Genomic DNA, 137,748 nt, shown 5'->3' on the forward strand with positions numbered 1-137,748 from the left:
TGAAGACTGTCTAGTTTCAGTCCCCTACCATGGGCAGGGACACCTCCCACTAGACCAGGTTGCTCAGAGTCCCATCCAGCCTGGCCATGAACACTCCAGGGACTGGCCAAGCCACAGCTTCCATGGGCAACCTTCTTCACAGAAGAGAATTTCTTCCTGATGTCTAATGTAAATCTCTCCTTTTCCCATTTAACACCATCATCCCTCAGCCTGTCACTAGACATCCTCAGGAGGCCACAAAGCCCTGGCAGTCTACACTGGAAGAGACCAGACCTGTCACATCCCACCTGGACAGTGGCCACTTGCTGTGTTAGCTGCAAGGCTGCCCAGAAACTGCCTGGGACAAGGGACAAGGCAGGAGGCAGGTTTTTTCTCTAAGAGCTCCAATACATGTCCAAGGGTACTCCTGCACCTTCTGCTTGGTGCCAACTGCTCCTCATGGGAGCAGATCACAGAGACACTTGCCTGAGAGCTTCCTATATTTTCTGAGCATCACCAGCACCTCTGAGCTTTTCTGGGAGCTGTCTCAGTGTGGTGGCTCAGCCTAGCCCAGCTTTGCAGCTGCTCTTTTGACACCTGAAAGCTGAGGAAGCTGAAAACCCTTCCAGCTGCTGCCTCTGCTCCTCTTTCCATGACAGCAGCTGGGATGCAGTGGTGCCAAACATCCCAGCACAAGACTCACACCTCTCCAAGGAAAGGTGGGCATGGAGGACTTCATTACACAGTGCAGAGCACAGAACTGCTGAAAGGCATGTGACCTTATTTCTGCACTAAAGCCCAGAAGAGAGAAAACTGGGAAGGAGGGACAGGAACTCGTGATCTTTCCTATCAGCCAAAGCTGGATCCACAGCACCCTTGGCTCACTAGGTCACTGCAGCACATAGCACAAATCCCTCACAGCCCTAGAGGAATTTCTGAAGACACAGAATTTTGGATTGAGCATTCTTTAGCTGCTCCCTGTCCATTACCTTTCTGGATGTGGTAAGAACCACGAGAGAGATGGGCACCAAGGCCAAGAAGAGAGAAGGACCACAAAACCTGGCTGTGAGGATCAGGGAAAGAGCATGCTGACCTTTAGCTTCTCTCAGATAGAAAGAGGATGAAAGGGGTGACAGGCTAGCAGGAGCCCTTCCCTCTTGCCAAGAGAAACACGCTCCAAGAGCCAGAGGTTGCAGATAACACAGCTTAAAAAACACTTGTTTGCCAAAGTCCCTCTCTTGCCCAAGCCCAATTACACATTTATTTTTAATTTGGCCAAGCAAAAGCATTCTTCCTCAGCCTATGGAAAATATTCTCATTTTGCAACTGCTTTTGAAATCTCCCTGGACTGGTGGAGGTGCTGGGGCAGTCTCTGGTCTGGAGCATCAGAGCTGCTTCTTGCTTCCCTCTCTGAGAGAGGTTTAACTAAAGTTGCAGTGCTCCCCAGAAGGGAAGACTTGTGTCCTACAAGCTCAGTGACAGAAGGAAACCATTTTTTCTCCTCCTCCTTCCCACCAGTGAAGGCTGGCTAGAGGTAGGATCTACCCCAGCCTGGCTCCCCACCATGCTTGCAGAGCTTCAGCTCCCAGGCTTTTAACTAATTTCCACCTTCTGTCTTTTTCTGTGCAATCCTTCTGCCTTGAACCTAGAACCAGCCTCTACCACACCAAGACCAGTTCCAGTCCTCCCTCCTTCACTGGTGTCAGCCTGCAACTCCAGTCCACTACACACACACACACCCCCAAAGAGCTGCCTTCCTACCAGGGCCACCTCCTGAAATGTCACCTCTCACCACAGCACTGCCCAACAAGCTGGATGCTGCCAGATGTTCTTTGGTTGCAGCAGGAGCTCAGCCACAGACAGTAGGATCTGGACAATCCTCCTACATGAACTTGATGCTCTTCACCATCACGAGACAGGCTCGAGGGAAGCCCAACTCCAGGCAAGGACAACCCTGGCACAAGCATGTCCCCTCCCCAGGCTGCAGCCTGGTGCCAGTCTGCTATGGGGGTCACCCATGCTGGGGGTAAGGTGAATGCAACAGTGGCCCCTTGATGGCTATCCTGCACTCCAGATCTTCAGGGCTTTTCAACACCTAGCTGAGCATAAAGGAGTTCAAAAGCCATCTCATTTTTGTCTGCATGCTGTCTCCATGCTTCAGCCCTTGGGGAAGTCCTGCTCCAGCAGTGTGGGAATGTTTATCTCAATACTTCCCTGTATCTTGGGCTCCATCAAAAGGCAATGAGGATGGATAGGTGGGGAGCTGTCCCATAAAGCCCCATGCAAGGGTGATGCCAAAGCATGCTTGCTCAGGTGGAAAGACCCTGCTGGTCATCACAACCAGTGCTACTGCCATGGAGGATTAACCCAGCAACACCTCCAGACCCAGTTACTGACCAGGAGCTGGATACATCTTTGAGAAGAGCAAGCCTGTACCTGTGCAGAGGACACGAGCCTTCCTCAGGCTGGAGGTAGCCAGCTTTGATCTCTAGATCTCTAGAAAGCCCGTGGGGTCTGAGATCTGCTCCTTGAGGCACATGTCAACAAGCAGACCCCAGAGCAGGAGGGCCAGACCTTGCAGCAAACAGACTTGAGGAAAGCTGGCTTTGGCACAGACTGTCTCTACAGGTGCCAAGGGTGTTAGGGACAGGGTTGGGGCCCCGTCAGGCTCTCCCTGCTGACACAAGATGTCTCATTGACTCCCCTGACTGAAGTGAGCAGCATCTGGCCCCAGGCCTGAACATTTTGTGAATTGCTGCAGCTTGCACTTGCCAGTTTCCAAATCTGTCAGACGTGTTGATATCTGTTTCCATGGGATTGGGAAATGGTGTGGAGGTTTCTCTGTCCCCAGCTAGGCAGCCAAGTCTCCATTTTTTTAACCCTGTTCATATTCTGTGCTCTCTTTGAAATCTCTCCCACTCTTCAGCAGCTTTGCTACCTGGTCTAAGAAGATGTTGACAACTTGCCTCAAGATGCTGTGGCATCAGTTAAGCCCCCTACCACATCCACCTGGTATTCAGAAGGTTAAACCAAGCTCTTACCTGGTCACCAGGTGGTCCGAGGGGTCCTTCCCGCCCTTGGTCACCAGGTGGTCCAGCCTCTCCCTGGAAAGGCACACAGAGGACATGAGAAACTCAAGAGAGACAAGCATAACATGTATAGGGCCCTGCATGCAACAGGGAGTGGGGATGTGGCACCAACAGCATGTTGCCGGATAGAAACAGTCACCCAAGGAGGTTTTGCAGGCAAATTCAGGGGCTGGGTAGGAAACCATCAGAGATGTGGAGCATGAGAGCCAAGCTGGCATAGCCACCTTAAAGCCAAGAGGAAGAGCTTCTGAAGGATGGGAGGGCCTGCCTCTGGGTGACATGTTTCAGCCCATTTTGTACCAGAAAAGCAAATGCCTGGAGAGATCCACCTTGCAATGCCTCTGCAGATACAGACCTGGCAACACAACTCTGCAACACTGCCTGCTTTTCTAGAGCAGCTCCTTCCCTAAAAAGTCTGCCTGGAGAGGTGCTGCTGTCCCCATGGGTAGAGACTCAAGGCTGGCAACCTCCTTCCTCCAACCTGCTATCCCTGTGAAGCAAGTTTATGGGGAGGGATGCTCTCACCTGTCACTGCAGGTGCTGTCTCCTCTCCTTTGCTAATACTCAGCAGCCTGAGCCAGGTTACAACTGTTTGCAGAGCACTCACAGCCCAGGGGAGCCTGGAAAACCTAAGTCTGAGTGTTCCTGCACCCCCAAGAACTGCAACAGAAGGAAGTGACCAAGGGCTAGACACAGCTGAGTTCATCATTCACTTCACCTGTCTGGAGAGGGACAGCCTCCCACCAGTCCAGCTGAGCTGTGTCCTGAGAGGGCAACATGTCTGCCAGGGCTGGGTCACCCTCTCCATCCACACCCATGGGCAGGAGGGAGCAAGCAGAGGAGGCAAAAAGAGAGGCAGGAAGCACTGCCCCTCCATCCCTGCAGCCCAAGGGCTTCCTGGTAATTCAGAAGGCAGCTTTTCTTCCCTGCAAAGTGAATCCTTCTCCCTTGCAGGGCTGGGTGACAGCTGAGCACAGAGCTTTGCTCCTTACAGCTAAGCTGCCCTCCACAACCAGCAAGCCCCATGTGCAAGATGAGCATCTTTGCACAAGGTGCTGCTCTGGGGTGGTGGGGCCAAGCAGTCCCTCCAGCCCATGGGGAAGTCAGGCAGTCAGACACTCCCCACGACAGTCACACCTGACCTAAACCTTTGAGGACAGCAGTTGGAAGCTTAGCAACCTAAAGTTATTGTTTGCAAGCTCAAAGCTTCCAGATGCCCAAGCCAAACAGTAAATATAAAACACAACTTCCGAAGGGCCCCCAGGTGCTGGTGAAGACGTTTCTGGCGAGGTTCCACAGCCTCGTGCTTGGACATAAACTTGGAAGGAAGCAGCCCATCTCCTGCTGAACAGTTTGACTCCAGGACACTGACGTGCCTTCATCTCCCGCACATCTGCCCCGCACACCACGCGGGGCGGTGCTGCCGCTCCCCCAGCAGTAAACAGGAAAGGGGAAGGTTTCCAGCAGGCCCCAGCCAGAGCTGTCCCCTCCCCAGGACAGACCCCACTCCCCATGCCCTCAGAGCTGGTGATGGGTCCTGGCTGTCCTCACGGCAGGGACAGGGGAAGAGCAGTGTGGTGGTGGCTCCCCAGCGGTGCCAGGACACCCACTGGGATGCTGCTACTGGGTGCCCTGGATGCAGCAGCACCCCTTGTCCCTCCCCAGCATGCGTGGCACCTCAGCCTCTTGCCATATTTTTGTCCTGGCCTGCCAAGGGCTCCTGCCTGTCCCTCCCATGCTCACACTCGGTGACTCACCAACCCCCCCCCCCTCAGCAAGCAGGAAAAATACTTTCCTAGTGACTCCCACCCAAAAGGGGAGGGAAGGGTGTTGTCCCTCCCATCTGCAGGCACTCACACTGCCCTGCTGCTAAGGGCACCTGCAACACCCCTTCCCAAGTCACTGGTCCCCCCCTACAGCTTTCCCAGTACCTGGAGAACACCTTGCCTCTTTGCTCCCCATCAACTGGTTTCAGAAGTGCAAGGCAGTGACTGACTCCTCTCCACCTTCTCTTGGCTTGCTGGGCATGCTTTCCTCTGTGTTTTGGCTAAGCAATGATTAGCTGCCAACTTACAAAGGGTGGCTGCCAGGGGACAATGATGGTAAGTCTCTCCTGGGGTGGCAAATAAAGGCTCTGAGCTTGCCTGCTGGCCTACAGGCTGGAGTTAGTCACTGGGCACCTATTTCTAGTTCCTGGCTGCCAAGTGCCCCCTGTTTGCAAGCAGATGCCAAAAGCCACCCCACAGATGCAGTTACCGGCTCTCCTCTTGGCCCGCGGTCACCTGGTGAGCCTGGGGGGCCTCTTTCTCCATTGCTGCCCTGCAAGAAGATGGTGGGAACACATCATTAAGACCTGCTCATAGCAGCAGCAAAGCCCTCACTGCGCACACCTCTGAACAGGTTCACCCCCAGTCCTCCTCCTCCTCCTCTGCAGGGTACCAGCCCCTACCTGTGCCCTGCCAGCAGTGCCATCACTTACCCTTTCTCCAGGAGGACCATCTGCGCCCAGAGCACCCTGTGGAGAAATGACAGGGGCAGTCAGGCGATGGGGATGGCTGGCAAGCATGCACAGGGGACATCAGGGGCATGGGCAGAGGACTCACCTCATCACCTGTCTCTCCTGCTGGTCCAGGTTCTCCCCGGTTTCCAGGTGCACCCTGGGTGAGCAAGCCATGGGAACAGAAATGAGACAAGTCAGCAGGTTTTGGAGCAAAGCCCTGCACAGCTGCAGAACCTTGGGCAAGCACTGCTGTGAAGCCAAGGCTTGTGTAGGGGATCCCTCCTTCCCTCTCACAGAGGGCAGAGGATGCTCATACATGGGTGCTTCACCCACCTTCTCTCCAGGGTTGCCAGGGATTCCCTGCCGGCCAGGTTTTCCATCATCCCCAGGCTCCCCCTTTACAAGGACACAAGGCACCATCAAGACTGCATCCAGTGGTGGGATTTCAGCTTCCATAGCACAGAGGCCATCAGAACCCCCAGTGCACCCCAAGTCCCTTTCTGGGCTGTGGTGTCTCCCCAGTGAGCTCCCTCTGCCCAGTACCAGCCACCTTTCCAGAGCAGCCCCCCACTATCTCAGGGGTGCACCTGCCAACCTTGGGCACACTGGGAATCACGCAGGGCACATCTTACTATAGGTGACAGTGTCCTCCAGGACAGGGTTGCCCACAAGCAGCGCAAGGAGACCAGCAATGGGTCAATCAACACCTCTGCCTCTTACAGGTGGGGGGTCTCATGAGGCTGAGCAGAGTGGCTCACCTTCCTTCCCTTGGGTCCATAAGCACCAGGATCTCCCTTTGGTCCAGGCAGGCCTTGAGCTCCCTGTTGAAAAGAAAGGAGACAACACTGAAAATGGCACCAGCATTGCCATCAGTGAGAAATCAGGCATGGACTGAGCATCCTGGCAGCCCAGCAGGATGGGCAGCAGGGATGAGCACTGAGGAGCAATGTAGGGGTGGCATGGAAACTCCTGTACCATGGAGGTGTGCAAGCAATGCTGCAGCTGTGCTGCTGAGACTGAGAGTGCTCCTGCAGCTCAAATAGCAGAAAAAGTGGTTGCTGGGCTGCAGCGGTAGTGGTGCCACCGCTTGGGAGCATAGAAACAAATGGGGAAACTGGAGAAATGCAATGTCAAAATAACATTTTCCAGAGTCCTCCAAAATCTCTTAACATTTTCTGGTGGCTGGTCACATCAGTCTGAAAGTGCTTGATCCTCAGATTGCCTGTTTGGCACTGAGCTCTTCTTTGCCAAGTTCCCTGTGCTGAACTGTCTCCAACCAAACACTCCCCTAGCATGCAGCCCCATGCAAGGGGGGCAGCTTTCATGCAAGAACAAGGCAGGCTGGGGGGGCCCCCAAGGATGCCATGCCTGGGATGAGCACTGCACGTTTAAGGGCATATGTCCAAGTGTAGTAACTCCCTCCTACAGCTCCCTTTCTTGAGGGGCTCCCTGTTTCCATGTGTCATCATGGCAGACTGGCTGTGCTGGTTCATTCACAGAGGGTACATACATCAAATCCAGGTGAGCCTTTGCAGCCAGGTAACCCGGGGTATCCAGCTTCACCCTGTCAGACAAAGAAGGGGTTTCCATCAGTGGTGCCCAGGGGAAGATCCCATCCATCATCCCAGAGCCTGGAAAGGGACATCCCAGCCCTGTCCCCAGGTAGTGAGGGGACAGTCCTGCAGGGAATTCACCCCACCATGAGTTTGGAGGGGCAAAATCCAGGGTTCTCAGACTAAGCAAAGTGGCCCAGAGCAAAGATTTACCTTCATGCCATCAATGCCATCGATTCCACGCCTGCCCTTCTCACCCTGAAACAGAGAATGTGAACCATGAAGAAGTGATTTCCAAAGACCCTTCTCCCCCCAGGCATTAACCAGAAAGAATAAATGGTGCAAAAGCAGAGGCTGACCTTGGCTCCTTTGGCTCCTCTTGAGCCCTGCAAAAAGGAGAGCGATGTTAGGCCCCCACAGAGAGCAGATCCATCCCTCCCATCCATGCTGCAGTCCTCACACTAGCTAGGTGCTCAGGCATTCACCATGCCCCACACACTGCCAGTCTGTCCCACTGCACAGTGCTGCTCTGATCCCCACTCATGGCAGAGACCAGACCCTAACACCATGCAGCTGCAGGGGCAGCCCTGGGTAACCAAGCAGGGGGACAAAGATCTGTCCCCAGCATCCTTGCCATCCTTACCTTTTCTCCTCGACTTCCTTTATCACCCTAGAGATGAAAGAAAGGAAAAAAGGAGAATGAAAACACTTGCAGCACAAAGCCTGTGGCCCATCTAGGAGCTATGCCTGTGACCCTGGAGCCCCACATACCTTCATTCCTTGGTAGCCAACAGGTCCCATGTCCCCTGGCCTGCCCTAGGGGACAAAAACATGGTGTGACAGAGGCAGAAATTGGCACCATCCATCACCATGAGGCAGTTCCCCCAGGCCCTTGAATGAGGCTCAGGTCCCAAACACTATATCCTCCTGCAGGCAGTTCTCCCATAACTCTACTCCTTTTTTACCCAACTGGGAGCACAGGAACATTGTGGAGGGCAGAGCAGATCTGCTTTCACCTCCACCATCTCCAGCCCTCCCTAGGGATGAGGACGCTTGGGGACACGTCATCTGGGATGAAAGGGAAAGGCAGAAAAACCTCGGGAAGGAAAAAAATCTGTGTGCATGACACAGGGTTTCCAAATTGGGAATGCAGAAGCTGAGTAATGGCACACTCACGTGTGTGGGAAAAACACACCTCCCAGAAATAAGTGTACCTAGTCAAAAAAAGGGAGGAGGAGGGAAATAGTTTCCTCATGCTATTAGCTTCTTATTTACCAAAGGTTTCCCTGTAACACTGCTGTGCTTGTCATGTCAGAGGACGCGGGAGGGAGCCCGGAGTCCACCCCTGGGCTGGCATACATGAGTCAGAGATGCGTCCTCCAGGAGGAGTTATTTTGGGTGAGGAACAAGGAAGCCTTGTAGCAACAGAGGAGGGGCCCACCCCCCTGCCCGCCAGCAGCCACTGCTTGGCAGGGTGGCTGCAGAGGAGGACAGCTGGCTGTGACCCCACTGACTGCTGCATGGAAATGGGGTGATAGAGGGGCAAGGATGCACCCAAGAGGTATGTTCAGAAGCAGTCAAAAAGTAGCCCCTGCAGAGTCACCACAGTTGATCCTTTACTTACTGGGTCTCCAGCGTCTCCTTTCTGGCCAGGAAGACCTGGCTTGCCTCTTTCTCCCTACAATACAGGACAGAAATAAAGTTAGCACATCATCTCCCAGACCAGAATGATGATGACCTGTTGAAAGAAGAGAAGGGAGGCACTGGAATGGGCTGCCCAGGGCAGCAATCGAGTCACCATCACTGAAGGTATTAAAAAGATATGGTACTCAGGAATATGGTTTAGTGGTAGATTTGGCAGTGCTGGTTAGCTGTTCAACTTCATGATCTTAAAGGTCTTTTCCAACCAAAACAATTCTATGAGTCTCTCACAGCAGCAGCAACACTCCATGGATGTGGGGAGCAGACAATACCAGCCACATAAGAGCACCTCTCCATGGGACAGTGGTGGGAGTTTGGAGATCCCTGTCCCACCAGTCTGAGCATCCCCCGTGATCCCATCTCGCCACCCCAGTCCCACAGCATAGCCAGTCCCTCACCTCATTTCCTGGGTCACCGGGAGGTCCAGGGGGTCCTCGGGGAGGCTGCAGGAGACATGTGGGTCAGACCAGCTGCTGAGGCAGAGCCTGAGGTCATGGGGATGCCAGGGGAGGGGATGAGGGGGGGGCCTGGAAAGCCCAACTCACCTGGCACTCAAAGGAGCAGCACTGCCCAGACAGAAGGAGAAAACAGCATTAGAGGCAGTGGGCAGCACCAGGGCCAGCCTGCAGCCCGCTTGGGAGGGGGAGCTCCCTGGGCTGGCAGGGGCTGCCTGCAGGGCTGGGCTGTGCCACCAAATCCCTGCTTGCCTGGAGGTGACACACAGGGGACAGGCACAGGGACGGGGGAAGGAGAGACTCTGAGGGACACTCACCGATTGCTCCGTGTTAACTTTCTGCAAGACAAGAAAGCAAAGAGAGAGAGTTAGTGAGGGACAGGTGAGCCTGGGGAGGGGGCAGACTGGGGAGGAGGCAGGCAGTGCTCACAATCATGTCGATGATGGTGTTGATGGTTTCCTCCACATCGAGCTCCCGGGTTGGCTTCAGGCTGGTGGCAGTGAAGTTGCGGCGGTAGGCGTGGTCTGTGGCGATGATGTTGAGTCGCTGGTCCTAGGGTTGGGGGCAAGGAAGGCAGAGTGAGACGACAGGCAGTCATGCAGGACCTGCCCCCAGAGGTCACCCTGGGGACCTGCATCCTCCTTCCAGGGAGGGGCTCTGAGGGGTATTCAGCGCCTCCTTCACCATGCTGCGGGTCCTGCAGACCCACTGGTGACCCCTACAGGGAGCATCTCTTGCCACGTGGTCCTTACCAGGTGATTGGGGGAGATGGCGACGGAGAACACTTTGATCCCCAAATGTTTGGCTTCGTTGGCAGCATCATCCAGGCCTCCACAGGGCTCCTTGTATCCTTCCAAGGGGTGTCCATCTGTCACCACGATCAAGTATTTATTCTCCTTGTGATGGGAGCCACTGGAAGGGTTTCAACACAGGATTTAATGTCATGAGGATTTAACAGATTTAGCTGGAGAGGGATGGCTCAGGCATCTCCAGACACGCAGCCCATGCAGAGCCCCAGCCTGTGGTCAGGATATGCCTCATCCCAGCAAAGCCAGAGCACCAGCAACCTCCCACCCTCATGCCTAGGTGACCTTCTCTCCCACCCCGAGGACAGCTCTGCACAATACCCTGGCATGTCCTAACCCAGAAGCACCCAAACTCCATCCACCACTGCCACACCACCAGCATCACCCTCTCCACCCACCCTGGCCCCACTGCCTTACCCAATGAGCAGCTCCTCAATGCCCCTCTTTATGGCACAGTCAGTGTAGGTGCCCTTCCCGATGTAGTTGACAGCTGAGACACGGTTCTTCAGATCATTCCGGCCGCTGGGCATCGAGGTGAGGCTCTTGATGAGCACAACCTCATCGCTGTAGTGCAGGGCCCCAGCATTCCACACCAGGTTGCGGTCACAGCGGTAGTACCTGTGTGGACACAGTCAGACACGTGCTGTCACCACAGCTCCTGCTGTCCCTTCACTTGCTCTGGCCACCATGCTAAACGCAAACCTGCTGCCACACACTGCAGGGCTGTGCCAGGGCTCCCCGCCTTCTCGCAAGGCTGGGACATGCTCAATGTGCAAAGCCCAGCACAGGAGTGGGCAGTTGGTCCAGCAAGTGGAATGGCAAAGGGGTGCAGTTGGTGGCCATTTGCAAGGGTCAGACACTTTGGCAGTGAAGCTTCCCAAAGAGGTGCCAGGTTGCAGTGGCTGCAGCTGAGCAGGAGATGCTGAGCCAGACAGCCATGTGTGCAAGGCAGGTAATACTGAAGCACTCCGCACTGTGGGGAGTTTTCCAGTGATGGACCTGTTAAAATCAGAGGGATGCCTGCCTCTGAAGGATGCTCTGCCTCTGAGATCGATGAGTGTGCGAGTTGAAGCCCTGTCCTGTGATTCCCTGGGACAAAGGCATCGTGACTACCTGTACTTTGGCCAGTATCCCAAAAGGGGTCTTCTGAGGATGCTGGAGCCAATCCCAAGGGGATGGGGGTGCACAGCTCCCTAACTTCCCTGAGCTTATCTTCCCTCTGCCCAGCAGGACCTGTCCCAAAGTCACCTGAGCATGGCCCACTGCTGTACCCTCCACCCCACCACTGACAGTTGCCTCACCATCACCCATGCTGACCTGGCAGGACAGCATGCATGCTGGTGGCTTGTAGGGCCAGAGCAGGTAGAGAGCACCAGGGTTGGCACAGGGGTTTCTGGGGTGGGCTCAGAAGGTCCCTCTGTCTTCATGTAGCATGGGCTCTAGACAAAGCCCAGAGCTTTGTTTAGAAGAGCCACGCCTGGCAAGTTGTTCCCAAGCACAAGGCTCCTGGTCCCTCAAGGCCTTGCAAAGCAGCTCTCCTTCCTGGGCAATGGAGAGGTGATCTGCTAACCCCCTCCCACCTGTCTGAGATTAAGAACTTGCCCCTCCAGATTGTGCAACACTGGGTCATCCTCACAGTGCTCCTCTGGGCACCAGCACATATCTGCTGTCCCAAAGGTCTCAGAAAGACCCACATTCCTTTGTGACCTGTGACGTTTCCAAGCATCCTTTGATCTCCAGCCAGCAGGCAAACCATGGCCTTTGCCTCCAGCACTTCCCAGCATCAACACCATTCCAGGATCTGGGAGCTTTGGTGCTCCTGAGCACCTCCAAGAAAACCAAGGTCAGACCTGCCTTGGTGGCCACAAGGCTGGGTGACAAGGAGGCAGATGAAGAGGTGGGTAGTGGGCTGGATGAAGGCACCCAAAGCTGGGTTTAACACTGCAGGGTGACCTGGGGTATGCAAAGGGGGGCTTGCTCTGCAGGGTGCCCAGGAGTGCTGGGTTTAACCTCAGAGGTGTCCCACTGACACCCAAGCACCTGGTTGTTTAGGGTCTGAGCCACCAGTGGCACAGGGTTCAGCATCTCTTTGGCACTACAGAACAACCACCCAGCCACAGGTGCTGGGATCCTGTGTCTCCCAGGAAGCTCCTGCTTTCTTGAGGGTGGGTGCAGGCAGCCTTGCTAAAGGCACACTGCTGCCCTTGGCACAGACAGAGCTAAAATGGGACATCTCAGGACCAGGAAAGGGAGGAGATGCTCCGAGCCCCTCTCTCCAGCATCCCTGCTTTCTTCCTCTCCCTCCATGGACAGGTGCGCAGGGTAGTCTCAGAATCCCACCTGGCACTGGGACCCATCCCTAAAGCCACCTGGACAAAACCCCTGGAGATGTACCTGTTCGTCAGCTTATCAATGAACCGGTTGGTAAAATCTTTCACTTGGGTAACCAGGTCCCCAAAAGGCTTCACCCTGAGGGCAACACTCTCTGAGGTATCCAGGACGAAGAACAGGTCCACGGGGCAGTCTGGGAAGAAGCAGAGGCAGGAGTGGGCAGGCAGCCCAGCTGCATGGCCTCTCCAGCAGGAGATCCCGGGATGCACGCCTGCAGCCCAGCTCCCCTCCCAGCAGGATCGGCGCCAAGGGGATCACTCTCCCTGTCCTAACCCCACACAAGACAGGCCAGCACACAGAGGGGGGGTGAGGTTGCCCGCTTCTTTTGCCATCAAGGGTAAGCTGGATGGAGCACGTACTCAGAAAATGCCAGCTTGAGGCATTCAACAGCTTCCTATACATTTTTTCCCATTCACATTAAAAATCTACCTTTGCAAAACCAGTACTAGTTATTATACAAAATAACAAGCAGCTGCACCAACAATTTAAAACAATGAAACCAAGACATGACAGCAATTAACACAGTGAAAGATTGATGATTTTCTGGAACAAATATCATTGCAGAGGAGAGCAAAGGCACTCTTAATAGCCACTGCCAAACCCAAAATCTTTCAGAACCAGTACCAGCTGTTATGCCCCCAGCTGCACCCCAGTCTTACTAGTAAGACCTGACAAGACAGAGCAAAGGAGAAGGAGCCAAAAAAAAATAATGATTTAAAGTGGGTATGTCTTACAGATCCTCACTAATCCTACATCCCTCTCTTCAGCAAACAACTCTTCCCCCATGCGTCCTGACAAAGCTGTGGCCATGCAGGGTAGTGGAGGTGTCTGCCCAGGAGGGAAAGAGCAGCTGGACTTCTCTACTCATCCTTGGGAAGAAAAACACCCTGGGAAGCAGCCTGGACTTACCTTCTGCATTGGTGACCCGGGTGGCGACTTCTGGGCGCTGAGCCCATGATTCCCCCCCCAGGAAGACAGCTGGGAACAGCAAAGTGAGTAGAAAGCCTCGCAGCCTCATTTTGCTTGGTTCAAATTACCATCGAGCTGGGTGGAAGGAAAAAAGCAGGGAAGGAGAAGCCAGGAGCCGAGAGGGTCCAGGTTCCGGAGGCAAGAGTCACTGAAGATTTTTTGTACCGCTTTCCCCTTGGTTTCCGTGGGAGGGAGAGCAGGCAGGAGGGTAAGGGTGAGGAGGAGACTTCCCCAGCCAGAGGACAGAGGGAGGGATCAGGGGCTGTCAGCTGTGAGTCAGAAACGCGCGAGGCGTTTGCCTGTTCCCCCATTTCTGTACCTGCCGTGGCCACTGCTGCCTGGGATCTGCACAAGCCGCACAGCAGGAGCCCCAGCAGGGTCGGTGCCCAGCAGCAGCATCCCCCTCAGGGCTCAGCCTGCTCTGCTGGGCTCAGGGCACCCATCAAACTGCTCCCCCCCCAGCTCGACCCTGAATGAGATGCATTCCATTCACGTCCCTACCTGCATGAGACTGTGTTGTCCTGCTAACCAGGGCAGGCTCCACCACTGGGCAGAGCTAGAGTTGTCCCACAGCTGCCACCCAGGGATGGGGGCATCATGGAAGCACCACATTTTTGGAGGTGGTGCAGACATCGGGCAGCCACAACTCCTCTAGGCAACCTGGGCAAGTGCCTCACCACCCTCGGAGCAAAGACTTTCTTCCTAATATCCCATTTAAAGCTCCTCTATTTCAGTTTGAAGCCATTCCCCCTCGTCCTGTCACTCCCTGCCCTTGTAAAAAGTCCCTCCCCAGCTTTCCTGGAGCCTCTTCAGGTTCTGGAAGGTGCTCCAACGTCTCCCTGAAGCCTTCTCTTCTCCAGGCTCAACAACCCCAGTTCTCTCAGCCTGTCTCTATACAAGAGCTGCTCCAGCCCTCTGAGCATCTTTGTGGCCTCCTCTGGACTTGCTGCAACAGCTCTATGTTCTTCTTATTTTGGGGACCTCAGAACATGACACAGGTGGGGGTCTCCTTCCTTCCCAATTTTCAGGACTTTCTATTCAACCCAGTCAGGAACCTGAGGGGCAAGCTGAGAAAAATCCCACAGGAATCCCTATAGGCTGGGAATGACTCCCCCAAACCATGTTCAGAGCAGTGAGTGGGGATGGGGTCGAAGCTGTCAAGCCCAGGAGACAGAAGCAGGAGATCAGACCCTTGGGGTTGCCTGGACATGAGCATCTTCCCATTCTGTAGGAATGCAAGAGCCTGAGGATCTGTAGCAGTGGGGAGCTGGACCCCTACACTCCAAAGTGTTGAACACCATCCACTCTCTGTGGCCAGCACTGGAGATGAATCCCATGCTGCTGAACTCAACCCAGAAGTGGGTACTACCAAACCCCTCATCACAGTGAGAGCATTAATTGCTATCAGAAGAGAGGTGAAAAGCCTGGAGGCTTGACTTGCTGCAGCTGTAACCTGCTCCCACAAGTACCAGAGGGGATCAAAGGCTGTCATTAAACAGCAAATTGATGGGTTGTCCAGGCCAAGGAGACACTTTGCCTTTGAAAGCTGAAATGAAACCCCAAGAAGGGCTTGATCTGGGCCAGGTAGAGCATCCTGTGGACACATGTGGGACCAGGATGGCTCCAAGGGGCACAGCATCAAACCCAGCCAACACAAATGGTTCACACACAAACTGATGTGTCTACAAATGCAGCAGGAGACCTGCCACACTGCTTCATGGGGACACACAGGGCTGGCTGCCACCTCTATCACCCTGCCCTTCATGCACAACCACTGACAGCACATCCCCAACCAAATCTGGCACTGGTGAGGCCACACCTCAAATCCTGGGGTCAGTTCTGGGCCCCTCAGCACAAGAAGGACATGGAGGGGCTGGATCGTGTCCAGAGAAGGGCAAAGGAGCTGGGGAAGGGGCTGGAGCACAAGTGTGAGCAGGAGCAGCTGAGGGAGCTGGGGGTGTCCAGCCTGGAGAAAAGAAGGCTGAGGGGAGACCTTCTCACTCTACAACTATCTGAAAGGAGGTTGGAGTGAGGGGGGCAATCTCTTCTCCCAAGGAAGAAGTAACAGAACAAGAAGAAATGGCCTCAAATTGTGCAAGCGAAGGTTTAGATGGGATATTAGGAACAATTTCTTCTCCAAAAGGGTTGTCAGGCCCTGGAACAGGCTGCCCAGGGCAGTGGTGGAGTCACCAGCCCTAGAAGGATTTCAAAGCTGTGCAGATGTGATGCTTGGGGACATGGTTTACCAGTGACCTTGGCAGTGCTCAGTCAGTTGTTGGACTTGATGATCTTAAAGTTCTTACCCAACCAAAGCAATTATATGATTCTACCTTTGTGCAAACGATCAGAAGAGAAAATATCATAGGCCTGGCTGTGGAAGGTTGTCTCAAGTTAAGACACATTTAAAAAAAGCTGTAGCTCCACTGATTACAAATTACATCAGTGGAGGAACCTGTCCACACTATCAAGGCAGATTCATCAAATAGTGACTCTTTGGATAAAGAACATCCAAAGTCAGTGGAAAAAGAACACAAACTGCTGAACCGAAGCCTTGTGAATCCAACAGCACAACAGGCACTGTTTTCCATACTAACACAAATATAGGTGGAAGCTGATGTTAAAGCAAAGGGGAAAGAAGAAACTGGTGGCCTCAAGGAGGGGCAGAACTGCTGCTGGGCACCCCTACATCCCATCCCCACAGGTCCTGCAAGCCTTTGGAGAGCTTCAGGGTGCCACGGGCTTTGGCTGAGCAGCAGCCAGAACAGCAGGGCTCCTCCTTGGAGGGAGCAGACACCAAAATGTGAAACAAAACTGCGTATGTTGGGGGTGGGAAGAGACACTTCAATCTCAAAAGAACGAGGAGGTGGTTGTGCTGAAGAAAACACTTTTACCCCCAGTCAAAAAGCTTTAATACCAGCATGAACCTGACTGGTGTAAATAGCCATTGACATGAATGGGCTTTGCAGAGTTGTTCTGGTGACAGCAGGAGAACAGGACACCTAAAGTCAAATTTTCAAGGCTTCTCAAACCTACTGAAGATGTTCTCCAAGAAGAGCATGTCCAAGGACAAATCCTGCAGTGTGGCAATTCATGGGGGATCTGGCCTGATTTGGATCCCACATGGGCTCCCCTGGGATTCTGAAAACCCTCCCAGGTGCTGGCACAGGACCTGTCTTCATGCATCAGCTCAGCAGAGGCATCCCATAAATCTGCACACCAGAGACATTTCCTCTTAATCGCTTCCTCTCTCCCCTTCCCTCCCAGGAAACTACCCAGAGCAGCAGAAGAGCAGATTCCCTCCTCCTGACAGGAAGGGAACAGCACAAACCTCTCAGGAGCAGCCCAGCTGCTCTGTGGAGCCTTGCAAGCTGCAGGCCAGTCGGCCACGCCAGCAAAGACTTAATAACAAGGGCCTGGCCTGTGCAGGGCGCCTGCTGACCGTGTATGGCTCCACACAGCCCCAGCCTGTCTGACCCCCTGCACCCTGACACAGGGGCAGCACAGCAGGGCTTCCCCCACCCCCCACGGACCTCACTCCCTCTCCAGCACCCAGCCAACAGCCCTAGGGCTCTTATCTGATGAAACCTCCCAGGCGCATCCTCTCTGCTGTGCAACCAGACCCAGGCTTGGATTTGTGTCCAGCTTCTAAAGCATTTTAAAATGTTGCCTTTTCCAGGTCTGCTGTGCTAAACCAGGGCCAGCAGCATATCGAGGGCATTGAAAGGTCGTTGCCTTGGGAAAGCGTGGACTAGTTTTACAGAAATCCAGCTGATGGCTGGGCAGCAGTTTGCAGGCTGACCCCAGGGGTGTTGCAATCACTGGGCTTAGCACCACGCCATCATGTCCCAAAAATCTAAGGACACATGCTTGTGAAGAGCATCCCCTTTCCCTTCTTTAGGCCAGGCCAGGGAAGCTGAGCCTTATGGCTCTCCAATACCCAGTCCTCCAGGAACAAGGAACCTCCTTCATCTACCTGGCATGGGGTCAGCATCCTTCCAGAGTGACACACAGAGGGTCAAGGGGAGCCCCTCCAAGGTGCCTGCATGCATGGGGGGACGGGCACACCCCATCACAAGTCACAGAATCCCAGACTGGTTTGGGTTGAGAAGAATCTTACTTGCATGGGCAGGGACACCTCGCACTAGACTAGGTTGCTCCAAGCCCCATCCAACATGGTTTTCGATGCTTACAGGGATAGGGCAGCCACAGCTTCTTTGGGATAACCTGTGCCAGTGTCTCACCACCCACATAGTGAAGAACGTCTTCCTAATATCCAACTTAAAATAAATCTCTCCTCCTTCAGTTTGAAACCACTCCCCCACATCCTATCGCTCCATGCCTTTGCAAAAAGTTCCTCCTCAGATGTCCTGCAGCCCCTTCAGGTACAGGAAGGTGCTCTAAGGTCTGCGCAGAACCTTCTCTTCTCCAGACTCAACAACCCCAACTCTATCAGCAGAGGTACTCCATTCCTCTGATCATCCTTCTATTCCTCCTCTGGACTTGCTCCAACAGCTCCACATCCTTGTCATGCTGGGGACCTCAGAACTGGACACAATAATGTAGATGGGGTCGCACCAGAGCAGAGCCAGCCAGTCAATGCTGTCCCATGCCACACCACTGTGTTGCACAGAAAGCAATAACCTCTTAGTCCAATTCCAGACCAAAATGGAGGGCAGAAAAAAGTGCAATTGGGGCAGAATTTTTGCTTTTTCTCCTCCAGAGATTGAGAAAATAATGAGTTTCCTTCATTTTTCTGCTATTAACTCTTTCATACTACCTTTCTTTCCCTATAAGAAATCCTACTTAGAAATGGAAAACATTTCTTCCCTAAGAAATATATAAATGAGCTGAAATTAATTCCCTTAGGAAAAGCCAGGATTGAACCCACCAGCATACTGCTCAAAACCAATGAGCGCTTTGGAAATCAGGGGAGGACTGAGTGCCAGGTTTCCAAAGCTCCATCTTTCACAGCTGGGGCTGCTTTGTCCTCTCAGTCCCAGGAGATGCCACAATTAACAAGCACTAAAATTTCCCTAGTTGCAACCACATGAAGCACATTAGTGTCCTGCCAGCTGCATGTGTCACCTTTCCCCTGCTCCTGAGGACCCAAGTTCCCAAGACTTAGCAAGTCTTTGTGTGGTGAAGGTGTTTGCTAGAGAAGTTTCCATGTGTTCTGGTTACCACGGGCTGCTGCAGCTCCCCAGGCTGCCTGTAGGACTTTGGGACCCCACAGTGCACAGCCCAACTCCCCCACACCTCCACCACATCCCCACTGGCCACTCCTTCTCCAAGCCCAGATCTGCCCAGTGGGAGCAGCTGTGGTCCCAGCTGAGGGCTGAGCCAACCACAAACCCTGCTGGAAAGAGTGTGGCTTGTGGTGTTTCTGCATACAATAATTGAGCTTCCCACAGCAGATCTCTGCAGGAGGAGGCAGCAGAGAAACCCCCTCTGAGCAGGAAAGCATCTCCTTTCCCAGCACATCAGCAGCACATGCGGGTGGTGCCCTGCGAGGATCCTACCATGGTACAGCAGCACCAGGAGGGTCTCACACTCATCCATCCCTTCTGCAAAACCTGATGGAAAAGCTGACCCGTGCCATGTAGCACCTACCAAATCCTTTGATGTCTCTACTCAAAGTGGCACCCTTTCTTTCCTAGTCCTACGGACCCTGCAACAGGCAGGACAGCCAGGATGTGTGGGGCCTCTCCTCCACTTGGATCACCAGCTCATCTGACCCAGCAGGAACTTCCCTGATACACAGTTTGCCAGAATCTCACAGAAACGTTCTGGTTGTAAAAGATCTTTAAGATCACAGAGTCCAACCATAACCTAACTCTACCAACGATTAACCCAGCTCTACCAAGTCCAGAGCTTAAATCACCTCTCTCAGCACCACATCTACACATCTTTTAAACACCTCCAGGGATGGTGATTCAACCACCTCCCTGGGCAGCCTGTTCCAGTGTTTAATACCCCTTTCAGTGAAGAAATTTCTTCTCATATCCAATCTGAACCTCCCCTGGCACAACTTGATGCCATTTCCTCATGCCTGAGATGGCCTGGGGGGAACTTTTCCTTCCTTCCAGCACCATTTGGGGACAAGCTCTTCCCTTCTCTATCAAAAACTTCCTAAACCACCACTGGTTCACAGGGAGGAAGGGGGGAGTTGTTTCTAGCCACCTTGCCAGCCCAGTACACATGGTGTGAGTGCCCCCCACCACCCCTCTTTGCAGACCCCTCATGTGCCAGCACAGCCAGGACACAGCACACCTCTGCCAACAAAGCCACAACCCCACCCCCAGGCTGGTGTGGGGTGGGTTAATAGTTTTTCCCCTGTTACCTCACACTGGCCTCTGGTCCCATGGAAAAAAACAAACCATCTGGTAATAATATTTCTCTAATCACTGTCTAGGTCTGTGGGAAAACTTGGCTCAGCTTCTTAGGGAAGATGAGAGGGTTGAGTGAGAGGGGAGGTTGCGGATGCAGCGTGGGAGCTGGAGGAGCAGAGATAACACTTTCAGGCTCCTTTTCCTGACCCTGCAGCACTCTCAGGGATCCTCTCCTTACAGGGGTGCCATGGGATGCCAGGACGTCAGACATCCAGGATACTGCAAAGGGCCTCCCTGCACTATCCTGGTGACAGAATCACACCCTCTTCCCCTGCCCCACCAGGAAGGTTTGGAGGCAAGCTAAGCAAAACTCACTTTGGGTTCCCACACCCCTTGAGAAAATGTACACTGTACAATCAGCAAACAGAAACATCCCAAAGCACAGGCTTTTTGGGGCTGGGAGCAAAATGTTTTGGGGATAAAACCAGCCCCAAATGCAAAGATTGGCAACATTTGCACTATTCTCCTGTTCTTGGAAAAAAACAAAACCAAGGGAGAGGGCTCATTTTCTGACAAAGCTAGAGAAGAAACGATGGGAAGTGTTGAGGCCTGAGAATTACTGCTCACAAGCTCCCGACCAAGCCCTTGGCAGACAACTCTGCTTGTCCCAGCCAGTAGCACTCCAGGACATGCCTCCCCCAGCCTTGGGGACACTGCTGCTGGGACAGGGGACAGAGCACCCACCCCTCCCACACAGCCTCTGGTAGAGCACATCCAGCCAGGACAGCACGAAAACTGGGTGGAAAAACAGACGCTAACCCTTCCGGCAGTTGGGCGGGGAATATTTTCCATTTCTGGGCAATAAAACGCATCACTTGGGTGATTCCCAGGGAGTGGAGCATGCTCATTGGGCAGGGCACATCTTCCCGGGAAAGGCAGGCACTGGGTGCTCGAGGAACAGCCAAGCAGCTGCCAGACATAGCCCTGGCTCCAGCTGGGGGGACAGGAAGCCATGGCTCCCACCCAGTCCCACACCAGGGGGTGGCAGGGGGGTCCCCTGCCCTGCAGTTTGCAGAAGCTGGGCCAATCCACATCACTGTACTGCAGAGACACGAGCTACCCAGGTAGGAAACCTGGTTTTCCCTGCTATGGATGACAGCACCACTTCTAAGTGACCCCGTCTCCCTATCTGTGCAGATGCTGGGCAGCTTGTTGGTGCACAGCAGGGCCCAGGACTGGTCCCAGTAAGCCCTGGGAGGTGGCACAAGGCTGGCAGCACTCCCCATCCTCTCCTGAAGCTGACAGACAGAGCTCGGCTTCTCCTTTCATCTCTTGCCTGTGTTCTACCAGCTCAGTTTGTCTTTCAAGCTGCAGTGATGCTATAGCACAGCTCACCTCTCCTCCCATGGAGCCAAATGAGCAGCTCAACTTGCTTTTCAATCCATTCCTGCCTGTACTCAAGTGCCCTCCGTGCTCTTAAATACACTCTCATTCCCTCAGTGGTGGAAGCAAGCCCCAAAGCCCTGGGAAGCACAGAGGTCTATCCCTGTTGGATACCCTCCAGACAGTGCACCTCAGCTGGCTTCATAGAACAGTGCAGAGCCAGCCCAACCCCCTTACACACTTCTCTGGGGGGGATGATTCACCCCTATGGAGCTTGCATGTGTCTGGCAAACTCTCCAAGGTCCCTGCTCATAATTTTTGTCACTCCAGCCGCCACCACAGCTTCTGGGGTGCCTATGCCTTTTGAGACCAGTCCTAGGAGGCAGCTAGGTTTGCCACTGAGCTTTCCTCAACCCAAAGCCAGACCCAAACCCAGCCTGAAGCCTTTTCCTAGAAGTATAAACCAAGTCCACTCCCCTTCCTGGCAAAGATGCCTTCCCAGCCTGCTCCCAGCAGTGCCAAGCATCCTCCTCACATCTCTTCCACACAAAGAAGTGCAAATGTAAACCATTTCACTGTCCTCAAGCCTATTTCCCCTGCTTTGTACAGCAGAAACAGAAGCTGAGCTGAGCTGGAGGAGAGGCAGGAAGGACAGATGCCACCCCTGAGGAGGAGGACCTGCAGCTGCCCCAGGGGGGACAGCCCTCAGTCCTGTGGACAGGCACCCCACCACACAGGGCTCCAGTACTGCCCCCCTGCAGAGGGGCAGGAGCAGCCAGCTTTCAAAAGTAAACAGGCCACCGAGCAGGCCAGGGGACTGGAGCACAGGGCAGACAAGGAGAGGCTGAGCTGCTCCATCGTGGAGCAGAAGCAGAGCAGAGGCCCCTAGCACAAACTGCAGCAAAAGAGGTCCCAAGTCATAGAATGGTTTGGGTTGGGAAGGACCGAAGGGACCTGAAAGGTCATCCAGTTCCAACCCCCCTGCATGGGCAGGGACACCTCCCACCAGCCCAGGCTGCTCCCAGCCCCATCCAACCTGCCCTTCAACACTGCCAGGGATGGGGCAGCCACAGCTTCCCTGGGCAACCTGGCCCACGGTCTCACCACCCTCACAGCAAAGAATTTCTTCCTAATACCTTATCTAAAGGCCCCCTCTATCAGCTTCAAACCACTCTCCATTGTCTACCATTCCAAAACCTTTTAAAAAGTCCCTCCCCAGCTTTCCTGGAGCCCCTTCAGGCCCTGGAAGGTGCTCTAAGGTCTCCCTGGAGCCTTCTCTTCTCCAGGCTGAACACCCCAACTCTCTCAGCCTGTCTCTATAGAAGAGTTGCTCCAGCCCTCAGTGTATCTTAGTGGCCTCCTCTGGACTCTCTCCAACATCTCCAAGTCCTTCCTGTACTGGGGACTCCAGAATTGGATACACCACTGTTACCATTTAAAGTTAGCTCCTGAAACACCGACGACGAGTCTACCTTTAGGAAGGAGACACTGGACAATGCTTATGGCAGGTTCTTTGCAAAGCTGGGTGCCCTGTGGGCTCCCACAAATCCAGCACCCCCTCCTCATAACACAGGGTCTCTCTTACACACCAAAACCGCAGATCCGTCTTATCCCTCAAGTACTATCGCCCACATACTTAAGTCTGGAGAGCTCTTTCGGGGGGAAGGCGTCCTTCCCGGTGAGCCTAACTGCTCGTTGTTCTTAACTACCTGCGATCCCCACCCCCCCCCCGTGACCACAGACACTCCCGTCGAGTTCCCTTCACAGCAGGACCGCTCGGCAAGCAGCTCCTCCCGCCGGCCACGCATCAGGGATCCCCGCTCCATGCTGCGGGAGGGGGCCTAGCAGGCCCGACCCGAGAGGCGGGGGGGTAGAAATCCACAACAGCCTCGGAGCAGCCGCACCAGCCGTGCTTAAAGGAGGCGGGGGGGGGGGGGGGAAACCACCAACCTGCTCCCGGCGAGCGATGTCCTCCTCCAGCGAGGAAAACGAGAGGCGGGCAGCGAAGAGAGGCGGGAGGCACCAAGATGGCGCCCGGCACCTCAGGCGGCGAGGCGCCATTTCCCCCTGGGCGGGAAGGCACGGAGCGCTGTGATTGGTCCGCTCGGGTCACCTGACCCGCCCTCCCCTGGCTCCCCCTGATCCTGTCAGTTCCCCCCCTGCTCACACCCTCCGTTCCAGCAGGTTCTTTTGACCTTTTCACCTGGAATTCGGACCTTTCCTGCCTTCCCAACCACCACGACGATCTGTACCTCCTGGTGTCATCCTGCCCCGGGGGGGCGAGCTGGAAGTGGCTTTGCTGGGTCTGAGCTTGGCCATCAATCCTGCTCCCTGTCGGGATCCCCCAGATGGAGCCCAGTTCAGTCCCTCCGCTTCTTGCACTGTCACCACCCCAGGTGTCCTTGGAATGTGCAGAGATCTCCCTTCTCTCTCTAACTATTGTGTTCCTAACACTAGGGGATAGACAATAAAACCCCCAGCACTCTGCTTCTAACACCAGGATGCAAAAACAACACCCCATGTCATTCCTAACGGTGGTACCTGGGGCTGAGCCCCGGGCGCTTGTGCTCAGGGTTCCTCCAGCTCCTGCCCTGGGGCTGTTCCCGTCCCAGTGTCTCCCAGCACAAGGGGCAGGGTGCAGGGCCAGGACAGGGGTTCTCGGGTGGCCACGGCTTGCTGGGAGGTGGGACAGCAGCCCTGAGGCAGCCTGGCCTGTTTCCTGGTCTTCACGGTGCCGCTGCTCTGAGGAATGGGACGGGAGCGGGGACAGGGTGGTTGTGTTTGTTTTTTCTTCTCTAAGCCAAAGCTGCTGGGGCAGAAGGAACTCAGGGAAACCTGTTTTCCAGTGGGAAGCGGGTGGCAGGCACAGAGCTGCAGGTGGCCCTGGGGCTTGCCCGAGCCCTTCCCCAGGGATGGCCACACCACAGGAGCCGGCACGGGCAGGAGTGTGCGGGGCAAGGGTTGCCTCTCCTGCGTCGCCACGCCAAGAATAAAGAGGCTTGTGCAGGAAAAGCAGGAGCAAAATCATTTTCTTGTAGGCAAATTCCCATCTCAGGCGACACACCAGCGTGCTTTGAAGGATGGCACCAGCTGACGTTATTGCTGGAGCTTCCTGGCTTTCTGCCAGCCAGCAAGGGTGGATTTTCCTCCTGGGATGCTCTGGGGTGGGGATGAGCATCTTCCTTGTCCACAGGCCTGTAATGCTGACCATGAGTTGACTGAGAGCTCCAGAGATGGTGTCCACGGGTGGCTGGCTCCGTTTCAGCCCCGGGGTTGGAGTGGCTAGGGATGGGGAACCCCCAGCTGAATTGGGGCACAGAGTGAGGGGTCGAGGGGGCAGCTCCGTTTCTGATCACCGCAGGGTGATGGCCCCCGCCCAGGGCTGGCTTCACCCAAGGGTGTGGGCACGGGTGGGCATAGAGGGGACACTGCCAGGTCTGCTCAGAGCAGAGCTCTGGCATCGCTCCTCAAGCGAGAAGTGAAAACGTCCTGGAGAAAACGTGTCCTGACGTGGCCCAAAATAGCACTGGGTCTGCTCCAAGGTCTGGGGCTGGTGCGAGGAGGGTGAGACCGAGGGCTGCCATTGTCTGGGGCTGGATGGGCAGCCCATACCCCTCCGAGCTGCTGGCAGGCCCTCTCAGGGCTGCTCCCGTCCGCAGGCCTGGCAGCGACTCACGCCTGCTATTAAACATGTCTCCTGATGGATAATGAATCCCGGCCGGCGCTGCCTTTGGGGAAAGCTCTGGATTTGTGTCGTAGTGGCTCCCCCAGCCCTGCTGCTCCCACCCCACCCCCCCCACCACCTCTCTCCTGGCAGCCCTGCTCCCATGCGGGATCGTTTCCTGATGCCGAGTGGAGCCAGGGCTCTGAGGCCCTTTTTTCCAGCCTGTCGGGATTTGCTTCGCGGGCTGCGTGGGCTGAGTTTTCCCATTAACCCTTCTGGGAGGACAGAGGCCTCTGAGCTGCTCCACAGCCTCCCAGGAACCTCCCTGGGGGTGCACCAGGGAGGTGCTGGCAGCACGGGCAGCGCGCACACCCACTGGGGACCCCCCCCCTTTTTTTTTTTGCTCTCCCACTAACCACGGAGGGGGCACCTCAAGCAAGAAAAGCTTTATTGCAATTACACGAATAAGCCACGAAAATACATTGCAAAGCGGCAGAGGGGAGGGTGATCAGGAAGCGCAGAGAGGGGCAATGGGGAGGAGCTTGCTTGCAGAAGCAGGCACAGCTGGCACAGCTGGCTGCAAGCTGCTGTCCCACTGCCAGCTGCTGCCCCACTGCCAGCTGCTGCCCGAGCCCCCCCGCTCCCACCACCACCGAGGGAGAAGGGGTCTGGGCAGCCATGGGCAGGGGGCTTCGGGCAGCCAGCCCAAAGGGTGCCACGGAGGAGAGGGAGGAGCTCACGGGAAGCCAGGCAGCATCTTCAGGGAGGGGCGGGGGGGGGGGTGTGGATCTCAAGCTTCAGCCACTGGCACCACATCGGCTGCGGCACTCCGGTCAGGCGGTGAAGGTGTTCCTCCCGTGGGGATCAGGGTCTGGAGAGCTAGGAGTCAACCAAGAGAGATGGTCAGGGCTGAGCCGAGGCTCCCACACCAGTGTCTCCCCCTCTCAGCCATGCCTTGGGCGATATGGATGTGTAGCTAAGTGGATATCCTAATTGGATATATCCGTGTATCCTGATAGGACTTTAGGAATAAAGTCTTTCCTGTGAGGGTGGTGAGACACTTGGCCAGGCTGGACAGAGAAGATGTGGCTGCCCCATCCCTGGAAGTGTTGAAGGGCGGGTTGGATGGGGCTTAGAGCAGCCTGGTCTAATGTGAGGTGTCCCTGCCCATGGCAGGGGGTGGGATCTAGATGATCTTTAAGGTCCCTTCCAACCCAAACCAGTCTGTGAGTCTCTAATTCTGCAAGACGTGGCCCCACACAGCGCCCTGAGCAACTCTCCAGCGTGATGCTAAAATCACCCACTCCCCGAAGGCCAAGCCTGGGTGAGCTCTACTGCACAGAGACAAACACAGAGTTGGGTGATTTCTCTGTGGAGTGTCAGGTTTGCATCTTTCACTGGCTTTTTCCAGGCAGTGAGGAGCAGCGTGCTGTTCCTCTGCAGTGCTCCCGTCATGGATTTGGGATGGTGGCTGCGTGCTGAGTAGGACCCAGCCACATCCCCTGGGAAAAACCACAGCACCAGCTGCACTACTATGGTTTTGTCATTGTGATGTCTGGGTGGGAGCTCTTCTCTGAATGACCCCACACACAAAAAAAAAGCAACCCACACCACTGAATGAGGTGAGTAGGTCATGAAGCTCTCTTGCTCTCCTTTGCACTGGGAAATCCTGTTGGATTTCCATTGGTGTCTGACCCTACACCATGCACGCAACCTGGCATTTGGGAGTCCTACTGCTCCATCCCTCCAGCCTGCTCTGATTTCTTTGTGCTTGGCCATGTTGCCAGCTGGCTGGTGGCCCACCACACCAATATGCCTGTGCTTCCCTGGAGCATCCCACACCCCAGAGTCTCATCTGAAGCAACCCAGGGAGGCTCCAGAGCCAAGCATCACTCATCTTCTTTTTGGTCCAGATGCAAATGCTCTTAGACACACTCTTCCCTTCAGGAATAAGTAATGCTGCTGAGATGGATGGAACCAGAACAGGGCACTCAGAGAGGGCTTCAAATACTCGAGTCCTCATGCACATCCCAGCTTTCCCCTTTCAGGATCAAAGCAGTTCCTTCTAGAAACACCATGCGTGTTTTAAATCAGCAACAGCCTGCAGTTCAGCGTGGGCCTGAGAAACGAAGCCACTTCCCACCACTCCATTTTTATCTCCCTCATCTCCTAGCTGGTTTTGGTCCCCACGTGCAGAGCCAGCATCAGCATCATTTCTGGGAAGAGGCATCCCTGTGGTTCCAGTGCCTAAACACGGGGGTGGGAACCCAGAGCCAGTTTGGTTTTGCACTTGGCTAGGTTTAGTCTGCGGGATGCTTTCTGAGTGCTGCGGTGTCTCTTGTTCCTCTTTGCAGGACAACTGTGCTGAGGCAGAGCAGGGGGTGGGGGGCTGAACATCTGGAGTCGAAACAGTTGCACATCTGGTACATTCAGTACTTCCTAAAAGTCACTGCCACGTTATCCTTTGGATGGGGGCCTGAGGCTCGATGCACAGCACAGCGGATTAAGCTCCACAGCTGCTTTTTTGACATTTTTTAATGTTTTGGGTTGTTTTTTTTTTTTTTCTGAAGGGAAAGCAAAAAATAACCCTCTCAGCAGAGCCCCAGCTCCCCGTGCTATCCAACATGGGAGCAGGGGGACTGCACTCAGACCATGACCTTTCTGCAAGCCATCCCACCCCGTGCTCCACGCTCACGCCAGCTGCAGCCGCTCTGGCCACGAGCCGAGGCACGGAGCTCCCTGCCTGCACATGCTGACATCCCTGGGGACAACGAGGGCTGGCAACCAACCCTGGCAAAACCTCATCCTTCTGTTGCAAAACACCCAGCCAAGGGGACCAAACGGGCTTGGGCCAGTAAGGTGGGGGGCTTGTGGCACCAACCTTGTCCCCTGGTGCACAACCGGAGAGCGTGGGGACGCCCATGGCCTGGGGGGGGCTGTGAGTGCTGAGAGAGTTGGGGTTGTTGAGCCTGAAGAGAAGGTTTTGTAGAGAACTTAGAGCACCTTTTAGTACCTGAAGGGGCTACAGGAGAGCTGGGGAGGGACTTTTTAGAAGGGCATGGAGTGGCAGGACAAGAGGGAATGGTTTCAAGTTGAATGAGGGGAGATTTAGATGAGCTATTAGGAAGAAGTTCTTCCCTGTGAGGGTGGTGAGACCCTGGCCCAGGTTGCCCAGGGAAGCTGTGGCTGCCCCATCCCTGGCAGCGTTGAAGGGCAGGTTGGATGGGGCTTGGAGCAACCTGGTCTGGTGGGAAGTGTCCCTGCCCATGCAGGAGGGTTGGAACTAGAGGATCTTTGAGGTCCCTTCCAACCCAAACCAGTCTGTGATTCTATGGGCCAGGGTGCCTCCATCAAGGTCCCCAGTACCAACAGGACCCTTCCTGCAGTGGGACAGTGCCAGCCACCTACTAGGAGTATGTCACCGCTGGCCACCAGTGGAGATGAAGGGCACAAATACCCACTTCCCTCTCACATCCAGCAGTGTGGCATGTCTTCTGCAAGCAAAGGAGCTGGGAGCACCTAACATCCAGCTGCTGCCCAGGCCCCGGCTGGAGCAGGATTCATACAAAAAGCTAGTCAAGGGGGACACCTACTGACCAGCCTGGGGGAGCCAGGGCCAGGGACCTCCCCGGGGGTGGGGACTGCAGCCAGGCAGGGTTAGGGGAGACGGGCTGCTGGGCTCTCCTCTTCTGCAAAAGGCCCGAGAAAGGTGTCAGAAAGGATTTGTGCTCAGCCCCCACCATCCTGCAACCCCTGCAGCCAGGGAGAAAATGAGATGAAGGATTCATTCCTCCCACAGCACAGAGCAATCCCCCAGGAACCCCACCTCTGCTGGCATTGGAGGGGTCAAATTACCCTTGCTAATGGACCATAACCTTGAAATTAGCATAATTAAAAGCGACGAACATGAATATATTAAAAAAACCTGAATCACAACTAAAAGAGGGTATTAAATTTAAAGAGTCTCCCTGGTGAAAGTCACTCTTCCTTAGGGGAAACATTCTATTTTTCCAACCCTGTCATGTACCAGATTTGCAAATAGTCTAGGGAAAAAAAGCACATAACAATACTCCAAGCACTTCATTTTGGGAGCATGACCTGGGAAGGATATGAAGGGGAGTGGAGACCTTCAGCTGAGGCCCAGACCTCAGCTGGCCCCTCTTTGATGGAGACCCACCACGCTCTGGGGGCAGAGGGAGGAATCAGACCAGTATTTTCCTGCCAAAATAACAATTTCCCACAAAATAATGTATTCCCAAAGAGTTTGACTAAGTAATATTGAGTCAGTTGCTTCCAGAAATGTTGAATCATTCTGTCTTGGACAAAAATGCATAGCTTTGAGAGAGAAAAGCAATGCATTCAAGTTACTCTGTTGATTAACTGGGACAATCACCTTGCATTGAACATTCACTCCAATATTAGGGACATTAAATATCTCTTTTTTCCCAGTGACGTGGCTGTGGGTGCATCCCTGGAGCATTTAAGTTCCTATAAAATGCAAACCCAAGACACACCACAACTGCAAGCAAAACATTAAGGCTCTTCCCAAAGAAAACAGCCAACCTCCTCCTGAGCCCTACCAAAGAAATCCAAGACGAATTTGACATATTCCTTGCTATTTTGTTGTTATCCTTGTTGCCACCAACATGTTCCTAAACACCTCTTTCTCCAGACCTTGCACAACACCAAATGATCCAGATGATGATGCATAAGCTCCCAGATTCCCACATAATGGTGGAGTTTCCTTTCTTTTTTTTGGTGTTTTTTTTTTTCTTTGATTTGCAAAAGAACCTGGTAAATGTGACCCCAAAGAGAAGCTGCAAAGTCAAAAGTAACGCCAGAGTTACAGAGTTACTACAAAAGTAAGGCTGGGCTCTGTCTCTCCCTTCATCAAGGAGTGGATTCCTGAGCAATGGGAGGCAAATGAGCACTTGCTCTGCAGGAGCCCACCACAGATTTATCATTTTTTACATGCCCAGTCTGAGAAACCCCCAGCTTCATTTACAGCAGGGCTGGCACTTCCCAGCTAGAGCTGCTCAAGTGCCTTTTTCTATTATAAATGGTCTCCAGAGAGCTAAAACAAAATCAAAACAAGCCTCCTGTACCAGAGCAAAAAAAAAGCAGACTTGTGTTGGGTTTGGTACCTTGAGTCTCCTTCGCCTGCTCAGTTCTCTTGGAAATACCTCATGGTTTCACCACCAACCAAGCAGGCATCAGCTGGGTCAAGTGAGCTAAAAACCACCACAGAGAGAAGGCCCCCCACACCCTGACCTGCAGGGCAGCACATCTCAGCAACAGTCCTTAAAAACCACATCCCGAGCAACACTGCTTTCCAATCTAGGAGCTGGCAGGTCTGGGAGCCTCTCCTGCTGCTCCATGGGGGGGACACAGCCCTCCTGTGAGGTGGCCACCACTGCTGGGACCATCCCTTGCCTGGCTCCGGGGCATCCTTCCCAAGGATGCTCCTTGCTGCATCCTGCAGCTGGACAGGACAGCTGGGATGCCAGAGCCTTGCTGGGATCTGCCCTCTCCTCCTTCACCCCCCATGCCTGCAGTGGCTTCACCTGCAGGCCCAGTCCCACTGGAAGCTGGTTCCTCACAGAGGGCTGGGCAAGGCAGCCAGAGAGGGACATTATCTGCGGGTTCACCGGCACGGGCAGGGCTGGGGAGGCATGGCTGCAGCCCGCTCCTCCTCTCCAGCAGCCTCTGAGCGTGGCTGCATCTGGCAGACCCGACCTGGCAGCTGCTATTTTGGGCAGCACTGTCTCCATGGGGGTGGGGGTGGCACGGGGAGCCCAGCACAGCCGCAGCAGAGAGATCCAGGGCAGCCGCAGCCGCCGCGGCACCTCACGCACGGCCGCGCTCCTGGCAATTAGCACAAGTCAGCGTGACCCTAAGTCACTAAGGTCCCCTGCCTCCCTCAGATGCACAGACCCCATAGACATCGTGGCTTGTGGTGGGTTTCTCAGGCCTGGCTGACGTGGTTTCTGACTGCACCCTGTGTGCCAGAGCTCCCGAGCGCTGCCGCGTGCCAAGGAAGCAGCACAAGGAGGGGCAGGCTGCTCCTGCCACGCACCCTGGCTGCTGCCCATGGGCCTCCACCACCTGCAAGATCTGCTCATGCTCTGGCCTGTCCTACAGCCCCACAGGAGAGCCCAGGGAGCCAGGCTGGGCTGGCTCCCTCCATATAGCATCTCTCTCTGAGCGGGGCATCGCCCCAGGGCACAGGCTGCCACCACTTTGCTCAGAGGGTGGTGGCAGTGGGAGGTGGAGCTTTTGCTGGCTGGCATGTGTCCCAGCTCACCACCCAGGCCTCCAGGGAGGCTCGGGCATGCTGATGGGTGGTTACATTCCTGCTGGGTCTCACACACAGATTATTTTGTTCTTTCAGTAGGAAAAATACTTGGGCTAGATCAGGGAGAGGAACAGCAGAGGATGAGGAGTGCCAGTTGCCCACAGCTGCCTCACCACCTTGGGAGATGGCTCTGTGCTTTCTCTGGCCAGCTGGTACCTTGGGGGGAGGCAACATTTGGTCCCTCCTCTGGCATCAGCACAAATAGAAGGAGGGGCTGCTGTTGGGGGAAAGTTACTGGCTCCACCTGAGCCCAAAGCCCCCACACTCCCCTGGATGGGGAATAAGGGGATGCTCTTGAGCACGTTTGGCTGCTGGACCACTTGAAAGGCACAGCTGAACCCAAACTGCCAGGGAAAGCGGAGCAAGGAATTGGGAATGGGCAGCAAAGCACCTCATGAAGGAGCTGGAAGCTCCTTTCAACGCAGAGGCTCGGAATGCTGCAGAAAGCTGAGCACGCACGGTTTTATGACCCCCAGGCTGAGCAAACCCTTGATGCTCAGCAGCAGGGCCTGGCACCCTCCCCCACTGCTCTAGAGCTTTGCCAGCAGTGGGCTCCTGGGCTGGGGGGATGGACCTCCCCAGGGAGATGACCTGATCCACACAGAGAGAGCAGGGAGACCCTGTCTTGCTCAAGCAGACTTGCTCCGAAGGCAACATTGCTCCTTTCACCCTCTCTGAGCCCGGCCATTGTCCCTGCCAGTTGCCCAGCAGCTGCCCTAGCTCCTGTGCTGCTGCTGGAACCCACAGCCCCCTGCCCATCACCCGGGGTCCCCATCACAGTCCCACGTGGGTGCTGAGCAGCTGGCACTGGCGACAGGAGGAGAAGCGGGCCAGCACCCTGCAGGAGCTGCCCAGAGGTGCCTGTTGGCACCAGGGGAGGAAGAGAGGGAAAGGCCACGAAGTCTCAGGGCTCACCTGGAAAAACAATATATTTCCCATGTGATACGGTGCTAAAATGTATCGTGTGGCTGCTTTAGCTGCCTGGGGAACATGGTGCAGCATGATCCCCATCATTTGCAATACAGGAAGATCTTTTTGGTACAGTAGAAGATTAACAGATGGAAAATATATTTGTTTCCCTGTTTGAGAGGTAGGAGAGAGAAGTAAAACCTGGGAGCAGAAGACAGAGCTGGGCATAGAGGGACTTAGGGAAAGGTGTGGGGCACAAACATGGCAGATCTGTCCAGACAAGGGGGCTGTGAGCGATGTGTGTTGTCATACCATAACCTGTAAACTAATCTTAAAGAAAACCAAAGCATTATGGAGGCCAAGTACCTTCTCTTTTTTAAAAAAAGAAAACCTAGAATCACCCAGGAAGTGCATTGCTGAGGGGAACCTTCTCTAAAGAAAATAAAATGTGAGTGTGGCCATGATGAGAATAATAATAATATCAATAATAACAATGATGAGGTTTTGTATACAACCCCACCTTCCCTCCAAGCAGCTGAAAAGGTGTGGAAGGATGGGGCTGGACATGGTGGGTCGACCCAGGAGAAGAACAGTCGGAGCCCATGGGTAGCAGAGCTGCACAGACATTTATTGAACACAAACAGTGACAAACAAGAGCTTCCTGAGCTACTGTCCAAAGGTTTTGCTTATGGGGATTGTCAAAAGCTTTCAAAGGCCCCTTGGGGGTGTGAATCCCATACAGCTGAATTTGTCCCACTTCCAGTGGCTCGTTAAATTTAAAAAGAGGACTATTTGTGTGTGTGGGGGGGGGACGGGACTCCCTTGGTTTAGTATGAAAAATGGCTTGTCTGGACCCTGCCATGTTGCAGAGAGAGGAGCCTGCAGGTGAACTCGCCTGGCTCAGCTCCCACGAGTTCTGCTTCCCAAACAACATGGGGAGGGGAGGGGGAAGAGGAAAACCAGACCTTACCCTGAGGGCAGGGATGCCAGGTGGCAAAGGGGAGCCAGGACAAGCAAAGCAAAGGAAGAAGGAGCATCCAAGGAAGAAGGGTGAGAAAAGTTAAGTCCTCTGAAGCACACACAGCTCTGGGTGGCCTCACACACCCATAGGCTACAGCATCGCCAACGTCAACTCAAACATGTAAGTAACTACACTAGACTGACACTACAGACCCCATCATCTTCTGAAGTCCTGCCAGCAGAAAAGAAAACAACAACCCCCCCCCCTCCCTCTTCCCTGTCCCCCGAAAAGCAGATGAAGCAATAACACCGTACGCTGAAAACAAGGACCAAAACCAAAGAGCTCGAGAGCAGCCTCAGGAGCACAGTGAGGAGCTCGTAAAGAAACGTTCCAGTGTGTGCATATGCATGTGTGTTTATGTGTGTGTGTGTGTGTACATGTTAGTTAGTAAAGAAAAGAGTATCTGTGGAGGCAAAGGGAGGACGGTAAAAGTACAGGCAGCACAGGCTGGGTGAAGTGCCGGTGGCTGGAGAGGGTCGGGTGGTGCAGAGTGGAGGATGGTGGGTGGAAATTAGAGTGCGCCCATTCCAGTGACCTCAGACGTCAGCCTAGAATAGACAGGGGCAGAGAGAGGGGTGGGGGGGAGACAAAAACAAGCGCTTAATCACCGGAGCAGAAAAGAAAACGAAGCCCCTGCGGGGCAGTGCTCCTCCTCTTGCCTGTGCCCTGCTCAGACCAGGGGCAGAGCATCCCTGGGTGGCTTCATGGGCCTTTGGGGAGGTCCCTGTGGAGGGCTTGGGGGGGGGGCTGGAGCACAGAGCCAGCTGGATGGGCCGGATGCCTTCCCCTCTCCTCGCTGCTGCCAGATCATGCCCATCCCTGGCACTGCATCATGGCCGAGGTGCCACCCACCAGGGGTGCTGGCAGGAGACATCCCAGCACGTGGCTTCACTTCCACCAGCATCCCTCCCAAGGAGGAGAAGCAGCTGTCCCAGCTCCCCGGGGGCTTCTTCCTTTTGCTCTGTTGTTTTTTTTTTTTCAAAAGGATGGGAGAGGCTGAGCCGTGCCCCCCATCCTGCCCCCTTGCCAGGTCATCTCTGCCACAGCACAGGCTGCAGCTCAGCCAGCCCTTTCCCAGTAACCAAGAGCCACTCGTTTTCTTTCTCTCTTGCCTCAGGAGGTGGGGGGGTTGGCAGGGAACTGCAGGGAAAGCCGCACGGCCCTGCCCGTGGGCGCAGGGCCGGCCACATCCCTCTCCCGAGCGGCGGGAGAGGAGGTGTCCTGGCTGCGGGCAGGGAGGGGCAGGGTGGGATGGTGAAGGGCAGGTGCAGGTCAGGACTAAGGTGGGTTGGGTTCAAGGAGGAGAAAGCACATACAGACCTTGCTGCTGCTCCCAGCCCACACCCCAACGAACGTCAAGAGCCGCCGCCAACATCTCCCCGTCCGCAGGACCCCACCAGCAGCCTCTGCAGCCGCTGCATCCCGGGACGGTGCTGGGTGGGCCCGGCACCAGCTCTGCTGGCAGCACGCCGGGCACACCAAAGGCCCTGCCTCCCCTTAAGCTCCCTGTCCACAAGTCCACAAGGCGCAGGCAAACAGGTCTGGGTGAGCTCACCACCGGCACGGAGCTGGTTCCCAACCCTTCTCCAGCTCTTACGCGCTCCCCTTTCCCAGCACGCTGGACCCCCACGGCACAGGCAGCCTTGTCCCCAGGCTGCAGGCAGCATCAGGAGCCCTCAGCCCCTGCAAAACCCTGCCGCACCAAGCTTTTTTAGTACGAAAAGGAAGCAATCATGCCTTGCATTGACTGGACTGATCATTTTCGCTGGATGGAGGAAAGCCCTTGGGAGGCCTGGAAGCCCGCGCGAGAGCCTCTGAGGTGGCAACAAGCGACGCCGGGATCCCGGCGAGCAGGTCCCAAGTGATGCTTCCCCACCACCGGGCTCAGCTCCGTCCCCATCCCCTGCCTCATCCGCAGGGAAAGACACGGCGATTTCGCACACACACCCCCCCCCACGAGCAAAATCCTCGAGCGTGGCGGGTGGGCAGGCGACCGGCGCGACCCGCGGCTGCTCCACCGGCAGCGACGCAGTTCCCAGTCCCCAGACAAAGTTGCCTGCTGGGGCAGGGAAGGGGAAAGAGAGAGAAAGAGAGAGAAAGAGAGAGAGAGAGAGAGAGAGAGGAGAGAGAGGTCCTGCTGGTGACGTCTGGTCCCCTGCGCTCAGAGGTCTCCGGAAGCCACCATCTGTCCCAGCCTGCCTGAGGGAGCCCCTCCTGGCCCCCGGTGCCGGGAGCGAGCGCGACTCCCAGCACGTCGGCAGGACGGGGGGCGGCGGAGCTCGGCGGGGGGGTCTCACCTGGCGTTGATGAGGTACTGAGCAAGGCTGATGTTTGCGGGGGTCCCTGTGATGGTGATTTGACGCTCCGACGACCCTTCCGTGGCGTTGGCGATTTTGATCTGCGCTCCCGACATCTGCCGAATTTCATTGATTTTGGTCCCTTGGCGTCCGATTATGCAGCCTATTAGCTAGAAAAAAAGCACGGAGGGAACGTCTGAGAAGCGGCAGCCCGGGCGGGCACCGGCGAGACGCGAGCACGACGCCGGCCAGAAGCCTTCCTCCCTCTGCCCTGGGGCACCAGTGACCTTAATGCTCATGAAAACAGGAGAGGGACAGCCCAGGGTGAACCCCACCTGCCTGTGAGCACGGTCCTCCCAGGACACGTCCTCGGCGGGGTGTGGGGGGGGTCAGTTTCACTCATCTGCACACGACATCCCGGAGGGCTTCAGGAAGGGAGAGGCACTACACTAGGTTCATTTCAGGAACAACAGTTTTCACGGTCTCACCATGGGTCCATGTTTTTCAAGGGTCTGAGGATGGGAACAAGTGACGCCTCAGGCTGTGCTCCACACCTGTCCCCTTGCCGGTCACAGTGCACCTGAAGGCGCTGACACGGGAGGTGTCACCAGAAGGAAACAAGCCCACAGCCCAAGCCCAAGTGCCCCCTCATCAGCTGGTGCAGCCACACGCCACTGGTGGCTTCACATTGCTCACTCCATCCCACCCTTCTTCTACCCTGCTGGGCCATCCTCCCTGCAGCCAGTGCCCGCTGCCTCTGGCACCCCCTTGGGCTCTTTCGGCGCAACACGAGGGCTCGCGGGTCTGCACGCTTGGCAGGAGGGCACCATGTGCCCATGGTGCCAGGAGAATTCTATCTCAGTGTGTGACTCGCCCCCTTTTGTCAAAAATCGGAGCCAGTTGGGAGGCTTGCATTTCCTCAGTGGTCCTCAAGGGCTTGAGTTCCCTCTGTGGTCTTCATCTTTGCTCTCACTCAGTTGTGTGAATCCAACCATGGTTCCCTCCAGTACTTCCACAAGCTGGCAACGTGTATCAAGATGTCCAACTTCTCCAACACTGGCATGAGGTGTTTCCGCATGCCCTGCTTGGCCATCAGCATTTGAGCTCCTTTCCAGGGTTGTAACTGGGAATTTTATATATGGGGCATTCATCTTGGCAGCTGCTGGACTTCTGTTGCTTTCTGTAGAAGCAGAGACAACTGCTGTTCCAAATGTTCACTGGCCCTGTCGATAGATCATGGGGCTACTTTAGTGGTTGTTCCCATATGGACCTGGATATATATCCCAGTGCAGCACTGGAAGGGTATCAGCTATCGGGGGCTGCAATGTCATGTTTGGCCCAAGAGCTGCCCATCCTGGTCTTCAGGGCACAGAAATAACTCAGAGGAGCTTCAGCAAATGGATAACCTTCACAGCTGGGAACCTGCTAAGGAGACCTGAGGAGTCAAACCTATTTGGAGAGGTGTTCCACAACATCCAAGCCTCTCTGCACCACATTCAAGCTTCTCCTGACATTCAGAAGAGTGACAAGATGGATTCAATCACCAGCTTTCCTTCAATTCTCCTTTCTCTGCAGCCCAACCACAAGCTGATCAACCCCACTGAAACATCACTGCAGACCCTTTGCTTCAAGACATCCAAGTCTGTCCTTTGCTTCCTGGGGAGGTGGCAGAGGGAATTCAGAGCCTTCAAAGCAACAGGAGGCAGAGATTAGGAGGCATTTCTCAGCAGGCAAAAAGATGCAGGTGATGACATCTAATGCTGTGCAGGTCAGAGGAGAGCCAGGCTCTCCAGTTCTCAGTGCTCCCAGGTGCCACAGGAGATCCCTTGGCACGTTGAAGGGGAGGAAATGCCCCTTTCCAAAGGGTCACTTGATATTCCTGAAGACACCTTCACTGCTGCTAGGGCCATGGTCCCCCTTGCTTGACAGAAATGGCTGTTGCAGCCTCAGGAGCACTTGCAGAGCTCCCTGCAGCCTCCTGGAGGGGGCTCCTCATTGGATGGACAGAAGCAGACCTGGGATGAGCTCTACTGCCACCTCCCCTTGACTCCTCGGCAGAGCCCTCCCTCAGGGTGGAGCATCTCCAAGGGTTTCAGCCGCCAGATGCTCAGAAGCTGTTTCACTGCTTCCCTCCTCTCTTGAGTGGAAGGAGGTCTGGCAAGTGTCCCAGAGGAGCAGAGGTGCCCAGCAGAGGTGCCCAGCAGCTGCAGCCAGGCTCACTGCCCTTCCCTTGCACTGCAGTGGTGAACAGCAGGAAAAAGTGGCAACGGCTGCCAGACCCAGTCCAGAAACTCCATCCTGATGAGGATGGGCTGAAGGTGCTTGTAGATGTTGGGAGATGAGGACAGAGACTGGACATCATCCCGCTGCTTTTCCTGATGCTGATTTGAGCAGCCACTCATTATCAGCCCATGGAAACTGGTGGGCCAGTCCAGAAGCAAGTGAGACCTTGGATCCCGGTGCCGGCTGCGTTGGGCTCTGCATCCCAACCTCCTCCCACCTGAGCATCTCCCAGCACCCTTCTCACACCACTCAGTGCCTAGCATGACTCCAGCCTCCTCCCAGCAAACATCCCAGTCCAACATCCACTTTACCACAAAGCCTCCACCTCTGAGACCCCAAAGCTGACTGCCACCAGTACGAAGATGAGACACGCCACCCTTCAAAAGCCTGTGAGGCACTTTGTGGCCTTGGAGACACTATTGACTTACCTCTCCAACCCCTCAGTAGCTACAATTGAGCCAGTGCTGGATTAAGCAATTATGGTTTGATCAGGCCTGGCTCAGGAGCACTCTCTCTCCTCCCCAGTGCTGTCAATGGGCACGTTTCATGAGCACTGAGTTCACTTGGAAAGGGAAAAGGAGCATTGGGAAGGATTGTGTCTAGGAAAGCTAGCAAGGGGGGAAAGTCCAGTGGGTGCTTTATGCTGCAGGCTGGTCCCCAACAGACTGCATGTGGCATGGGTGGACCTGGTGAGAGGGCATCTCTAAACATACTCAACAAAGTCATAAGCCTGCAGCTTACATATATATATATATATGTATATATATATATGGTCACACACACACACATACATAGATATATATGTGTGTACACACACACACATGCTGAGGAAGCACTTGGATTTACTTACATCATTGGGAATGGTGAGTTCATGAGTACTGGCCGGGGGACTGGCATCCAAACCTGGGCATATGCAAGGGAAAATGGTTATAACTTGCTGAGGCAGCACGGTGGAGCTCCACTGCTTTCCTGTAACATCAGCACTGCAAAGGCTCCATCCTGCTCCGGGGCTGGGAGGGGAAGGGGATCACACACTCTGGTACAAGGAGGAGGAAGACAGTTGCTACCTGACCCTGCTGGTGCTGGGTGCCACCTTCCCCTTGCATTCCTCTAGCTGGCCTGGCCTGCACTGCCCCAGGAGGGCCTCACCTTCCACCCTCCATCCTCCCCCTGGAAATGGCTTCAGAGGAGGGCACGTCACGGTGCACGGCTGCAGCATCGCTGAGAAGAGGTGGGGAAAGAACCCTTGATGGCCTCCTCCACGCAGCAGCAGACAGCCTGCCAGCTGGAGAACCCCACTCTGGAGGCAGAGTCTGCCCACGGGAGGGCTGCCCACGCAGCCCCAGCCCTCTCTGGGCATACAGGTACCACAGCTCAGTGCCCCAAAACTGGTTTCCCAGAGGGAACCAGCAGCACAGGGCAGCCTGCAAAGTATTTTATGAGTTGAAGCCCTGTGGACCTGCACACCCAAGGTAAGCCAGACTGCTAGGACATGCACACTAGCTGGACCCAGGGCTGGTGGTCCCCCTTGCTCCCAAGAGAAAGCAAGGCAAACAGTACAGAGATGTTGTCCATATCCCTTCCTGCAAAGTAAAGAACCTCTCCTATGAAGACAGGCTGAGAGAGCTGGGGTTGCTCAGGCTGGAGAAGAGAAGACTCCAGGGAGACCTTCGAGCACCTTCCAGTGCCTGAAGGGGCTCCAGGAAAGCTGGGGAGGGATTTTGGACAAGGACATGGAGTGATGGGATGAGTGGGATGAGTGGGATCAGCTTTAAGCTGAAAGAGGGGAGATATTAGGAAGAAATTCTTTGCTGTGAGGGTGTTGAGATGCTGACCCAGGTTGCCCAGAGAAATTGTGGCTGCCCCATCCCTGGAAGTGTTCAAGGCCAGATTGGATGGGACTTAAGAGCAACCTGGTCTCGTAGGAGGTGTCCCTGCCCATGCCAGGGGGTTGGAACTCGATGACCTTTAAGGTCCCTTCCAACCCAAACCAGTCTGTGATTTTGTGATTTAGAGCCTGCTTCCCTACCAAATTAGATGGCAAGCAAGCAGCAAAGGCAGCAGTGTGCTTCCTCCCAGCCTCTCCTGGGCCAGGGAGGGCACTTTCCTCCTTGGTGGGCAAGGCTGGAGCCAGCAGGTGACCCTGTGCATGCAGCTGCAGAGGAAGAGGACAGCATGCCCTAACACTCCTAGGCCAGGACAAAGCCTGCCTCTCCCACAGGTTTCTACATGAAATCACCTCACTGCTGAAGCAGGGATGTCCTTTGTCCAATCTGCAAGAGAAGCTGTCTGGTGGCTAACAGGAATTTGCAGCAACTGCAGAAAAAAAAACCCTTATGCATATGCTATAAAGTACTGATGAAAGCTTTTAAGAGTGGACAAGAGAACGAAAGACTGCAAGGTCTGTATTCGAGGGAAGAGGGAGAGTAAAGAAGCAGAAGGAGACTGGAAGTGCTGGGCTGCTGTGACCCAAGGCAGCAGCTGCTCCCAGTTCCTCATACCACACAGCAACATGATGCTGCCTTAACTGTGCTGAGCAGCTGCTGCCAGCAGTGGCCAGCTCTGCTGGTCTGCACCTCCACTGCGGTCCCCTGTGCTGCACAAGAGGAGCTGCTGCCCAAACAGGTCTTAAAACCCAGCAGGTCTGATCTGATGTCTGTCTGGGTACCAGCACTGCCAAAGCCAAAGTTCTAAAACACTGAAATGAAGCTTTATGTGCAATCCCACTTTAGCATCACCCCTAGAAGGGAGAGGGTCCGGGTATCCTCAAAGTGCTCCTGCATCATCCCTGAGCTTTCCCAAGTGCTGCCCCTCCCTTAGGGATGCCTGGGTACACCATGTGGGGATCAGCTTGCAGGAGGCCTCCTTACCACATTTTTTCACTTGGGCGTGCACAGAGGAGGGGGAATGAAGGGGATGTGGATACAAATCCTCCACTCAGTAGCCACATGCCCTCCTAAAACCCCTGCAGGGCACACTAATGCCAAAGGCCACAAAGAGCAGCCCCTGTCCAAGTTCTACAGAGCAGGCACTGCTTCCTGCTGGCCTTGCAGCACATTGCTGAGAGACATTTCACCAGGCCTGCTCCATCTTTCACTCTGAGCCTCCTCACAGGCCAGGGCAAACTGCACCTAACCCAAAGGCATGTCCCTCAAGGTGCAGATGTCCCTGCCCCTCATCTGTGGGTTACAAGCCTGGCAGCAGCCTGAGTGTGGCAGAAAATGTCTTCTGAAGGGAGCAGAGCAACTGGGGACAGGCTCAGAGCAGTGCCAAGGCACCCAGGGGTCTTTGGAAATGCAAGCTAGGCTCCTCAGCCTCCTAGCTAGATTGAGGTGCCACAGGTGCTGCGTGCCATAGTACTGCACCATCCCTGCATCAAAACAGTCTGAGGAATGGCCACGTCCTCCTCTGTTACCTGGAGCATGTTTATTTTAGGAGAACAGATCCTCCCTCTCTGCTATGCACATGCAGTCCCCACAGGGCCGTGATGAGGGGTGGGGGGTCAGGGCAGGATCAGTGCCTTGGGTGACTGCAAAGGGCAGAGCAGGGCATGCAGAAAACAAGGCTGAGCAGACTGGGATCATGAAAACTGTGTTTGCAATAGTCTGGTGGTGTCTGTTTACTTGGGCCAGGTTTGCTTTCATGCTGATGTCCCCAGACTCCTCTCAAGACACGCACACGATGCCCCCCCGGCTGCAAGGCACAGCCGGGGCAGGGCAGGGCAGGACAGCCCCACATCACCTGGGTCTCAAGGGTAATTCCCTCTGAGCACTGCCAATTTATGAAAGACAAGCATGTCTGGCACGTATGGATGAACGTGCAGGACATTTGACATCAACATTTCCCCAGTATTTCAGGCCGGGCTTCGGCTCCTCAGGCTCCTGCCCCGCTAAAAACGCGGCACGTCCCGAATGGCTCAGAGACAGCTGAAATGGCCTGTCACCCCTGTTCCCACAGGCATTTTTCTGCTGTCTCTGAGCCAAGTTTACGCACAACTGAATGAAAGAATAAGGGTAATGACTCTTACACAGATGCAGTTATGTGCAAACATCCAAAAAAACTAGGCAATCAACTCCGGGCACTTCTGACATGCTGTACAAAGGAGAAGGGTGGGCACGGTGCTGCCCAGCCTCTCCCTGCCCACCAAGAAAACCTGATGCCTTCTCCACAAATACCACCGTTTATCTCAGAGCACGACAATGGCACAGACCTATTTAAGAAATATATTTCAGCAGGAGCCTGCTTATTTCCCTGTAGCTTTGTGTTTTACCTGATGATTGGCCCATCAGATTTTGAGCTTCTTCGGAGGAATGTAAGGGCAGCTTTTCTCCTGAAGAGCAAAGAAGAAACAGGTTTAATGCTTTTGCCTTCGAGGAGATAAGCAATGTCACTTCATCTAGGAAGCTCAAAATATGATGAACATACTGTCAAAAAAAGGCAATTCCAACTGGCACTTTGACCACCACCTAGTAAACAAAGGTACTTTAAGCATCTCCGTTCCCTGCGTACTATCTGCTTGCCAGGTCACCGTGAAAAACACCAGCCCTGGGGACGAGGCCATTGAGCCATGTCACGTCTGCCTGTCCTCCTGTCAACGTGGCTCCTTCCCTTTGCTCTCCCCAGAGCCGGGGTGCTGTCTTGCCCAGCTCAGCACCACTCCCTGCAGATGCCAGGGCAGCATCCCCACCTGGCGCCAAGCCGTTCCCCCCGGGATAGCGGGGATGTCCCACCGGGGTCCGGATCAGCGCACGGCAGGGGATGCCACCTCCTCTGTCTGGGAGACTGGCCCACATTCCTTCTGCTGGGAAAGCCAGCAAAGCTGGGAGCATGGTAATGCTGGCTTCCCAGGAGCAGTCCAGGCGTGCACAGTTAACGGCTGAGAGCTTGCCCATGAGGACCCTAACCCCCAAACATCCATCCTGTCTCCCTGGTAACCTTTCCCCACGGACCCTGCAACCTCAGCTTTACTTGCCCTGATGCTTCCATTAAATAGCACGAGTTCAGAAAGAGAGAGAAACTCTACAGGTAAGAAGAGAAGGAGATCTAGAAAGGGCATGTGGGTACGTACCAGGGAAAGCGGGGGTGGTCTGTCCAAGGGGAGTAAAGGGGGTTTGCTGCATAGCCAACTGGTGGAGCTTGGTCAACTGCTGAGGGGTAGGAGGGACATTAGAGCTAAGAAGGTTATTGTCATAGAGTACAACAAGTCACACCGAAAATCAAGAACAAAATTATAACGGAAGGAAGGGAAAAAAAAGAAAAGAAAACCAAACCAGGATGCCATGGTGAGACATGGCGAAAACATTAGCAGAAGGACTTGGCCTGGGTGAAATGCAATAAAGCCCAAATCTTTTGCAGAAGTGCTTGGTCAGGGTCTGAAGTACGATACCAGCAAGAAGCCCATTCTTAGTTTCTGCCTCTCGTCACACCATTCAGCTCCCTCGCCTGCGGCACTTCCAGCTGCTGCCTTCCACTCCCAGCCTTTGCAACCCACCACCAGAACCCTGCTGCTTGCTTCAGGGTAGCTTTAGAGCAGAGCTGTCTCAAAGGCACTGCCAGCCTGATGGCTATCACCTGCCAGCAGCCAAAAGACCCTTCTTGTGCTGCTGGAGCTGCATCGGGACCGCTCGTCCCGGCAGCAAACGCTCTCGTGTTCTGCCTCTGATGGGAAACACCCCTGGGAGATGGAGGAACCTTGGCTCTCAACATCAGCTCACGAGGAGCACAAGCCCCTTGGCAGTGTGGGGAAATATGGGCTTCAGCCATGACCAGTAGGTATTTCAGATCCTTGTATCCCTTGTTGTGCCAGGTAGGTTTTCGTGCCCCGTCAGGAAGCGGTTGCATAGAGAGGAGTTTGGAATACATTTTGTGCTCTGTTTCCCTGCTCCAAATGAAAAGAATAAACCAATAGAGCAAAAGAAAACAACACAAACAGGGCTGAAGTCTAGAAGTGAGCAAGAGGGAGGGTCTTTCCCACCTCCTGCTCAGCAGTTTTACAGGTGCTCAGAGAGATGCCAGGACTGCATCATCCCCTAAACCCAAACCACTCATTGCACCTGAGCCTCCCCAGTGAGAGAGAGGCCAGGGTTAAGATTTCCACATTTTTTGGGGAAAAAAGACTCAAAAACCAACTTGCTTCTGCAGGGAGTGCAGGGAGGTCTGGCTGGCAGCAGAGCTGGAAAGAGCAGATCAGAGAGGCTGAGCACACCAGGGCAGAGACTGGAAAGAAGACAGCAGGGAGGGGAAACATCTGCAGGTCCCTGGAGAGGTACCCGAGGGAGAGGTAGGTCTCATGGGAGAGGTCTCACCACCCCAGGAGAAGGGGTACATGCACACCTCTCCCAGTGCAGCGTGGAAAATCAGCCAAAGGTGCTACGACGGGTCCTTGCTGAGACACAGCCATGCCTGGATAGGAGCAGCCATCCCAGCACTCCTGAGGGTAGCAGGGACATCAGCATCCACTGCTTTTACACTTAACAACTGCCCTGTTTTCTACCAAATCAAACCCAAGTCCACCCTGTGTGCAGAACTCAACCAGTCCCACTGGCAGGACTCCAGATGAAAGCTTCTGATGAAACTCCTCGCCCCTCTTTGCTGTGGGGCACCAGGCAGACAGAGCCTCTCAGGCTCCAACTGTGCCCCCAGGGCAGGGGTCCTGCTTCGTCCAGTGGGGGAAACACAATATCCTTTCTGATACTTATCTAGCATATTTTTAAGACATAGTTTGGATAGCAACATTTAGCAAAGACCCATAATTACAGCAGTGAATAAAGCCTGCAAGAAGAGAGGATGGCTATGCCTTGGAGTTCAAGTGGAGGCTGCTACATGAATGGGTGCAGAGCATAAAATGTTTCCTGGAAAAAGCTGGAAGCAAAAACCTGAGACCATTTCTTCAAATTCTGGTTTCCTACACAGACCAGACGGGAGTTCCCCCACCAGTGATGCTGGGAGGGACAGGATAGGATAGCAGTGCTGGGACTCACTCTACCTGGCTTTTGTGAGACCTCACCTGCAGTACTGTGTCCAGTTCTGGAGTCCCCAACATAAGAAGGACATGGAGGACATGAGTCCAGAGGAGGCCATGAAGATGCTCAGAGGGCTGGAGCAGCTCTGCTCTGGAAACAGGCTGAGGGAGTTGGGGTTGCTCAGCCTGGAGAAGAGAAGGCTCCAGGGAGAACTTAGAGCACCTTCCAGTACCTGAAGGAAAGCTGGGGAGGGACTTTTTACAGGAGCATGGAGTGACAGGGCAAGGGGGGAAGGGCTTCAAGCTGAAAGGGGGAGCTTTAAATGAGACATTAGGAACAAATTCTTTCCTGTGAGGGTGGTGAGAGCCTGGCCCAGGTTGCCCAGGGAAGCTGTGGCTGCCCCATCCCTGGGAATGTTGAAGGGCAGGTTGGATGGGGCTTGGAGCAACCTGGGCTGGTGGGAGGTGTCCCTGCCCATGGTGAGGGGGTTAGAGCTTGATGATCTTAAATGTCTCTCCCAACCCAAACCCTTCCATGATTCTATGACAACACACAGCCATGCCAAGCATCACTAGGCACCCAGAGCAACACCCAGATACATCTCATTGTCTGCCAGGCTGGTGCATCCCCAGGAGCAGTGCCCTGCTTTGGCAGCTTTCCTGCACTCCACATTTATTTCACTCCCACACACCCGTGACTCCCGGCTGCTGCAGCCATCCCTTCATCTCCCACCACCAATTCTGTGAAGGCAGGTAGCCACACATCCCATCCCCAATGCCTCACACCCAAGCCCTTCATTAGCCAAAACTCTCACTGACCTGAGTGGGTTTTTCCCAGGGAGGGGGAAAGTCAACCAACTTCTATCTAAACATTTGCTTTTTTCTCTGCTGGAGCCTGGAGTTACCACCTCCCCATGAAATGACTACCCTGGGCTAAGGTTACAAATCAAATAGAGACTTTCACTGTTAGATTTCAGCTAACTGTATGAATAATATTCCCTCAAGAGGTAGTCATTATATTGAACCATAAATCTACTGGGGGACACTTTTGCAATGACTAATGGGTATAAATAGAAAGGAAAGGAATTAATTAGTGCCTCATCCTGGGAAAAGAGGGGGCTGAGAGGGATCAGACAGGGGATCACCCAAGCCCTTCATTAGCCAAAACTCTCACTGACCTGAGTGGGTTTTTCCCAGGGAGGGGGAAAGTCAAGGCAGGAGCTCACGTTTTGACTTTGGCATTCCCAGTTCCACCCACTCTGCAGCCACGGGCTTGCAAAAGGCATCTGCTAAACACAGACACCTCTGAGAATGAGGGCAATGTACTAAAAATCATGTTCACTGCTGGTTTCTGCACTGAGCAGTGTTTAAAATGACTGATCCTTGTAAGAGAGGTATGAGAGGAAAGATGGGGCCTGTGACCCACCCTTAGGAACAACTACTTCCAGGTCTCAGCAAACCTGCTGGGAGTCAGGAAGAGCACAGCCAGCAAATGTATTAAATGCATTTTATACCTGTCAAACAGAGGAGTCTGATAACAAGGAGAACACTCTCCAGCTGTTGCCACCACTTGCAGAGGAAACACAGAACATCTCGATCAACGCTCACGAAACCCACAGGTGTATTTATGTTCTGCTCAGGGAGCAGAAGTGAAGTACACAGAGTAGAGAGTATTTCTGAGCCACCATCACAGCCCCCTACTCTTAAGTACATGCAGACTGGTGTCACATGGAAAACCAAAGCCTGGCCTCCACTCACCTGGGTGGAATCAACACTCCTAAGAACAAAGCCCAGCCCCACAACTCCTAAGGGTGTGCTCGTGGGATCGAACAGCCTTGCCCTGCTCTCCATCATACAGAAAAGTACACCCCTGATTTAACACCCAAGCATCCCTCAGAAAGAGCAACACCACGTCATGTTCTTCCTCTGCCTGGGGGGGGTGCCTCCCACCCCCATCCCCAGAGAGGCACTTTGTGCTCAGCCCCCACTGAGGACCCCTGACTCACAGACGTGCCAGCAAGAAGGGGCCTCCGTGCTGGGACTCGCCAGGTCTTTCATCCCCCTCTGGAATACATTTAGAATAACCCTGTTTTTTCCAAGAGCTCCCCAGAACGGCCCTGGGGGATGTGGGTGGCATTTTGCCCAGCCTTGGCCCCTGCTTCCGAGTCACCCTGAGGAGGATCCCCCAAAAAGGAACATCCCCCTGCCCAGGCTTCACATAAGAAACCCCACACCCCTGGAGCTCTAGCTTCCCCCCACCCCACCAAAGCACTCAGCACCTCAATAAGCCCTTGGCTTACCAACATTTTAAGAATAAGGGGAGAAATAGAGGAGAAAACAGCTTTTTTGTTCCCTTTCTTTGCGTGTTTTGATCATTTTGAGGCACAAAATGCATAGAGTATGGTTTGTCTCAGAACAAAGGGATAGCACTGAACAATGCAAACAATTTAGCATCAGGCCAAGTCCTCAGAACTAATATAGTTTAGAGCTAACAGGTTAAAAGGCTATTCAAGGTATTACAGAGACTATACACGGCCAGTTACTTTGAAAATGTGCTATTAATATTATTGTCTAATATTAATATTATGTGTTATCAACACGAGCATGCAGGTGACATGAAAGGGTATAAGAAAAATGAGGGTAAAACTCACATCCGGGTGTGGAATGGCGTATTGTCCCTGAATTGTGTAGGCCTGCAAAGGAAAAAAGACACCATTAGGGCTGGCAGGAGGTGAGGCAAAGCCCCATCCCTCTCCACAAGGACTGCTGTCCCCAGGCTCTGCTCCTTTCTGCCTGAGGTGGGGTAAATGCTGTTAATGCAGGGGTGAAAGGAGAGCTCAGCCCCCACCCTGCTCTGCCCAGGACACCCCCCACGGGAACACCTCTCCCCTTGCTCTGCTGCTGGTGAAAGCAAGGTGCAGTATCTGGAATTTTGACTTAGCCAGCCTGATGTTGGGGCTGGAGGGGATGAGGGAAGCCTGTTCTGTGCAGCAGGCAGTTGCCCTGCACACCCCCCCGGGGCTAGCCCAGGGCAAGAGCCCTCCCCTGTGCTGCCTTAAGAGCCACCAGGGGAAGAGCTGCCCCTGTGCTGGGGCAGGAGGGAGACATACCCCTCTGATCAACACCAGAGCACACTGAGCTACCCAACTTGAAGGGCTAAGGCTCAGCTTGGCTTTTCCAAAAGGAAGGAAACAGCTCTTTAATGGTGCCAGAATTGCATGGAGTGGGAAGACTGGGCTTTGCTGTGCCAAAGGTATTAATCAAACCAGTGATGCACAGTAACATTACTGCTGCCCTTTGCACCCTAAACATGATCCTAGAAAGCCAGCCAGCCCAGGGAGCCTCTCTGTATTGCCAACTCTCAATACACTTCCCATCTTCCCAGTACATTCCAGTGCTCTGCTGGGATGGAGGGGGGAAGTCATTGCTGTGCAGAAAGCACCTGGTGCTGAGGTCTCCCCAAGCCTGGAGAGGGCTCAGGGACAGGCTGCCTGCACTGCAATGCCTTCCACCCAACAAATCCATGCCATGTCTGCTAGGCCAGCTCTTAAATGATTTTCCCCACAATTTGTAGCTCTTTTGTCAATAACATGAAAACAAGCACCACTGTGGGTAAAAAGCCAGACACTAGAGAGCCCAATATTTGGGATTTAACCAGCTAGCAGAACGTATCACGTGTTGACACATTACTCAGATGATTCTGAAAGAAATGGCGAAAGAGATGGAGAACACTTTAAAAAGGGAGAGTAAAGATAGCCAACCAAGAGGAAAAAACCCAACACTCTGAACCTCCTGCAGATTTGCTGCGTCGTTTGCAAACAGCAGTTTTCCTCACTCAAAAGTGAGGAAAAGCCCCCAAATCCTGGAGGAGAACAAAGCCCCACACACCGTGGGGACGTGGCAGGGGCTGCTCTGAAGAGCTCGCTCTTTCCTGGCAGCTTCATTTCTTGTTGGTTTTTATTAGAAAGAGCTAATTCAAGGCTGGAAGGTGTCTTGGACAGATGCAACCCCACCCTGACAGCACCTGCCTGCGTGACCTTCTGCAGAGGCTGACGTCACTTGTGGACAAAGGGGCTGATCCCTTTGGACAAAGGGGCTGATCCCTTTGGCAGCTGCCACCAGCCACCACGTCCCTCAGCCTGCAGGTCCAACCCTCCCCAAAGCATCTCACTGGCACCACCAACTGTCACCTGCTGTCCTCTGCTCACCCACCCTGTGCCACCCCTGCAGGCAGCAGGGAAGAGCTCTCATCCCAGAGACAGCTGCTTCTCCCCACAGTCACTTCTGTGCAAGACACCAACCCTTGGCCAGCAGGAGGTACACTACCTCCATCTTACTCTCTCTTTTGAGAAGATAAGTTCACCAGGCAGCTAGACTCAAAGCTCTTTTCCAGGACAGCTGCTCAGACCAAAGGGCATCCTCCTCCTGATGCAGGCAGTGACTAAGAGATGCAAATTCAGTGTGTCCTGCCTGAAATAGCCTGTGCTTTTGGCTCTGCTTCCAGCCTTAGTTTGCCCTTCTGCTATTTATCATGGTTATAACAACTCGTGTGGTGCTGCTCTGGATGGCATTAGCTACCTGGTGCTGACTCTACCTGGCTGCTGGGGCTCCCCTCCTGCACCACGACACAATGGCATCTACAGGCAGGTCCTCAGTCAACTGGAGAGGTGAGAAGATGAGGTAGAAAAAACCCCCTCTTTTTCAAGTTCCCTGCTTAAAAGCCACCACCTGCTAAATGGCTCTTGTTTCACAACTCACACGCTGCCCATTTCTGTTTGCAGAACAGCCACCAGCTCCCGTGGCATCTGCGTGCAGTGGTTACCCTGCAGAGGGAAAAACCTGCCATGGCTTCCCCAGGGTAGCCAGAAATACCACAGCACAACTGCCAGCCTGCAGACTGAGTGAGCACTGTGCCATGTCACCAAAGCCAACGTGATGCTGGCTCTCCTGTGGGCAGAGCTGCTAGCCAGCTTTGCAGCAGAGGTTATGGCCTTTCTGGGGGGAGCAGCACCCCAGACGAGCTGAGCACCAGTGATGGGGATGACTCTTTCATGGAGGCTGCCCTGAATGGAGGCTCAGCATGGTCCTGGAGTGGGTAGGATGACCCCTTTGAGTTAGGCTAATGGTTGGACTTGATGATCTTAAAGGTCTTCTCCAACCAAAATGATTCTATGACTCTACCTGGGACCACTTGCAACTATGAAAAATTATGCTTAATTGGACTAGAGAGGCCAGAAAAGAAACCTCTGCAGCCACCGTGGGAGCATGGTCATGGCCTCTTCCTCAACGGGGCTTTTCTCATTCCCTCCTTCACCCTGCTCACTGCTGGCAAACACTGAATTTGGTTCTACAGAAGCAAACTCCAGCCTTTTCTCGGCACACGAGCGCCTGGCGGAGCTGAAACCCTCCGGGCCGCCCCTTCCCCTTATCCTCCAGCAGCCATCCCAAGAGCTGAGCCATCTGCCCGGGCCCTGCCAAGTGGTTCTGCAAAGAGCTTTCAGTCCAGCTGCCCTGGCACGCGATGGATGGGATGACACCATGCAAGTCAGAAGGCAAGAAACCTGAGTGCACTAACGGGCAGCGGCTGGTGCTGCAGTAAAAGGCTGAGGTTGGCAGTGGAGGCTGCAAGCGGGTCGGCTCTTACCTGACCACCTGCAAAAATGACAGGGGTGGAGGCGGGCTTTGGGCGGTAGGGAATGGTGGCACCTTTTGGTGGGGACTAGGAAAAGGGACAAGGAGAGGGAGAGAGAACATTAGAACAGCTTTCCTGAAACGGCGGCAAAAAGAGCGTTAGAAAAGCACCCGACGGAGCACGGCCCCCGGGGCCGCCCCCGGCAACACCCGCACCAGGCAAACCGCGTTTCTGGACAGGAGGACACGGGGGGAAAATCGGTGTGGAATGGACAACGAAGACAAGCTGGGCTCCAGGAGATCCCCTGCCAAGGCACAGGATCCTAAAACCCTTGGCCAGACCTCCACGGTCTCCCTCGCCTTCGCTCTGCTCCCCACAAGCTGCACCGCCTGGTCTAGACTTGAGCTCAAGGCTGGAGTGCAGCGCCCTCCTCTCCTCTCACACACCTCAAGGAGACCCCTCAAGGTGCAGGAAGATGGGGAGGTAGAGCCACGGACCAGGCTTTTCATCCCTGGCTGCCAGGAGCCTCCTTGTGCAGTAGCTTCCTTTGCAGCCTGAGAGCTCTTGCAGGTTGACAGCCAGCCGGGGGTCGTGCCAGCCGCGCTCCGCAGCCGGAGCCGTGGAACCATGAGCGTGGGCACCAGAAGTGAGCAGCTGAGTGACCCAGAGCCATCCTTTGATCCCTCTCATCTTCCTCACCTGCTGGAAAAGGGTCACCTTCGTTCAGGTGTCGTCATTGCAAGGTGTTGTCACTGTGGTCAAGACTTCCCATGCCCTGGTGGGACAAGGTGGCAGCAACCGCTTTGGCCAGGGTGCCAAGCTCTGGAGGAGCCAGAGGCTGGAAACCCCTCTCAGATGGCAACACCAGAGGTCTTCTCCTGGAGCTGCATCGTGGGAGCAGCCAGCCAGATGTCAGCAGCAGAGGCACCGACCCATGTGTTCTCCCAGCCCTCCTCCTGCAGCAGTGACCCAGGGCAGCCCCACTCCAGCTGGCCAGAACATCTTGCTGCTCCCTGACTGGAACCCGGACAGGTCTGAGCAGAAGCTGCAGTGATGCACATCAAGCTGAAATGATGCATCCCACTGAGTGATGATGCACGGGACCTTCTCACCCCAGTTCTCTCTGATGGTTTTCTCTTGAACATAACTAACTTGCCACGGAAGAGATTTTGGAGGTTTCCAGGGATCAGGAGAGATTTCAGATAAAAGCCTCCTGGTTCAACCTGAAGTCAAATGACCCCATGACTGCTATGTAAAGATAGTCCATATAAATTACACTATCTCATGGAAAATTCTTTTATCTTTTTCTGTACACTCTTCTAGATGTCCACTTTCAGTCAAGGGGCATATCCAAACCTTCCTGCTAATCACAGGTCTCTAGGAAAGCTGCACGATCACAACCACAGGTCTGCTTTTTTTGTTTATTGCATTACCAGCCTTAGAGGGGATGAAGCAAAGATTTCTCTGGTGAGAGTTTAAGACTGAAAGGTTACAAGGAGCATCTCTGCAAAGTGTTCAAGTCAGGGGACTTCTCAGACTGCAAGAAAACTCACAGGTTTTTCTCCTTCCTACAGCTGATCCATACAAAGGAACAGCAGCCTTTCCTTTGGTTGGTGAGAGCACAACCTGGAGTCACCATGTGCCTGAAGTCACACTCCTCTGGTGGCAGAATGGACCCTCCTGAGCATCCCTGCAGCAGTGGTGGGAAACGTGGATGGTGGCAATTCCTCCTCAGCTGTGCTGCTGCCCACCTGAAGTTGCTTATGCTTGGTCCTCCTTCACCTCCACTGAGCCTTGGCAACCTCATCTGAAGCTCTTGCAGCACTGAACGTGCTCCTCCCCACCGTGACAGGGAAGCAGTGTGTGGGCTGTGCAGCAAGGCCTGAGGGGGGGGTCTGTGCCCCTCCACCTCTGGGAGGCACCAGGAGCAGAGGGTGTCATCGTCCCATGTCCCAAGGGGTTTCCTCCTGAAGCTTCTCCCATCTGAGGAGGCAGGTGTGGATGGTGGGCACGTGGCTGCAGTCGACTCTGGCAAGAAGCCATTGGTACAGCAGCATCTATCCATGGCAGAGATGTTCAAACTCTGCTCATCAGCATTCCTCCCAGAAAATGGTGCCCTGGACACACGTCCTATGTGCCCTGCTCTCCACCAGCCTTCCTCACCACCTTTCCCACTGCGCCTTGCTGGAGCCTTGGCTTGCACTCCCAGCCCTGGCTCCCCCAGTGCAGGGGATGCAGTGGGCTCCTCCTCCCAGACGTGGTCCTCACAGTGCACTGCCAGCTCCATGCTGGCACTGCCAGGTGCTTGGTGGAATAGCTGCAGCTCCCACCCCCTTCCCACAGCAGCCTTGGAGCTGCTGGGCCACCAGGCCATGGCTATTCCAGCCCATCTGGCTTCCTTTGGCACCCCCTCTCTCTCCCCTGGAGCCACCCTGTGCCACAACACAAAGCATCTCCTTTGGGGCACCCGACCAGGCAGGTTTCCAGCGTGGGACTCTAGAAACAAAAGTGTGAAGATGGTGGGAAAAAACACAGTGGGTGGGTTTCAAACAGAGGTACCAGGAAATGAGTGGTCCGACAACGCGTGGTGACGGGTATGAGAGACACGCTCCACAGCTCCCAGCGCTCCTGTGGTGCCAGCTGGGTTTATTTTCCTATGTACTTTACCCCCGTTGTCACAGACTGTACCTCCAGCATCACCACACAGATCTGTTTGACACACTGGATAATTGCGTCGGGTGTCCCCGAGATTGTCACCGCCCGCTCCGTGGAGTTGGGCAGCATGTCCCCCGCCACTTGAACCTGAGCACCTGTTGACTGGAGACAGAAAGAGAGAGGAGGAGAATTCCCACAGCTGAATGCCTTCCCTGGCAGCTAGCTCCAGCTCTGATGCCACAGGCTTCCCGAGGGCAGCACTGCCCCTTGCACACCGGGAAGGTCCCACGGGATGCGGCTCCTATGTCAGCAGGACCCCCCTGGGAAGCACGATGGTCACAGAGCAAGGGGTCCCCCTTTTCCAAGGCTCCCCCTTTTCCAAGGCTCCCCCTCAGTCAGAGCTGCAGTTACATGCAGTACCCAAGCCAGGCCTGCCTTACCTCCCTGATTTCCTTGATCTTGGAGCCTCCTTTGCCGATCAGCGAGCCGCACTGACTGGCTGGCACCACCAGCCTCAGCGTCACCGGAGGTTTGCTGGTGGCAGTGCTGTTGCTCATTGAGTTGGTTATGTCCTTGGGAAGGAAGAAGGCAAGACATCAGCCCGTGGTGCCCAGCCAGATGCCTTGCCATCCAGGCCAAACCCAAATGCCCTGGGCCAGAGGAGAGGGGTCACATCCCCCAGGTCCCCTCCCAGCTGGTCGGCAGCTGCATCACTGCCCATCGATAATTAACTGGGAGACTTCCAGGATACTTCACTGAAGCTCAGTTCTTGCCTGGTTAGAGATGTCTGGAAGGTTCTGTGCCAAGGTTGTGTACCAGTTAAGCAAGTCCAACCAGGCACGCATAGGTTGGAGGCACCCAGGCCCTCTGCACTGCTGCCCCAGCAGTGGGTACACCAGAGATCTGCTTGCCCAGTGGCCTACCCAAAGATCTGGATGCAGACCATTTTATTCTCCCCTCCTGAGGCCAAGGGTCCCCGTTGCTCACCTCCTCAAATTTGTAGGCAATCATGGCAAAAGCCTTGAAGATGGCATCAGTGGGGCCAGTGATGGTCACGATTCGCTCAGGGCAGTTCCCCTCCGAGATGTTGATCCTTGCTCCGCTCTGGAAAGAGAAAAGAAGCCCTGGAATAACCACAGCCAAGCAACCAGCGGGGAGGATGTGCAGCCCTTCCTCCAGGCTGCATCCTGCCCCAACCTGGGAAGGGTCAATACTCAAGAGCAGAAGCTCAGAGAGAGCCCTAGCAGGCCAGCAAGTGCATTGCTTTCTTGGTCTCTGGTCATCACCTCTGCCAGCCTATCAACATCCCATCTAACCTTAAAAAGTCCCACCCCTTCTCCCTGTGGTGCTTCCAGAGCTGCTCGACTCCAGCCTTCAGGCAGGGTTTCCAAGCATCCACCTTGGGTCTTTTACTGCAGAGCAAACCCACACGATCCAGGTAAGACCAGCTCATGGGGTCACTGCTCATGAAGAGTGTTGCTTACTGATCTGATAACTCCTTGGTAGCTGCAGGCACAAAAACCTTGGGCAAACTCAAGCATCTTAGGAATGACTTCATTTCACTGCTTCATTAAGGGCAAAGTCCTGGTTCTGGAAAATGTCCATTTAATGGGACAGGAGTTTGTTTGAATGTGGATTGAGAGCACTGGACCCAAAGGGCTTTGGGCACAGCCAGCTTGTGTGTCCTGACCCTGGGAATTACTGCACGTATCCCACGTGGCCACGTGCAGCCCTGGCCACTGTGCTGCTGGGCAGGACAACCCAACAGCCCTTCCCACTCCTCTCTTCCCTCCTCCCACAAATCCCTTTAAAGAGCAGGGCTGCTCACCTCCTCACGCATCTTCTTCACGGTCTCTCCTTTCTGAAAAAAGAATCAGAAACACAGGCTGTTGTAAAAAAAGATCAGGACTTCCACCTTCAAAACAACCCTTCCAAACATGCATCTCTAATCACAGAATCCCAGACTGGTTTGGGTTGAGAGGGACCTTAAAAATCATCCAGTTCCAACCCTCCTGCCATGGGCAGGGACACCTCCCACCAGACCAGGTTGCTCCAAGCTCCATCCAACATGGTCTTAAACACTTCCAGGCATGGGGCAGCCACAGCTTCTCTGGGCAACCTGGACAAGTGTCTCACCACTCATACAGCAAAGAAATTTCTTCCTAATTCCTAGTCTAAATCTCCCCTCTTTCAGCTTAAAACCATTCCCCCTTGTCCTATTACTCCATGCCTTTGTAAAAAGTCCCTCCCCAGCTTTCCTGGAGCCCCTTCAGGCACTGGAAGGTGCTCTAAGTTCTCCCTGGAGCCTTCTCTTCTCCAGACTGAACAACCCCAACTCAATATACAGCCAAACACCTGGCCAGCTCTGCACTGCCTGGCCCTCCATCCCTAGGTGAGGGGCAGGCTGAGGGTGTAAACCACCATGGCCCTGCTCCTCGAGTCTGGAACATACAACAGACAGACCAGCTACACCATTGCAGCTTCCACCTCCACCTCTACACTGCCCATTAGGAAGAAAACCACGTGGAAAAAGCTCAGAAACTAATTGGATGTTGTGAGAAGTTGCCACTTCAGGGTGCCTTCCAAGGGCAGTTATCTGGAGAGACCTCATTACTTTACATCCAAGTGTGAAGCAGGTACAACTGCAAATCTGCCCAGGGCTGGACAGGCTGATGGAAAAATAGGGTGCAAATCTATAGGAGAAGGTGTTTAAGCTGCAAATATTTGCTACCATAAACCTGCCTTTTCAGAACACCAAAACCCCAATCCTCTTTAGCCAGGACTTCCTGCACTATCACAGCAAACACCAGGGAGCAGAGCACCTTGTGAGGCTTTCCTGCCAGAGCTAAGTGCTGCGTCCTCAGACGGGTTTGCGTGGCATTTCTTTCTCTCTCTTAATTAATCTATTTAATTAACAGAAACACCTACGTGTCACCACTGTGAAGCAGCTGGAAACAACACTAGGTAAGCTTGGTGGTTGTTGTTGTTTTTTTTTCTGAGGGAATGGTCTTTTGATCCCTCAGTGGGTCTCCCATCCTGCCTGTCTCACAAACACGGTCATGCACAAGGAACACGGAAGGGACACTGCAGGGAAAAGAGGTGGCTCTGGCACCTCTCACACCACAGGCAGAAAATGGTGCAGGCAACAGCACGAAACACACACTTCAAAGACGTTGTTACCTTTCCAATGATGCTCCCGACTTCCTATCGAAAAATAAGGCAAACGCAAAAGAAAAGACATTAGAACACATCAAGCCAACCCCACAAGGAAGCAAAGACCTGGTGCACGCTGCCCCCAGCAGAAGGGCAGGGTGGGTGAAGGGCATGAGAGGGGCCAGGAGCACCACACCACCCACCCCACCAGCAGGAGGAAACCTGCTCCCAGCAGCCTGGGGCTGCAGAGGCTGGCTGGGCCCAGGCACAGCTGGAGTGGGGGTGAGGAGAGGGAGCTGAGAGGACACCCCCTTTTTGGGAGCCCCTTACCTTGCCGTGCATCAGCAGCCGGATGGTGAGGGTGACGTTCAGGCCGCCTTCAGAGACCTTGGACTCCATTTCCTAGCAGGAGATGGGAGATGTGTGTTAGCTGGGAGGGCAGCCCTGGGGCAGGAGGAGACAGCACCACAGCCGTGTCACCTGGGGACAGAGAGGGGAAAGGTTTCCTCTCAGAACAGGTTCCTCTACATGGAATGGACCCTGCGGAGCTGCAGGGCATGGGAATGCCACAGCTGGAGGAGCTGCAGGGAGATGTCCCAGGATGAACACCTCCATGGGTGCTGGTGGGGCTGCCAGGGGGTCCATGCCAGGCACCAGGCTGGGAATGGCCCACAGCTCTGCCAACAGCTTTCTGCAAAAGCCACGGTGGGAGCCAAGGCTGAAGAGCCCGAGGTGGCACAGCCAGACTGTCACCCCACACCTGAGAGAGCCAAAAAGCAGCTCTGCCCATGGACAGAGGGGTTGGGGCAGCCTGGCCAAACACCAACGGCTGAACTGGGACTTTAAAAAAGACCCAGAGCCCCTACCAGGCAAACCAAAACCCACCATTTCGAGCGTGACAACGAGACACAGAAAATCAAAAAGGCAGTTTTGCAGTAACCAGGAAATATCTGTCTGACCCCAGGAGCCCAGAGCAGGAAGGATGGAGCTGGTGTCCCAGCTGCTACATGTCTGGGTTTTCAAGCTGACCTGCGTGCACTTTGGCTGGGCTCTGTGTCCCAAGGCCACACCATTCCCAGCTACTCATGCTTTGCATGGATCCAACCAAACCTCTGCAAGCTTTCCCACTGCTGCCAGGTTCCTTTCCCTCTCCATTCTCTCTCCTCCTCTGCCCTCTAGAGGGAAATTGGTATTTCCACTGACATGTTGAAGGCAGGAGGGAAAAAATTAAATCAATCACCAAATGGCAACAAATCCTTCCTTTTCTTTCCTGAAGCCTCGTAGGTAGCACCTCTGAGCAAGGACCAAGCATGTGAGATGTCTCTGCAGGCCACTGCATGGGGAGACAGGTCCTGTCTGTCTCAGAGGGAGGTGCCAGCATTCCTCTCTCCATGCACTGCTGAGAGATGGGGAGCAATTCCCCTCCATGCCATTTAATTCCTCAGTATAAATCCAAGAGTTTTTCAGCCTGGTCACAAGCATCCAGCATTTTCCTTTGTTCAGACAAGGACTTGTGTGACTAAACAATGGGAGGCAAAGCAGTTTGCCAGTGATACTTGAATGTAAAAAGGCAGCAATGCACAAATCATGGCTGGGAGATGGCTTGGATCTAAAAGCTCCTCTTCCAAGAGGTTCTGCTGAAACCCAAAATGGATAAAACCAAGATGGTGTTCCCACTGAGCTCACAGGAGCCAGGCTCACTGGGAATGAGGTTGCTTAGAGCCTGCCTGCAGGTTACAATAAAACAAAATGTGAAACCCTCACCAGGAGGACAAGAAAGGACACATCCAGCTCTGTGAAAAGTGGTGAGGAGGAGCCTGTTTTGGAGGAAGAAGCTGATGACCTTGGGGACCAGAGCGATGGGAACAGGCTGACACATGACAGCACAATGTGCTAGATCATGGAATTTCTCCTTCAGGACTGAGCCCGCTGCAGGCAGGCAAGGACAAGGGACGGGTTGTGCTGGTTTAACCCCCTGCTGATTTTGGGGTGTGAAAAGGATGGACCCCAAAGCCCAGCGGGGTGGCTGAGGTGCTCCAGACCCAGGCACACCCCTGTGGCAGCAGGAGAGCTGGCGTTCACAGCAAGGTGGGTCACAACTTGCCTGTTAAGGACTGGCCAAACTGGCAGGTTTTCCCTCTCGGGACCCCGTGGAATGGCAGGACTTACCAGGGGGTGGTCTGCCAGCCCCTGCTCCACGTCCCTCTCAGGAGGGACCCTGCACTGGGCCGTTATGTAAATGTTTCCAATTGATTGAAAAAGTGGGTCATGTGTTTGCCAAATGCTCCTGGCTTTAAGATTTATCAGCATTATTAAATTAAACACGCTTCATGCTCCAGTGAGCGGGAAAGCTACATTGGCCTTTTCTTAATCATACTAGTGAAAGGTAAGTCTTTTATAGAGGGGGGGGGTTCATAGGCTCAATGGAGATGATGGGAACAATAGAGCCCAGGCATTGACCCCAGGCTCATGTCTCCCCCCCACAGCCCTCCTTCTGCACAGACAAAGGGCTGGGGGGAAAAAAACCCAAACATCCCCCAAACGCCATTTTGAGCATTTTGGAGCATTCCCTGCCTGGAGAGAGACCCATCTCAGACCCTTCCTCTTCACCATCACGTTCTGCCTAGTTCCCAGCAGCTCTGAAATGGCTTCTTTGTCTCTCCCCTCCAGAGCCCCCAGGACACCATTACATCCAGCCCAACAGACAGAGGGGGTCCAGAGCCCAGCTCCAACCCAGTGCAAAGAGGGTGCAGCCCCACAGAGGTCAAGCACGCAGCATTAGGAGACCATCAGGAGCATTAGGTGCCCAGTTTGGCCCCAAAATGGATGTTGCAGGGCCAGCCAAGAGAGGCTTGGCTGAGCATCATGCCCAGGCACCCAGAGGGGGAGGACCAAGCAGCATCCTCCCAGGCACAGCCGTGGAGGGGAGCAGCCCAACATCTCTGCAGCAGGGAGCTCTGCAGGAACAGGAGTGCTGAGCTGTCCCAAAACAGCTGGATAACATCCTTCCCAGGGATGATCCCACTGTAGCATAAACAGTCCTTCCAACTGCAGCTGCCTTTTGGGAGAGGAGGCACCATCAGCACACAGAGCAACCCGGCTCTTCCTCCTCCCTTGGTTTTGAGATTATCTATATTAAATTCTGGGAAGATGAAATTCCTTCATCTATCTTCTCCTGATCTGAAAGAGCAGCTCAGCCACCAGTGACGAAGGAGAAGAAGAGGAAGGAAAATATAAACCCAGAAAGACTCCTGCTCTCCACACACAAACGTACACACTCTGATTTTAATCCTTTCCAGTGTTTTGGAGGTTGGAACAATCGCCTAGGGAGGTGCTCTTGCCCTTAGACTTGCTGATACCTCATAAATACTGACACCCTCCTCAAATTTGAGCACAACCTTCTAATTAGGGCAATTCTGAGCACCACGTAGTAAATTAATATAATACCATGATCATCTTCCAGATGGGAGATGGCACGTGAGGCAGAAGGGAGGGAGACTGAGCTCTGGGCTGGACTTTTATTTCCCAGCCTGGTTTCCAAGCAGGAGCTGGAAAAGCAGCTGCTGGGATCCCTGCAGCCCCCTCAGAGGGGGATAGCAGGGGGCTTGGCTGAGCTCAGGAGACATGGCTGGCTCTGTGCTTGCCAATGCCAGCTCTCCTCCTCCTCCTCTTCCTCCTCCCATGCATCCCCTTGGCTCCCTGGGCATGTTATCCATGCGTGAGCAAGTCCTGCAGCAAATGCTGCCTGCACCTCCTCTGAAAATGCCCCGTGGAGAGCCGAAGCATCTGCTGCCAGAACTGGGGAGCAGCTCCCCTGGGACAGCCTGGGACACAGCTTGTCTTTTGGAGAAGGTGGTTGAGGCTCCCATAAACAAGCTCCACCACAAAACTGTTCCTTGTCTTTGGACCCCAGCTCCAAAGGGATGGTGTCTCTTATCTGCACTGAAGTCAGCCTTGTTCCTCTGGGATGGGTGGTCCTGCCAGCAGACAAACTCTACACGAGGTAGAGTTTATCTGGTAGATCTTGTCACAGAATATCCTTATCAATTTTACAGAGATCAAGTGTAATTGCTTTTCCTAAGTATTTGTGTTGGGGGGCAGCAATGCTTTGGTCAAGCTGTTTGAAGACAGAGAGGACAACTTGGCACAGCAGACACTGCCAAGCAAACTCTATGAAGAAAGTCTCCATCACCACCCTCACCCATCACACAGCCCCCACAAAATCACACGTTCTTGATGTTCTTAAAGATCTTTTCCAACCTCAATGATTCTATGACACGTTTGGCCAGTGCAGGCTGATAAGCTCCAACACCTTGGAGCCCTGTTGACCAAGAGCCCTTGCCAACACAGGCAGGAAAAGCACAGGGCCCCTGGAGTACCTGTCTGTACAGGGATGCTGTGCCACCTGCCCAAAGGACCACCCTGGAGACCCTACCCTGCAGCATCTGGGGCAGTTGCTCAATGGCAACGTCACCCTGAAAAGCATCCAAGGTGCTTCCCAGGCTCTTTGGGGCTCCAGCAAGCCCACCAGCAGAAAGACAAATGTTGAAGATCACCACAAAGCTTCAGTGTCCTTCAGCAACACGCGACAGCACCACCCAGATTTCCAGTGTGGTTGGCAGACTTCCCTGTTGGGGATGAATATCTTGGCCAGAAAAGTCCATCCCTCAAGACAACACTTTCCACCGGGAGGGAGGAAATGTTTAAACACCTCCAACCTCTCAACACAACCTTCACAAAACTCGGGCCAGCCTCTTCTGACCCTTGAAAAACAGAAGATGTGCTAAATGCAGAGAAAAGCAGGGAGAAGCCAGGCAAGAAGCTGCTTTTCTGACGTTTTATCCTTTCTAGCTTGCTCTCCTGAGGAGCACTGCCCATCCACCTGCGTAAGCAGGAGCTTTCTCCCCACTCATCTCCCAGCAGCTTGATCCTGCCATTAAGTCCTAATCCGGTGGTTTCCAGCATTGTTCCAGCAGCTGGGAAGCACAGCCATGCAGCCAGCTCAGGATTATGACGACAACACAGTCTGGCCAGGTCAGGACAGAGGTGGAAGGAGGAAAAAAAAAAAAAGCTTTTCTGCTACAGCAGAAAAGCAAAGTCAAGCCTTCCCTGAAACCCAGGCTCCAAAGGGAAACATGCCAGCCATCAGCAGGCTTGGGCTGCCAGAAGGTGAAGCTGTGAGAGGACAGTAGCACCCCCTACGTGAGTGACACCAAGTGCCATTTTGCAATAAAGCTCCATTTCCAGCTGCTGCCACTTTCCACGGGCTCTAGTCGCTTTGTTTCCTCACCAGCTTCAGTGGAGATATTTTAGAAATCTCTAATCAAAAAAAGACAAAAAAGAGCCCCCGTGCTACCTCAGCCAGCAGCACATCCCTGCTTCCCACCTGCCCTTGCTCTTTCCAAGCATCACAGAACTATGTCCCTGCTCCTGCCCTTACAGCAAGCACATCTAGTAGCTTCGTTCTCGGTCACCTGGCTCCATTTCCCTGCTCTCCTCTAGGTGAGATGTCTCTGCTCATGGCCCAGGATGTCACTCAATGGCTGCTGACAAGTAATTATAACCTGCTTTCCCCTGCTTGCACCACGGGGCTCTTCCAGTCTCACCCACCTCTACCTGAATTCTGTAGCAGGGATGCAACTGTGCCTTTCTCTGGACCCTCTGCTCCCTCCCTTCCCCTCCCTGCTCTGCTGGCTCCTCTGCCCACAAATTCAGTGCCAGGGCCATCAGAACAACCTCTCTTGCTGCCTTCTTTGTTATCTCCGTGCTTCAGGTTGTCTTCTAACTTCTGTTTCCCCCACCAACCTCTTTGCTAGTTGCAGCTCTTGAGAGCTCTTTTCTGTTTCCTCCATAACCACTTCCTGCCACCCTTCATGCCAGCATGGATTTCACCCCAGATCCTTTGCCCTCTGGAGAGCAGGGTTGGTTTTTCACACTGGATGGCCCTGCAGGGAGAAATACTGGCTCTAGATATTGGTATCAGCTAGACTTCAGGAGCAACTGGTATGATGGTTCATGGTTCCAGCCCTGTCACACCATGGTGGGCTCAGCCATATCCTAACCAAATGCACACTTCTGCTCTCAGATCAGCCCAAATCACAGAATCACAGACTGGTTTGGGTTGGAAGGGACCTGTAAAGGTCATCTATTTCCAACCCCCTACCATAAGCAGGGACACCTCCCACCAGCCCAGGCTGCTCCAAGCCCCATCCAACCTGCCCTTCAACACTGTCAGGGATGGGGCAGCCACAGCTTCCCTGGGCAACCTGGGCCAGGGTCTCACCACTCATACAGCAAAGAAATTTCCTCCTAAGATCTAGTCTAAATCTCCCCTCTTCCAGTTTGAAACCATTCTCCCTTGTCCTATCATTCAATGACATTGCTAAAAGTCCCTCCCCAGCTTTCCTGGAGCCCCTTCAGGCACTGGAAGGTGCTCTAAAGTCTCCCTGGAGCCTCCTTTTCTCCAGGCTAAGAATCTCCAACTCTCCCAGCCTGTCTCCAGAGCAGAGCTGCTCCAGCCCCCTGAGCATCTTTGTGGCCTCCTCTGGACTTTCCTGAGGAAAGCAGGTAAATCTCTACAACAAAGAGCAGTACAAACCCATCTCCAGCCTGTGGACACTTTAAACCCATGGAAAGATGTCCAGCAAGACACCTGCTGAGTACCTGCAGCCCACAGCACCTCAACAGTGAACCAAAACCAGGAGCAGCCACCCACAGAAGTGCAACCCTGGCACAGCTGGTGCACAGATCTGCAACCACATGTGCAATCAGAATCAGGCCCTGCATGTCAGCTGGTCTCCACTGGCTCCAAGGCAAGCCCAGCCTGAGAACAACAGGTTTTGCCACAGTGGCAGTGCCATTTGTGCCACCTTCTGTGTCAAGGAGGGCAAACAAAGCTGCATCTTTCCCCTACCAATCACCCCGGGATGAACGCTTTGCATGCAACAACTCCATCCCAGGTGGCAGACCAGCAGGATGGTATCACCTCCCTGTTGCCCTGACACATCTGCAGAAGACATAAAACTTGGAGGTTTCTACTAATTAACAGGTTCTGGGGAAATTTAGGAAGCTGCACCTGAGATACATACCAGCAGAGATCTACATGATGCAGAATTCCCATTCATTCATTCATTCATGTGTTGCAAGCAGAGGTTGGACTCACAACAGTGAGGGGAAACTGGATTTAGTGGGAACAGGCTGTTAGATGCCCTTGTGCAACCCCAAAAACCCTGGCTGGGCTGGCTTCAGGGCTCATTGATTGTGGAACCCTGAACAAAATCAGTTACTTGACCAGATAAATAACCATCTCAACAAGCTGAGATAACCCTGCTTGGGATAATCATCCGTCTTCACTGAGTTGATTTAATTTTGGAGTAAATTAAAGCTGCTTTTGGAAGGCTGCTGTGAACGAGGCACTTGAACTCAGCCACTTCCAATTCACCTTGTTAGCTCCTTTTGGAACAATTTGCCAAAATACTGTTTTCAGGGACTGTCAATTTGTTTTAAGTACACTGGAGATTTTTCACCCATTGGGCGACCAGAGCCAATGCTCTCTGCCCTGCTCAGTGGGGTCCATTATAATTAGTGACCAAGAAGAGCATCCTCAGATGTTTGTGAGCAAGTGCTGGGTGGACTCAAGACCCCAGATTTTCCTGGGGTAAGGAAGGTCTCCTGGATCACAGCTTTTTCCTCTGTCGGCAGATAAAACTGATCCATTTCAGGTTTTTTTTTTTTCCTGAAATACTGGCTGTCCCTCCATGCCCAAGCCAACATTTTGGAGAGGCTGGGAGGGAGGACCCCAGAGGAGGGTGCTGATGGACCAGTGAGGACCAAGCACTGGCTTGGTCTCTGCCCAGTGCAGGTGGCCTGGTGGCCTCAGGAAGGCCGAGCTGGCAGCACCGCATGGACCTTGCTGCAGGGCTCAGCACTGCAGAGGGGGGTGGATTCTGCTGCAGACACTGAGAAGGAGAGAAAAAAAAAAAAAAAAATCCCCAAGCTTTCACAAATGAGCTGAAAGGGGCCTGCCTGGCACTGCAGAGGCCGGGAAGATGACCACTTCAGTGCCACCCTCCACATCTGCACAGCCCTGAAGGTGTCGGGGGGACAGGGACCAGCAGCAGCAGTGCCACAGAGGGCTGGGGGATGGAGAAACCTGTGTGATGCCAAGAGACCCAGAGAAGCTCTTCCACCATTTCTGCAAGCACCAGCAACAAACACCCTCTGGGATGAGCCTCCCCAGAGGGAGGAAATGCCCTACATGGCGGTACAGTGGTGGCAGCAATGAGGCTGTTCTCCCTGTCCTGGAAGAGAAAGGGAAGCCTGGGGCAGATTAAACCATTTGAAGATGGCTGGGAAATGCTCTAAACCCCACCAAGACATTTCTCTGTAACACTCCTGCTACTCTGCCAGGTGACTCCCCTCGGGGGGGAAGCTGATATATTGGAGAGCAGAGCAAGAGGCCAAAACAAGCTTGGCAGAAGGGAGAAAATAAGGCACAGCTCAGCAAGGCAAAGTGCTGAGCTTGGCTGTGTGCAATCAAGGGAAGAAATTCCTCACTGTGAGGGTGATGAGACCCTGGCTCAGGTTGCCCAGGGAAGCTGTGGCTGCCCCATCCCTGGAAGTGTTGAAGGCCAGGCTGGATGGGGCTGGGAGCAGCCTGGGCTGGTGGGAGGTTGGGACTAGATGATCTTTAAGGTCCCTTCCAACCCAAATGAGTCTGAGATTGTCTAAGCGCACAGAACCAGAGGAACAGCTCCCCATCCACCCAAAGAGGGCTGGGAGAGACAACTCAACCTGCAAGTTTAGCATCTGCAGGTGGAAACCAAGACTGACAAGGTGAGTCTTCAACAGAGATCCAGCCAGCAGAGCAACCCCAGAGCCCTGGGGCCAGCAAAAACAGCTCATGGGGAAGGGCTGGAGGAACCAAGGCTCTGCAGAACAAGGCAGGCAGGGCAACAGCCTTGAGTGAGGGGCTTAAACTGCAGTGAAGAAGATCCAGGCTCAGTGCTGGAAAAAGAGCTTCCCCACAGCCACATCCTGGGGGTGACAGTGTCATCCTGCCCACTCGCTGTTGTTTCAATTATACAGACCTTTGCCTATTTGCAAATAAAACTCATCTCTGCTGGACAACTGCACTTACAACCTCGACATTGTGCTATGCCCAGGGTTGGCCACCCTTCAGGGATGCACCCAATTCAGCCCTTTTCCTTTCCCTAGCCAGAGGCTAAGGAACAGAAGGCAGGAAACGCTGCCTCGCACTGGCAGATGCCTCAACAGATTCCCCAGGGATGTTCTGCATCAGCTCCAAAGGACCTGTGTCCTGCCCAAAGGGTGCCAGGGCACCCAGTGTTGGAAATGCACCCCTCTGGAGGATCGAGGGGTGAGACAACCACACAGCTGCCTCCTGTGTGCCAGTTTTCAGAGGAAGGACAAAGGACACCCAAAAAAAGGATGCCCACGGCCAGAGGTCAATGGGGAGAAGAGACCACGGGGAGTTGTGGGGACCTCAGAGGACAAGCTGCTTGTCCTTCAGAAACCTGGAAACAAGAGGGCACAGCTCTGCCAAGAGCTCCAGGCACACTCCTGGCATGCTTTGAACTGGGGGGGTAAAGGGGGGAAGGTAGCAGCTGAGAGCAGAACACCTCTGGGGCCTCGGGAAAGCAGAAAGCAATGGGCGCCTTCATCCCACTGCTGTACCAGGGACCCAGCACCTTGAGGGGGCAACTCAGACCTCTTAGGTGACTTAGGGACTCTCTTGGGTGACTTAACCAGCACCTGCAGATGCATGCACAGCTGGAAGACCCACAGAGGTGGCACCAAACCTCCCCCCCTGCTATTTTACTTGATCCAGCCACCAAGGATGTGGCCTCCTGTCCCCTAATCCCTCTCTCTACCTTGGCCCATCATGCTGCATGTCCTTGCAGGCAATTCCAGGTTGGGGGGGGCACCTCCTTCCAGTGCATCCTAGGAAACAGATGAGGATGCAGCCGGGACAATCTCTGCACAGCTTGGAATCAGCAGGAATGCCACAGCCCCCCATCTGTGACCCCCCTCCTTCCCCTCCACCAGGGCCTGCTGGCTGCCCTGGGTTTAATCCCACAGGCAGCATCATCCCAATAATTTCCCTCCACTTTCAATCTACTGATCCGAGGGCAGCCCACAAATCCCTTCATCCTGAGAGCGAAGCAATCTCCTGCCTCATCTCATCCCATCTCCATCCCTCTCCCTAATCCCTGGGAACAGGAATGGGGTTTGCAGCACCCTGGCTGCCCCAGAGGGGTGGACAGACAGACCGACCGACCCAGAGCACGGGGGGGGGCAAAACTGGAGGTGCCACATCAAGATGGACAAGGCACATTATTTTGACCGTGCTCAGTCTCTACAAAAACCAACTGATTTAGGTGATTTTTTAAATGTATTTATTTATTTTTAAGTAGATGGCAGCCCAATGCCAGTCTGTGCAGGATGAAAGACAAGGGGGTTGGGGGCTACTCTCATGAATGTCACCAAATTCCTCAAAGCATCTGGGGCAGGTCCTAGCCTCTGCTGATCTAGGGGTGGGAGAACAGGCAGGTCTTCCTGCCTTCCCCCCCCTGCCAGGCAGGGCCATACTGGATACACCATAACTCTGCTTGGTCTCCTCCACATTTAGGAGAATCCATGGGGACCGAGCGAGACTGACGGGGGAGCCACGACCAGCCTGGTCCCATAAATCCCAGCTTTCCCAGAGCTGGATCCAGTGCTCTGGATCCTGTGCCACCCCTCCACAAACCTAAACCCGTGACTTTCACTCCAGCCATAGATGCTCTTTGGGAATGGGAGACTGATGGGAGACATCCTAAGGGGGGAACCCTTGGGGTCTCCCTTTGCCCAGGAGAAGCAGGGTTGGTCAAGGTGCAGCCCTAACCCCATCCTTCCTTTTCTGAGCACTGGAGAAGATGGGTGGGGAGGGGGTGGGAATCCATGCTCAGTGGCCACCACAATCCTGCCTGACTCTGCCAGGCCAGGCAGGAGGACGAAGGGGCAGCGTGTGACAAAGGTGACCAGCGGTCGTGCCGGCGGGGGAGCCGGGGTGGCAGGGGTGGCTCTTCCCAGCTTTGGCCAGGGAGGAGGAGGAGGAGGAGGAGGAGGAGGACAGGGGTGGATCGTGCACGGCGCCGTGCTCAGACCCTGACAGCAGGCTCCAAAACTGTCACTCCCGATCTGTTTTCACTTCAGCTAAACCTCAACCCCGATTAGAATCAAGAAGAGCCGCCTGCTCCTCTCTCCTTCTCCCCCGTGGTAGGTCCTCTGTAACCTCGGGTCTGAAACACTGAGCACAACTCGCTGGTGAGGGAAGGGGTGAATTTGCTTGGCTGGGACTGCAGGCTGCTGGGGAAGGGGCCACGACCAGCCCTGGCCCCAGCCCTGCCCCTGGCTGCAAGGGCACGGCTGCTGCGGTGGCCCCATCCCTGTGGGTTCCTGCTGAAACCCAGGGTGGGATTTCAGCCACCCCATGCCTGTTCTGGGTTCCTGCTGAAACCCAGGGTGGGATTTCAGCCACCCCATGCCTGTTCTGGGTTCCTGCTGAAACACAGGGTGGGATTTCAGCCACCCTGTGCCTGCTGCAGGCAGGTGGTACCTGCATTCGGGGAGTGGAGCAGGTCTGGGGCCAGTGGGGTGCCCTGAGCTGGCACCCAAAGCATGAATGCCACCCACTGCATGCATGGCACCCACCACAGACATGCCACCCACCAGAGGCATGGCAGCCAGGCAGCTCATGCAGCAAAGCCTGAACAAAGCACAGAAACTAAACCAGGAAGAAGCGTCATCTGCGCAACCACGGAGCCAGGATGGACACACTCAGTGAGAAGCTGAAAGAAGCTGACTACAAGGATGGAGACAGTCCTCGCCCATCAGGGAAACACTGAAATTCACTTTCCGTATCAGCTGGCTAAAAAGCAGCTGCAGAGGCCTGGTAAACTCAAGCTACACAGGCTGCCACCCACCCTGGCGCTGCAGGAACGGGGGGGCTCCATGCCAGAGGTGCCACCCTCAGGCAGCACATCCCAGGGAGGGAAAAGCATCCTCTACTTCACCAACAGCAGACACGTCCCTTTGCTACAGATTTGAGCTGAGGGGATCAAGCTGGTCCCTGTGTGCTGGGCATGAGCCCTGCTAACCACAGCAAGCCCCAGGGGCCAGCACCGTGCCACCAGCAAGGTGCCCCCTCCCTGTGCCACACAAACAGCACCTGATTCCCAAGCAAGAAATAAAAAAGAAATCATCATTGCCTGAGAAAAGCAGTCCTGGAACCACCAAACATCCTTGGAGTTACCCAGAAGAGCACCCTGCAGGGTGGAGAGCATCTCCCCATGTAGGCACCCAGGAGCCCTCCACTCCCACCTCAAAGCAGTGCCACCAGGGAGGTGGTTTGGTTGCTCCCCTCCACACAACCCATGCCCCCCCAATTCCAACAGCATTCCCATTTTCTGGTGCTTTGCAAGAAAATCCCATGGCTTCTCTAAGGCATTAAAAGGTGGAACTTGCACCTACTGCAATACGAGCACTAAAATAATGTTGAAACCACTTAAAGAGGTTCTTTTTCTCTTGGTCTTTATCAACAGCCTTTTTTTCCCCCTGCTCCAAAACAACTGGTTTTCTTCAGAAAGAAAAGTCCTCTTAATTCAGCAAGATTAAAAGAACTTTTTTTGGGGTTTTTTTGCAGTTATTTCTCAGGAAGAAAGAATTCCAAGTTTGCTTTTGTATCTGAGAATGCTAAACACGTTCACATGAATTAATCCATAAAAGAGGGGGAAAGGCTGAGATTAAGACCTTCAGAAATATGACAGAATTGTTTTGGAATTTTATACTAGAAGCCAAATCCCTGTTATTAGGAAAAACTGCCATTTTTCAGGGTTTGGTTTCTGTATCAAAATGCAGGCTAGCATCTGTCTTTGCATCTGTCAAAACAAAGGTCGATCGTTTTATGGAAACTTAAACACAACACCCTTGATCCACTGCTCCTGGTTTATTTTAAGACAGACACGACTTCCAACTAACAAAATTTTCTAACATGGTTCACACTGAAATCCCATGATCTCAGAAAACTCAGGTTACAAGAAAGATGCACCCGAGAACGTTTTTCCTTTATAACCGGGAGATGATTTTTTTTTGGCATTGATTTCAACACCATTTACACCCTCCATAACCTCTGCAACCAATGTTTCACTTTTCTACTTTATAAAGCAATGGCACAAACCAAAGGAAATGGAATGGAAACGTGACAGTACCAGGGAAAATGTAGGCACCCTGAGGAAAATGGGTATCTGTGGGCAAACTGAAAACAAAGCGAGCCAGATACTAGAAGGTCTTTCTCTCTCCAAATCAAATTTCCTTCCCAGTGCAAGGGAAGAAGAAAATAGAACCAAAAAGGTAAAAATTAAATCAAAAGGGGGTGGGGGTTTTAGGACGTTGCCAGACCAAGAAGTGATTAACATCTGTGGTATTTTAGTATCAATTTCTTTAAGGCAATTGGGTTTACGTGACTCCTAACCCGAGCGCCTACATAATCCACACTGTCCAAAGCCTGCCCTGAAACATCTCACAAATCAGGAATGGCTGAATATTCTGGTTAATGCAGAGACAGACACTTGCCTACCCAGGGAAACCATCTTTAGCCTTAGCCACAAGTAAAATAGAACTTTAGCAAAAAACCAAGCACCCTCCGTCACGGAGAAACGACAATTTTGCAGCACGATTTTGCCAAAGTATTTTCGAAAACGCAGGTGGAGAAATCATTTTGCAGCACAATTTTGCAACAAACAAACAAACAAACGAAAACAATATTTAGCAGAAACGCTTTGCAGCACAATTTGGGAAAAGTTATATTTGCAAGCGTTTTTGAAAAAAATCCTTTTTGCCAGCATTTTAGAGGAGAGACTTGAGGGGCAGCCGTTAACGCAACCCCCTTGCTCGCGCCTCTGTTTCTCCCATCCTCCCACCAACCCTCCCAACACAGACTTAAGATTTCCTCTACCAGAGAGTCACTTCAGAGGGCTCTTAAGCATCCAAAGCTCTTATCAACCCAATCCTGGAGCCCCAGACCCCAACTCGTTCAATGCTTCCTCTCTGATTCCCACCGGTAGGAGAAGTCGCCGGCGGCAGGTGGTCCTTCCACCAACGCCACCTTCCAAAGCTTCTTACCTTCCCCAAAGAGCTGCTTTAGTGCCGATTTGGTGCGAGAGGGGGGTCCAGACAGATGGCCAGTCTTCCCACGTTTGGAAAGGATGAAAAATGCTACAGAGGGGGGGTGGGGGGGAAGATAAAAGAAAAAAAAATCCCAGTGGTTTTTTATTTATTTAATTTTTTTGCCGTGCGGCGCAGAGGGCTCAGAACCTCATTGGCCCCGGGAAGGCCACCACGTGGCATGGGATGAAGGGCACGTGACCTATTTTCTCCCAGATCCCTGGAAAAGGGGATGTACCCGCTGCTGATGTGCCTGTCGTTTCATTTGGCTTTGATTTTTTTTTTTTAATTTATTTTTTTTTTTTTTTAAAGGCCACTGAGCAAATGGGGTTGCCTCCGGGCGGTGGGGGAGAACCGACCAAGGCTTTCAACGTGAAGGAGAAAGGAGCTCGGGCAGGAGATGATCGTTGGGGCACAGCCTGTGTGCATGGGGACATTTGGGGATGCTCTGCCAGGGTAATGGGCCACCTGCCCCAGGGAGGGGGTCTCTGGGAGGGAGAGGAGGGAGCACAGCGACCCACATTTGGCTGCTGGTGATGGGTTGTGCTAAACCATCCATCTCCAAGGCAAGCAGCAGCAGGGGGAAGGACCAAGGCTGGAGCCCTGGCTGCAGATCCTAGAGCTTTGCTGCTTCCCTCAGCCTCTGAGGAAGGGGATGTCCTACACTGCTTCTGACCACCCCCCTCCACCCGAGGCTGATCCCATCCTCCTCTGCTCTCCTGGGTAACTCACGGTGCCCGTACCAACCAAACTGCTCCAGGAGATGACAAGTCTTCTGCTTTGAAGACAGAGGGTCCACTGAAATAGCCTTCTTGGAAGAAGGAGCCAGCACAGTGGAGAGTGGGCACCACCCACTCTCACCACCTCATGGCCACACCAGGCTCAAAGGGCATTTCAAAGTGTCCCCCCACAGACTCTTGACAAACCTAAAACCTAGCACCATTCTGGGGATGTTCTACCCCAGAGGGTCCCCGAGGCCCTGTGGAGCAAGGCAAGACATGTCACCTGTCCCACCACCTGATGGAGACCCCTGGAGTGATACCAGGGGTCCCTCTTTGCACCAGCTTTGTATTTCCTAAGGGACAGCAACTCTGAGCCACCACATCCCAGACAGCCACAGTCCACATGCCAAGCAGCTCCTGTCCTTCTTTTAGTAACTGCAGGTACTGGCCCATCCGTGTCCAGATACTTGGTTTTGGGGAAGGAAAAAATACGTGGAGCCCAAGACATCCTCTCGTTTTTCCCACCAAAGCTCAAGCCCATAGTTTGCACCAGTCAGAAGCTGCATTTTCCTGGCAACCTGAGCCTTCCCCTGGCAAAACCCTCAGCTGTGCCACCTTGTCATGTCAAGGATACACCTGCTCATCACCTCTGCCCATGGAAAGCTCCAGAGGAATCTCCCTCTGGCATATGCCCTTGAATTTTTCAGGGGTGTTACTCGTGCAGAGCAGCAGTCCCCAGCCATCCTGTCACCCAAGAGCTCCAGCCCTTCTTACCTAAGGGAACAACTCCTCGAAGAACCAGCTGAGCTGGGGCTTTGGTGAGAAAGCAAAGCTCTGCTCACCCCCCACCTTCTCAGCATCACCACCATGTCCTGACCTGGCACTCAGCCTGGCTCCTGGCTCTCCATCATGGCTGTTCCCCCACACATGGCTCTGCTTGGGGACAGGAGGCACCAAGAGCACAATTCCAATTTCCAGGTCCTTCCCTAGGCTGGACTGTCTCATCGTGCCACACTAATAAAGACATCAAGGCACAGCCACCAAACGGTGTAGAAAAGGGCAGGGGCTCCACCTGAAACCCTCTCTGACTTGGAGGATCATGCTTCTCCAGCCACACCAGCCAGACAACAGGGCATTTTATTCCAACAAATCCAAGCTGAGGGAGAAACCTGCCATACTCCAGTGACAACTCCAGCCCCAGCCCAAAGTGCCCAAAACCCGCCCGCGTTTTGAGAAGGCCAACGTGACAAAGGGGAGAGATGAAACCCCCTGACCTCCCACCCTGCAGCTCCCTGTTCCCAGCCCCTTCATCCCTGGCCAGCCATTCCCAGCTAAATCTGCCTCCCGAGTAATCTTCTGAATAATTATATAATAGAGGCAGGAGGAGAAATAATTTTAGGCCGCTCTGTCGATGGGAAGCAAGCTGGATTAAAAGATCAGAACAAGCAATGCTTGGATTAAAATGGTTTGTTATTTTCAGCTGTGGAAAAAAAAATATCTGTGGCTAAAGCACGGAAGATGGTGAGGGAAATAGATTCATCTTTTATTTTCTTCCTTTTTCCCCCCAAAAAAGGAGCTTTCTACTTATTAGCCCAGGTTTCCTCGGGCTCGGGTTTTGTTTCCTGATGGGTGAAAGGAACATGATTTGTGTGGAACTTCACCCAAAAGCCTCGCTCAGAGCAGCGTGGAGACGTCTCAAGCTCCATTTTGCCCTGCGAGCAGAGGCTGAATTAAACACCATCGATGTGTCTTTGCTTGTGAAGGCATCAGAAACACCCCCTGAGCCAAGAGAATCAGCCTGTGGATCAGCCAGCAGCTTCAGTGCCTACGAGAAACGTGCCCCCAAGCACACAGCACAGCTTCCACTGCGACCAGCACCTTTGCCTTCAGCACGTGCCTCCCCCAGGAGGGAGAGGTGACTCCAACTGGGAGAAGCCCATCAGGCAGCAGGACCTACATGGCATGCCCCCCGGGCCCCCAGCAAGGTGGGGTGGGTGCTGATGGCACGGGGTGCCATGCTGGGCCCTGCTCTGACTGATTGCTTTGGAAAGGCGTGAAGGGGAGGCAGGAAAAAAAAAAAACCCAGCAGTGAGCAAGAGACCCGACGGGGTGACCCAGCTCTCCACAGGGCTGACCAGCCCCCTCCCGGGTCGATGCTGTTGGCTTTGCTGGTTCACCTTCAAGTGCAGATTAAGCAGAAGGGTCAAACTGGGAGATTGTTTGCCATCGGCAGGCACATCCCTCCCCCCCCAGCCCTACAGCCTCGTGTCACACTGTGGGCCAGTTTCTCCCTTTGCCAGCACGGACACTTCCCACCTAAGCACTCGCCTTACCCCAGCACCTTCCTTGCCCCACAGCATCTCCAGCACCAGCAGTGACCACTCATTACACAGCCTGGATGCAAGATGGAGCAGCAGCTCCATCTTCCCAGTGCCAAGGGGTCTCCAAAAATTGAATCCTCCTCCAGGTGTCCCTGGCACCTCTGGTTGTTCTATGAAAATGACACAGTACTACACACACATAAGATCAGCTCTGAGTTTACAGGTTGAAATCCCCTGGGGTAAGAGGTCCAAGACACAGCCTTAGCATTTAAAATGAAAACCCCACCATTTTGAGCCAGAAGCTGCTGGCCTGCCCAGAGCTGGGCACCAGGTGGTTCTTCTCCTGACAGCAGGAGTGGGAGCTGGGCTGAAGCACAGGCCTGGGAGGAGTGGGATGTCGTACAGGGAGCATGGGAAGCCAGAAAAACCAAGTCAGAGACCTTTCTGGAGGGAGGTGGGAGCTGCAGGATGTCACAATGCTCATCCAAACAATGCTTTAATGACCACTTATTACAGAAAAGTGTCTTCACTAAAGCCAGAGACAAAAAATGCCTGTGCTGGCCAGACTGCAGTCATGAGAGCTTGTGGGAGGAGAGGCTGGGGACTTAGTCCCAGGCTGGACACTGTGCCCTTGGCAAGGACATGTCCTGGCTTTCCCAGAGTTGGCTACGGGGAGCCCTTCCCCAGGGCCTGCCATGCTCAGGATGCCAGCAGGAAGAGAAGAAGCTGAGCCTTCTTGGGATGCACTCCAAAGTGCATCTTTCCTCCAGGTCATGGCCTCCAGGCAAGCAGCAGGAAAGCCAAAGCTGCCCTCTGCCCTCCCAGGAAACCCTCTGCAGATGGATGAGCTTGTAAGAGGCTGCCCACAGCACACAGGAGCCACAGACAGTGACAGAAGAGACCTCAGATAACGCATGCTCAACGCCAGGCAGTACCAGTACCCACCAGGTTGCCAATGACCATGGACAAGCCTCCTCACAGGTTTTCTGATAAGTTTTTCCCTTGCTGCCCCTTTCACTGGGTCACCTGCAGCTCCTCTGAGAAACCCTCCAAAGTTTTCACCCTCTTACCCAAAACACGCCATCTTGTCACAGGCACACGGTGTTGTCCTGGCCCACCCCTCCCCAGGTTTTATGTGCAGAAAACAGGGATTCATGACACTTCTTTTAAAAGAAAAGGGAGAGAAGAGAGGTGGGTCTGTCTGTCACTACAATGTTTCTGCTTTATGGAGCTGTCTTCTCACTCAGAGACCCACGTCCCCTGCTTCGCTAATGGAAAATGTTGCCCCACCATCCATTTGCAATAGTCAATGCCCGGGCCAACATGAAGGCCCCAGGCCAAAGCAGGATCTATTTTAGTCACAAAAGCAGAGTGGCTGATAAAAATGACCCCATCTATGCACTTCTCAGCTTAGCTGGGTTTAATGGACCCCTGTGAGCAGCGTGGTGGAAACAGGCGGCTGAGCGCCAGGAGGGAGAGGGGCACAGATGCAGGAGGGTGACACCCCTTTGCAGAAAGGGACCCCTGCAGCAAAACCCTTTCACAGAAGCCCTGTTAGCAGGACTGCAGCCTGCAGGGAGCAAAACTCCCCTCCTTTTTTTGTCCTCCCTAGGGGAGAAGGCCCTGAAGGTCTTCATGGGCAAGTTGGATGGGGCTTGGAGCAACCTGGTCTAGCGGGAGGTGTCCCTGCCCATGCAGGGGGGTTGGAACTGGATGATCTTTAAGGTCCCTTCCAAAACTAGCCATTCTATGATCCTAATTCTATTATTTATAGCCTGAGGAAGCCCACGGTGCAGCTGCAAAGATCCCTCAGGTTTGGAAGGGGACTGAGCTGGCCTTACCTTACCCTGCAGGCTGGCCTTGAGCTCCAGAGCGATTCCTCGGAGGGTCTGGTGGCACCAGGAAAGGACATTGCTGAGGGCAGGGTGGAAACTGGGGGGTCTGCAGCAGGAGCCTGCAGACTGGGACACAGCAGAGGTTAGGCACAGCACAGAGGAAGGCAGCTCACTGCCCAGGAAAAGCAAGTTTCAGTGAAAAACAGAAGGTGGTTTGGGTCGGGGAGGGACAAAACGATGAGGAGCATCACTTTTGGGTTGTTCACTGTGCAGGCAGAAAAGCCCTGTCTGCACTTTACACTTAGAGCAGGTTTGGGCAGGTCCTGCCCCAGCATCCATCAACCAAAGGAAGTTTCTCCAAAGAGAAGGACTGTGGAGGAGGGGACCCCTGAGACACACCCCCCCAGGTGACCACAGCCTAGCTGCAGGAACAAGACGCTGCAGAGGGATCCCAAGCTGGGGGCCTCCTTCATCCAGGAATCCCACCACCACAGCAATGGAAATAATCCAGCATGTTTTCGTGACATGAGTGCCTGGTTATTTTTATTGCTTTATTTTTGCTGCTGCTCCCAATAAGTTAACTGGGGCATGCATCACCCGTCAATAAAATCAATCGAGCAGCCAGAGCAGTTAACAAGCCGAGTGCCAGAGGGCAGAAAAAAACCTCCATGTTGCCCAAAATATGATCTGGGTGGTGAGATGGACAAGCTGAAGGCTCCACTGGTTGCTTGGACTTGGTGCTGCTCTTGAGGTGCCAGGGTGGCTCGTCTGCCATGAGGGAAAACCTTCCTCTTCCTGGTGACTCAGCAGCCACTGAGCTTGTCCCCAGGGACCTGGGCAGGAGGGGCTGATGCCACTGCCATGGGAAGGTGTCTCCCAAGGGACCTCCAAGGTCTGTCTGTGGTCCTATCTGCTGCTCACAGCAGCATCAGCACTAAGATCAGAGCAGGCTGCCCAGGGCTTTATCCCTTTGGGGCTTGAAAACCACCCAGAATGGAGCCAGCACAGGCGACCAAGTGTCCTCAGAACTGATGTTTTTTTCCCCTGCAACACCTTAGATGTCTCTCTGCCATGACTTCCAAGGCAGCAACTGCAGCCCCAGCTGGTGTCACCAGCAAGCAGGACAGGTCTCAAACCAATTGTCAAAAAAAAAAAAAATAATTTAAAAAATGTAAAGGCTAGAAAGCCCAAATAGTGACTCACCGTTGGGAGGAGAAGTGGGGTCGGTCAGGGAGGCAGTGGGGCAGAGGGCCAGGGGTCAGCAGTGGAGGACCTGGAAGAGAGCACAATATCTCAGCATCCTGGGGTGCCCAGCCAGCCCACCACCCCAGGAACCTCCTGGGGCATCCTCCTGGCACCACCACCACGAGCAACCCCGGGCACAGGGAAAAGAGTGGGTAAAACAGCCCTGAGAAGAGGAATCCTTAGGAATTTTTCATGCTGACCAGCACAAACCTCTCATCAGTGATTCTAGTATTGAGAAAAAGAAGGGAAAAGACTCCCAACCATGGCACTGGCTTCATCAAAATAGGTGCAAACGAGGAGGCTCAGACAAGGATTCAGGATGCTGGAAGGACAAGGTGTTGCAAGGAAGCCTCCCTGTCCTGCTCCCCACATCCCTGCCCTGTGGGCACAGAGCAGCAACAGAGCCCATTAATTCATGAGGAATTAAACTTGTATTTGTCTTCCAGGTCCTAGGTTTGGGTTTCTCCCAAGACAAGGCTGAGCATCCAGGAAACAGGTCATTAAATAATTTGTTAGCAATTTTCTTCATCTAATAACTGGTCCACTCCCCAGCAGCTCTGCTCCCTATTGTGCTACAATCCTTCTGCCCTTACACTCACATGCTGCAGGGTAAGTTCCCAGCCACGACCCTGTGGTCTTGCCCTGTCCACCATGTGCACACCCAGGCCAAGAAACCTCTGCTTCCAGCACAGATTCTTCCTCTAAATATTTAGTGCAGAGAGAAACAAAAGCCAGTCTCAAAACCTGCTTTTCCTGTGTCTTGCAGCCCCGTGAGATGCACAGGAGCAGGTCAGTCGAGCAGCACACTTGTCTAGCCACCTAACTCAGGCTTTCTGCCATTAAGGGGCAGGTCACCTCCAGGTATGGACATACCTGCACTTCCCAGAGGACTGGTGCTGCACTGGGGGCAAACCTCACTTCCACAGCACGGGTACGACTGCACCTCAAGTAATCCAAAAGCTGCCTCCAAGCAGGAATCTCAGGACTGCGAAGCACATTTTGGCCACGGGTCTGGAGGACTCAGCCTCCTCGTCCCAGCGGGCTGGAAATTTCAGAACACTTCTTCATGAAGAAGGGGCAAGGAGGAACCACGGGGATGCTGGGCAAATATTTCTCTAAGGAGGGTTTGACCACCTGGCATCATGGAGGATCGTGGTTTGGGCCTAACGAAGAGCAGAGCCACACGGCCACTTTCTTAACTCCTGGCTCTGCTCAGCTCTTCTCCCAGCTCTTTCATATGTTCATGGCAGAGGTTCATCTATTGCCCCTCTCATGGCTCCTTGGCTGGGTTTGGAGCAGCAGCAGCTTCTCAGCTCCTTACCAGAGCCAACCCTAAGGCTTTTCCCCCCTGCCCCTACCAAAAATCCCGCCAAGCCAGCGAATCACGTATCAAAGAATTATGAGCAAAATCTACATTCGGTTTTCGCCGAAAACTGAAAGAAAAATTTTCAGGAGCTTCACTCACACCGCAAAAAAAACCACCAAAACAACAAACAGCAACAAAAAAACCCAAACCAACTCACACCAAAATAAAGACAGCAGCACATACCACACAGAAAGGGAGCATTTACACACAGCCCGCCCCTCGTCCATTTACCACCATATTAACAACCAAAATTCCCCATAATCATGCTTTAGTCTGTGTTTTGCCCGTTACCTCTCCTTATTTACATCCTGGTCTCCTTGTCTCTCTCCTGTGGTGGTTTGGGCCCAACAGGACAACAAAGAAGCAGCCCTGGGGCTGCTCCCCCCTCGCACCCTGGGATGGGGAGGACAAACCCGACCCGGGTCGAGACAAAACACAAGGAGGGATCTGCAGTGATTAAGGGCCTGGGCAAAACAGACTCAACTTGGGGAAAAACCAACCATTTAAGTTCACACTAACCAAACACACAGAGGACACAGACAACACAAAGACCAGGGCTTGCACATGTCACCCCACCCCTCCCTTCTTCCCAGCCCCAAATCCCTTTGTTCCCGGTTTCTCTCCCTCCTTCCCCCCAGCACAGGGGGATGGGGATGGGGTTTAGAGTCAGGTCACAGGCTGGTGGTTCCTGCTGCTCCTTCCTCCTCAGGAAGGAGGATTCCTCACAGTCCTGCCCTGCTTCCCCACGGGGTCCCTCCCATGGCAGAGGCCTCCACCAACCTCTCCTCCATGAGTCCTTCCCACTGGAGCTGCTCCAGTCCCGGGGGCTTCGGGAACAGGCACCTCCCCTGGCCCGGGGGCTTCCACAGCTGCACCATCCCAGGCCACTGGCAGCAAATCCTCTGGCCACAACATCCAAGCCCAGTGGCCAAGTTCACCCCTCCTGGCACCTTCAGGGAATGTCCCACCACGTTCCTCCACGAGTGCAGGGGCACAGCTGCCATCTCGCCATGGGCTGCAGGGAAACTGCTGCTTGGGACCTTCCTCCCCTCCTTCCTCACCAACCACCAGCACTGCTCTCCTTCCCCAGCACAGCTCTTCTTCTCCAGCACAGCTCTTCTCCCCCAAGTGCTTCTCTGCTCAGGTCTCACATCAGTCCTTCCATATGTTAATGGCAGAGGTTCATCCATTGTCCCTCTAACGGCTCCTTGGCTGGTTTGGAGCAGGGGCAGCTCCTCAGCTTCTTACCAGAGCCACCCTGGGGCCCTTCCCCCAGTACCAAAAAACCCACCAACCCAAACCAGCACACAGCTGCAAAGCTGAATGAACTGTGGCTCCCACCCTTGGAGGTGAGCTGGTGGATACACATGTGAGCAGGTCCCGTGCCCAGTCCCGTCAGGCTGTGACAACTCCCCATCTTCTGCTCAGGCTCAGCAAGCCAGTGAACACTGCTTTAGAGGACACCTGCAGGCACCCAAAGCAGCACCTGGGCACAGGGGCAGCACTTGGCACTGCCTTGGGGGGTTCCTATATCGCCTCTGAGATAGCAACCTCAAAAACAAAGAAATAGAAAGCCTGCTCCAACACCCAGCCTGCCTCTCCTACCAAACTCAGCTGGACTTCAGCTTCCCCTCCCCTGGGAGAACTTGGCTGTTTGTGCCCACAGGGCACTTTGCCTGGCCCTGTGTTTGGGACCTTAGGGCACCTGTGTGAGCTCCGAAGAGAACATGGACAGCTCGCTGATGTCCTCTTGCTTTGCTGCAATCCTCCCACCCCAAGGGAAAACTCCAGCTCTTTGGGGAAACACACCATGTGGCTGGTGAGGAGATGCACCCAAGGGGACGGGCACGTCCTCCCACCCTGTCACCAAACCCTACAACACCACGGCTCGTCCACAGGAACCTCAGCAAGAGGCTTCTGCCCGCACTGCCAGCCCCCCAGCTGCCAGCACCCTTCGCGTGGGAGGGGACCCCACCTCCATCCCAAGGGGGTGCAGCAGCCCCGGCACCGCTGGGATCTGCTTTGTTCTGCTGCCGGGGGTTTTCGGTGCCGCCGCTGCCGAGAAACCATCCTCCCCTGACCTGCCTTCCCATCATCCGCCTTCCTGGGTGTTTTACGCAGGCAGAGGCAACGATTTTAATGTCCCAGTGAACAAGCTGTCGGGGTGCATCAGCCTCAAAGGGCAGGCTTCAGCGAGGGCTTCTCCTCCCAGCACTGCCTGGGCAAGGAAAAGCAATTCCAGCTCTGCGCGCACACACACACACACGCACGCCTGTGCCACCGGTGCCTGTTGTTTTCCAGCCTTCCCTTCCAAACCCCAGTCCTCGGGAAGGGGAGGCAGGGAGCCTGAGGTGTGGGGGCTGCATGTGAGCTGCTGCCGGGCAGGCAGAGCGGGCAGCCCCACGGGCAGGAGCTGGCGTGACGTGATGGGACCTGAGCGCTCCGAAGTCGTCAGGAGCCTGGGCAGAGATGAGCTGAGAAAAGCCATGAGCAGAGCTGACATCTGCCCCTTGGGCGGGTACCTAATGAGCGGAGACACTGTCCATTTGGGGAGACAAGGTAAAGTTAAAAGATTTCCGAGCTGACACCTGGTATTCCTGGTGAAACTGCAAGGGAAGGAGAAGGGAGATGGGGGGGGGGACAAAATCGGTCCCCCCGCCCCTCCTCCCCAGGATCTGCAGCTCTGGGTGAGTGGGATGGGGATGGTGCTGGCATCATCTCATCTCCGCTACCCAGAGCTCCCCTCCTCATGATCTTCTGCCACACCAGAAGAGAAACCACTGCCTTCTGAGAGCTGCCCCAACCAGCAGCAACTCCGGGAGGGAGTCTGGTGGGGTCTGACATAGGCCCCACGCCGGGTGAAAAGGCAGCAGCACGGGGGGAGCAGCACTCCTGGGTCCAGCAGCATGCCAGACCTGCTCTTGGCTGGGATCCAGGGATGGGCAAAGTCCTCACAGGACTGCCTGGGTGCAGGATGGTGCTCAGCAAAGCCCTGGCATCACCCAGCAGCTCCCCCCGCTGCTTCCACAAACCTAGTTCAGTCAGTCCCTATAAATCCAGCCTCCGTAAGCCCATTTGTCACCAGCTCTTCCCCAGTTTACCTCCAGCCTCTTTTGCTACCCACCACCTTCAAAGGGTGCCTGGTGACAAGACAGGAGCGATGGAGCGGGAGAGCCCTGTAATGCTCCTATCACCTCCCAGTTTTCCCCTCCGGAAAACCTGGCTCTGAAAGTGCTCGTGAGCCAGCATTTATCCCCATTTATCCCCAAAGCCCCAGCAGGCATGCCATGAGTCCACCTGGGAAAGCCCACACCAAGAGTCTTTCCTCCCCACCCACCCACTTGCTTTCCCAAAGGTTAAGGGGAATTTTACAGGGAAGTGATCTCCTGGGACCACCCTGAGTGGAAGGAGAGGTCCTCGAGGTTCCACAAGGCCTTCTGCCAGCCAACAGCAGCCTAAAAAAATACCCATTGCTCTGCAGAGTCTTCACCAGCTCCATTGACACACACTCTCAGGTCTAAACCACATCACAAGCAGGATTTTTACCCCCACAGCTGTGGGGTTTTTACTCCTTTCCAACAGATACAGCCAGAAATCACAGGATCCCAGACTGGTTTGGGTTGGAAGGGACCTTAAAGATCATCAGGTTCCAACCTCCCTGCCATAAGCAGGGACACCTCCCACCAGCCCAGGCTGCTCCAAGCCCCATCCAACCTGCCCTTCAACACTGCCAGGGATGGGGCAGCCACAGCTTCTCTGGGCAACCTGGGCCAGGGTCTCATCAACCTCACAGCAAATAATTTCTTCTTAGTATCTCATCAAAATCTCTCCTCTTTCAGCTTAAAACCATTCCCTGCCCTTGTAAAAAGTCTTCCTGGAGCCCCTTCAGGCACTGGAAGGTGCTCTAAGGTCTCCCTGGAGCCTTCTCTTCTCCAGGCTGAAAACCCCAACTCTCCCAGCCTGGCTCCAGAGCAGAGCTGCTCCAACCTTCTGAGCATCTTGGTGGCCTCCTCTGCCCAGCCCGGGGGGCAAACCCTGGGTTGCTTTCCCTGGGATGCCCAGGAGCAGCTGGACTCTGGCTGCTCCTCCCAGGCCCCCGCTGACCTGCTGGGCTGGAGCAGATGGAGCAGTTGCAAATCCCCCCGTAAGCCAGGGAAGGGAACTAATCTCCTAGAGGACAAATCAGTTGGTGAGGGGGGAGGAAGCTTGGTGTTTTGCTTTTTCCTCCTTCTACCAGCAAACTCCAGCAGCATCCAGCATGCCTGGAGGGACCCCAGCATCACAAAAGGTGGAGGAAGCAGTGCTGGGTGCTTGGATACCTGGTAGAGTCCTGGTTTAGGGACAAGGAGACATTTCATTTAGGTCACAGCAGGCTAAGCCATAAGTGCCCTACCCAGGGAGACACTGCAGCTGGTGTTTTCCTTGGGGAAAACCACATCTGGTGAGTTTTTAAAACTTCCATATCACTCCCTGGCCATGAAGGGCTGAGGCTCTGCTGCACGTGCTAAGTCCTCAGTGGACTTTGGGAGCCCTAGTAGGGGCCACCAGGATGAAATTAACTGTGGGATCCCTCATCATTCCTCACCTTCAGAGAGGGATGGGGATTAGATCCATTGAGGTGCACTAATCTGGGTCCTCAGGATGGGATCTGGAGGCACAAACATGCTGATGCTCTCTCCAAAACCTAGGTATCCCTAAAAGGATTCTGAGTGATGTAACCAGTTGATGTCACTGCACCCGAGCTGGGGCTGAGCTCCAGCAGCAGATGGCACCAGCAGCTCCCTGGAACATCACCCATGGCCAAGCCTTTCCCAAGGTGTTTCTACCCAAAAAACTCAAGAGCAGAGGTCAGCCCAAGGAGACCCCAGGCCCTGCACAGCCCAGTCCTGCTCCCAAGCAGCCAAACCCCCCCCCGTTTAATTTCCTTCTGCTCCAGAGGCAACCAAGAGTGGGGAGGTGGGCAAATGTGGTGACATCCTCTGTTCTTCTGGGTTTTGTTTGGTGTGTTTTCCCCCTTCCATCCTTTCTTGATCATGGCCTCTCTTCCCTTGCTTAAGGGCTGGTGAAACTACTCCTGTGTGCTTGCGAGGGAGAAATGTCTCACCAGATACTGTCAGCTCTACCCACAAGACTGGGGAGTGTTTTCCAGCCACGGCAGGGAGAGCTGTCAATGACAGGCCTGCTAGCTCTCAGAAATGCTTGAAAGGAGGAGGTTGCAACCCAGGGCAAGGGCAGAGACTGTACAGGCTGGGATGTGTGGCATCTGGGCACAGGTTGCACCCTGGTCCTCAGATGGAGAAGCCTGGATGGCCAGTGGAGGTCGGTGAAGCCCAGGCTGAGGTGTGACACACATCAGCATGGCAGGACCCCAGCACACAGCCTGCAGGCAAGGAAACATCCTGGGACAGAGAGGTGAGCTACTAGTGTGTGTCCCTGGGGACCACAGCCACCCGAGCTGGGCAGGAAAAACCAGCAACTCCAGGTCCCTCACTTGTCTATGCCCTGCCACCCACTGGCATCCCAAAATCCCCTGGAGGAGTGGGTAACACATTTTCCAGGTGGGGAAACTGATTCACAAAGGTGTCCAGACCTGCTGCCCCTAGAGAGATTTCTCAGTAGACACTAAAACCCCAGAGGTGTCACTGGGCTGCTTCTCTGCACCTTGCCAGGCACTGACCATCCTCCCCGTCACAGCCTGGTGTGTCCTGCAAGATCCCTCACCCTGCACCCACCCAGGGAGCCACCCTGGGCATCCCCAAGGCACCCCCCTCCTCCCCTGACACAAAGCATCCAACACAGCCAGATTGGGAGCATCTCCCAGAAACGTAGGGATTTTTGCCCTCTGCCTTTGCAGCTTCCCAAGCTTCCTGAGGTGCATTCATGGAGTGGCCATGGATAACCACAGAGGAGAAGCTAACCCACCCCACAGAGCTGCACTATCACAGGCACCTTTGTTTCACAGACACCCCGTGGTCTCCTCTCTACAACTCCCCAAAACACTGCATTCATGCTATCCATCAAATAATAGCCTTTAAAAATAATTCATCATTTCCATATTTGGAGGAAGGCCAGAGACACAGAGCCATCTGTGAGCATCTCTGGAGGTCTCTGCTCCAGCAGGGTCACTCCAGAGCCAGATTAGGCTGCCTGGCATGAAACAGTGAAATAATTTCACCCTAAAACCTCAAAACTTTTTCCAAGCCCTCTGTTCTCTGCCTGCACACCAGGAGGGGCTCTCCTGTGAGCTTTCCCAAAACACACAAAAGGGAGGTTTGCTCCAGGAACAGAAAACTGGCTGCCCTCATCCACTGCCATCACCTAAAGTCCTCATTTTTTTTTTTTTAATCATTTCAGGAGAACAACAGGCTGTGAGGGGACTCTGTACCACCTTTGAGCTGGCTGGGCTTGAAACTCAGCAGTGGCCCTCAGCAAGGAGCTCATCACGGATCACCCAAGCTTCCCAACATCACCTGCTTAAGAGGGGATGGAGCAGCATGGAGCTGGTCTGGCCCAGCTTTGTCACCAACTGGCACAACCTGTGCTGGGGTGTCACCACCACAGCTGGAGTCACCTGAGCAGCCCTGGACCCTGTGGGTGGGACCATTCCTGTTTCCTTACCTCCAGGGCTGGTCCTGGGCTCAGCGTGACTCGGAGGAGGCACATCTGGTGGGGCTGGGAAAGGTGATGGTGCAGCTGGGTTGTGACCTGCAGACAAAAGGGACAAAGAGTCAAGCTGTGCTGGGGCAAAAGCACCCTCCAAACAGCACCTCAAGGCAAGGCAAGGCACTGGGACACCCAGCAGCAACCCCCAAAACAGGCAGCACCGTGCTCACCACTGCAGGTCCCCATCCTGGGGACAGGGAGCACCCATGCTGGAGATGCTGGCACCCCAGTTCCTCTAAGGATGAGCAGGTCTGAGTGCTGCTGGGAAGCAGCTTTTCCCAGCAGACTGGGGCCCTCCAGGGCACTTGTGACTTTCAGGAAACCACCACTTTTTGAGCAGGGGAAGTCTGGACAAGAGGTTTTACTCCTTGGTGGCAGGGACGCACAGACTCATCCTCCAGCCCTGCCCTTGAAACTGAGCCAAAAAAGCTTTTACACGAAGCAGCCAGCAACAGGACACCAGATACAGAGCCCCAGGGTTAACCCCTTCTTGGGAGAGGCTGGCTGATTGCCCTCACACACAAAGCCTCTTTCTCCTTCTCTGCTCGATGCTGGGTGTCCCCACATGTGCCCCACCAGGCTGGGGGTGGCACAGGCCACGAGACCCTGGTGATGGAGCTGCTGCAGGACCAGAGGGGGCTGGAAACACACCCCCCTCAGCTGGGGAATGGCACTTCTGTTCCTCATGGCTTGTTGCAAAGCCAAAGAGGCCAGAGTTTGGCGTTCAGCAAAGGGAAGCAGCAACCACAAAAAAAGAGGGTGGAAAATTCAAAGTGCTTCCATTTCACCACTTTTGGAGGAAAGCATTTGATTTTTGCACTCCTGCCTGCTTGAGTCATTTAGGAAGTCACCAACCATCCATAGCTCCTGTAATGGGCTCCCCATCAACTGGAGTTCTGAGACCCAATGGGCTTTCCCCAAAATAGGGGAAACCTACCTGCTGGAAAATCCCCTGTTCCCTCATTGACAGTAAAAGGGCCCACGGGGGACACTCAAAGAAGGAACTTTCTGTGTTAACAAGGAGTTTTTCTTCTTTCTGGTTTCCCCACAGACAATCAGAGAGGTGCCAGCACCAGTTTGCCTCTCAACCTGATGAAAAGTGGACGTAGTTCTGAGGCATGAAAAGCAAGAGCCTTATCATAGAATCACAGAAGGTTTGGGTAGGAAGGGACCTTCAAGATCATCCAGTCCCACCCCCTGCATGGGCAGGGACACCTCCCACCAGCCCAGGCTGCTCCAAGCCCCATCCAACCTGCCCTTCAACACTGCCAGGGATGGGGCAGCCACAGCTTCCCTGGGCAACCTGGGCCAGGGTCTCACCACCCTCACAGGGAAGAACTTCCTCGTGTCCAACCCAAATCTCCCCTCCTCCAGTTTTAATTGACCACCCCTTGCCCTCTCGCTACGAGCCCCTGTAAAAAGTCCCTCCCTGGGTTTCCTGCAGCCCCTTCAGATACTTGAAGGCTCCTATGTGGTCTCCCCAGAGCCTTCTCTTCTCCAGCCTGTCACCGCAGAAGACAAGCTCCAGCCCTCAGATCATCATGGCCCTCCTCCACTTGCTGGTTTTGTGATCCCTTTCTGTCACATCACTGCAGGCCCTTTGCTCACCCACCTGTCAGTCACTCCCTCAGAGGGCTGCTAGTTACTGTCTCTCCCTCCCTCCCACATCATTCCCAGTTCAAAATCCTCCTTTACAAGGTCAGCCATCCCTCTGGCAAAGATGCCTTTTGTCCTGCCTTAGGGACAGGGATCCCATCTCTCCCAGGCAGACCCTTCAAGACAGGGTCTTGTGTGTGGAACACAAACCCCTGCTGCCAACACAAGCTCCACGACCAACTGCTGATGTCCACTGCCAGTGCCTTCCTCCTCACACTCTTGGTGGCAGGATCCAGGAGAACACTCCCCAGGCTCTTAGGTCCCTGGCCACCACCCCCAGAGCTCTGCAGTCACCATGAATGCAAAAGCAATGCTGTATGTAATAAAATACACACTGCCTTGCATGTAAAACTTAACACATTCATCATTTCAACTCTATTTCAACAATCCAAGACCTCAAAATAAACATCTACTCGTTTAGAACGAGGTATATATAGAATACACTGCAAGGGAATAGAACCTTCATTGGTTGAAATACTGTATTTTAACAAGTATCTGAAAGGAATGCTGGCTATAAATCAATACTGTGAAATCTTGGGCTTAAATGAAAGAAAACTTGAACACTGAGTAAGGTGAAAAGAGTATTTGGCTGGGTAAAGCTTAACTCCTCAAGGAAACAAGACTCATTAAATAAAAGGACTATCTGTAATAATTACACCTCAACTGCAGAAAACCCCCTGCTACTCTGAACACCCTTTAAAGGACATAACAATGGACAATAAGTGCCAGAATGTCCGTGGCTGTGCTGGCAGGAACAGGCATCACTGCTGGGAGTGAAAAGGTCTACCCTGGGGACACACACCCTGTCCCCCAGCCTGGCAGGTGTCTCCAGCATCCCCACAGCCTCCACGCAGGGAAGGACGTTCACCTCCTCAGTCAGCAGGGCGAGGAAGCAGAGCTCCCAGCAGGGCTCCTTTTGGGGAGTCCTGCAACCGCAGGGAGAGGATCTGGAGACATTTGTTCCCCTTCCCCAGGCTCTGCCCCGAGGGAGGGACAACCACGACCACGACGGGCTGGGTGGGAGACAGCTCCAGCCCGGAAAAAAGCCTTCACCCTCTTGGGGCCATGGCAAAGAGAAGAGAGAGGAGCCAGGAGCTTCATTTGTACCCCAGGGACAGGGGCTCAGGCAGCACCAGGGGCCAGGCATGGCTTGACTCCCCCCAGAGGCGTCTGGAGGTGGTTTTGGCACCTGCGTGGGCTTAAAGCAGAGCTACACCTCCTCAGCCAACACCTAACGCGAGCTCAGACAGGGGGTTCCCTCTCACAGCCTCCCAGAAGCCACTCTGGAAACGCTCCTAGAAAGCACGGAACAGGTCACAGGGATGTTTTTGGGGGTGCCTTTTCCACTTCTCACGGGGCTCTCCACTCATCCCCAGGCAGCTGGTCTGCACTAGGTGCTGCTACACATCCCTCCACCCCTCAGGGACCCCAGTCCACCTCCTAGCCCCCCCAACACCTCCCATCTCCCTCCAGGACCGCCCGCTCCCTTGCCAAGGAGGGGAGACGCCCTCTCCTTACGCAAGGATGGAGAAGATGCACCATCAACAGCCACAGGCCAGGAAAGCCTGGGACACCTGCACCATCTGGTGTGGCTACAGCACGGGGGCTTCACCCCACACCCCCAGCACTGTGGGCTGGGGCATCTCGGCCCCCAGCTGCCCCGGGCTCCCCATGGCACAGGCTGGAGGAGGATGCCCCTGAGCAGCATTGCAGCATCTGCAGTGGGGTGGGGATGCCCTGCAGTGCAGTGGCTGCTGGTGGATTGCTGCACTGGAGGCTGCACAGGATGCTGCCCTGCCCCAGGGGAGGGGGGTATGGGCCCTCCCCACAGCAAGGCCTCTCCCAGACCCCGAGGGGACCTGCTAGGAGCAGCCGGGCAATGAAAACAAGCTGCCCGTGGACTCAAGGGAGGTAAAATAAACCTGCCCCTCTCCAACCCGCCTCATGTGATGGGGGGGAGGGTAATGGATCCAAGTGGGGAAGGGGGAGCAAACCCAGCCCAGGGCACCCGGTCCTTCCTCAGGCATGTGCTGATTCACCAGCCCAGTTTCAGAGGAAGGACAGAAAGGTGAAAGCTGGAGAAAAGGGCTCCCAGGAGGTGACCTGCCCACCAGCAGTGGAAGCTTGGAGGCAGGTCCTGCAGAAACAAGGCCTGGGCACCCTCCCTCCCCCTTGGCACTGCTGCTGTGGGGCTGCACCCACCCCAGCTGGGCGCCCTGATGAGCTGCTGGGGGGGACCTTGGTGACCAGCACACCTGGAGCCAGGGCTCAGACATGACCACTCCACCCAACACCAGCTTGCACCCAAAAGCCACCACCCACAAGCCAGGGCTCACCTGTGCAGCATCCCTGCAAGCGTCACCTGTCCCCACACCCTGCGGTGTCAGGTGGGGGGCCTGGCAAGCTGCTTGCCTTGGGGACCCCGACCTGTGGGACCCCCCACCTGTTGGGAATTGTTTGGGCAGAGGCCAGGCCTTGCCCAGCCAAGCAGCATCCCAGGGAGGGAAATCCCATCACCCGGCAGAGCTGCACACCCCGGGGGGGGTTGGCAGGGCACGTCGGGGAGCCCCTCAGGATGGGGAGAGGGAGGAGCAGTCACCGGCAGAGCCACCCCGGCTTCGGAAAGATGGTCCCGGTTGCTCCCGGAGTTATCCCGCTCCAGAAGCCAGCTCCTGGGAGCAGGGACCGTGTCCACCACCCTGCTCTCTGCTTTCCCCGCCCCGTCTGAAGCGCGACGGCCCCTCCGGCACCAGGAGCAAAGGGTCCCGGGCTCCCCCGAGCCCCCAAAACAAACCCCCCCCAGAGAAGACAAACCCCTACCTGTCCCCGACGGACGGACGTGCTGTGCGGAGCGGGGAGGGACCGGGCAGGAAAAGGGCGGGAAGCGGCGGAGTTGGGGGGGCCCGATCCCCGGGGGGGCGGCAGCCGGAGCAGCGCGGTGAGCCCAGCCCAGCCCAGCCCAGCCCGGCCCAGCCCAGCCCAGCCCTGCCCAGCCCAGTCCGGCCCCCCCTGGCTCTGCCTCCACCCCCCGGCTCTGCCCGCCCCAGTTCCTACCCCCCCAAGCCTGCCCCAGCAGCGCTCCCAGCCCGGCCACCGCTCCTGCCCGCTCGCAGCTGCTGCCCCAGCCCATACCCCTTACCCCCCCACCGCCTGCCCCCGGCTGCTTTCCCACCCCCTGACCTTCCCCTGTCCCTGTCCTTCTCCGCCCCAACCCCTTGCCTGTTTCTCAGCCCTGATCACGGCCCTTACCCCAAGCTTGAGCTCCTGCCCCATCCCATGCCCCTGCTGAAGCTCATGCCTGTCTCCCCAGCTCCCTGTTCCTGCCACTAAACCTGCTCTGCCCCTACCCAGCCCCTGTCCTTGCCCCCACTTTTTGGGGCCAAGTCCCAACCCCAGCAGCAGGGCACCCCAAGATGCCAGCCATCAGGCCTGGGGGGGGTTTGCTGGCCTGGCGAGGGGGCTGGGGTGCCCTGTGCTGCCAGCAGCCCTGCCCTCTGTGCACAAACACACCCGCCAGCCTGGCCCTTGCACCCCTGGGTGCTGCTCCTAGGCTGTGGGGGGAGCAGCCAGTGGCTGGGAGCAGCAGCATGACTTGGCGAAAGGGATGCACGCTGGGGTGCACGAGGGTCTCAGGAGACCTGGCTCAGGGTGACACTGCTCAGGGTCCTTAAGGCCCACCACCAGGGCGCTGGCATTGCTCAGGTGCACAGCATCACCTACAGCACCCAGGTGCTGCAGCACCTTAGGGAAGGAACTCAACCCTGCCACCATTCTGGCAATCGGAGGAGGGTGAGGCAGGTCCCACCAAGGAGAGGTATGTGGTGGGCATGGGGAGCCTGCAGGCCTGTTGTGGCCTTGCCATCCTCCCCAGGACCAGTGCCTACCTGGGAGGTGACACGAGCCGGCCCGTTCGGCAGCACCCAGGCTGTCCTGGTGTCCTGGAGGTTCCTTCAGGGAGTAAGCTGCTCCTGGGAACAAACACGCCGTCGTTAAAGAAAGCACCTGGGATGTCCCACACCTGAGCAACACATCCTGGCTCTATCCGTTTGGCTGAGAAAAGGAGAAAAACCCCACGTGGAATAAACGCTGACCCAGCCCCCACCGCGGTGGTTTGGCATCTTTACACGAGGGTGGGGGGGGACTCAGTGGGATGGGGGGCCCCACCCAGGCTGGGGGGGCAGCTGCCTGGACCTGGGCAGCACGGTGTGATGGCTCCTGGCTGCGGGATCCTGCTGCTGCCCTTGCAGGAGGGAACATATAAATATTTCAGCGGGGCAGCCGAGTCCCGTCAGGCTGGATTCGCTTCTGGCCGGGTAAGTGCTGGGAGAGAGAGGGGGAAGGAAAGGGGGGGGGGAAAAGAGAACGACGCCCTCACAAGATGCTGTCGTTTCCTGGGAGATGGGGGCGCCATCCTCGAGGGTCTCCCCCTTTGCCTCCGGGAGCGGTGCAGCCCCCCCCCTCGTCCTGATATTTGGGTCTCCCACCGTAAGCACATCCTTGGGGGGGGGGGGGCTGCTGCTGGGCTGTGCCCGGGGGAGAGGGGCTTCGGCAATTTTGCTGAGCCGGCGGGGAAGCCGCACTGTCAGGACCCTCTGGGACGTGGACCTTCCCCCCCCACACCCACCCCCCCCGGTACAAAATGGGGGCCAGGCATCATAAATCCAAGCAGCTCTGGGCAGCGGACGGAAGAAGCGTTCAAGCACTGGGGTGGGGGGGGGGCGGTGGGCAGGGTCTCCCCGGGGATGCTGCCGAGCCAGCCCGGTGAGATGTGGGGTCCGGCAGCCTGGAGGCCACGGTAGATGGGCGGGGAGCTGAGCCCGGCTGGGAGGAGCCGGAGAAGGAGGGGGTCGTGTCGACCCCCCCGGGGGCTCGGTGTGCAGGATGCGGAGGCGATGCTTTCGGAGAGGGATGGGAGGGAAGGTGGGATTTGTCCCCCGCCTTAAGCACACAAGCCCCGGTGCCCAAGCGCCTCCTCCTCCTCCTCCTCTTCCTCTGCCTCCTCCCCTTCCTCCTGCCCGCTGCACTGTGGGGCTTGTAGTCCCCCCACCGCCCAGCACATGGGGTACGACTACATTTCCCGAGGACCCCCCAGATTCTCCTCCTCCTCCTCCTGCTTCGGATCCGGCTCCGGCAGCCGCGGCTCCGGGGTTGGGGGGGGAGCCCCGGGGGACCCCCTGCCCCCCGATTCCGTCCGGGCGGCTACGGCCCGCCGGCCCCATGCCCACCGCCCCCCAGGTACGGCCCGGGCTGCGGGGGTGCCCTCGATGCTGGGGTGCCCGGGGGATGCTGGGGATCTGGGTGTCCTCCCTCCCACCACGGGATGCTAGGGATCTGGGGTACCTTCAAGGTGCCCAGTCTCAGGGTGAGCTGGTGCCACGTGCACCCCAAACCACCCCGGCACCTGAAGGAGTCACCCGAGTGCTGGGGTGAGAGGGGGTGGGTGGGGAGAAGCGGGGGGGGAGGTGCTTGCACGGTGGGCGAGGGTGTATTTCGGGGGTCTCCCTCCCCCCCTGCTTTGGGGAGGGTGCCCCAGGGGCTCGCGAACCTCCGTCCCCCCCGTCCCCTGCCCCCTCGGCACAGGTGGCCTCGTGCTCGGGGGGTGTCACTTCTGTGCCCCTGACACGCCGCCGTGGACCCCCCCCCACCCAGAGAGCTCTGCCTGAGCTCGGCTGCCCGCATCACCTGCGGCCACAGGTTGACAAGCCCCTTGTCAAGGTCACACCGCGGCGGGCAGGTTCACACGGTGATAACCCCCCGCGCTCCGCTTCCCTCCCCTCCCCTCCTGGCCTGCACCGAGCTGGGAGCATCCCATGGGGACAGGCGTGCCGGGAGTTAGGAGCCCCTGCTCCCGGGGTTGGTGGGCACCCGCCCGTATCCCAGGTTTCGTGTGGATGGTTTCCTTTGGGCCAGGAGGAGCAGATGTAGCCCTCGTGGCTGGACACAAAAGGAGGCAGGGAGCATCTGCTTCCCGAGTGGGTTTGGAGCAAAGGGTGGAAAAATAGCCCGGGGGGGTGGGGTGGGGTGGGGGGTCCTGGGGCAGGAGGCAGAGGTGACGATTGCTCACACCTGCCGGGACGAGCAGGTCGTGGGGCACAGGCCAGGGGGTTGCTGCTGGCAGGGGCCCCACGTGGGCACACACGGGGCGGGGTGCTGGGGCCCCTCAGGGGGGGGTGACCCCCTGCTCCTTGCCCCTTGCCCATCCGGGTGACAGCTGGCTGGGACACACGTGTTTTGGTGATGCTCCAGCACCGACCCTGAAATCCCACGGGAATGCTGCTAGTCTGGTGAGTCCGCACCGGGGCCAACGGGCACCCTGCTCCCCACTGCTGCCTTTGGTTTCGGTCACAACTGGCTTCCCCTGCCAGCAGCAGGCTGGGTTTCTGCACGGTGTGCATGATCCAGAGGGGCTCTTCAGAGGTGGGCAGCAGTCTCACAGGCTGGGACCACGGACTTTTTAACAGCCGTGATTAGTCTCCCTGCAATGAGCAGGGTAATCGGGTTTCTAGACCTTGTTCCCACGGCGTGAGCTGGTGCACGTGGATCTTTATGGCTCAAAAAGTGCAGTCAGTGACCTGTTGTGGGAGTGGAGGACGCCCCGGCCGGGCCTTCTCCCTTCCTTGCCTTCATCCCATGACTGCTAATCAGGCCTCCCTGGCGCTGCCAGCTTTCCTGCGGCCAAACCCCAGGATTTGAGCATTTAATCCCTCTCCAGCCAGGGAACCTCGTGGCATTTTGCATTCCCCTCAGGCCGGGCGATGCTGCCCGAGCGTTGTGTCCCTCCAGGGCAGAGCCAAAGGGCAGCTCCTTGCCTGCAGCTGGGCTAAAGTCCCGCCAGCCGCCCAGCTAATGTGTAACACGGGCGGCCTCGTGCCCCCTGTGCACCTTAACTCGCTGTCACCACTGCCACAGACACTGCCCTTCTCCCTGCGGAGCATCCCCGGCCCCTGCAGCCCTCTGCACCAGGGAGACTCAGGAGAAAAGCTTCACATTCGGGGAAGGGGTAAAATCCCACTGACTCTTAAAATTGGGGGGGGGGGTGGGGAGGGAAGAATGAGGTGGTGGGAGCCAAGGACATTCCTGCTTCGTACATCCAGGCTTTTTCATATGGGATTTACAAACGCCACTTTGAAATGGCCCCTTCACCACCCCCCCGCCCCCCCGCCCTTTCCACTTTTGCACACGCAGCTGCTTTTCTTCTTGTGAGAACATCTCCTGGGGAGAAGGTAGTGGTATTTATTTGCCTTGCGATTATGGAGGAATTTGAGCCTGTGCCAAACGCCGCTTTCTCCCCAGAAACCGCAGCGACGCGGCTTTCGATGCCTCGGAGAGCGTCTGCGGCCAGAGAGGGGCTGCCTGGCCCAGCACAGCCCTTCTAGGTGACAGTCCCCGGGGGGTCACGCCGCCGTCCCGCTGCAGAGCCATGCTCAAGAAGGATGAGGACGTTAAAAAACCAGCCTCGGAGAAGGCACCAGACCAGGGCTGGAAACTACAGGTCTTCTACCTCTGCTTCTATGGCTTCATGACGCAGATCCGGCCCGGGGAGAGCTTCATCACCCCCTATCTCCTGGGGCCTGACAAGAACTTCACGCAGGCAGAGGTGAGCCATGGGCAGCCTGTGTCCTGCCCCCCCCCCGCTGTCCCCTTTTCTGGCCATGTTCACCACCCTGGGGCTGGCTAGAGCATCCTTGTGGTCGTGGGGTATGGAGGCGTGTGGTGATGTGTGGCAATTTTGGGTTGGGGGGGGGGGAAGGTGGCTGGTGTCTGTTGAGCAGTGTGTCCCTGTCCTGCTTGGCTGTGAGGTCACCCTGTCCTCCCCGTCCCAGGCTTCACTTTCCCCAGTGTAAGACCTCGTGTTTAGGCTAGAAAGCACTTTTTGGGGGGCATTGCCTGAACCCTGCCTGCCTGAGTGGCTGGTGGGATGGCAGGGGAGGGTGCCAGCCTGGGAGAAACCCTGTTCCACCCCACTGGGGAGACCCTCCTGTGCTGATGGGGGGCACAAGGCTGGGCGCTGCCCTGCTGCCGGCAACGATGGGGTTAGATGAGAAGGGGCCACATGTTGTCATCCCTGACCAAGGGGACACTGGCTTTGGTCCCAGCAGGCTGCCATGTCCATGGAAAGCTGCGTTCCCAGCCCAGGAGGGAGCCAAGGCTCAGCCAGGCCCCCAGCCGAGCACACTGCAGGCTGCATTCCTCCCCGAGGAGGTGCTGCCGTGGGGGTCAGCAGCTGGTGTCCCTCTCCCCCCCGTCCCCCCAAACCACGGTTCCCTGAGCATCCCCTGGAGACACATCCAGTTCTCAGCCCCTCCTTGCACACCTGCCAGGTGTCCAACGTGATCATGCCAGTGCTGAGCTACTCCTACATGGCTGTGCTGGTGCCCATCTTCCTGCTGACGGACTACTTGCGCTACAAGCCCGTGCTGGTGCTGCAGAGCCTGAGCCACATCTCCATCTGGCTGCTGCTGGTGTTGGGCACCTCCGTCCTGGCCATGCAGCTGATGGAGTTCTTCTACGGTGTCACCATGGCCGCCCGCATCGCCTACTCCTCCTACATCTTCTCCCTGGTAGCCCCGTCCCGCTACCAGCGCATGGCCAGCTACTCCCGCTCCGCCGTCCTGCTGGGCGTCTTCACCAGCTCGGTGCTGGGCCAGCTCTGCATCACCTTGGGCGGCGTCTCCTTCCTCACCCTCAACTATGTCTCCTTGGGCTTTGTCAGCTTCGGCCTCCTCCTCACCCTCTTCCTCGAGCGGCCCCGGCGCAGCCTCTTCTTCAACCGGCCCGAGGGGGCTGGGGATGGTGCTGTGCCCACCGAGCTGGACAAGATGGCTGGGAGGGGCAGCGGTGGGGGGAGACGGGGCTGGCGGGAGGCGACGCTGTTCCGGATGCTGCGGGAGGTGGGAGCCTTGGCCCGGCAGCCCCAGCTCCGGCTCTGGTCCTTGTGGTGGGTCTTCAACTCGGCTGGTTACTACCTGATGCTGTACTACGTGCACATCCTCTGGAACGAGATCTACCCCGCCATGAACAACAGACGGGTGTACAACGGAGGGGTGGACGCCGCCTCCACGCTGCTGGGTATGCTCACCAGGGATGTGGGGGGGGGGAACACTGCTGTCCCACTGCATCCCTCGAGGAGGCTGGTCCTTAACGGCGTTTTTGGGGGGTCCAGGGGGTGGTTTGGCCCTGGTGATGAGTGTCGCTAGATGAGCATCACGAGGCAGGGGGACACCGGGTGGTCCCAGGCTGGTGGGGTGCTCACAGCATCCTTCATCCTCTCCCCAGGGGCTGGTGCCTCCTTCGCCGCCGGCTACATGAAGATCCGCTGGACGCTGTGGTCGGAGCTGGTCATTGGGGTGGTGACAGCTTTCCAGGCGGGGCTGCTCCTGCTCATGAACACCACCAGCAATATCTGGCTGTGCTATGTTGCCTACGTCCTCTTCCGTGGTTCCTACCAGTTCCTGGTGCCCATCGCCATGTGCGTGGTACCCCTGGGGACCTGCTCCCACCCCAGTAGCCGGGCTGGCACTGGGGGCTCACGGGTCCCCTCTTCTTTCCCAGCTTCCACATCGCTACCTCCCTCTCCAAAGAGCTCTGTGCTCTTGTCTTCGGGGTCAACACCTTCTTTGCCACCGTGCTGAAGACCATCATCACCATCATTGTGGCCGACAAGAGGGGCTTGGGCTTGTCCGTGCATCCCCAGGTAAGGGATGGGGGCCACCTAGAATGGAGGTGGTCCCGTAAGGCTGTGGGGTGAACTTGGGGGTGGGGCTGCAAGCATGGGTCTCTCCCCACCCACTTCTCTTGCAGTTTTACGTGTACTTTGGCTACTTCACCCTGCTGGCAGTGGTCTACCTGCTGGCAGCCGTTGGCGTGGGCATCCAGCACAGCCGCTGCAAGCAGCCCAGGGAGGTGGCCCTGGCCAAGGAGCCATGCCAGCTCCCTGCCGAGGTGCCAGTGCAGGAGAAGAGCCCAGAGGCAGATGCTGTGTGAGCCTAAGCACCACCACCACAACCAGCGTGACCACCCTGACCACCGTGGCTGGGACTCGGCTCCACAAGAGCCACCATCACCGTGCACTTAATCTCCCATCCTGCTGGGCAGTCCTTGGTGCTGGCCCATTGAGGACACACCCCATGGCACTTGTTTTCTGCTCCATGGGGGCAGGGGCTGTCCCCCCCCTCCCCCCAGCCCTTCTTCAGCCACAAAGACAAGCGGATCAGGGGCAGGACTGCCCACAGCTGCCACCACCAGGTACCACGCAGGGCTAGGGATGGGGTCTGGCTGCCCTCCTGCCCACTGACTCTGCCATCACTGCCTGGAGCCAGGCTACAAGAGGATAATGTTTCTTTATTCAGTGCCTTTAGAAAAATGGTTTCTAGGACACAACCGACAAAAAAAAAATAAAGATCCACAGGCTTTTGAATTGCATTAATTACACAAAATACAGTAGACTGTAAGAAATAGAGACCGTGTGACTCGCACAGCTTTTATGGTAATAATTTCCATACAATAATAAAAAGCTAGTTACAGATTTCTTTTTTTTTCTGTTGTGGGGTTTTGTTTGTTGTTGTTGTTTTTTTAGCACCTTGGGTTTGCCCACACCAATTCAAACCAGCTTTGCTGTGCCTTGGCCCTGAGGGCACAGCAACAGTGGCCTGGAGAGGGGGGGGATGATGGTGGTTGCCTGCACTTGGTACCACACGTGCTCGTAAACACATGCCAAGGACACCCCATGGCCCTGGTCCCCACACTGACCAGGGTTGGGGCGGTGGGGGGGCATGGAAGGAGGGTTTGAAGGTGTGCAGAGGGGATGGGGGGGTCCAGACCCCCCTGCCCCAAGCTCTTGAGCTGCTGGTTGGGTGGGGGGGTGTGGAGGTGAGGATGATGATGAGACCAGGTAGCATGGACCTTACCTGGGGAGGATGGAGGTGCCGTCCCCGGCGCCGCCATGGGACGATCCCTTAGGTTACTGGGGTTTCAGCTGGTGAAGACCCCGTGGCCCCAGCAGCAGGGATTTGGATCCAGCCCCAAGCTCCTGATGAGGAGGAAAGTGTGGGGCTGGGGGAGGTGACAGAACCGCCCTCCTCCTGCTTTCCAGGAGGGCACACCAGTGCTGAAATCGCCCTGCGGAGCACCCTCCCGCCCAGCCACCCTGAAAGAGCATCTGAGCAGTGAAGTGGTTAAATACGAGGGGTTAGAAGAGAAATGGAGCAAGGGGAGGAGGAGGAGGAAGGCAGCCAGCCCCTGACTGTCCTGACCCGGCTGGGATGCGAGCCCCTGCCCCCCAGAGCAGGGGCCATGGCGATACTCTTTGGCTTCAGGTCTTCAGGAGGAGAAGAAAACCCTGCGAGGGGGCAAGGGCAGGTGATGGAGGGGCTGAGGACCATGGAAGTGCCGGGGGTGCAGGCTGGCCCGACCCTCCCCAGGAAGGCAGAGGGGACAGGGATGGGGTGGGCGTCACTTTTTGGCGGCAGTCATGAAGCTGTTCTCGATGCAGAGGACGATGAAGGTGTGCTGGCAGCTGCTGGCCACCTGCTCCAGCAGCTTCCCAGAGCCCAGTGAGGACGCCTGCCCGGTCACAGCTCGATCCTCCGTCCGCCACGTCTCACAGTAGCTCTCGGGCAAGCGCCGGCCCTTGGCATCCGAGCCGTGCCAGATGCTCTTCTGCGGCCTGGAAAGGAGAAAGGTGGGGGGAATTGCTGCTGCCCCCCCCACCCCCCAACCCTACACGGTCTAGGACCCCATCTCCCCTCTCTCCCCCATCACTCAAGTCCCGCACTCACCAGCCCGCGTCCCGCAGGACATCCCGGCCGTCGAAGGAGAGGACGCGGGCACCGGCGCGCAGTGGGGCCCCGCTGCCCGTGAAAAGGGCTTCCCAGTTACTGAAGAGCACTTCATCCTGGTGGAGAGGGGGGAAAAGGAGATAGGGGAGGGGGTGTCAGCCCTGCCTGCACCCCAAGAGCAGCACAGCAGCTCCGAGCCCCTAGGGAGGGGATGCTCCACGGTCACTGCTGCGCAGATGGATGGGGGCTTTGGGATGCTCCGCACCCCTCGGAGCTCACAGGGTGTTGGGGAGGGGGGGAAGGGGACACACACACACACACACAGCCCCCCACACCCACCCGGAGGTTGACGATGGGCACAGCAGCCCGGTCGGCCCTGCGGACGATGCTGTAGAGATCCTGGAGGCGGGAGGAGAGGAAGGCGCGGAAGGTGCCGGCCAGCCCGACCTGCCGGGCTTGCTGGAAGCACTGGAAATCAGCCCCCCGGATGCCGCGCATGCCACCGCTCAGCGGGGCGTTCAAGGCCACCAGGTGGAGCTGCCAAGAGGAAACGACAGCGCTTGAGGGCCAGGGCTTTGGCCACCAACCTCACCTCCCCTTCGGCTGGCACTCACGGCGGGCTGGAAGTCCTGGTGGACGTGGGCGGCCACGGGGGCTGGATCCGGCCGGCGATGGACGTAGTAGCTGTTGAGGAGCTCGTGCTGGTGGTGGAGCAGGGGCTGCTCGGGCAGGCGGTGCTGGTTGGCCACCACCTCGTCCCCACGCCAGGGTCGGGCAGTGGGCGGGGGGCTGTGGTTGCGGAGAGGGTGCAGGGGTCCGCGGGGCTGAGGGCCGGCGTAGTGCACGCTGGGGGGCTTGTCGTACACCTCGTTGTCCTGGGCAGGGAGGGAAGAAACAGGCTGAGGGTGGGTGGTGCCCTGGGCAGGGATGGAGATGCTTTGAGATGGGGATGGTTGGAGGTGGGGATGGGGGACAGGAGGCTTACCAGAGCTGAGCTGGGGATCAGGGTGTGCTCCTCCAGCTGCAAGGGACACAACACATCAGATCCAAGCCACCCCCCCCCCCCCCTCCTCTTCCTCGAGCAAGGGTTGGCGGGACTCCCAAGCATCCCCAAAAGGTACCACTGGAAACCCCTGGGTGATGCCACCTGCAACCCAGGTGGGGGTGCCCCCTCCTGTTCCCCCCCACTCACCAGCACCCGGCGGAAGCCCCCGCGCAGGCGGACGTAGAGCTCCTGCCGGTCGGCGAGGAAGATGAGGCCGCCCTCGGGCAGCTCGTGCGCGGCGCTCAGCATGGCCTGGTAGCTCGGCAGGGCACGCAGCTGTGGGCACACGTTGGTGGGGGGGTGGGCTCAGGGCTCAGCTGGCCAGCCCACGGACAACCCCTCTACCCAGAGCCCCAACTCACCCCCAGAGATGTCCCGCTAGTGCCTGGCGGACCGGGTGGTCCTGGTGGTCCAGGGGGGCCAGGGACGCTGAGAGCTGGGAGGAAGAAGGGTGAGATAGAAAGGCCTGAGGCACAGGGTGTGGGGAGGGATGTGGGTGGCGGCAGGGAGGGATGCGGGTGGTGGCAGGGAGGGATGCAGGAGATGCAGGGAGGGATGCAGGGAGGGATACAGGAGATGCACGGAGGGATGAGCGGGTGGCAGGAGGGATGCCAGGGTGGCAGGGAGGGATGCCAGGGTGGCAGGGAGGGACACATTGACACAGGTACTCACCTGGTCTGTGGGGACCTGGGAAGGAGGGTGGCCCAGGGGGGCCAGGAGGGCCGGGGGGGCCCTGCCGCCCCTCGTATCCAATACCAGGGGGGCCCTGTGGTCCAGGAGGCCCTGGTGGCCCAGCAATACTGTCCCCCTTGGAACCCTAGGCAGTGCAAGAGAGCATCCCTGGAGCAAAGCATCCAGGGGTGCTGTCCCCCCATGCCCCCCCCACACTGTGGGGTACTCACCGGCGGTCCAGGGTAGCCCTGTGGCCCGGGAGGTCCTGGCAGCCCAGGGACGCTGGGACCATAGAGCGGGGTGCTGCCTGGCTCGCCCTTCTCACCCTTGGGACCTGTATCCCCCTTGTCACCCTGTGGGATGGCAGAGTTTCAGGGTGAGAAGCCAGGGCACACCCCGGTACCCCCGCGTTGTGCCGGGTGCTGGCCCCGTCAGCCGCAGCCGGTGGGCAAAGGGCTTACCCGCAGGCTGGCACCAAAGTGACTGGGGTCGTAGGGGAAGTGGCCTGCAGAGAGGGAGAGGAGGGGAGAAGAGAGCCAGGGTAGGCACGAGCCACCCCCCTGCACACCTCTGCCTGTGGGGAAGGGTCACCCACCTGGGGGGCCTGGGGCTCCAGCATCACCTTTCTCTCCCTTTTGTCCTGGAAACTGAGGAAAACCTGCCGGGGGGGGGGGGGAGCCGAGAGATGCCAGGTCAGCGCTGCAGCATCCCGGCCCCAGCTCCAAAGGGAAAGAGGGTCCCCCCGTCAGCTTCCCGAGGGGACTGGGAGAGGGACACCCCCTTACCGGGGAAGGCAGGCAGCGCGGGATGGCCAGAGTCACCGAAGGCCTGTGAGGATGCAAAGGGAAGTGGCTTGCAGAGCTGGCAGCACCCTCGGGGACCCTCACCTGGGTGTGATGCCGACGGCAGCCCCACACATCAGCCCCGGCTGGGATGCCACTGGAATGTTCCCCAGCCCCTCCAGGCCAGGCAGGGGGCACTGGGGGTTCCTGGTCCCCCCCAGTTCTCCCCCCCCATCAAGGTGACCATGATGTTACTCACGTTCCTGTTGTCATAGACTATGCTGCCAGGTGGCCCGGGAGGGCCCGGGGGACCTGGTGGTCCTGGGGGACCCTGCAGGGGGGAAGATGATGTGTCAGAGTCCTGCAAAGCAGGTAGTTCCCACACGGGAGGGGGAACACTGGGGCCATGCCCTGCCCCGGGGGGGGGGGGCCCAGTCCCTGGGAGAGGGAGATGGGAGCCGTTTGCCAGAGGGATTCGGATCCCCTGGGATCCCCCACTGTGTGTGTGTGCCCCCCCTTTGCTGGGCTGGTAGCCCAGGGGGGCTACGGCAGCACTCACCTGCAAGCCCAGCACACTGCTGACATCAGCAGGGTCACCCTTCTCACCCTTCAGCCCGTTCATGCCGGGACGTCCCTGCAGATGAGCAGCACAGATGAGCCTCATCCCAGCCCTCTCCCCACTGGCTCCAGGGTGACAGCTTGGCATCACCTCTGGCACCCTGGCATCGCGTCACCCCTCGGCACCACAGGGACACGGCGGGGTCTGGGGGGTGCAGAGGGGGTGGGGGGGGGGGGGTGCAGCAGAGGAGGCAATGGCTGAGGGGACAAACAAACCGGGAGCAGGTCTTACGGGTCTGCCCGGAAAGCCGATCTCTCCCTTCATCCCTGCTCGTCCCTGGGGACCCTAGAAAGGGAGAGAAGACGAGGATGGGGGTGCTTAGAGAGGGGGCACCCCTATCCCACACTGAACCAGCCCCACCTCTCCCTGTGGGATATGAGGGGGGATCAGTGATGGTGACTTACCATGGGTCCCGTCGGTCCCCGCAGCCCCGGCTCACCCTGCAGACAGGGGAGAGGGAAAGGACATCACCGCTGGGACCACCCAGCACCCGTTGCAAGGGAATGTTCCCCCTGCTCCCACGGAGCACCCACCTTTTCTCCTTTCACCTTGGCAGTGACCATGGTCCCATCGGGGCTGATGATGACGCCGGGCTCCCCCTTCTCTCCCTGGAAGGGAGGAGAAGGCACAAGGGGAGATGGAGGGACCAGGCTCACTCCCATGGCAGGGCTGGCATCGCTGCCGGGACCCAGGCAGGGTGAGGGACCCAGAGTGTGAACATTCCAGGCAGCAGAGGTAGCTCAGAGCACTCACCTTCAACCCTGGGGAGCCTGGGGGACCAGATGACCCCCGGTCTCCTTTCGGTCCCACCGGGCCCTGCAGGGAGGAACACAGACCTCACCTCACAGAAATCAAAGAATGGGTCAGAGGAAACCTTGAGATCATCCAGCTCCAACCACCCTGCCATGGGCAAGGACATCTCCCACTAGACCAAGTGGCCCAAAGCCCCATCCAACCTGGCCTGGCACACTTCCAGGGAGGGGGCCCCAACCCACCAAACCTTCCAGGTGTCGGCCCCGACCCATCCAACCCCCTAAACCACCCCCCCTCCATCACCAACCCCAAAGCAGAGCGTGATGGCAAGCAGAGAGTGCCTGAGCTTTCACCAGGGCCAGCCCTGTCACCTCCAGCCCTGCCACCAACTCACCAGCAAGGCAGCATGACCCAGTCTGCCCTGTGGAGAGAAGCAGAAATGCTTGTAAGAGCAAACTCCCTTTTCCCCAGGAACCAGGTGCCTTCCTGGCACTGCCAAGGGGTGGGTGAGGATGGCAGAGGGACACCTACCTCCGGACCAGGCAAAGCCACCAAAGACTTCTGGAAAAAGAGACAAAACAGGGTTTTCACCTTGATCTTTGCTCTGAGGAGGCCAGAGCTCCAAGGAGAGGTCTCCCTCAGTTCCCCTGCATGATGGGTGCTGGGCAGGCCCCTTCCCCACCCCCAATTTTAGCTCTCCAAGCTGCTGTGAAGCCAGAAGCCATCACTCACATCTTCACTCGAGACAGCAACGACCTGTCCAGGGGGACCAGGTGGACCAGGGGGGCCAGGCAACCCCACACCATCTTGGCCTCGCTCTCCCTGGAAGAAACAAGCCATCAGCCTCAAGGCCACCACTGGCCTGTCCCCATCTCCAGCCCGGTAGCACCTACCTTCTCACCAGGGCTGCCTCTGTCACCTTTGGGTCCCTGGAAGGAGGAGCAAGCAGGGGTGAGGGTCTTGCTTGGCATCATGCATGGCCAGACCCTGGCTCACAAGGAGACCCCCCTCCTGCCTGCTCATCAGCAAAACATTTCAGGTCACCCCCTCCCCACCTGCAAGGTCCTCCAGGCAGCAAGGCAGGGGGGAATGCTTTTGGGTGGAGGTGATGGTGAGCAGGGTGGGAAGCTGATGGGGATGGGGTACCAAGGAGCATGGGCACCCTGGCATGGGGTCAGGCAGGTCCCACAGAAGGGCAACCATTGAGGGCATGGGGTTGGGGGGTGGATTTTGGCTGCTGGCAATGGAGCAGCTGCAAGTGACCCTGCAGGGCCAATGGGTGCCCTGCCTGGAGTGAGGAGGGAGCCTTCTGGAAAAGGGGGGCTTGATGCTTCTACCTGTGGTCCTGGGAAGCCCTCCAGGCCAGGGCGGCCGTCCACACCAGGCACACCAGCATCTCCCTGCAACGAGGGGTGGGAAAGGGCAAAATGCACTGGGGAGCATCCTCCCAACAGCCCCAGGCTGGGGAGCACAGGGGTCCTGCCCAGCACCCTGCAAACCCCAGAGGTTCACCTACAGCCCATCCCAACCTCCTGGACCTCCTACCTTCAGTCCTGGCAAACCAGGCTGCCCGGGGCTGCCAACCTCCCCCTGCAAGGGAAGAGGTGTCAGAGCAGGAGAATTCCCACAGGCTGCCCGTGGGCATCCTGCATGGATGGAGCTGGCAAAGGGCAAGGAAGGGCTTGGAAGGGCTCCTCACCTTCACCCCTGGCAGTCCTGGCACCCCCTGCGAGCAACAAGAAAGGGGCCATGAGGGTGGGGTGCTGGCTGAGGACATGATGCCAAGGGAGGCCTCAAGGAGCCTGGGATGGAGGGGAGGAAAGGGGTGGGAAGCAGAGCTACCTGTGGTCCTTCAGGTCCGGGGGAGTTGGCAGTGAACGGCAGCCCCGAGCCCTCCATGTCACCCTGGGTGGGGGGGAGAAGGGGCTGAGCCACACCTGCCCCCCCTCCAGCTCATCCCACCCCCTGCCACAAGGATGGTCACTTACAAATCCAGCCTCGTAGCCTGGCCCTCGTGGTCCTGGGGGCCCAGGTGGCCCTGGTGGCCCTCGGGGTCCCATGGGCCCGGGAAGGCCAGCTAACCCTGTTTCTCCTGGGGGTCCTGCTGGTCCTGCTTCTCCTTTGCTGCCCTGCAAAGAGGACAAGAGAAAACAAACAACAGAGGGGACAGATGGGACGAGGTGGCAGCAGTCCCTGCGAGTGGCAGGCAGTGCATTCCCAAAGCATCCCTCGGGACAGGGCACGGATGCTCCTCTGTATCCGGGGCAGAGGAGCTTTGTGGGCAGGGGCACTGCCCGGCTCGGGCACCCTCTGTCCCAGCTTGTCCTGGTGCAATGTGCACACCAGCCACCAGAGGCTCGTCTTAAACCATCCATGTGGTTATTTTTTTTGCAGGCAAGGCCGGCTGGGAGGCAGCGGCAGAGCTCGGCACAGGCAGGAGAGGGATGTTCAGAAGAGGAGGGTGTTTCCCAGCAGGGTGCAGGCAGCCAAAAGCCCCCAAAGCAAGCCCTCTTCTGTGCCTTGAGAGCCCCTGCTTGCCCTGCTTGCCCACTGCTGGGTGCCAGGTGAGGCTGGTGGGAGCCTGGAGAGCATCCCGGGGGTGGTTGGTGGCTCCACACACCCTCCAGCTGCAGCACTGCTCTGCTCTGGGAGGAACCCAAATACCAGCACCTCCCTCCCCACCCCAGGACCAGGTGGCCCCCCCCAAGGCAGCACCCTTTCCTCCAGGCTGCGATCCACCTCCCACCCCCAAGAAACCCACTCCAGGCACAGCACCTTGGGTCCTGGTGCACCAGGGAGGCCGAGGTCACCCACATCACCCTGGGGAGGAGAAGAAGGTGTGAAGAAGCTGCCTTGCTCCAGAAGCAGACTGATGCTCTCTAGTCCACAGATGGAGGGAGCTGGGACCTCCCGGTGATGTGGCAGGGACCAAGCAGCAGCTGCTGTGACCCCTCAGGGTGCCAGCTGCCCTGTGGGGAAGCTGTGACATGCTCCCAGGTGACACTCACCCGCTCTCCTTTGGGCCCTGGCTGCCCAGGTGCCCCATCTCTTCCAGGAGGACCCTGAGGACCCTGTAAGATACCCAGGAACTGGCTCCAGCACAGGGAGACCCTGTGGGGCTGGTGGGCACCAAGCCCCCTGGCCACCACAGGGAAGAGCTACAGCCCTACCACTATGGGGTGGTGGCCCTGGGGTGGGTCCCCTTGGCCACCCCATACACCTACCACTGGCCCCGGGGGCCCGGGGATCCCATCCCTGCCTGGCAGCCCTGGCAGTCCCAGCAGGTCTGTTTGGTTCATCCCAAACCTTCCCGGTTCCCCTGGCAAACCAGGCACGCCGGGTGGCCCTGGAGGACCAGGTGGCCCCCGTGGACCCTAGAAGAGAAGGAGAGGATGATGACTGAGCATGTCCCCCATTCCCCTGGCAGCAGGAGGGGACCCACACTCACCCGCAGGCCCTCCAGGTCACCGTCAAAGCCAGAGCCCTCCATGTCGATGAAGGTCTGGGGAAGAAACACGAGGGTGATGTCAGGCACCCCTGGCCAGGGTTGGGATGCCTGGCAGCACAGGAATGCTGCCCAGGGGGCTGGCAGAAGCCTTCTGCTCCTCCCTGACCCCCTGCCTTCCCCCCCAAATCCCTGCGTCCCTGTGGGCACCCACCAGTTTGTCATGCTTGGATGAGGGTCCTGGCAGTCCTGGGGGACCAGGTGGTCCAGGGGGTCCCCTGGGCCCCACGCCTGGGTCACCCTGGCACAGAGGAGAGAGGACAGGTTGCAAGTGCAGCCCAGCTGCTGGCAAGAGGAAGTTGGGGCAGCAGTGTGAGCCACCCCCCCACGCCCCTTGGCATCACCCCCCTCCCCAGCACAGGCACTCACCTTCTCTCCCTTCAGACCAGGCTCCCCCGGTGTCCCAGGGAATCCCTGAGGCCCCATTTCACCCTGTGAAGGGGAGTGGTGGGGGTCAGCGGGTGGGGAGGCAAGGGGGTGGGGGGCACCCGTCACCCCGACACCCCCTCCCCACCCCACTTACGGGTTTGCCGTCCTCGCCGGGATCGCCCTGGGGGATGGCAGAGAGGGGACAGTGTCAGCGTGAGGGCAGGGAGCCGGGCAGGGGGTGGGGAGAAGGGATCCCCAGGGCCGGGGGGCTCGACTCACGGGCTCGCCGTCCCTGCCGGGGGCTCCGTCCTTCCCCGGTGGCCCTGGGGGACCAGTGACCTGCTCCACCACCGAGCCATCAGCGTGCCGCACGAGGGTCCCGGGGGGGCCAGGGTCTCCTGGCTCTCCTTTTTGGCCCTTGGAGCCAGGGTAGCCAAAGCCAGCACTGCCCTGGGGAGAAGAGGGGAGCAGGAATGGGTGGCACATCCCCAGGGGTGGCAGGCCCAGGTGGCTTTGCCTCAGCTCCTCCAGTGATGCTCACCTTAACACCCAGTTCTCCTTTCTCCCCCTACGGGACAGAAACAAAGAGGAGGGGGTGTCAAAGGCAGACACACGGGTGGCATCCTCTAGCCCATGGGATCCCCCCGGCGAGCATCCCAGGGGTGCTTGGTGGCTCCACACACCCCTGCTCACCCACCTTTTCCCCCTTGACACTGCCCGTTCCCGCCGCGCTGCCGGTCCCCGAGTCCCCTTTCAGGCCGGGCTCACCCTTCTCCCCCTTTTCCCCTTTGGAGCCGGTGCCTGCAGGAAGGGAAAAGACCCAGTGGTGCCTCGGGGGATGGCCAGTCCCCACTGGTGCATCCCAGGGCAGCCACGGGGATGCTGGAATTACCTCCTGTGGAGACCCGCAGTGTCTCCTCTGCTCTGGTCCTCTCGGCTTGCTGCGGGGAGCCCCCGCTGCTCCTCGGCCCACCCCCTACGGCCACGGGGGGAGAGGTGACAGGGACAGCATCCACCAGCCCCGGGACGCCCTGCGCCAACGACAAGGGGACAACTACGGCAGTGTTCACCTCCCGGTGCTCTCTCAAAAAAACAGGGAACGGGCACCGGGATCCCATCCAGCATCCCAGGAGCTCAACCGTGGAGCTCCTCGTCAACGTCTCGGGGTCCTGTCACTGAGTGAAACACCCCGCGGGCACCGACTCACCCTGTCCTTCCCCGAGGGTTGGTGTCCGCCTTCTGCCCCGCTGCCAAAATCGCCCGAGACCTGCATTTTTTTTTTTTTGCCAGGGAGAAGGGGCAGGTGGGTGAGCTGGGGGGCACAGGGTGGCAGCCCCCAGACCCCCCCCCCCCCTTGCCCCGGCCACCCTGCCCAGCACTCACCTCCTCCGTGTCATCCTCCTCCTCCTCGCACTGGCGCTCGGCTGCCCGCGGGTCCCCTCGCAGCTTCAGGTCGGCAATCACCCCCTGGAAGGGAACCACAGGCTGCCAGGGATGGGCAGTGCCATGGACAGACCTGTGCCACAAAGCCACGGCGTGATGCGTGACCTGCCCTGCACCCCGTGTCCCCAAGTGCTCCGTGGACATCAGGGCATATATTTGCCTGGTGTGGAGACCACTCCGCATCCAAGCGCATCCCGGCACAGCGAGGTTCCCAGCTGGCAGCTGCCAGCGTGGCTTGGGGAGACGAGGGCAAAGTCTTGTGCCAGCTCCAGCACCTGGTGGGCCCAGCAGAGGCCGTGGCCAGGATCCAGCCAGCCAGGCAGCAACGTCTTGGCCGTGCTCCTCCTTCTCCCTACAGAGAGCTCCCCAGACACAGGCGGGCTCTCCGCCCCACGGCTGGTCCCAGCCCATCACCACAGCCCCAGTTTTGTATTTCCGAGGCTCATCTGCACTTCCTTACCATTAACTGGGTTTTGCTAGCACTGTGCACATCCGAGCTGCTTGTTTATACGAGACACCACCACAAATTCCTTCCTAAGGAGGTTTTCTCCAGACGAGGCTCCGTAGCAGTTACCTGTGCAGCCCAGGAGGGTGGCATCCCCGTATGGGCCAGGGAAGGTGTGTGGCTACCAGCCCAAACCCTGTGGCTCCCATGGGAAGTGGAGTCACCCAGCAGATCTCAGAGCCCAGCCCAGGTCCTTGCTGCTGTGACAGGACACGGGGATGCTGCCAGGATGGGATGCTGCAGGGATGGGAAGCTGCCCATCCTTCTGATCCCAGCGGGGAGGTGCTGCGGACCACGCTGGGAAGTGAGCTTGGAGTGGGCAGATACCTCCTGCTTTGCTTTGTGTCTCTTCTCTGGGTGAGACACCTAAAATAATATTTGGGCTCGCCTGAAAGGACAGAGCACCACGGCTGGGAAAGGGAGCTGTGCTCAGGAAACGCGACGGGCTTAAGAAAACAAGAATCAGGGGCACTTGCAGTTCAGCCAGGCTGGCTGTGACATTAGAGCAAGAATCTATTATCATATAATACAACCTAATAATATTATATTAACATTATATAACACGTAGATAATATAACATTACACGTTATATAATGTTACTATAATAATATACTCTAAAGAACATACATGAGAATAAAGATTAAAATATTTATACAAAGTCCTCCCAGAAGCAAATTCCCCCCAGGTGGATTGTGACCTCCAGCTGTTCCCCCTGGTGACAGCTGAAGACATCCCTCTCCCCACCGAGCCCCCGCAGCAAGCCCAAGCTTGGCTAAATGCCACACTCCAGCCTGGCCTTCCTGCAGGCATTGGAAAGAATTTGGTTCCAGCCCTGAGCAAGACACCCCCAGGAGGACTGATGGCTTTAAGGGCCCTTTGCAGCACATTTGCCCACTACCATGGGTCTTACCCTGCATCCCGCTGCAAACCAACCCTCCTGCCAGACCCCAGCTGAGACCCCCATGTCCAGTAACCCCCTTCACACCTGCTGTCCCAGGGGTTTCTGCCACTACTTGCAGGCTTTGCCCCTCCAGGTGTCATGCCATGGACACAAAAAGTCTGGGAGAAGCCCAGATACCAGCTGAGACCCCACCAGCTGCCCACGAGCAGCTCCTCTCGCAGCTTGACTGAGCGCCAGGTTTTAATGGGCTTGATGCCCCCGTTAGCTCTGGATAAAGTGAGTCAGGGCTGCTCAGCAGTGGGAACACCACGAGGCAGTCAGATGCCAAGGAGACGTCCAAGCCCGCGCTCCCTGCTCCCCTCTCAGCCAGCTTCCTTCCCCTGATGGCCATCTATTCCCCCTGGGAAAACCGGGGGCGGGCGGTGGGATGGGGTGTTTGGCAAGCTGAGCAACATCACCTGCTAGAAAAGCAGGAGCACTCTGCTCTGCTCTGGGCTGGTGCTTTGCCCTCCACACGGTGCCAAAGCCTCTCCAGCTGGGGAAAGAAGTTTTTCCAGGGCCACGAACTGACTCTCCCAGCATGTTCAGCAGCAAAAAAAAAAAAAAACAAACCAACAAAAAGGCTCTTCAAGAGCAAAAAGTTGCTCTTGTGACCTCATGGGACCAACCCGAACGGCGGCGCAAACCGGCCTCTAGCCCATCAATCATTAATCCCTTCCTGGGGGAGCTTTCCCTGCCTGAAGCCATGTAACTGGGCCTGCAGGAGTGCTGCTCGTTAGGCAAGATGATGTTGAAGCTCAGGAAGGTGCTCTGCAAAGCTCCCTGGGAAAAGCCCCTGTTGCTGGGCAAACCATGCTCAGCCCAGGAGAAACTGGCCGCTGCAATCCTGAACTTTCCTCTCCTCAAGCACAGCAGGGGATTTCCATATCAGCTGGACATTTTCCCCACACTTTCCATAATCCTTATCTAGGACGTGCCATGCTCAAATCATGGGCTGAGCTATCACCTTCTCCCCTTGCTCTCCAAACTCTTCCTGCAGATCCAGCAGACAGCAAAGATACACTCCAGCCCAAGCATTTTTTCCAGCTACGAGAGACATTTTGCAGCCAAACCAGCTCCTCCACCCAAGGAGCTGGGTATTTTTAGCAATGGGGAGATTCAAAGAGGCTCCGGGTGTTTGCTGGGAAAGGGATGGGCAACACTGGCTGCTGTAGTGCAACCTCATCTCTTCCTGCCAGCTTGAGAGCTTTGCTTTGGCGAGACCCAAGACTGTTCACTGGCCCAGGTTGCCCAGGGAAGCTGTGGCTGCCCCTTCCCTGGCAGTGTTGAAGGGCAGGTTGGATGGGGCTTGGAGCAGCCTGGGCTGGTGGGAGGTGTCCCTGCCCATGCAGGGGGGTTGGGACTGGATGATCTTTAAGGTCTTTCAACCCAAATCTATGATCCTAAGACAAGTGTTTCCCCCTCCATCTCAAGTGTCTCCTTCCCCTGGGACATACCCAGAGTGTCACCACTCATTTGTCTTCTGGGCAAAGAGGCTGGTTCAACAAGCACAGGTTGGTGTCACATTCTACACCCGTCTCACCCAGGCTCCCTGAGGACGCTCCTTGGGGTGACCTGAGGTCTTACCTGATATTTATCTGGGTCAGCCCCTCCAGCTTGAGCAACAAAGAGCCCGGAGCCCTGTTCCAGCTCCATCTCGTCCGGGGAGCGCTCGAAGCGGACTCGCTCGTGCTCCTCACAGTCCAGGTAGAGGATGACTTCCTCCTCCTCCACGCTGATGGCAAAGCGTGTCCACTGGTTGAGCAAGGTGGGCACAGTGAAGGTGGCTGCTGCATATGAGCTCGAGGAGCCTGGCTCTGTGTAGTAGAAGATGATTTGCTGCTTGCCCGCCCGTAGCTCCGAGAGCTTGACCCCCACGTAGATGATGCTCTGAGAGGAGTCCGTGACAGCAAAGAGGACACCAGCCCGGGGGGTGGTGGGTTGGATGTGGAACAGGAGGGAGAAGTCCCGGTAGAAAGGGCTTGGCAGGTGGTACCGGGCCACCTGTCCCGTGTTGGCGTTGGGGCCGAAGACGTAGCCGGGGTTGTTGTCAGGGCCATAAATCTTGAGGATCTCCTCTGGTGGGGGGTCTCCGATCAGCTCCAGGAGGCTGACCTCAGTGCTCAGGTTCTCTGCAACAGGAAGGGAAAGGGGACAGTCACAACCGGCCCAACAAGGATGGTCGCTCTCAGCAGGGTGCCTTGGGGACACACCACGGGCTCTGCCCTCCCCAGACACTGCTCTTCAGTGGCTTCCTCCACTTGCCCTCCCCAGCACCTGGAACTTTCCTTCAGGCTGAGGGTTGGCCAAGGCAGCAATGCTCCTTGAGCTGCTCCCACTGCACTGTTTGGATGTGACTGCCAAAACGCCACCCGTTCCCTGGTCCTGGACCTCCAGCTGCAGCTGGGACATCCCTGAGATGGGATAAAGCCAAAGGGATAGTGCCCATGGCAGCCACATGCCCATGAGGGCAGCGGGGGATGCTGCCGAAGCACCAAGATGCTGAACAGCCACGGAGAAGTGAGGAAGCCTGTTGCATCCATACCCACTCTGGGGTCATGGTGACCCCTCATGTCACCCTGGGACACGCTCACAGAGTCACCCCAGCTGGGAATAAATCATCCCCTTGCAAACACCCTGGGAATGGGGCTCGTGCCGGCGCACTCCGTCAGCTTCCCAGCTGATCTCAGTTTGGAGCTCGGCTCTTTCCCTCACTCCTCTTTCTCAAGGCACTTGGGGAAGTTGTGCTCAGGATAGTCTCTCCTACCCAACACAGCTGAACATCTGGCCGGGGTGAGGCAGCTGCCTGTGAGCCAGCTCCCGTTGTTCTGGCAGCAGGCACATCCTCATCGCCCACACACCGGGCGCTGGATTCCTCCTCTCCTATGTCAACTGCTCGGGTGGGTGCCAACTCGACGGGTGCTTTTTAACTCTGAGTTTCCCAGGAGCAAGGAAACCCAACCACCCCAGCTCCAAAAACAGCCGAGGGCTTTGCACCAGGAACAGATGCTCAGTGCTGATTTCAGCCGTATTCCGAGTCAGGAGCAGGGGCTGAGACAAATGACCCCCAACTCAATCCCTGGTGTTTCACATGAACAATGGGGGGGGGTGGGGGGGATGTATCAGGAGTGTGCTGACTCCAGAAGGACCAGACAGGAATCTCCACCCTGCTCTGGAGCCAGGCATTTTCCTCCAGAGTTCTTAAAAAAACCCCAAAGAAACCAGCCCAGCCTTGTCCAGCCTGGAAGGAAAACATGTCTCTTGGGATGGCAGGAGAAGATCAAAACCTGGGTGTCTCTTCCAAAGCCTGGGGGTACCCACGCATGCGAACATCCCCAGTCCCCTCTGCCACCAAGCCCCAGTGCCAGCACCAGCCCCAACCCCATGAAAGGGACCCAGGCAGTGGGGATGTCAGAAATGCCACCTATCAGAGGTGAGGGCAAACCTCCTCTCTGGCAGACCCCAGACTTGCTGCTTCCCTACTGAGCCTGCTGCTCTGAAACTCCTTCTCACCACCCTGCTCCCCCAAAACCTGTCCCTCCCAAGCTTGGCACCCCAAAACTGGAAACCCCCCCCTCCTGGTCTTACACCAGCCCTAACCCCCTCATCTGTCCTGCAATGGGATCGGACTTCCCCATGGGGCATCTCCACCCTGCTCAGAGGGGAAGGGCTCAGCGCAGCCCCTCTGGCCACAGGGACCTCAGGATCCTGGAGCCCAACATCCTTTCGTCTGCAGTCCTACATCACAAATGATGGGGTGAGTGAGCAGGGTTCCCCCGAGACCCACAGCAAGCCCCAGCCTGGGACCCACCTTGAGGCACCCCACAAGCTCACAGCCCTGCCCCATCTCCAGCCATGGCACCTCCAGCTCTGCCAGCTCCCCTGCAGCACGTGGCCACGGCCACCAGGATGCAGGAATGGAGCTCATCTCCAGCTGAAGGAAGCAAAAATTCACAGCAGCTTTAAGAGAAGAGGAAACCAGAGCTTCCTCCTGGGGGTCTGCATGGGTGTAAAGAGCCAGAGCTGCAATTTCTGCAGCCAGACAAGCCATTGTCTGCCCCCGGGGCCCGGGGTGGCAGGGGACAGCCTCAAAGAGGCTTTTGTCAGCAGTGCAATTTTCAACCACGCTCCCCTTGGCGTTCCAGCCGGCTCTGAGATCCTCCCTCCTCTCCAGACATGCCACTCGCCCACCAGCCCAGGGTGGGACCTGGGTGCTGGCACTTCCCAAGGCAGACAGGGACAATCTTTCCCCTTGCAACACGGCAAGGCAAGGCAGGGGCCAGGGCTGCAAGGCCAGGAGGGGAACTAAGGAGAGACGCCTTCAAAGGGCTGCACCCCTGCAAAAGCCAAGTGCTCAAACCCCAAACCTTTGAGGCCGTGCCTGCTTTATCCAAAGGGCACTCAGAGCCCACATGCTGCACCCCCTCCACCCTGCAACCATCTGGCAGCACCCACCATGGAGCATGGAGAGATGGCTGACAGGGCAGTGGTTGCAGGATGGGAGCTGGCACAGGAGGGCTGTGGGGATGTCTCTGGCCATGTGCTCCTGCTGCCTGCCCCAGGGATGCTCCAAGTCACCTCCCTGCTCTGCCATGACCTTCCTGGCTGGCCTGAGCCAGGGCTGCCAGCCTGGCCCTGTGCATCTCATCACGGCTGGGATGCAGGGGACCCTCCACACACACAGAAGCCACCCAAGCCACTCCATGGGGTGCCCCCCGGTCCTCACATCCCTCACCCCTTCCCGACTGCCCATCCGGGAGTGCACTCCTCCCCCACCAGCAACCCCCTGACCCTGTGTCACCCCCCCCAGGGCTCAGCCAGGGAACAGAGCTGCTTTGAGGCCGAGGGGACCCTGCGTGCCAGCCCTGCCTGCTGCCCCCCCCGCCTGCTGCCCCCCGGCTCCACCGTCCCCCTGACGTCTCGGGCAGCCCCCGAGGGCACGGGGGGCCAGCACGGGAACACAGCCTCATTCAAGGGGGCTGGGGAGGGGGGGAGCAGCAAGCTCCCACTCCCTACTTTCATCCCCAACTGAGTTCTTGCTCTGCTGCCCTGACGTGCACGTCTGCAGCCGCCCCCCCTGCTCTCTTCCCTGCCGAAGCAGCACGTCTTGGTCCCCAGCAGACAGACAGAAGTGTCACAACCACCTCACAACGAAGCCAGAGGCAAAGTAACCTCTCCTGCCCACCAAGCAGAGGGGATCAAACATTACCCCTTCAGTAAATCATTAACCCCAAGGCAAAGGGCGGCTCTGGGACAGGGGAGCGCAGGGCTGTGGGTCACCTTGAGGTCTCCCCACTGCCAGGGCCTCAGGTGCTGCTGTGCTCGGGTGGCTGTGGGGTCCTGGTTCCTTCACCCCACCCCTGTGGGGAGCTGCCAGCTTTGCAAGCACCCCGCTCCCAGGATAGACAACCCCAAATCCTGGGCTGTGCGCTGTGGCACCTGCAAACCAGCACCATGTGCTCAGGGATCATCTCTTGTCCTGGCTGCTGGGACGTTGTCTTGTAACCTGGCTGCTGTGTTTCCCTGGGGGTGAAACAGCCCAAGGAGGGGATGGTGGGGCTCAGCCCTGAGGAAGGAGCCAAAACCCACTGGCGGTCCCTGTTTGAAGAAGCCACGGCTGGATGGAAAGTGATTTTGGACTCAGCAGCATCCCATGGGGACAAGGCAGAAGCAGCCATCAGCACCTCCGAAGCTGGGGGAGTTTGGGGAGGCACACACACAAACACACGGACACTGCCCAGCCACATTACCTGCAGAAGCATTAATAAAGACACAAGAATACCCTTCGTCCTCCTTGGGGAGAGCATCACAAGGCAGAGGCAGGTGCCCACTGGCCAAGTGCATCCAACACAGGTCTCTGACGGCCTCGCAGAAGCCCTGGCACGGCGGGGGGGTTATGGGGACCAAGGTGCTACACCCGGGAAGCAGGAGCAAGCAGAGGAACCACTCCACGTAGCGATGGCACCGTGATTCAAGCAGCCCCTCCCACTCATGCAAAGCCACCCGAATTTCCGCCTCGCTGCCCTGCCGGAGGTAATTGGGGGATCTGAAACGGTCGGTGCCCAGCACTCTGCAGAAGGGCAGGTGGGTTGGGATGGGCAGGCAGTGCCCAGCTGGTGGCATCAGTCCAGGAAAGAAGGATGCAAGCCCCGCGCCGCTGCCCCCGTAGAGTCGCGCCGCGGCGGTTAGTAAATCAAACTGGAGAGGACTGGAAGTAGCGGCTAGAGGAGGATCCACACCAGTAGCCGCCCTCCCGTTGGGCACAGGAAGGCTCTGGCTCCCGTTGGTGCTGGCCAGGGCCAGCCCCTGGTGGCCAGTGGCTTGCCTCAGGTTCGGCGGGGCGGGCAATGCTCCGGGGTAGTGTCGGGGCGGCTGTGCCGTGGGGTCACGGGGTGGCACCACCTGCTTGTGGGTACTGTCACCTGGTGAGAAAGGGAAAGGGGCACTACCTGGCCGGGGACCTGCTGGTCTCTGCAAGGACACCCATGTTGCTGCGGGGGTCTCTGTCCCCAGGAGCTGTGGGTCCTCAGTGGTCACTGTCCCAGAGAGCTGTGGGTCCTCAGAGGTCCTTGCCTCCAGGAGCTGTGGGTCCTCAGTGGTCACCATCCTCAGGAGCTGCAGGTCCTCAGTGGTCGCTGTCTCTAGGAGCTGCTGGTCCTTGGTGGTACCTGTCCCCGGGAGCTGCGGGTTTTCGGTGGTCCCTGTCCCTGGGAGCTGCTGGTCCTCAGTGGTACCTGTCCCCAGGAGCTGTGGGTTTTTGGTGGTCCCTGTCCCTGGGAGCTGCTGGTCCTCGGTGGTACCTGTCCCCAGGAGCTGTGGGTTTTTGGCAGTCCCTGTCCCCAGAAGCTGTGGGTCCTCAGTGGTCTCTGTCCCAGAGAGCTGTGGGTCCTCAGTGGTCTCTGTCCCAGAGAGCTGCGGGTCCTCAGTGGTCTCTGTCCCTAGGAGCTGCTGCTCCTCAGTGGTACCTGTCCCCGGGAACTGTGGGTTTTTGGTGACCCGTGTCTCCAGGAGCTGCGGGTCCTTGCTGGTCACCATCCCCAGGAGCTGTGGGTTTTTGGTGGCCGCTGTCCCCAGGAGCTGCGGGTCCTCGGCAGGGCTGCTGGTGTCCTCCTGGCCAGGGGCAGGTGACGTGCTGCGGGGAGGAGCGACGCTCGGCCGTGCCCTGCTCTCCCCCGGCCCTGTGGCACTGCTGTCCCCCTGCTCAGCGTTTTCAGCTGCCATCCCCTCAGCCACAGGTGCTGCTGAGCCGGGATCTGGCCCCTGGTGCTCTGGGGGGGTGACGTCTCCCATCACTTGGCCACCCCACGTCCCCGGGGCTGGGCTGGGAGCTGCTGTGGAGGCGAGCGGCTCCAGCGCCACGGTTCCCTCTCCCGGTGCTGCTGGGCTTCCCGTGGTCTTCACGCTGCCCCAAACCCAGTCCAGGAGCTGCGTGCTGGAGGAGGAGAAGCAGCAAGCCAGGAGGAGCAGAAACTCCAGGCGAGGTGGGGCCATTAGGAAGCGAAAACAAGCTCTGCCGCTTCAGAGACCAACACGGAGAGGCCGGAGGAAGGAAAGGAGGGAAGAGGCAGGAGTTTTGCCCCAGCCAGGCTCCCGGAGGACTCACATTGCTCTCTCCTCCCCAACACGACCCTTCAAACCAGAGCAGAGCAGCGGGAGGAGTGGCCGCGCCGCCAGCCCTGCCAAACCCTCCTCTGCCGAGCGCCAGCCTCCTGCACCCAGCACGGCCCCCCCGGGACCCCTGAGAACCCACCTGAGCCCCCCGAAACCTCTGGGAGCCCCTCAGGGGCGCTGAGCTCCCTGCCCCAGCTTGCTGCTGCCAGCTTTTTAACTCCTTCCTGCCCAGAAAAATCCTAAATCCTCTCTCCCTGCTCCACAGTTAAATCACCGGGAGCCGTACGCCGGGGGGGTCCCGCGTGGACACGGTCTCCAGGGATGCTCAGCTTTGGTGGGACACACAGATCCCCCTGCTCCGGGTCTCAGGGAAACGGTTATAAGCTCAGAGCAAAAACAGAAGAAGGAGTCGGGGGGGGGGGGGAGAGGAAAAAAATCCCAGAAAACATTTCCAAGATTTCCACTGGCCAGAAACACAACAAGTCCCCAAAGTCAAGGGCTTTAAAGCCATTTTTCCCAACTCGGATACAGGGCCAGGACCCCCCAGGTGTCTCAGGATGGGGAGGGAGCACTTGCAGTCCCCCTGCTGCAAACATCCTGTGCCAGCAATGTCTCAGAGCCAGAAGGTCTGAGCAATCACAGCCTCGAGCGCTCAAGTTTTCCTGAAGCTGAGGTTAAAACCTCCCCCGGGCAGCACTGGTGCTCTTGCACACCCCCAAAAATTCAGTTGCTTTTCGCCTCAGCTGAAAAAAATCCCCCCCAAACCCACTTATCTGGCCTGTTTTCCCATATCATCTCTGCCCTGCTGGGGAGATGATGACCCCCTGGAGCACGGCCATGGTTTTTGCACTGCCACGCTGCCTGTGGCCCCAGGCAAGTCACCTTCACATCTCAGAAAGTGTCCCCGGGGAAGGGTCACTGATGGGGAGGTGACAATTTTAGGCCCCCCTTGCCAGGATGCTGAGTGACCAGGAAAGCCACGGCCTTCAGTCATGTGGTTCTGCAACACAGAGTGGGAAGGGATGCAACTCTCCCAGTGCTCCTGCTTAAAAATACTCAGGAAAAGCTCTGCAACGAATGCTCAGACGTCTTTACTTTGCTTTCTGCAACATTTCCCACGCTGCCTTTTAAGCGAAACGGGCGAGTTTTCCCCTTCAGATGGTAGCTGGCACGGCCAGGGTGCTGCAGCTAACAGGCTTGCCCCGTGACTGATGCTGTTAGGGGCACACGTTGTGGAGCAGCCCACGACTCCTGCCGCATGGGACGCGTTTTTTGCCCGCATGTCAGAGTTTCCACACGGCCTCCCCCTGGAGCTCCTGTGCTCCCATCGACCTGCTGAAAGGAGCCAGGCTACCAACCCGCCCCAACGTGCTTGGACAGGACTCTGCTGTGCCCAGCTCTGCTCCCCTGGGGCCAGGGTGCAACCTCTCAGCAGGGTGTGGGGACCCCCCCCCATCCTTGGCATGTCCGAGAGGGATGCCAGGGACTGCTGCTCCTCTCCCACTGCTGAGGAAGAACAGATGGAAAAGTGTTCCCACGGCCACTTCCCCAAATTGGGGGGAGATAAATGGGGTGACAGCCTGCAGCTGGGATGTGATTCAAGCCCCCCTGGAGCTGTGCAGCATTCCCAGGGCAGCTCCTGGAGCCAGGAGGGAGCATCGTGAGCCCTGATGAGCTGCCTCAGCCAGGAGGATTTTGGAAGCAGCACCAGGCTGAGGTGCCCTAAGCGTGCACAGACATGATGCCCAGCCAGAAAAAAAATCCCATCTCCCTTCTGCTGCCATTAGGCAGCTCATGAGAGTGGAGCAGAGCAAAGCAGAAATCCCATGGGACCTCCCCATGCGTGGGGCTGCCACCACCAGCCCTCATTAAGGTCCATGATCTCTGTTTCATTGCACACCTCCACACCAGCTGGAAGGAGCCAGGGCCAGGGCCATCCCAAAATAAGGGACCTAGGATTTGCAAAATAAGAGCTCAGAGGGTGGCCTGGTGGCACAGGTGGCACTGGAGCATTCCAACCCAGCTTGCCCAGCTCTGCCATGACCAAACAGCCAGGCAGAGTCAGGGAACTTACCAGCTGGTGAAATATTTTGGAGAAGTGTTTCCCCAGGGAGAAGCTGTAGCAGCTGGTTTGCTGGCAGAACAGGGGAAACCCCACGGTTTAGCCTCCTCTAGGCTAAAAGCTCCCAAAAAGCACTTTGTGTGCTCGTGCCAGAAGCTCACCATGACCTTTTACTTCCTTAAAAGCAAAATTGGACCCTCTATCTTGTCCCTGTTCCCTCCTGAACAGGCTGCCTGCATCATCCCACCGCCTTGTCCCTCTGGAAAAGGGGGATCAGGCTGCCTTGCCCAGGGTGCGGGCTCATTCCTGTCCCAGCAGAAAAGAGAGGGGGGGGAAAGGGAGGGAGGAAAAAAAAAAAAAGAGAGGGGGGGAAAAAAAGCAGGGAGAGAGGAAAGAAGGCCAGAGCCCAGCAGGCAGGTGGCCGGATGGGCAGACGGACAGCAGAGGGAGCCTCAGGCTGAGCAGATCCTGGAAGCATCCTCAGGAGACCCAATATTGCTGCTCCCCATCAGGGGTAGCAACCCCCTTACAGCAGGGACCCCTCGTCTCCCAGCCACCACGGCCACAAGTCCGGAGGTCACCGTGGTTTAGGCAGGGACAGGCAGCAGCTTTTTGACAGAGACCAGGCAGGGAGATGCCCCTGGAACCGGGGAGGGATGGAGCTCACATGGAGCACCCCGTGGCACAGCTTCCAAGGAGCCTCCCTTAGCAATCAGGGGGTTTCCTTAACAAATCTGCCCATTGTCAGGCTATTTTTCTCTATTTTCTGTTTGAGTCCAGCCTCAGCTTCCCCCAGCCTGCAGGCAGAACGGCTGCAAATCACCCCTTGCTTTTGGCCACCACTAAAAACGAGGCCAGTCCCTTCAAAGCAGCTGCACCAACTCACACACAGCCTTGCACTGGGGGGTACTCCACGAAATGGGCCCCTGCGAGCAGCAGGAAGGATGTCTGGGGTCAGCCCCAGGATGCAAACACACCACAGCCCCACAACCTTCAGGGAAGGAGAGGAAGGAGAGAGAGCAAGGAGAGCAAGGAGAGGAAGGAGAGGAAGGAGAGGAAGGAGAGGAAGGAGAGGAAGGAGAGGAAGGAGAGCAAAAGGAGAGCAAAAGGAGAGCAAAAGGAGAGCAAATGGAGAGCAAATGGAGAGCAAATGGAGAGCAAATGGAGAGCAAATGGAGAGCAAATGGAGAGCAAAAGGAGAGCAAATGGAGAGCAAATGGAGAGCAAATGGAGAGCAAAAGGAGAGCAAAAGGAGAGCAAAAGGAGAGCAAAAGGAGAGCAAAAGGAGAGCAAAAGGAGAGCAAAAGGAGAGCAAGGAAACCTTGACACCAGCACAGCCAAAAACGCTGGAGGTGGGAGCACTCGTGCACGGAGCAGAAAAATGCAGCCCCTGTCAGTGGCAGATGGTATCTATAAATCCTATTGATGTTTGGGATTTTAATCCACTCTTCATCTAAAAGCCCAAACACCAGTTGAAAGGCCCTCCTGCAGACGCACGCTGAGGATGTTGCCACATCCCGAGCTGCTGACCTCCCCGCGTGGAGACACCAGGGCCTGGCCCACGGAGGGGCACCGAGCCAGGGAGACAGGAGAGGCTGGGGATGAAGATGCAGGAGGGCTGGGCTGGGATGGCAGCAGCCATCACAGCCCCAGAAATGATGCAGGTGCCAGTTTGGCAGGACCTGCCCCCCAGGCAGTGTTTCCCCCCCTGCCTCCGGCTGCGCTGAGTCCCCGGGACCGCAGCGTTCCTAAACATTTACTCATGGAGAGGCAGCAACATCCTCCCAGCAAATTCCTCGATAAGATAAACTGTGAAAATGTCACAACTGCCTCAGGGAGACATCAAGTAACGCCAGGGAGGAAGGAAAAAAGAGAGTGGCTGTGCCCAGACCCCTTGCCATTACCTGCTTCCTCCTCCCGCTCCCAAGCCGAGCGGAGGCACTCGCAGTGCCAGGGCATCCATCCTACTCGTCTTGGGAGGATTTGGAATTTCTCAGCCACCATGGGAAATGATGCGGGCAACGGCAGCAGGCAGGGTGAGCAAAGTGCAAAGCAAACAGCTTTCCTTCCAAGGGTGGCTAAAAATACCCCCGGGGGTCGGGTCCCGTCTCACCAAAGGCATCTGTAGTTTGCCTTGTAACTCGTTACCCTCTGCCAAAGACCAGGAGTCCCAAGCTAGAGAAGGCAAAGCCAAGATATGCTTCTGCCCCCCCCTTTTCCCCATCTGCATGGGATGGGAGAAGGCAGCAGGGGCAGGGAATGGGACTCTGCCCACCCCACGAGGTGCCCTGGTCACCCCAGGGGATGGATGGAAGAGAGGGGCCCTCAACCTCCGGGCACAGCTGAACTCAAGGGAAGTCTTAAGAAGTGCAGGGAGGTCTTTAAAATGCAAGGTGAGCTTGGCGTGACCTGCAGCCCCCCAAGCCCAACCATGGCCTAGCCCTCCCCCCTCCAGCCCTGCCTCCACAGGAGCCACTGGCTCTGCTTCCCATCACTCGCCCCCCACCGACAGCCTGGAGATAAGGGGAGGGGGAGGCGAGGGAAGGAATGCGACCCTCTTGCTCACCCTCTGCTGTGCTAATAAATCACCTTACAGACTAATTGCTCCTTGCGAGGGGGAAGACTCACACCCCCCCTCACTCCTCACCAAGGTCCCAATTCAGCCTGGGAGCCACACTCCCCAGAAGCCCCAGGTTTCAATCGCATTCCTGTCCCGGCACGTAGAGGAGGGGGCTCTGGCAGCACCCACGACCACTGTCTGGGCAAGGACAGAGGGGGCTACCCCAGTCACTGGAGAGGATGGGTCAGTTCCCTGTTCCCAAGCATCCCAAGGGCCTTTTCCAATCCGAATAGTTCTATGATTCTGTTTATACAGAAATACAGGGAGCCAATGCACCCAGCATCCTGGCTCGAGGACTAATCCTGTGCTGGGGGGAGAGGGGAGATGAGGGCTGGGATGGAGGCTTCACAAGCTGACTTAATACCACCACAACCTGCTCATTCTGCACACAGCAAAGCAGAGAAGAGGAGGAGAAGCTACTCAGGCGAGGAATGCTTCCCTGGAGCTCAAAGGTAATCTCCCAACATCACACAGTGGATAAAAAAGCCAACGAAGCCCAAAACGTCAGGATGTGATTCCCACAAGCATATTCCCAGCCATGGAGAAGGCCAGGCACCAAGAGGGACTGAGAGGGGCCCCATGGGACACCCTGCCCACCCCTCAGCCAGAATATTAAAGCCACCAATGTCAAGGAGTGCTGTCAGAGACTAACTCTGCACCAGCTTTGAAGGCTGAGTAACAAACGCTGGTAGTTGCCCATCCCCAGCTGTTTTTCAGCACTTTTCCTGTGCACAGGAAAATACCAGCACAACTTAAAAAAAACAAACCAAACCAAACAACAGTTCACCACACAAAACACAGAAGAAATGCCAAAGGAAGTAGTACCTGAAGCTACAGTGGAGTGGCACAGCATCCATCCCACGGTACAGCATCCATCCTGCAGCTGCCAGGAGCCAGGGATGCTGGGTGCTAGCTGGTCTGTGCTGCTGCAAGAGGCAACAGCCACAGCTTGTGGGTGCTCCACCGAGCCTCTCCACAGCTTTCCAGCAAGAGAAACCCACCCAGCAGGTGATTAACCTCCTCCTCAGTGCAGCTCGCAGCAAACAGAAATCCAAGCTCGCCAGGGCCAAGTGGCAAGAAACCCTGTTTTGTTAGAGAATGGAAAGGAAAAGAGGGATCCAGGAGGTTTGGGGCTTTTTGTTGGGTTTGTTGTGTTTTTTTTTTTTCACTTCAGCTGCAATATTCTGCTTGTCCAACCAGCCTGGATCTTGTCAGTGCTGCCTCCCTGCAGTGCAGGGGACTTTGTTTGGCTTGGAGCCTCTCGAGCCCCCGGCTGTGCTGGTAATAAGACTCCTTGTCCGCTCCATGGTCCTTCCACCTCTCTGCACTCCTCAGACAATAGTCTGCCTGTGCTGCTGACTTTGGCATCATTCCCCTGCTCTTTCCAAAGTTTCCTCTGCACCAGGCAGCCAAGCTTGGCCATCCTGCTTGGGCATTGCATCCCATCCCGGGGTCGTCTGCTGAGCGCCGTGCTTCATTCCAGACCTCACCATGGCTTTCGGTGCCCCAAGGTGGGGACACAAAGAGGTGAGGTGCCCAGCAGACCCTTTGGGGGTGGATACTGGGGTCACAGCCATTTAAGGTCTTCGTTAGCAGCCTGGAGGAGGGGGCACTTGAGCTGGGAAAGTGTCATCTGGCCCTTGAACCTACCCAGCTGCACATGCCCCGTAACTAAATAAAAAGTGAACCAGTTGAAAGTCTTGAAATCAAAGCTGAGTGATGACAAGTTGATGTCAGCCAAGGCTGGCTCCCTGCTCCCTGCCATGATGACAGTCTGTGTCTCCACTGGCATGGGAAGTATGTAGGCAGGAAAATGTGGATCTTTGAGAAAGTGCAAGCACCACCAGAGACAGACATTAAAGAAGTCAAACAGGTCGATGTTGTTGGTGGCTACTTTGCTGCTTCATGCGAGTGGAGAGAAGCTTCCTTGGCCCCAGCACTGGGAAACCCAACAAGACCTGGATGCAGCCAGAAAACACATCTTCCCTCTCCAATCAACAGCCAAAGACACCGGACAAGAGATCTACTAGAACAAGCAGGAGATGGGGACCAAAAGCCATCATTTGACCAATTACTTCCTTGCCAACAACTTGGATTTAAAGGCAGAACGTGACATCAATAAATAGCTCTGATGCACCAGAGCTGATCATCTAGAACATGACAGATATCAAGAACAAGGATGGGTGTTATTTGGGTTCCTGCTCGTGTGCAGACGGGGATTCAGGAGCAGGTTTGCCCCCTCCTGAGCAGGATGCCACAGCCAGACACTGTCCCTGGCACCAACATCCCAAAGCACAGCTGGCCAGTCAAGGACTAGGATGGCCACATGCAGAGCCCTACAGAGATGGGTCCCCATAAGTTGCTTTCTGGGATGATAAGGGTTAAAAAGAAAACCCCAAACCACACAGACAAAAAAACCCCAGCAGGCATGCCTGAAGAGGAGGATTAGAGAGAATAGGGCCATTTCTCAGCAAAGACTATGGCAACCTAAATAGAAAAGTAACATTACGCTCAAGACCAGGGCCCTTTTGCTTTGCTCCTGCCCTACAATGCCACTATTGTTTTGCTGACAACTGGTAATTATCCCGAGCTGCACACACTGGTATTCCCACCCTTTAACCGGGAGGGATTTTGCAGCCTCCAACCCTCTGACACCAGCAAAAATTCACATACCAGAGGGTTCAAAGGGGGGGCGGGCTGCAGAGGCCGGCCCAGCCACAGGGGTACGTCACTTGGGGACCTCCATTTAGTCATCTCTAAAAAACGAAGCTCTCTGGGACGGTTTTGTTCCAGACGACCACACTTGGGGTTCAAGGCGCCCCAAATCCCCCACCCTGAGCGAGCAGCACCCATCACCACCCCAGATGAAACAACATTCACCTCCCAAATATCCCGCTCTATGTAGCGCATCCTTTCTCAGCCCGGCAGCAAAGAGGAAGCTGGAAAAAAAAATACATAATCCCACAGAGAGAAGGTTTTCCTTCCCACCTATAAAGCTCAGGCATCCAGCTCATCCCTGGGATCTCCAGACCTGCCCTGCTGCAAAGCAACTGCAACGGGGCTGAGTCAAACCCATCACTTCTGATTTCCAAATGAGACTCACCGTCCCAACCTGCTCAGCCCACCATGAGTCCAGCTCAGAGTTGGCACCAGCTGAGAGAAAGTGATAAAAAAATACTGGAAACTGCCCCAAGGTGGATTTAAACGCTGCCATTGCAAAAATGCAATTGTTGGGTGGTGTTTTTTTGTTTTGTTTTGGAAGGCTGGTGAGCCAGGAAGACCAGAAAAAGAACCAAAAAATGCATTTATTTTCTGTCACAGGCAGCACAGTCAAGGACAGAGCAAGGCAGGGGACACACAGCAGCCACCAAAGGACCCAGCTATGAGCACACAACCAGCTGCTCTGGGATTTACTGTTTGTTTTTTTTTTTGTTTGGTTGGTTTTTACTCTTCTTCTGCATTTTCATGACACTATTGCAAAAGTTTCTTCCTAACGGGAAAGCTGGAAACCAGTTTTTCCTGCAGCAAAGGCCAATTCCCCAAACTCTAGCAGTGACCTGCAAAGATTAAAAAAAAAAAAAAAAGCCCCATAAATCAGCAGAGCAACATCTCATCTTCCCTTCCTCACAGCGTCACCAGCCTGGGTGGGTTTTTTTAGATGTTGTTGTTGTTTTAAGCACCCCAGGGAAAAGAATCAGCTCCTAAAACCCCACTTAACCCATCCCAGCTGCAGGAAAAAACCAAAAATAATAATAAATCCCACGTAGGCAAGAGGAGCTGCAGTACCAGGCAAGCTCCAGCCTGTCCCTGCAGTGCCCTGCTGGGTTTTGGGGGGAAGGAGCCCCACCTTCTCCCAAGCCTGGAGCCCTGCCAGCCCCTCTTGCCTCACGCGAGCGGGTGGAAAGGCAGCAGCCGGAGAGCACGGGGGCCCTGGTGTCCCCGGGGTGAGTGCTGGGGTCCCCAGGGTGAGTCCTGCCACCAGACCAGCACACCCTGCTTGCCAGGATGCTGCAAACTGGAGGAGGAAGCAGGGTTGTGATGGTATCAGGTTGGCCCGGCTCCTTTTCATCACTTGTTGGGCCGGGGCAGCGAGATGGCAGACACCTTCTGGTTGGAAAAGATCTTTAAGATCACAGGGTCCAGCCATAACCTCACTCTACCAACCACCAACCCGACTCTACCAAGTCCAGAGCTAAAATCACCTCCCTCAGCACCACACCTACACATCCTTCAAACACCTCCAGGGATGGAGGTTCAACCACCTCCCTGGGCAGCCTGCTCCAGTGCTCAATAACCCCTTCAGTCAAGAAGTTTCTCCTAATACCCAATCCAAACCTCCCCTGGCACAACTTGAGGCCACTGAGACATGGCTGCAGGGCAAAGATTAAACCCACATTTTGCTCTTGAGACTGCTTTGGGTTGGGGGAGGTTGCTTTGCACCCACTTTTTCCAGGGATATCGGAACACAACAGGATGGGAGGAGCAGCAAGGAAGGAGTGAAGGCTTGCATGGCTTGCAGGGGAAATGCTCACTGGCCCCTCTGTAAGGAAAGGAGGGCAGGAGAAAGCCCGGAAGAGGCCACGGGGAGAACAGAGGAAGGGCTTAAAAGATTAAAATGGGACAATGTTATCAGTGGGCAGCTGCCCAGTGTCTCCAGGCTCTGTATGTCCCAGTGTCTCTGTGAGCAGGGGGCCCCGACTGCTGGTCCTGGCTGCCTGGCACCCGCCAACACCACAGCTCCCACTGGGGTGCCACCCGTGGGATGTTTGGGTGTCAGACCCTGGCACCAGCTGCTCCCCTGAGCCAGGCACGGGCAGCAGAGCACCACCAGCCACGCTGGGAAGCAAACCGGGGTCAGCAAGAGGAGGAACAGCAACAGGGCGATGCAAAGGCGAAACGGCAAAGCGGAGGAAACGGGAAGCGTTTTCGCTCCCTGCCCAAGCAGACTGGTTTTTACTGGTGTTCAGGCAACTGCTGGTCACCAGGCCAAACCCCACCGGCAACACCCTGAGGGCGAGAGGGATGCTGGTCCCTTAACTGCAACCCCTGCACAGCAGCAGTCGGCGCAGGCAGGCGGAGCCGTCCTGGGATGCACCGGGAGACCTGAGCGCTGGGCTGTACTGGGAGACCAGTTCCACCACCAGTCAGACCTGCAGCGCCCCAGCTTGTCCCGAGGCCCCGGGGCGGTTGCAGCCAAGCTGGTGTGACCAGGCGGGCTGTGCACAGCCACGCAGGATCCCCCCAGCACGCTCCCAAACATCCCTCAGCCTGTTTTACCACCCATCCCTCCAGCTTCCCGGCCACCGGACGGAACCAAACTGGCAGGAGCTGGCAGCAGAGCCCGGGGGGCAGGCGCGGGGAGCAGCTCTCCCTGCTGCCCGGCCATGCGGAGCCGCACGCATCCGCCCGGGATGGAGCGGGATCCAGCCCGCGTCCGCCTCCCGCCCGCTGCCGAATCCCGTTGCCAGGGCACCCGCGGGAGGAGAAATCCAACACTGGAGGGATTAGTGTCTAGACTGGCTGACCTTTCCCTCCCGCTCGCGAGGTGGAACCGGGGCGAAACATCAGGCGCGGCCGGTTGGCGGCAAGGAGGGTGGGTTTTTTTGTTTGTGGTGGGTTGTTGGTTTTTTTTTGTAGGGACCCTCTGGTTGGGTTTGGTTGGTTTTTCAGGGAGGGAGAGAAGAAGGGAGAGGAGAAGGGAGAGGAGAAGGGAGAGGAGACAGGGAGAGGAGACAGGGAGAGGAGACAGGGAGAGGAGACAGGGAGAGGAGACAGGGAGAGGAGACAGGGAGAGAAGAAGAAGGGAGAGAAGAAGAAGGGAGAGAAGAAGAAGGGAGAGAAGAAGAAGGGAGAGAAGAAGAAGGGAGAGAAGAAGAAGGGAGAGAAGAAGAAGGGAGAGAAGAAGAAGGGAGAGAAGAAGAAGGGAGAGAAGAAGAAGGCAGAGAAGAAGAAGGCAGAGAAGAAGAAGGCAGAGAAGAAGAAGGCAGAGAAGAAGAAGGCAGAGAAGAAGAAGGGAGAGAAGAAGAAGGGAGAGAAGAAGAAGGGAGAGAAGAAGAAGGGAGAGAAGAAGAAGGGAGAGAAGAAGAAGGGAGAGAAGAAGAAGGGAGAGAAGAAGAAGGGAGAGAAGAAGAAGGGAGAGAAGGGAGACAGGGAGGTGGCTGGTGCTGAAGCCACCATGTCACTACCTGCCGCCAGAGAAGGGATGTGCAGGAGACAGACCCAGGTCTTGCAACCTGCTGCCAAGCCTGGGCTTTGCCCAGCAACCCAGCCCACAAAGGGGCCTTTCATGAGAGGGGACGATGTCAACTCTGCAATTAGCAGGGGAAAAAGAAAAAAGAGCCGAAAGAAGATTATTACCTCCAGCAGTTGCCTCTGGGGGCCCCTCTCAAAGGGTTTCGTTAACTCTTTCGGCTGAGCCCAAGGAGGAGAAGGTGGGGAAGAAGCCAGAGGTGTCAGGAGCAGCCAGTGGCTGGCTGGACCCAGGGGGGCTTCCCAGCCTCCTGGGGTGGCACCTGAGGTTTGCAGGATGCCAGGAGGTGACCTGACCCCCTGGGCGCTGTTGGGGCAGGCTGGCAGCAAGTGATGTCTCTGCCCCTGAGCTCCAACGCTGGATCAGAAACCAGCAGAAACCAGGACCACCACCCTCCTGCATCCCAGCTGGGAAGGGACCACGCTACAGCTCCTGCAATCTCCTGCCCAGCCCTGGGGAGTCCCTGCAGGATAAAACGCTGCCCTCAGCGAGCAGCATCCTCACTCAAGCCATCCAGCAGCTGCAGGGGATGCCATGGGCCAAACTTCTTCTGCCTCTTCACCTGCTGAGCAAGGTGCCGAGACCCCGCCCCTGGGTACCACGCACAGAGGGGATGCTGGGACACCCCCACTCCCTCTCCCTTTGCAGCCCAGTGTCCCTGTCTCCCTACCAAAAAGATGCAATAGCTTGTAAAAAGAATTAAAGCCCCACATTTCGGTCAGGTGGTGCTCAGGTTACCTGCTGGGAAGAGGTTAGAAACCTCCCTCCAGGCATCTTTTTCCTGATGCCAAAACCTCAAGTCCCTTTTGCCACCCAACCCAAGGAAATAAAGGACAGATCACCCAGAGGGGAGCAGCAAGCTCCAACGATGCCAACCTGATGCAAACTGTCCCTGCAAAAAGCCATCCAAAGAGCAAATCCCAGGCCAGGCTTCCAGTCTACATCAAAAGCCCAAAACCTAGGTGTGATGCTGCCACACACCTTCCTCTACCCCAAAAGTCCCACTTGGTGATACTCAAGGGGATTCAGCAGCAGCTGAAATCACTGTTGGTCCCTTCCATGCCGCCTCCCACCCATCACTGCCTCCTCCCAGTGCTGGCTCTCAGCAAGATGAGGTACATCTTCCCAGAGGGCAGCAGCACCCCTGCCCCATGCAGCTTGGTCCCCAAGGGATGGGCAGTGTGGCTGAAGAACAGAAGAGCTGGTGAGAGCAGCCCACCAGCAGCACAGAAGAAAGAGAGCTGTGGGGTGAAGCAGAGCCCAGCACGGGCCCTCCATCCACGGCAGAAGATGCTGCCTCAGAGCTGGAGAGATGTGCAGGGCACTCTTGGAATGGGCTCATTTCCCTTAACATGACCAGGCTGCAGGGTCTGTGCCAGGGCTGGATCAGGCCTTTCCAGGATGGAGCTCCTGATCCAGCAGTGCCACTGCTGAAGCCTCACTTACTCATCCAACGTGGACCTCCTCGACCTGCTTCCCTGGGAGACGCCTGGGCTGGGAATGCTGTGGGACTGGAGGGAAAGAGGATGGGATCCAGGCCACTATCCACAGCCTGGGTGCAGCCAGCAAGCACTGCCAGCTTATCTGGGGTTATCAAAAAGGTCCCGTTTATCCCAAAGTCAACAATCCCCGACTCAATTAAGTTACAGACTAACGAGGAGGGTGGAAAAAAAAAAATACATGAATTTGTTTGACTACAGCCTTTACTGGAGGGGAGGCAGGTGGCTTAGTTACGAATTATAAAATCAGAAACAGCTTCAAGGGCTGTCAAAACCATGGAGATTTATGCTGGCAGTGATGGTAGGAAGAGCACGGGGATGGTGATGCTGGGCTGGCAAGCTGCAGAATCCAGGTGCCCTGGCTGCTGTTCCCATCCCCAGGCTGTTCAAACAGCCTCCCACAACCTGGGGACAGGGTCAGAGGAACAGCCAGATCTTTCAGTCCCCCTGGGAGGAGGAAACCAGCAGGTCAAACTTGGGAATAAAAGCAAAATACAATAAAATCCACTAATGACCGATTTCCATCTTAAGAAAAGGGTTGGGAAGCGATGCCAAAAAAAGCAATAAAAATTCCACAAAAGCAACCTTTTCAACTGAAAACCAGCAGACACGGGATGTTCCGGACCAGATGTTGCTTGCTGAGAAAGCCCCCAGAGCTGGGGATGCTCCTTGCCAAGTGGCACTGCAGGTCAGAGCTGGGAGCACAGCAAGTCCCCAGAGCCTTGTCCCCAGAGCCTTGTCCCCAGAGCAGCCCCATCCCGCAGTTTCCTGCTCCCTCCCAGCCCCCAGCACTTTCTGGGAGGCAAAAAAACCACCCCAACCTTTGGCTTGTGGGAACCATCCCTTCACCTCCAAAGGGCTTCTTAAGTGTGCTCGTGCCTCCAGGCTGCTGAGGTTTTTTGGCCCGTTCTCCGCTCTCACACACGCCAGCAGGGAGGGGAAATAATGCTGAGAAACAGAGGACATGCTGAACGATGCTGAGACCTGCCATTTTTATGCAGGCAGAGCTGGAAAATGTGCCCGGCACTGCTGAGGCAGCCCACTGGATGTGCCACCCACCCCACCCCACAGGGAACCCTGCTCCCAGTGACCAGGGGGGATGCAGGACACCGGGCTGCAGCATCACAACACACTACTCAATGGCTTGCTCTTCAGGAAGGCTTCTCACTTGCCAATGTCAGAGCCAGGCTTTCCAAGAACAGGAGACAGCCTCCCCAGTGCCCGAGCAGCTCTGCAGTAACCCAAATCTGGAACAACCATTGCCCAGAGTGCAATAGCCACAGGCTTCCCAGGTTCTGCTGGTTCCCCTCCATCACATCCTTCCCTCTCTGCTCTTCAGTCACTCCTACCCAACACAACCCATTCTCACCCTCCTTCCCACGCCAGCTCTCCCCACACCCCCAGAGTCTCCGCTCTCACGTTTCTCCCAGTGACTCCCAATCCACATGTCAGGCAATGCCGGAAGCCCCTGTTAGCTGTACAAATGTCCAAATAATTTTCTAATCCCATTCAGCTCCTTGCTTCAATTACATCTTTGGCAACAAGCTCTGCAGGCTCATCAAGCCCCACATTAAAAGCCAAAACCCACACAGGCGCTGCTACCGCATACTTTCCTCCATTCACAAAGTCAGGGACTTTTTCCCCACTCCCTGATATTCCAGGGGATTTAATAACAGCCAACACTGTGGCAGGTTTCTCTTCCACCCCCAGTGTCTCCTCTGAGCACCTGCTGACAGCAAGGCACATCTTCCCAGAGGGCAGCAGCTCCACACAGGCTGGTACCCAAGGAATGAGGAACACGCCTGGAGGACAGGAGAGCCAGCGGCAGGGAAGAGATGGAGCAATGAGGTGGGGTGGAGCCCAGCACTGCCCTCTCTCCCCCTCCACATCTGCTGCAGAAGATGCTGCCTCCAGGCTGCACACCCAGATGGGAAGATGTGCAGGACACCCTTGGAAAGGCTTTATCTCCAACGCTTTCTCAAATGTCATCAGCCACGCTAGGAGATCGTTAAAAGGCTTTATTAATCCCATACCTCTGGGCTGCTGATACACATCCGACTCTTAATCCCAGACGTCTCTTCCAGTGCTTTGAACTCTCTACTGAAATGCCAGAATGAATTCTTTTTCTTGGTAAACTATCAAGAGTTTGGAAGAGAGACAGGGCGCTGGCTGGGGTTGTTACTTCAGGGCTCAGACCATCACCGCCAACAGTCGCCACAGCCCAGACCAGTGCAAGGGAGAAGGCAGATGGTGCACGTCTGAGCACAGCAGGAGCAGCAAGGGGTGGGCAAGTCCTCACCAACCGAGCTGTGCAGCAGCCCCTGCCAGCCCCATGTGAGAGTTCACATGGCTCTGTCCCTCCTCTGCCTCCCTCTCTCCAGGCATCCTCCCAGAGAGGTTGCCCTCTAGCAAAGCAGCCCCACACTCAGCATGACTCTAGAGAAGGGGAAGCATGAGCTGGAATATAAAAGCAAGGTTCCCTGCAGATGGAGGAGCTTCTCCCTCTGCTCTCCAGACACGGGACAAGTACAAGTACCCCTCCCTGACACACCTTTCTCAGCTGTTCAGGGCTCTGCACAGACCTTACTGAACTGGAGAGTCTGCTTGGGTGCTACTGAGCTGGATATGGTGGGTGCCCATCCCTTGAGGCCACGGGAGACAGGAGAAACATGAGGACTCCAGCACAAGAAGGATGCACTGTGGAGTCACACACCAGCACGGACCATGGGGCTTCCCACACAGCTGGGCAAGTAGGAACCCCAAATCCCCGTGGTCTAGGCAGTGCTCAGAAGGAAGGGGGTATGTCCATGGCGGGGTAACCTAACCAAGACCAGAAACCAGAGAGGGAGCCGGTAGAAAGCATGGCCAGCATGTCAAGAGAGGGGTTTCTTCCTTTCTACTCCGCTCTCCTACCTCACCTACAGTGCTGTGTTTGGCCCTGTGGTCCCCAGTAAAAGAAAGACATGCACCTGCTGTGGAGAGTCAAGAGGAAGCCACAAAAATGATCTGAGGGCAGGAGCACCTCTCCCAGTGAAGAAAGGCTGAGAGAGTTGGGGTTGTTCAGCCTGGAGAAGGCTCCAGGGAGACCTTGTTGCAGCCTTTCAGTATATAAAGGGAGCTTAGAAGAAAGGTGGAGGGAGATTTTTTTTTAGCAAGGCCTGCAGTGACAGGACATGGGGGAATGGTTTTAAACAAAGATGGTAGATTTGAATTGGACATAAGAAAGGGTTTTTTTTTATGATGAAGGTGGTGAGAAAGAGGAACAGATTGCCCAGGACACCCCCTCCCTGGAAGTGTTGAAGGCCAGGATAGGGATGGGAGCAACCTGGTCTAGTGAAAATTGTCCCTGTCTCTGGCAGGGAGGTTAGAACTACATGATCTTCAAAGGTCCCTTCCAATCCAAACCAGTCTGTGATTCTATGATAAAGTGACAGCAGGTAAATTAGATGCCCTGGGCTTGCATAGAAGAGCAGGTTGCCCCACGTGCCCCACGTGGAGCTTTCTCCCAGAGCTGCTGTGATGAGCCCCAGATGTGCCAGAGGACACAACAGTGGCATCTCATGGCACAAGCTGGCAGGAGAACAGCCCTCCCTCACCACCCCAAAGGGCTGAGGACAGACCTCAGCTCCACCACACAAGCCTTGGGCTGCCCAGGAGGCTGGTCTGCAAACAGTGGTGGCCGTGTCACCTGCAAACCCAGGTCCTCAGCATCCTCTGCAGGCTGATGCAGCTTCATATCAGTTTGCTCCCTGCTCCACATGCTCCTGCCTCCTTAAAAAGCATCAGTGACATCCCCCCACTAGAGCAAAGATGGCATCTCAGCAGCACAGTTATCTGCTTGGAGATTTTTTTTTTTTTTAAGTGAGGCAATAACGCTTGAAACAGGATTGCAAAATATGTTCCTCTGTCTTCTCCAAGTGCTCAGGTTTGCTACTTAACAGCACTCAAATTTATCAACATAAAGACTGTAAGCAGAGGTTATTCCAGCTGCAGGCCAAAATAAATAAATAAGAAGCCACGTCACAAGCTATTCCAAGCAGAAACCCCAGTTCTCCAGAATCTAGTAGCGTGGGCAGGATCTTCTGGCAGCCACAGGGATAAGGAGCTCAGCTCTCTGTCCTCCCAGGGATGCACACCAGCAGGGAGCTTCCAGGCACCCACAGCCACACAAGGCCAGAAGAGACCCAGGCTGAGCTCTCTTTCCCCACAGGGACACCCAAAATCATGTCAGAGGTCTGGGTGTGATGCTGGGGATGGACAGAGTCCAGGTACGGAGCTGCAAAACCACTGGGAAAATGTGGAGCGGGGCTTGAAAAGGTTGCTTGCATCAAGAGAAGTGAAGAAAACTCCTGCCTGGGAGTGCAGCAGCTATGCAGAACTACTCAGTCTCTTTTTAAGCTGAGTTTCCAGCCCCAAAGTGCCATCCAAGTGGGGCTGCTTCATCTCCTGGGATGGGCAGGAGGGACGGGATCCATCTGCCAGGGGATGGACCAGAAGCCTCAGGAGCAACCAGGGGAGACATTCACATGCTTGGCTCCTTCCAGCAGCTGGCAGCCTGAGGCAGCTCTCCCTCCCCACCAGCTCCCACAGCAGGTGGCCCAGATAAGGTTTTGCAAACAAAAGTCCTGCCAGCTGATAAGGAGATGAAGAGTCCACAGCATCTTCCCCAGTTGGTCCAGCCCATCCCAGGACCCTCAGCAGCCAAACGATGCTGTCAGATCATCTCTCCCCAAGCTCAGCCCATGCCAGTGGGTGCTCCCCAGGGCTGATTCCCCCCAGCCTTTCTCCTAGTCTTTAGAAGACATTCTTAAAATAATGCTTCCAAAAGCTCTGATGCACCTGTCAAAAATCCCCAGGTGCTGATGCCAAAGCAGTTATGTCCCAGGCTGTAAATTGCTTTGCACGGCACCTGTTTCACCTTTGAAGGCACGTGGTTGCAAGGAACCCCAGCCACTGACACCAACAAGCCACTGAAGAGGGAAATAAAACCAGGCACAAGCCTCTACACCAGCAGCAAGCAGCTCTGGCACCTGCTATACTGAACAGCATGAGGAGGCAGCTTGGCTCCCCAGGTGCTGCCTGCATCCTCCTCCTCATCATCACCAGCCAAGACCTTGAGGTACCAGCTCATCCCAGCCTCAAACTGATGCAGAGAAACTCAGGGTGAGAGAAGATGAAGTCAGGCCACCTCCACCACCAGACCAGGGAGACCCTGCCCAGCTGTGTAAATCCCTGCTGGTGGGGATGCCCTGTCTCCAGGGATCTGTCCCAGGGTTGGCCCCTCTCCTGGGAACAGGGATTTCCCCAGTGTCCAACAGAGCCTGGGCTGCTTGGGGGACATCCACAGTCCTACACACTCAGGACTGGTCTCCCAGCAGCATCCCTGTAGCTTCCCCATCCCATTTGTGGCTATGTGCCCTCGTTGAGGAATCCCTGAGATCTGCTGGAAAGAAGTTAGACCAGCTCCAGGCAACTAAGCCCCTGAATTTGCAAGGCAGGCAGATAAACAGAAAGGTTATCTCCATGCCAGGACAGCCTTCAGAGCAAACATTCCCCAGGAGCCATCACAAAGGAGGGCTGGCAGAACAGGCCCCACAGTCCTTGGACATTGAACCAAAGGAAGGAGGAAAAAAAAAAAAAGAAAAAAAAGCCACACCAACCCTCTTGCAAATTCTTTTAAAACCCGATTCACAGCCTTCTGCCTTTGGGAAGCTGGCCAAGTCAGCTGGGTGAAACGGGCACCTCCCTGGCAGCCAGCAGTGGCCGGCGCCACTGGTGCTCCCCCGCTTAACCCCTCTGCCCACCACGTGAAACCCCCCTGGGGTCCCTGGCACGGCTGCTCAAAAGGGGAGGGGGGTGCAGCTCCAGCTTGGCAAAGGGTCCCAAGCCAGCCCTGCCACCCAGTGCCAGGTCGGGAGCCGAGGCGCCGGCAGAGATGGGGGTGGGAAGAGCAGGAATAGCTCAGAGTCCCCCGCTGTTAAACCAGCTCCTGGCCCTCCAGCTCTGTTCAACCACGCTGGAATGTCTCCAGGGACCTCAAATAGTCAATTCACCATCTCAAATGGGAATGATGTTCCCATTTCTGGAGACCTCCAAGGGGAGCTTTGTTCCTGTGGTCCCAGTGGAGGCACCCACACCGTGGAAAGCAGCCTCCCCAAACCCAGCCTGGGGCACTCCGGGAGCTCCTCCAACTCTTCCCAGACATCCCCCCTACCCAGGCCACTCTCTTTCCCCCCCCCATGATGTGACCCAGTGACCAGCAGAGCCAGCCACCTCACAGCTGTGCCTGAGCCGTTCCTAGATGACACAAAGCCTTACTCCAGTAAATAATCCACCAATTTCATGGCCCAGCGCGTGTCCGACTTCCAGTTCGCCTCTACCTGGGGCAGCCACTTACCACCACGCCTTGCCCAGCCCGGGGATGACAGAGAGGGGCACCAGCCATGCCTGGGAACATGCTGGCAAGCTGACAACACCCGCTGCAAGCAGGAGATGACCAGAACATCCCCCCACCTGGTTTGGGATCACCACTCAGCTGCTTTCACAAACGGGGCCGGGGGATCCCTTCCCTGTGTCAGCCCCGGCTCCCTCTGCCGCCTCGTGCTGGGCACGAATCCAGAGACCGACTGCAAGGGGAGGAGGGTTTTTCAACCGGCCTGGCAGCCAGGAGGGAAGCTTCCCTGATGAGGAGGTAAAGTTCACCAGGAAAACAGGCAGCACATGCGCTCGGGCAGCGGGAGAACCAGCTCGCGTGTCCCGCAGGGAAAGAAGGGCTGGGAAGCTGAGTCAGCGCCGCATTCCCCTCTCCTGGGGCATGAGCAGCTCGAGAGTGAGAGGAGTGGGGTTGTTTCACAGGGCCCCGGGGGCAGGGGAAAGCTGGGGAGCCAGCTGTGGGTGGTGGTGCATCCCCGGGACGCAGCACTCCAGGCTTCCCAGCACTCCCAGCGCTTCCAAGGACACGGAGGGACTTCTGCAGGCACAGCAGAAACTGCTCAGACACGGAGCGCGGCCGCTTTGGGGTGACACCACCCCAGCTGCCCCACAGCCCGGGCTCTCATCCCAGGAAAGCCTCCAAGCCAGGAATCTCTCTCAAGGGTTGCCCAGCACAGGAAGGTTTCCCCAGCATCATTCCCAGGTGCCCCGTCAACGTGACGGGCTGCAAGGGACCCCAACCCTGCCCCCCTCGGCGGCCGGCAGGGATGTGTGGCTGTTGAAGGGGTGCACAGGGAGAAACTCCCCTCATCACCAGCTTCCCCTCTGGGGACCACAGAGCGGCTGCAGCACCGGGCCCGAGGGGAGGCACAATCCCACACCTGCTGGGGAGCAAGAGCTGCATCTGCACCACATCCCAGGCTGCTTCAAGGGCAGGGAGAAGGTCCAAGACCCCGGGCACGACCCCCCCTTCCCCAGCAACCCCCGCACGGGTACCTGGCTCCTGGGAAGCGACGGGGACCAGCAGGACAAAGAGCCCGAGTATCAACGGCCGCGGGGGGCACCTGCGGGAAGGGAAAGAGAAAGAAGTTAAGCACCTTCCCGCCAGCTCCGGGCTAACCCCGGCTGCGGCCGCGCTGCGTGTCCCCCCCCCCTCCAATGCAGCCCCGGGGTGCCCCCGCTGCTCCCCACTGCCCCCCAGCTCTGGCGGCACCGGGCGCTGGGTGCAGCCCCTCGGTCCCCGCGATTCCGGTGCCGACGCCCCCAAACCCCGCCAGCTCCGGTACCCCCACAGTACCGGGGATCCCCCCCCCCACCCCCCCATTACACCGCTGCTCCCCACAGCCCCGCCAACACCGCTGCCCACCAAGCCCAGGAGCCCGCGGGGTCCCCATGAGCCCCAGCCCCTTCTTCTCCAGGGTCTCCGCTCTACCGGTACCCCCCACCCACCCACCCACCCACCCCCCAAGCCGCTGTGACCCCAGCCCCGCCGGCTCCGGGGTCCCAGCCCCCCCCCGGTTCCCGCAGCCCCCCCAAGCCCCGGCGCTCACCCTGCTCGCATGGTGCCCGCTCGATGCCGGCAGCGCGGCTCGGCTCGGCTCGGCACAGCCGGGGAGGGGAAGGGAGGGGAGGGGAGGGACGGGGAAGGGCGGGGAGGGGCTCAGCCCGCCCCGGGCTGGCGGCAGAGTGGGCTCAGCCCGCCCCCGGAGCCGGGGCTCGTACCGCCGCTGGGTTCCTGCAGCCGGCAGAGGCTCAGGGACACTGCCCCGGGGTGTCCGGGCTCTGTGGCAGCCCCAAGAGAGGTTGGGCTGTGAGGCTGGCACGGCCCAAGCTCCCCCGGGAGCATCCCAGCCCTCCCGCAGCACCGCCCCCTCGATGGGACGCCGGGGAGCACCCTCACCGCCCTGGCAGCCCGGGCCTGCCCCGGCATCTCCTGCTCCACCAAACCCCTGGCTTTGGGCTCGCCAGCCAGGCCTGGTCTTGAATAAGGGGGTGAATCAGTGAGCTGAGTTCGTTCCCTCTCCCCTCTCTTTTGTCTGAGCCGCGGGGGCACCAAGCAGGGGCGGGTGCTCCCATCTGGGCACCCCATGCCCTCCTCTCCTGGCCTTTCCACACCCCAGCAGCCCCTCGCTCCTCCCTGCTGCCTGGCTTGGGAAGCCCACCCGCCTTCCCATGAAGCTGGCCCAGCTCAGCAGGATGGGGAGGGCTGGGGGGTCCCAGGGCACCCTCCTGGGACAGCCCTTGCCAGGGGGGCTGGAGTGCCAGCAGCAGTGCACCTCCCCTCCCCTTTCCTGTGCGGGGAGAGGAGCTAAACCTGGCACTGCAGCCCCGCTTTTACCTCCTCCCCTTAATCCGCCTCCAGCCCCATCCAAGGGCAGGTTAATCCCCACCAAACCCGCCACACCTCGCTTTGTCTTCCACAGCATTTCAGTGCCCCGCGGCTACGAGCTTCTGAAATCCAAGCCCTGGAAACTTCCAGGGGATCTAGAAGTGATTCACTAATGGCAGAGGCAGTGTTTAGTCCAAAGCCACGGTTTGGGTCTAGCAGAATAAACCGGGACGTCCAGCGGCTGGGGCTCGGTGCTGGCAGAGGTGCGTGTGCCACCACTACTTGTCCTCCAGCTCTCTTCTAACTGTGCCTTGCCCCGCGGAGCCAAAAGCAGGCAGCCCCTCGGCATGACCCCAGTCTGGGGGGGGGTGTGGGGGGGTGTGGGGCGATGAATAGACACCGAAAAAAACCGCCTT

At 56.4% G+C, this 137,748-nt stretch overlaps 4 protein-coding genes across 28 annotated transcripts in view; 1 reads left to right on the forward strand and 3 right to left on the reverse strand.

Moving 5' to 3' along the window:
- COL6A1 (collagen type VI alpha 1 chain) overlaps window positions 1-13,582 on the reverse strand; it is a 26,405-nt gene extending 12,823 nt beyond the window's left edge. The window contains exons 1-20 of the mRNA XM_051623859.1: window positions 13,384-13,582; window positions 12,478-12,607; window positions 10,501-10,701; window positions 10,030-10,189; window positions 9,707-9,829; window positions 9,595-9,615; window positions 9,368-9,388; window positions 9,221-9,265; window positions 8,746-8,799; window positions 7,893-7,937; window positions 7,765-7,791; window positions 7,481-7,507; window positions 7,335-7,379; window positions 7,079-7,132; window positions 6,327-6,389; window positions 5,902-5,964; window positions 5,672-5,725; window positions 5,548-5,583; window positions 5,325-5,387; window positions 3,021-3,083 (exon numbers count right to left, since the gene is read on the reverse strand). Coding sequence (XP_051479819.1) covers window positions 3,021-3,083; window positions 5,325-5,387; window positions 5,548-5,583; window positions 5,672-5,725; window positions 5,902-5,964; window positions 6,327-6,389; window positions 7,079-7,132; window positions 7,335-7,379; window positions 7,481-7,507; window positions 7,765-7,791; window positions 7,893-7,937; window positions 8,746-8,799; window positions 9,221-9,265; window positions 9,368-9,388; window positions 9,595-9,615; window positions 9,707-9,829; window positions 10,030-10,189; window positions 10,501-10,701; window positions 12,478-12,607; window positions 13,384-13,492 — 1,404 coding nt within the window. The 5' untranslated portion in view covers window positions 13,493-13,582. The remainder of the gene's footprint in view (window positions 1-3,020; window positions 3,084-5,324; window positions 5,388-5,547; window positions 5,584-5,671; window positions 5,726-5,901; window positions 5,965-6,326; window positions 6,390-7,078; window positions 7,133-7,334; window positions 7,380-7,480; window positions 7,508-7,764; window positions 7,792-7,892; window positions 7,938-8,745; window positions 8,800-9,220; window positions 9,266-9,367; window positions 9,389-9,594; window positions 9,616-9,706; window positions 9,830-10,029; window positions 10,190-10,500; window positions 10,702-12,477; window positions 12,608-13,383) is intronic.
- An 11,668-nt stretch (window positions 13,583-25,250) lies between these two features.
- PCBP3 (poly(rC) binding protein 3) lies at window positions 25,251-90,750 on the reverse strand. Of its 23 annotated transcripts, none has more exons than XM_051623826.1 (18): window positions 90,495-90,749; window positions 90,004-90,087; window positions 84,419-84,505; window positions 76,393-76,462; window positions 75,201-75,308; window positions 56,416-56,487; window positions 56,113-56,136; window positions 54,761-54,793; window positions 53,920-54,036; window positions 53,373-53,504; window positions 52,966-53,094; window positions 50,221-50,364; window positions 47,297-47,338; window positions 42,753-42,831; window positions 41,955-42,014; window positions 38,535-38,587; window positions 35,402-35,571; window positions 25,251-25,698 (listed from the first exon to the last, which is right to left on the reverse strand). In XM_051623826.1, the coding sequence occupies exons 5-18, from the start codon at window positions 75,264-75,266 to the stop codon at window positions 25,653-25,655; spliced, it is 1,167 nt and encodes a 388-aa protein (XP_051479786.1). In that variant the 5' UTR covers window positions 75,267-75,308; window positions 76,393-76,462; window positions 84,419-84,505; window positions 90,004-90,087; window positions 90,495-90,749; the 3' UTR covers window positions 25,251-25,652. The 23 variants fall into 23 exon arrangements, with proteins under 23 accessions (XP_051479786.1, XP_051479799.1, XP_051479793.1 ...); XM_051623839.1 differs by having other exon boundaries at window positions 42,753-42,828; window positions 50,290-50,364; window positions 75,201-75,315; XM_051623833.1 differs by having other exon boundaries at window positions 50,290-50,364; window positions 75,201-75,315.
- A 1,429-nt stretch (window positions 90,751-92,179) lies between these two features.
- SLC19A1 (solute carrier family 19 member 1) lies at window positions 92,180-96,648 on the forward strand. Its single transcript, XM_051623824.1, has 6 exons — window positions 92,180-92,403; window positions 93,413-93,716; window positions 94,441-95,188; window positions 95,396-95,588; window positions 95,672-95,813; window positions 95,921-96,648. The coding sequence occupies exons 2-6, from the start codon at window positions 93,540-93,542 to the stop codon at window positions 96,101-96,103; spliced, it is 1,443 nt and encodes a 480-aa protein (XP_051479784.1). The 5' UTR covers window positions 92,180-92,403; window positions 93,413-93,539; the 3' UTR covers window positions 96,104-96,648.
- On the reverse strand, window positions 96,641-136,590 carry COL18A1 (collagen type XVIII alpha 1 chain). 3 transcript variants are annotated; one of them, XM_051623767.1, is made up of 43 exons: window positions 136,554-136,590; window positions 136,000-136,067; window positions 110,117-110,661; window positions 107,025-107,108; window positions 106,849-106,908; window positions 106,534-106,672; window positions 106,339-106,442; window positions 106,183-106,209; window positions 105,921-106,091; window positions 105,796-105,822; window positions 105,642-105,704; window positions 105,427-105,513; window positions 105,216-105,269; window positions 104,992-105,141; window positions 104,776-104,838; window positions 104,543-104,587; window positions 103,756-103,896; window positions 103,610-103,672; window positions 103,467-103,493; window positions 103,313-103,357; window positions 103,105-103,167; window positions 102,661-102,696; window positions 102,500-102,589; window positions 102,299-102,328; window positions 102,162-102,188; window positions 101,768-101,830; window positions 101,548-101,622; window positions 101,419-101,454; window positions 101,246-101,299; window positions 100,955-101,029; window positions 100,655-100,726; window positions 100,399-100,441; window positions 100,209-100,271; window positions 100,075-100,118; window positions 99,844-99,966; window positions 99,614-99,758; window positions 99,304-99,377; window positions 99,089-99,217; window positions 98,882-98,917; window positions 98,511-98,771; window positions 98,236-98,433; window positions 97,897-98,012; window positions 96,641-97,784 (listed from the first exon to the last, which is right to left on the reverse strand). In XM_051623767.1, the coding sequence occupies exons 1-43, from the start codon at window positions 136,562-136,564 to the stop codon at window positions 97,571-97,573; spliced, it is 4,041 nt and encodes a 1,346-aa protein (XP_051479727.1). In that variant the 5' UTR covers window positions 136,565-136,590; the 3' UTR covers window positions 96,641-97,570. The 3 variants fall into 3 exon arrangements, with proteins under 3 accessions (XP_051479727.1, XP_051479728.1, XP_051479726.1); XM_051623768.1 differs by lacking the exons at window positions 136,000-136,067; window positions 136,554-136,590 and adding an exon at window positions 121,648-121,759; XM_051623766.1 differs by lacking the exons at window positions 136,000-136,067; window positions 136,554-136,590 and adding an exon at window positions 114,979-116,094.
- Window positions 136,591-137,748: the final 1,158 nt, after the last annotated feature.

Source organism: Apus apus, chromosome 6 (genome assembly GCF_020740795.1).
Source record: "Apus apus isolate bApuApu2 chromosome 6, bApuApu2.pri.cur, whole genome shotgun sequence".
NCBI lineage: Eukaryota > Metazoa > Chordata > Aves > Apodiformes > Apodidae > Apus > Apus apus.

Excerpts from the sequence above, each read along its gene's own strand:
- PCBP3 (XM_051623826.1), bottom strand. The coding sequence starts at position 75,266 with ATGTCCTTTCCTGGTGCCACCAGACCCTCCGAGGAATCGCTCTGGAGC. Across the intron at positions 38,588-41,954 it reads TCTGATGGGCCAATCATCAG|GTTTGGATGCCAGTCCCCCG; the intron begins GTAAAACACAAA and ends GCATATGCCCAG. Across the intron at positions 25,699-35,401 it reads CAGTACCTCATCAACGCCAG|CTCTCCAGACCCTGATCCCC; the intron begins GTGAGACCCCCC and ends GTTGACTCCTAG.
- SLC19A1 (XM_051623824.1), top strand. The coding sequence starts at position 93,540 with ATGCTCAAGAAGGATGAGGACGTTAAAAAACCAGCCTCGGAGAAGGCA. Across the intron at positions 95,589-95,671 it reads TTCCTGGTGCCCATCGCCAT|CTTCCACATCGCTACCTCCC; the intron begins GTGCGTGGTACC and ends CTTCTTTCCCAG. Across the intron at positions 95,814-95,920 it reads GCTTGTCCGTGCATCCCCAG|TTTTACGTGTACTTTGGCTA; the intron begins GTAAGGGATGGG and ends CTTCTCTTGCAG.
- COL18A1 (XM_051623766.1), bottom strand. The coding sequence starts at position 116,020 with ATGGCCCCACCTCGCCTGGAGTTTCTGCTCCTCCTGGCTTGCTGCTTC. Across the intron at positions 105,142-105,215 it reads GTGACCTGGAGGGCCTGCGG|GGTCCACGGGGGCCACCTGG; the intron begins GTGAGTGTGGGT and ends CTTCTCTTCTAG. Across the intron at positions 99,218-99,303 it reads CTAGCGGGACATCTCTGGGG|CTGCGTGCCCTGCCGAGCTA; the intron begins GTGAGTTGGGGC and ends GTGTGCCCACAG.